A 144,179-nucleotide genomic window follows, 5' to 3' on the forward strand; every position below is an offset into this window, starting at 1 on the left:
GGTCAGACTGATTTGCATATGGCCATGTCTGAACTGGGGTGGCAGAGTGGGCTAAAGAACGGTGATGGATTAAACCCAGATCTGTTGACTGGGTGTGAGTGTTTGATTGGTTCTGATGCTCCGTCCATCACCACCCCCTTTTGTACCCCTTTGTTCGCCATAAGTTGGCAGGGTATGCTCAGACGTGAGTCCCTTGCTCACTTTGCCACTGGATTCAAGCAAGCCTGGCTGAAGACGGCTGAAATGCCAGAAACCGGTCCTAGGAAGCTTGTTTCCGGTCCAGGGAAGGCATGGCTTGGCAGTTCCCATGAGGCACAGGGTCAGACTGATTTGCATATGGCCATGTCTGAACTGGGGTGGCAGAGTGGGCTAAAGAACGGTGATGGATCAAACCCAGATCTGTTGACTGGGTGTGAGTGTTTGATTGGTTCTGATGCTCCGTCCATCACCACCCCCTTTTGTACCCCTTTGTTCACCATAAGTTGGCAGGGTATGCTCAGACATGAGTCCCTTGCTCACTTTGCCACTGGATTCAAGCAAGCCTGGCTGAAGATGGCTGAAATGCCAGAAACCGGTCCTAGGTAGCTTGTTTCCGGTCCAGGGAAGGCATGGCTTGGCAGTTCGGGCTGGACTGTTCCCATGAGGCACAGGGTCAGACTGATTTGCATATGGCCATGTCTGAACTGGGGTGGCAGAGTGGGCTAAAGAACGGTGATGGATCAAACCCAGATCTGTTGACTGGGTGTGAGTGTTTGATTGGTTCTGATGCTCCTTCCATCACCACCCCCTTTTGTACCCCTTGTTCGCCATAAGTTGGCAGGGTATGCTCAGACGTGAGTCCCTTGCTCACTTTGCCACTGGATTCAAGCAAGCCTGGCTGAAGACGGCTGAAATGCCAGAAACCGGTCCTAGGAAGCTTGTTTCCGGTCCAGGGAAGGCATGGCTTGGCAGTTCGATCTGGACTGTTCCCATGAGGCACAGGGTCAGACTGATTTGCATATGGCCATGTCTGAACTGGGGTGGCAGAGTGGGCTAAAGAACGGTGATGGATCAAACGCAGATATGTTGACTGGGTGTGAGTGTTTCATTGGTTCTGATGCTCCGTCCATCACCACCCCCTTTTGTACCCCTTGTTCGCCATAAGTTGGCAGGGTATGCTCAGACGTGAGTCCCTTGCTCACTTTGCCACTGGATTCAAGCAAGCCTGGCTGAAGACGGCTGAAATGCCAGAAACCGGTCCTAGGTAGCTTGTTTCCGGTCCAGGGAAGGCATGGCTTGGCAGTTTGGGCTGGACTGTTCCCATGAGGCACAGGGTCAGACTGATTTGCATATGGCCATGTCTGAACTGGGGTGGCAGAGTGGGCCAAAGAACGGTGATGGATCAAACCCAGATCTGTTGACTGGGTGTGAGTGTTTGATTGGTTCTGATGCTCCGTCCATCACCACCCCCTTTTGTACCCCTTTGTTCGCCATAAGTTGGCAGGGTATGCTCAGACATGAGTCCCTTGCTCACTTTGCCACTGGATTCAAGCAAGCCTGGCTGAAGACGGCTGAAATGCCAGAAACCGGTCCTAGGTAGCTTGTTTCCGGTCCAGGGAAGGCATGGCTTGGCAGTTCGGGCTGGACTGTTCCCATGAGGCACAGGGTCAGACTGATTTGCATATGGCCATGTCTGAACTGGGGTGGCAGAGTGGGCTAAAGAACGGTGATGGATCAAACCCAGATCTATTGACTGGGTGTGAGTGTTTGATTGGTTCTGATGCTCCGTCCATCACCACCCCCTTTTGTACCCCTTTGTTCGCCATAAGTTGGCAGGGTATGCTCAGTTGTGAGTCCCTTGCTCACTTTGCCACTGGATTCAAGCAAGCCTGGCTGAAGACGGCTGAAATGCCAGAAACCGGTCCTAGGTAGCTTGTTTCCGGTCCAGGGAAGGCATGGCTTGGCAGTTCGGGCTGGACTGTTCCCATGAGGCACAGGGTCAGACTGATTTGCATATGGCCATGTCTGAACTGGGGTGGCAGAGTGGGCTAAAGAACGGTGATGGATCAAACCCAGATCTGTTGACTGGGTGTGAGTGTTTGATTGGTTCTGATGCTCCGTCCATCACCACCCCCTTTTGTACCCCTTTGTTCACCATAAGTTGGCAGGGTATGCTCAGACATGAGTCCCTTGCTCACTTTGCCACTGGATTCAAGCAAGCCTGGCTGAAGACGGCTGAAATGCCAGAAACCGGTCCTAGGTACCTTGTTTCCGGTCCAGGGAAGGCATGGCTTGGCAGTTCGGGCTGGACTGTTCCCATGAGGCACAGGGTCAGACTGATTTGCATATGGCCATGTCTGAACTGGGGTGGCAGAGTGGGCTAAAGAACGGTGATGGATCAAACCCAGATCTGTTGACTGGGTGTGAGTGTTTGATTGGTTCTGATGCTCAGTCCATCACCACCCCCTTTTGTACCCCTTTGTTCGCCATAAGTTGGCAGGGTATGCTCAGACGTGAGTCCCTTGCTCACTTTGCCACTGTTTTCAAGCAAGCCTGGCTGAAGACGGCTGAAATGCCAGAAACCGGTCCTAGGAAGCTTGTTTCCGGTCCAGGGAAGGCATGGCTTGGCAGTTCGGGCTGGACTGTTCCCATGAGGCACAGGGTCAGACTGATTTGCATATGGCCATGTCTGAACTGTGGTGGCAGAGTGGGCTAAAGAACGGTGATGGATCAAACCCATATCTGTTGACTGGGTGTGAGTGTTTGATTGGTTCTGATGCTCCGTCCATCACCACCCCCTTTTGTACCCCTTGTTCGCCATAAGTTGGCAGGGTATGCTCAGACGTTAGTCCCTTGCTCACTTTGCCACTGGATTCAAGCAAGCCTGGCTGAAGACGGCTGAAATGCCAGAAACCGGTCCTAGGTAGCTTGTTTCCGGTCCAGGGAAGGCATGGCTTGGCAGTTCGGGCTGGACTGTTCCCATGAGGCACAGGGTCAGACTGATTTGCATATGGCCATGTCTGAACTGGGGTGGCAGAGTGGGCTAAAGAACGGTGATGGATCAAACCCAGATCTGTTGACTGGGTGTGAGTGTTTGATTGGTTCTGATGCTCCGTCCATCACCACCCCCTTTTGTACCCCTTTGTTCGCCATAAGTTGGCAGGGTATGCTCAGACATGAGTCCCTTGCTCACTTTGCCACTGGATTCAAGCAAGCCTGGCTGAAGACGGCAGAAATGCCAAAAACCGGTCCTAGGTAGCTTGTTTCCGGTCCAGGGAAGGCATGGCTTGGCAGTTCGGGCTGGACTGTTCCCATGAGGCACAGGGTCAGACTGATTTGCATATGGCCATGTCTGAACTGGGGTGGCAGAGTGGGCTAAAGAACGGTGATGGATCAAACCCAGATCTGTTGACTGGGTGTGAGTGTTTGATTGATTCTGATGCTCCGTCCATCACCACCCCCTTTTGTACCCCTTTGTTCGCCATAAGTTGGCAGGGTATGCTCAGACGTGAGTCCCTTGCTCACTTTGCCACTGGATTCAAGCAAGCCTGGCTGAAGACGGCTGAAATGCCAGAAACCGGTCCTAGGAAGCTTGTTTACGGTCCAGGGAAGGCATGGCTTGGCAGTTCGGGCTGGACTGTTCCCATGAGGCACAGGGTCAGACTGATTTGCATATGGCCATGTCTGAACTGGGGTGGCAGAGTGGGCTAAAGAACGGTGATGGATCAAACCCAGATCTGTTGACTGGGTGTGAGTGTTTAATTGGTTCTGATGCTCCGTCCATCACCACCCCCTTTTGTACCCCTTGTTCGCCATAAGTTGGCAGGGTATGCTCAGACGTGAGTCCCTTGCTACCTTTGCCACTGGATTCAAGCAAGCCTGGCTGAAGACGGCTGAAATGCCAGAAACCGGTCCTAGGAAGCTTGTTTCCGGTCAAGGGAAGGCATGGCTTGGCAGTTCGGGCTGGACTGTTCCCATGAGGCACAGGGTCAGACTGATTTGCATATGCCCATGTCTGAACTGGGGTGGCAGAGTGGGCTAAAGAACGGTGATGGATCAAACCCAGATATGTTGAAGGGGTGTGAGTGTTTCATTGGTTCTGATGCTCCGTCCATCACCACCCCCTTTTGTACCCCTTGTTCGCCATAAGTTAGCAGGGTGTGCTCAGACGTGAGTCACTTGCTCACTTTGCCACTGGATTCAAGCAAGCCTGGCTGAAGACGGCTGAAATGCCAGAAACCGGTCCTAGGTAGCTTGTTTCCGGTCCAGGGAAGGCATGGCTTGGCAGTTCGGGCTGGACTGTTCCCATGAGGCACAGGGTGAGACTGATTTGCATATGGCCATGTCTGAACTGGGGTGGCAGAGTGGGCTAAAGAACGGTGATGGATCAAACCCAGATCTGTTGACTGGGTGTGAGTGTTTGATTGGTTCTGATGCTCCGTCCATCACCACCCCCTTTTGTACCCCTTTGTTCGCCATAAGTTGGCAGGGTATGCTCAGACGTGAGTCCCTTGCTCACTTTGCCACTGGATTCAAGCAAGCCTGGCTGAAGATGGATGAAATGCCAGAAACCGGTCCTAGGAAGCTTGTTTCCGGTCCAGGGAAGGCATGGCTTGGCAGTTCGGGCTGGACTGTTCCCATGAGGCACAGGGTCAGACTGATTTGCATATGGCCATGTCTGAACTGGGGTGGCAGAGTGGGCTAAAGAACGGTGATGGATCAAACCCAGATCTGTTGACTGGGTGTGAGTGTTTGATTGGTTCTGATGCTCCGTCCATCACCACCCCCTTTTGTACCCCTTGCTCGCCGTAAGTTGGCAGGGTATGCTCAGACGTGAGTCCCTTGCTCACTGCCACTGGATTCAAGCAAGCCTGGCTGAAGACGGCTGAAATGCCAGAAACCGGTACTAGGAAGCTTGTTTCCGGTCCAGGGAAGGCATGGCTTGGCAGTTCGGGCTGGACTGTTCCCATGAGCCACAGGGTCAGACTGATTTGCATATGGCCATGTCTGAACTGGGGTGGCAGAGTGGGCTAAAGAACGGTGATGGATTAAACCCAGATCTGTTGACTGGGTGTGAGTGTTTGATTGGTTCTGATGCTCCGTCCATCACCACCCCCTTTTGTACCCCTTTGTTCGCCATAAGTTGGCAGGGTATGCTCAGACGTGAGTCCCTTGCTCACTTTGCCACTTTATTCAAGCAAGCCTGGCTGAAGACGGCTGAAATGCCAGAAACCGGTCCTAGGAAGCTTGTTTCCGGTCCAGGGAAGGCATGGCTTGGCAGTTCCCATGAGGCACAGGGTCAGACTGATTTGCATATGGCCATGTCTGAACTGGGGTGGCAGAGTGGGCTAAAGAACGGTGATGGATCAAACCCAGATCTGTTGACTGGGTGTGAGTGTTTGATTGGTTCTGATGCTCCGTCCATCACCACCCCCTTTTGTACCCCTTTGTTCGCCATAAGTTGGCAGGGTATGCTCAGACATGAGTCCCTTGCTCACTTTGCCACTGGATTCAAGCAAGCCTGGCTGAAGACGGCTGAAATGCCAGAAACCGGTCCTAGGTAGCTTGTTTCCGGTCCAGGGAAGGCATGGCTTGGCAGTTCGGGCTGGACTGTTCCCATGAGGCACAGGGTCAGACTGATTTGCATATGGCCATGTCTGAACTGGGGTGGCAGAGTGGGCTAAAGAACGGTGATGGATCAAACCCAGATCTGTTGACTGGGTGTGAGTGTTTGATTGGTTCTGATGCTCCATCCATCACCACCCCCTTTTGTACCCCTTTTTTCGCCATAAGTTGGCAGGGTATGCTCAGACGTGAGTCCCTTGCTCACTTTGCCACTGGATTCAAGCAAGCCTGGCTGAAGACGGCTGAAATGCCAGAAACCGGTCCTAGGTAGCTTGTTTCCGGTCCAGGGAAGGCATGGCTTGGCAGTTCGGGCTGGACTGTTCCCATGAGGCACAGGGTCAGACTGATTTGCATATGGCCATGTCTCAACTGGGGTGGCAGAGTGGGCTAAAGAACGGTGATGGATCAAACCCAGATCTGTTGACTGGGTGTGAGTGTTTGATTGGTTCTGATGCTCCGTCCATCACCACCCCCTTTTGTACCCCTTTGTTCGCCATAAGTTGGCAGGGTATGCTCAGACGTTAGTCCCTTGCTCACTTTGCCACTGGATTCAAGCAAGCCTGGCTGAAGACGGCTGAAATGCCAGAAACCGGTCCTAGGTAGCTTGTTTCCGGTCCAGGGAAGGCATGGCTTGGCAGTTCGGGCTGGACTGTTCCCATGAGGCACAGGGTCAGACTGATTTGCATATGGCCATGTCTGAACTGGGGTGGCAGAGTGGGCTAAAGAACGGTGATGGATCAAACCCAGATCTGTTGACTGGGTGTGAGTGTTTGATTGGTTCTGATGCTCCGTCCATCACCACCCCCTTTTGTACCCCTTTGTTTGCCATAAGTTGGCAGGGTATGCTCAGACATGAGTCCCTTGCTCACTTTGCCACTGGATTCAAGCAAGCCTGGCTGAAGACGGCAGAAATGCCAGAAACCGGTCCTAGGTAGCTTGTTTCCGGCCCAGGGAAGGCATGGCTTGGCAGTTCGGGCTGGACTGTTCCCATGAGGCACAGGGTCAGACTGATTTGCATATGGCCATGTCTGAACTGGGGTGGCAGAGTGGGCTAAAGAACGGTGATGGATCAAACCCAGATCTGTTGACTGGGTGTGAGTGTTTGATTGGTTCTGATGCTCCGTCCATCACCACCCCCTTTTGTACCCCTTTGTTCGCCATAAGTTGGCAGGGTATGCTCAGACGTGAGTCCCTTGCTCACTTTGCCACGGGATTCAAGCAAGCCTGGCTGAAGACGGCTGAAATGCCAGAAACCGGTCCTAGGAAGCTTGTTTACGGTCCAGGGAAGGCATGGCTTGGCAGTTCGGGCTGGACTGTTCCCATGAGGCACAGGGTCAGACTGATTTGCATATGGCCATGTCTGAACTGGGGTGGCAGAGTGGGCTAAAGAACGGTGATGGATCAAACCCAGATCTGTTGACTGGGTGTGAGTGTTTAATTGGTTCTGATGCTCCGTCCATCACCACCCCCTTTTGTACCCCTTGTTCGCCATAAGTTGGCAGGGTATGCTCAGACGTGAGTCCCTTGCTACCTTTGCCACTGGATTCAAGCAAGCCTGGCTGAAGACGGCTGAAATGCCAGAAACCGGTCCTAGGAAGCTTGTTTCCGGTCAAGGGAAGGCATGGCTTGGCAGTTCGGGCTGGACTGTTCCCATGAGGCACAGGGTCAGACTGATTTGCATATGGCCATGTCTGAACTGGGGTGGCAGAGTGGGCTAAAGAACGGTGATGGATCAAACCCAGATATGTTGACTGGGTGTGAGTGTTTCATTGGTTCTGATGCTCCGTCCATCACCACCCCCTTTTGTACCCCTTGTTCGCCATAAGTTAGCAGGGTGTGCTCAGACGTGAGTCACTTGCTCACTTTGCCACTGGATTCAAGCAAGCCTGGCTGAAGACGGCTGAAATGCCAGAAACCGGTCCTAGGTAGCTTGTTTCCGGTCCAGGGAAGGCATGGCTTGGCAGTTCGGGCTGGACTGTTCCCATGAGGCACAGGGTGAGACTGATTTGCATATGGCCATGTCTGAACTGGGGTGGCAGAGTGGGCTAAAGAACGGTGATGGATCAAACCCAGATCTGTTGACTGGGTGTGAGTGTTTGATTGGTTCTGATGCTCCGTCCATCACCACCCCCTTTTGTACCCCTTTGTTCGCCATAAGTTGGCAGGGTATGCTCAGATGTGAGTCCCTTGCTCACTTTGCCACTGGATTCAAGCAAGCCTGGCTGAAGACGGCTGAAATGCCAGAAACCGATCCTAGGAAGCTTGTTTCCGGTCCAGGGAAGGCATGGCTTGGCAGTTCGGGCTGGACTGTTCCCATGAGGCACAGGGTCAGACTGATTTGCATATGGCCATGTCTGAACTGGGGTGGCAGAGTGGGCTAAAGAACGGTGATGGATCAAACCCAGATCTGTTGACTGGGTGTGAGTGTTTGATTGGTTCTGATGCTCCGTCCATCACCACCCCCTTTTGTACCCCTTGCTCGCCGTAAGTTGGCAGGGTATGCTCAGACGTGAGTCCCTTGCTCACTGCCACTGGATTCAAGCAAGCCTGGCTGAAGACGGCTGAAATGCCAGAAACCGGTACTAGGAAGCTTGTTTCCGGTCCAGGGAAGGCATGGCTTGGCAGTTCGGGCTGGACTGTTCCCATGAGCCACAGGGTCAGACTGATTTGCATATGGCCATGTCTGAACTGGGGTGGCAGAGTGGGCTAAAGAACGGTGATGGATTAAACCCAGATCTGTTGACTGGGTGTGAGTGTTTGATTGGTTCTGATGCTCCGTCCATCACCACCCCCTTTTGTACCCCTTTGTTCGCCATAAGTTGGCAGGGTATGCTCAGACGTGAGTCCCTTGCTCACTTTGCCACTGGATTCAAGCAAGCCTGGCTGAAGACGGCTGAAATGCCAGAAACCGGTCCTAGGAAGCTTGTTTCCGGTCCAGGGAAGGCATGGCTTGGCAGTTCCCATGAGGCACAGGGTCAGACTGATTTGCATATGGCCATGTCTGAACTGGGGTGGCAGAGTGGGCTAAAGAACGGTGATGGATCAAACCCAGATCTGTTGACTGGGTGTGAGTGTTTGATTGGTTCTGATGCTCCGTCCATCACCACCCCCTTTTGTACCCCTTTGTTCACCATAAGTTGGCAGGGTATGCTCAGACATGAGTCCCTTGCTCACTTTGCCACTGGATTCAAGCAAGCCTGGCTGAAGATGGCTGAAATGCCAGAAACCGGTCCTAGGTAGCTTGTTTCCGGTCCAGGGAAGGCATGGCTTGGCAGTTCGGGCTGGACTGTTCCCATGAGGCACAGGGTCAGACTGATTTGCATATGGCCATGTCTGAACTGGGGTGGCAGAGTGGGCTAAAGAACGGTGATGGATCAAACCCAGATCTGTTGACTGGGTGTGAGTGTTTGATTGGTTCTGATGCTCCTTCCATCACCACCCCCTTTTGTACCCCTTGTTCGCCATAAGTTGGCAGGGTATGCTCAGACGTGAGTCCCTTGCTCACTTTGCCACTGGATTCAAGCAAGCCTGGCTGAAGACGGCTGAAATGCCAGAAACCGGTCCTAGGAAGCTTGTTTCCGGTCCAGGGAAGGCATGGCTTGGCAGTTCGATCTGGACTGTTCCCATGAGGCACAGGGTCAGACTGATTTGCATATGGCCATGTCTGAACTGGGGTGGCAGAGTGGGCTAAAGAACGGTGATGGATCAAACGCAGATATGTTGACTGGGTGTGAGTGTTTCATTGGTTCTGATGCTCCGTCCATCACCACCCCCTTTTGTACCCCTTGTTCGCCATAAGTTGGCAGGGTATGCTCAGACGTGAGTCCCTTGCTCACTTTGCCACTGGATTCAAGCAAGCCTGGCTGAAGACGGCTGAAATGCCAGAAACCGGTCCTAGGTAGCTTGTTTCCGGTCCAGGGAAGGCATGGCTTGGCAGTTTGGGCTGGACTGTTCCCATGAGGCACAGGGTCAGACTGATTTGCATATGGCCATGTCTGAACTGGGGTGGCAGAGTGGGCTAAAGAACGGTGATGGATCAAACCCAGATCTGTTGACTGGGTGTGAGTGTTTGATTGGTTCTGATGCTCCGTCCATCACCACCCCCTTTTGTACCCCTTTGTTCGCCATAAGTTGGCAGGGTATGCTCAGACATGAGTCCCTTGCTCACTTTGCCACTGGATTCAAGCAAGCCTGGCTGTAGGCGGCTGAAATGCCAGAAACCGGTCCTAGGTAGCTTGTTTCCGGTCCAGGGAAGGCATGGCTTGGCAGTTCGGGCTGGACTGTTCCCATGAGGCACAGGGTCAGACTGATTTGCATATGGCCATGTCTGAACTGGGGTGGCAGAGTGGGCTAAAGAACGGTGATGGATCAAACCCAGATCTATTGACTGGGTGTGAGTGTTTGATTGGTTCTGATGCTCCGTCCATCACCACCCCCTTTTGTACCCCTTTGTTCGCCATAAGTTGGCAGGGTATGCTCAGTTGTGAGTCCCTTGCTCACTTTGCCACTGGATTCAAGCAAGCCTGGCTGAAGACGGCTGAAATGCCAGAAACCGGTCCTAGGTAGCTTGTTTCCGGTCCAGGGAAGGCATGGCTTGGCAGTTCGGGCTGGACTGTTCCCATGAGGCACAGGGTCAGACTGATTTGCATATGGCCATGTCTGAACTGGGGTGGCAGAGTGGGCTAAAGAACGGTGATGGATCAAACCCAGATCTGTTGACTGGGTGTGAGTGTTTGATTGGTTCTGATGCTCCGTCCATCACCACCCCCTTTTGTACCCCTTTGTTCACCATAAGTTGGCAGGGTATGCTCAGACATGAGTCCCTTGCTCACTTTGCCACTGGATTCAAGCAAGCCTGGCTGAAGACGGCTGAAATGCCAGAAACCGGTCCTAGGTACCTTGTTTCCGGTCCAGGGAAGGCATGGCTTGGCAGTTCGGGCTGGACTGTTCCCATGAGGCACAGGGTCAGACTGATTTGCATATGGCCATGTCTGAACTGGGGTGGCAGAGTGGGCTAAAGAACGGTGATGGATCAAACCCAGATCTGTTGACTAGGTGTGAGTGTTTGATTGGTTCTGATGCTCAGTCCATCACCACCCCCTTTTGTACCCCTTTGTTCGCCATAAGTTGGCAGGGTATGCTCAGACGTGAGTCCCTTGCTCACTTTGCCACTGTTTTCAAGCAAGCCTGGCTGAAGACGGCTGAAATGCCAGAAACCGGTCCTAGGAAGCTTGTTTCCGGTCCAGGGAAGGCATGGCTTGGCAGTTCGGGCTGGACTGTTCCCATGAGGCACAGGGTCAGACTGATTTGCATATGGCCATGTCTGAACTGTGGTGGCAGAGTGGGCTAAAGAACGGTGATGGATCAAACCCATATCTGTTGACTGGGTGTGAGTGTTTGATTGGTTCTGATGCTCCGTCCATCACCACCCCCTTTTGTACCCCTTGTTCGCCATAAGTTGGCAGGGTATGCTCAGACATGAGTCCCTTGCTCACTTTGCCACTGGATTCAAGCAAGCCTGGCTGAAGACGGCTGAAATGCCAGAAACCGGTCCTAGGAAGCTTGTTTCCGGTCCAGGGAAGGCATGGATTGGCAGTTCGGGCTGGACTGTTCCCATGAGGCACAGGGTCAGACTGATTTGCATATGGCCATGTCTGAACTGGGGTGGCAGAGTGGGCTAAAGAACGGTGATGGATCAAACCCAGATATGTTGACTGGGTGTGAGTGTTTCATTGGTTCTGATGCTCCGTCCATCACCACCCCCTTTTGTACCCCTTGTTCGCCATAAGTTAGCAGGGTGTGCTCAGACGTGAGTCCCTTGCTCACTTTGCCACTGGATTCAAGCAAGCCTGGCTGAAGACGGCTGAAATGCCAGAAACCGGTCCTAGGTAGCTTGTTTCCGGACCAGGGAAGGCATGGCTTGGCAGTTCGGGCTGGACTGTTCTCATGAGGCACAGGGTCAGACTGATTTGCATATGGCCATGTCTGAACTGGGGTGGCAGAGTGGGCTAAAGAACGGTGATGGATCAAACCCAGATCTGTTGACTGGGTGTGAGTGTTTGATTGGTTCTGATGCTCCGTCCATCACCACCCCCTTTTGTTCCCCTTTGTTCGCCATAAGTTGGCAGGGTATGCTCAGACATGAGTCCCTTGCTCACTTTGCCACTGGATTCAAGCAAGCCTGGCTGAAGACGGCTGAAATGCCAGAAACCGGTCCTAGGTAGCTTGTTTCTGGTCCAGGGAAGGCATGGCTTGGCAGTTCGGGCTGGACTGTTCCCATGAGGCACAGGGTCAGACTGATTTGCATATGGCCATGTCTGAACTGGGGTGGCAGAGTGGGCTAAAGAACGATGATGGATCAAACCCAGATCTGTTGACTGGGTGTGAGTGTTTGATTGGTTCTGATGCTCCGTCCATCACCACCCCCTTTTGTACCCCTTTGTTCGCCATAAGTTGGCAGGGTATGCTCAGACGTGAGTCCCTTGCTCACTTTGCCACTGGATTCAAGCAAGCCTTGCTGAAGACGGCTGAAATGCCAGAAACCGGTCCTAGGAAGCTTGTTTCCGGTCCAGGGAAGGCATGGCTTGGCAGTTCGGGCTGGACTGTTCCCATGAGGCACAGGGTCAGACTGATTTGCATATGGCCATGTCTGAACTGGGGTGGCAGAGTGGGCTAAAGAACGGTGATGGATCAAACCCAGATCTGTTGACTGGGTCTGAGTGTTTGATTGGTTCTGATGCTCCGTCCATCACCACCCCCTTTTGTACCCCTTGTTCGCCATAAGTTGGCAGGGTATGCTCAGACGTGAGTCCCTTGCTCACTTTGCCACTGGATTCAAGCAACCCTTGCTGAAGACGGCTGAAATGCCAGAAACCGGTCCTAGGTAGCTTGTTTCCGGTCCAGGGAAGGCATGGCTTGGCAGTTCGGGCTGGACTGTTCCCATGAGTCACAGGGTCAGACTGATTTGCATATGGCCATGTCTGAACTGGGGTGGCAGAGTGGGCTAAAGAACGGTGATGGATCAAACCCAGATCTGTTGACTGGGTGTGAGTGTTTGATTGGTTCTGATGCTCCGTCCATCACCACCCCCTTTTGTACCCCTTTGTTCGCCATAAGTTGGCAGGGTATGCTCAGTTGTGAGTCCCTTGCTCACTTTGCCACTGGATTCAAGCAAGCCTGGCTGAAGACAGCTGAAATGCCAGAAACCGGTCCTAGGTAGCTTGTTTCCGGTCCAGGGAAGGCATGGCTTGGCAGTTCGGGCTGGACTGTTCCCATGAGGCACAGGGTGAGACTGATTTGCATATGGCCATGTCTGAACTGGGGTGGCAGAGTGGGCTAAAGAACGGTGATGGATCAAACCCAGATCTGTTGACTGGGTGTGAGTGTTTGATTGGTTCTGATGCTCCGTCCATCACCACCCCCTTTTGTACCCCTTTGTTCGCCATAAGTTGGCAGGGTATGCTCAGACGTGAGTCCCTTGCTCACTTTGCCACTGGATTCAAGCAAGCCTGGCTGAAGACGGCTGAAATGCCAGAAACCGGTCCTAGGAAGCTTGTTTCCGGTCCAGGGAAGGCATGGCTTGGCAGTTCGGGCTGGACTGTTCCCATGAGGCACAGGGTCAGACTGATTTGCATATGGCCATGTCTGAACTGGGGTGGCAGAGTGGGCTAAAGAACGGTGATGGATCAAACCCAGATCTGTTGACTGGGTGTGAGTGTTTGATTGGTTCTGATGCTCCGTCCATCACCACCCCCTTTTGTACCCCTTGCTCGCCGTAAGTTGGCAGGGTATGCTCAGACGTGAGTCCCTTGCTCACTGCCACTGGATTCAAGCAAGCCTGGCTGAAGACGGCTGAAATGCCAGAAACCGGTACTAGGAAGCTTGTTTCCGGTCCAGGGAAGGCATGGCTTGGCAGTTCGGGCTGGACTGTTCCCATGAGCCACAGGGTCAGACTGATTTGCATATGGCCATGTCTGAACTGGGGTGGCAGAGTGGGCTAAAGAACGGTGATGGATTAAACCCAGATCTGTTGACTGGGTGTGAGTGTTTGATTGGTTCTGATGCTCCGTCCATCACCACCCCCTTTTGTACCCCTTTGTTCGCCATAAGTTGGCAGGGTATGCTCAGACGTGAGTCCCTTGCTCACTTTGCCACTTTATTCAAGCAAGCCTGGCTGAAGACGGCTGAAATGCCAGAAACCGGTCCTAGGAAGCTTGTTTCCGGTCCAGGGAAGGCATGGCTTGGCAGTTCCCATGAGGCACAGGGTCAGACTGATTTGCATATGGCCATGTCTGAACTGGGGTGGCAGAGTGGGCTAAAGAACGGTGATGGATCAAACCCAGATCTGTTGACTGGGTGTGAGTGTTTGATTGGTTCTGATGCTCCGTCCATCACCACCCCCTTTTGTATCCCTTTGTTCGCCATAAGTTGGCAGGGTATGCTCAGACATGAGTCCCTTGCTCACTTTGCCACTGGATTCAAGCAAGCCTGGCTGAAGACGGCTGAAATGCCAGAAACCGGTCCTAGGTAGCTTGTTTCCGGTCCAGGGAAGGCATGGCTTGGCAGTTCGGGCTGGACTGTTCCCATGAGGCACAGGGTCAGACTGATTTGCATATGGCCATGTCTGAACTGGGGTGGCAGAGTGGGCTAAAGAACGGTGATGGATCAAACCCAGATCTGTTGACTGGGTGTGAGTGTTTGATTGGTTCTGATGCTCCATCCATCACCACCCCCTTTTGTACCCCTTTTTTCGCCATAAGTTGGCAGGGTATGCTCAGACGTGAGTCCCTTGCTCACTTTGCCACTGGATTCAAGCAAGCCTGGCTGAAGACGGCTGAAATGCCAGAAACCGGTCCTAGGTAGCTTGTTTCCGGTCCAGGGAAGGCATGGCTTGGCAGTTCGGGCTGGACTGTTCCCATGAGGCACAGGGTCAGACTGATTTGCATATGGCCATGTCTCAACTGGGGTGGCAGAGTGGGCTAAAGAACGGTGATGGATCAAACCCAGATCTGTTGACTGGGTGTGAGTGTTTGATTGGTTCTGATGCTCCGTCCATCACCACCCCCTTTTGTACCCCTTTGTTCGCCATAAGTTGGCAGGGTATGCTCAGACGTTAGTCCCTTGCTCACTTTGCCACTGGATTCAAGCAAGCCTGGCTGAAGACGGCTGAAATGCCAGAAACCGGTCCTAGGTAGCTTGTTTCCGGTCCAGGGAAGGCATGGCTTGGCAGTTCGGGCTGGACTGTTCCCATGAGGCACAGGGTCAGACTGATTTGCATATGGCCATGTCTGAACTGGGGTGGCAGAGTGGGCTAAAGAACGGTGATGGATCAAACCCAGATCTGTTGACTGGGTGTGAGTGTTTGATTGGTTCTGATGCTCCGTCCATCACCACCCCCTTTTGTACCCCTTTGTTCGCCATAAGTTGGCAGGGTATGCTCAGACATGAGTCCCTTGCTCACTTTGCCACTGGATTCAAGCAAGCCTGGCTGAAGACGGCAGAAATGCCAGAAACCGGTCCTAGGTAGCTTGTTTCCGGCCCAGGGAAGGCATGGCTTGGCAGTTCGGGCTGGACTGTTCCCATGAGGCACAGGGTCAGACTGATTTGCATATGGCCATGTCTGAACTGGGGTGGCAGAGTGGGCTAAAGAACGGTGATGGATCAAACCCAGATCTGTTGACTGGGTGTGAGTGTTTGATTGGTTCTGATGCTCCGTCCATCACCACCCCCTTTTGTACCCCTTTGTTCGCCATAAGTTGGCAGGGTATGCTCAGACGTGAGTCCCTTGCTCACTTTGCCACGGGATTCAAGCAAGCCTGGCTGAAGACGGCTGAAATGCCAGAAACCGGTCCTAGGAAGCTTGTTTACGGTCCAGGGAAGGCATGGCTTGGCAGTTCGGGCTGGACTGTTCCCATGAGGCACGAGTCAGACTGATTTGCATATGGCCATGTCTGAACTGGGGTGGCAGAGTGGGCTAAAGAACGGTGATGGATCAAACCCAGATCTGTTGACTGGGTGTGAGTGTTTAATTGGTTCTGATGCTCCGTCCATCACCACCCCCTTTTGTACCCCTTGTTCGCCATAAGTTGGCAGGGTATGCTCAGACGTGAGTCCCTTGCTACCTTTGCCACTGGATTCAAGCAAGCCTGGCTGAAGACGGCTGAAATGCCAGAAACCGGTCCTAGGAAGCTTGTTTCCGGTCAAGGGAAGTCATGGCTTGGCAGTTCGGGCTGGACTGTTCCCATGAGGCACAGGGTCAGACTGATTTGCATATGGCCATGTCTGAACTGGGGTGGCAGAGTGGGCTAAAGAACGGTGATGGATCAAACCCAGATATGTTGACTGGGTGTGAGTGTTTCATTGGTTCTGATGCTCCGTCCATCACCACCCCCTTTTGTACCCCTTGTTCGCCATAAGTTAGCAGGGTGTGCTCAGACGTGAGTCACTTGCTCACTTTGCCACTGGATTCAAGCAAGCCTGGCTGAAGACGGCTGAAATGCCAGAAACCGGTCCTAGGTAGCTTGTTTCCGGTCCAGGGAAGGCATGGCTTGGCAGTTCGGGCTGGACTGTTCCCATGAGGCACAGGGTGAGACTGATTTGCATATGGCCATGTCTGAACTGGGGTGGCAGAGTGGGCTAAAGAACGGTGATGGATCAAACCCAGATCTGTTGACTGGGTGTGAGTGTTTGATTGGTTCTGATGCTCCGTCCATCACCACCCCCTTTTGTACCCCTTTGTTCGCCATAAGTTGGCAGGGTATGCTCAGATGTGAGTCCCTTGCTCACTTTGCCACTGGATTCAAGCAAGCCTGGCTGAAGACGGCTGAAATGCCAGAAACCGATCCTAGGAAGCTTGTTTCCGGTCCAGGGAAGGCATGGCTTGGCAGTTCGGGCTGGACTGTTCCCATGAGGCACAGGGTCAGACTGATTTGCATATGGCCATGTCTGAACTGGGGTGGCAGAGTGGGCTAAAGAACGGTGATGGATCAAACCCAGATCTGTTGACTGGGTGTGAGTGTTTGATTGGTTCTGATGCTCCGTCCATCACCACCCCCTTTTGTACCCCTTGCTCGCCGTAAGTTGGCAGGGTATGCTCAGACGTGAGTCCCTTGCTCACTGCCACTGGATTCAAGCAAGCCTGGCTGAAGACGGCTGAAATGCCAGAAACCGGTACTAGGAAGCTTGTTTCCGGTCCAGGGAAGGCATGGCTTGGCAGTTCGGGCTGGACTGTTCCCATGAGCCACAGGGTCAGACTGATTTGCATATGGCCATGTCTGAACTGGGGTGGCAGAGTGGGCTAAAGAACGGTGATGGATTAAACCCAGATCTGTTGACTGGGTGTGAGTGTTTGATTGGTTCTGATGCTCCGTCCATCACCACCCCCTTTTGTACCCCTTTGTTCGCCATAAGTTGGCAGGGTATGCTCAGACGTGAGTCCCTTGCTCACTTTGCCACTGGATTCAAGCAAGCCTGGCTGAAGACGGCTGAAATGCCAGAAACCGGTCCTAGGAAGCTTGTTTCCGGTCCAGGGAAGGCATGGCTTGGCAGTTCCCATGAGGCACAGGGTCAGACTGATTTGCATATGGCCATGTCTGAACTGGGGTGGCAGAGTGGGCTAAAGAACGGTGATGGATCAAACCCAGATCTGTTGACTGGGTGTGAGTGTTTGATTGGTTCTGATGCTCCGTCCATCACCACCCCCTTTTGTACCCCTTTGTTCACCATAAGTTGGCAGGGTATGCTCAGACATGAGTCCCTTGCTCACTTTGCCACTGGATTCAAGCAAGCCTGGCTGAAGATGGCTGAAATGCCAGAAACCGGTCCTAGGTAGCTTGTTTCCGGTCCAGGGAAGGCATGGCTTGGCAGTTCGGGCTGGACTGTTCCCATGAGGCACAGGGTCAGACTGATTTGCATATGGCCATGTCTGAACTGGGGTGGCAGAGTGGGCTAAAGAACGGTGATGGATCAAACCCAGATCTGTTGACTGGGTGTGAGTGTTTGATTGGTTCTGATGCTCCTTCCATCACCACCCCCTTTTGTACCCCTTGTTCGCCATAAGTTGGCAGGGTATGCTCAGACGTGAGTCCCTTGCTCACTTTGCCACTGGATTCAAGCAAGCCTGGCTGAAGACGGCTGAAATGCCAGAAACCGGTCCTAGGAAGCTTGTTTCCGGTCCAGGGAAGGCATGGCTTGGCAGTTCGATCTGGACTGTTCCCATGAGGCACAGGGTCAGACTGATTTGCATATGGCCATGTCTGAACTGGGGTGGCAGAGTGGGCTAAAGAACGGTGATGGATCAAACGCAGATATGTTGACTGGGTGTGAGTGTTTCATTGGTTCTGATGCTCCGTCCATCACCACCCCCTTTTGTACCCCTTGTTCGCCATAAGTTGGCAGGGTATGCTCAGACGTGAGTCCCTTGCTCACTTTGCCACTGGATTCAAGCAAGCCTGGCTGAAGACGGCTGAAATGCCAGAAACCGGTCCTAGGTAGCTTGTTTCCGGTCCAGGGAAGGCATGGCTTGGCAGTTTGGGCTGGACTGTTCCCATGAGGCACAGGGTCAGACTGATTTGCATATGGCCATGTCTGAACTGGGGTGGCAGAGTGGGCTAAAGAACGGTGATGGATCAAACCCAGATCTGTTGACTGGGTGTGAGTGTTTGATTGGTTCTGATGCTCCGTCCATCACCACCCCCTTTTGTACCCCTTTGTTCGCCATAAGTTGGCAGGGTATGCTCAGACATGAGTCCCTTGCTCACTTTGCCACTGGATTCAAGCAAGCCTGGCTGAAGACGGCTGAAATGCCAGAAACCGGTCCTAGGTAGCTTGTTTCCGGTCCAGGGAAGGCATGGCTTGGCAGTTCGGGCTGGACTGTTCCCATGAGGCACAGGGTCAGACTGATTTGCATATGGCCATGTCTGAACTGGGGTGGCAGAGTGGGCTAAAGAACGGTGATGGATCAAACCCAGATCTATTGACTGGGTGTGAGTGTTTGATTGGTTCTGATGCTCCGTCCATCACCACCCCCTTTTGTACCCCTTTGTTCGCCATAAGTTGGCAGGGTATGCTCAGTTGTGAGTCCCTTGCTCACTTTGCCACTGGATTCAAGCAAGCCTGGCTGAAGACGGCTGAAATGCCAGAAACCGGTCCTAGGTAGCTTGTTTCCGGTCCAGGGAAGGCATGGCTTGGCAGTTCGGGCTGGACTGTTCCCATGAGGCACAGGGTCAGACTGATTTGCATATGGCCATGTCTGAACTGGGGTGGCAGAGTGGGCTAAAGAACGGTGATGGATCAAACCCAGATCTGTTGACTGGGTGTGAGTGTTTGATTGGTTCTGATGCTCCGTCCATCACCACCCCCTTTTGTACCCCTTTGTTCACCATAAGTTGGCAGGGTATGCTCAGACATGAGTCCCTTGCTCACTTTGCCACTGGATTCAAGCAAGCCTGGCTGAAGACGGCTGAAATGCCAGAAACCGGTCCTAGGTACCTTGTTTCCGGTCCAGGGAAGGCATGGCTTGGCAGTTCGGGCTGGACTGTTCCCATGAGGCACAGGGTCAGACTGATTTGCATATGGCCATGTCTGAACTGGGGTGGCAGAGTGGGCTAAAGAACGGTGATGGATCAAACCCAGATCTGTTGACTGGGTGTGAGTGTTTGATTGGTTCTGATGCTCAGTCCATCACCACCCCCTTTTGTACCCCTTTGTTCGCCATAAGTTGGCAGGGTATGCTCAGACGTGAGTCCCTTGCTCACTTTGCCACTGTTTTCAAGCAAGCCTGGCTGAAGACGGCTGAAATGCCAGAAACCGGTCCTAGGAAGCTTGTTTCCGGTCCAGGGAAGGCATGGCTTGGCAGTTCGGGCTGGACTGTTCCCATGAGGCACAGGGTCAGACTGATTTGCATATGGCCATGTCTGAACTGTGGTGGCAGAGTGGGCTAAAGAACGGTGATGGATCAAACCCATATCTGTTGACTGGGTGTGAGTGTTTGATTGGTTCTGATGCTCCGTCCATCACCACCCCCTTTTGTACCCCTTGTTCGCCATAAGTTGGCAGGGTATGCTCAGACATGAGTCCCTTGCTCACTTTGCCACTGGATTCAAGCAAGCCTGGCTGAAGACGGCTGAAATGCCAGAAACCGGTCCTAGGAAGCTTGTTTCCGGTCCAGGGAAGGCATGGATTGGCAGTTCGGGCTGGACTGTTCCCATGAGGCACAGGGTCAGACTGATTTGCATATGGCCATGTCTGAACTGGGGTGGCAGAGTGGGCTAAAGAACGGTGATGGATCAAACCCAGATATGTTGACTGGGTGTGAGTGTTTCATTGGTTCTGATGCTCCGTCCATCACCACCCCCTTTTGTACCCCTTGTTCGCCATAAGTTAGCAGGGTGTGCTCAGACGTGAGTCCCTTGCTCACTTTGCCACTGGATTCAAGCAAGCCTGGCTGAAGACGGCTGAAATGCCAGAAACCGGTCCTAGGTAGCTTGTTTCCGGACCAGGGAAGGCATGGCTTGGCAGTTCGGGCTGGACTGTTCTCATGAGGCACAGGGTCAGACTGATTTGCATATGGCCATGTCTGAACTGGGGTGGCAGAGTGGGCTAAAGAACGGTGATGGATCAAACCCAGATCTGTTGACTGGGTGTGAGTGTTTGATTGGTTCTGATGCTCCGTCCATCACCACCCCCTTTTGTTCCCCTTTGTTCGCCATAAGTTGGCAGGGTATGCTCAGACATGAGTCCCTTGCTCACTTTGCCACTGGATTCAAGCAAGCCTGGCTGAAGACGGCTGAAATGCCAGAAACCGGTCCTAGGTAGCTTGTTTCTGGTCCAGGGAAGGCATGGCTTGGCAGTTCGGGCTGGACTGTTCCCATGAGGCACAGGGTCAGACTGATTTGCATATGGCCATGTCTGAACTGGGGTGGCAGAGTGGGCTAAAGAACGATGATGGATCAAACCCAGATCTGTTGACTGGGTGTGAGTGTTTGATTGGTTCTGATGCTCCGTCCATCACCACCCCCTTTTGTACCCCTTTGTTCGCCATAAGTTGGCAGGGTATGCTCAGACGTGAGTCCCTTGCTCACTTTGCCACTGGATTCAAGCAAGCCTTGCTGAAGACGGCTGAAATGCCAGAAACCGGTCCTAGGAAGCTTGTTTCCGGTCCAGGGAAGGCATGGCTTGGCAGTTCGGGCTGGACTGTTCCCATGAGGCACAGGGTCAGACTGATTTGCATATGGCCATGTCTGAACTGGGGTGGCAGAGTGGGCTAAAGAACGGTGATGGATCAAACCCAGATCTGTTGACTGGGTCTGAGTGTTTGATTGGTTCTGATGCTCCGTCCATCACCACCCCCTTTTGTACCCCTTGTTCGCCATAAGTTGGCAGGGTATGCTCAGACGTGAGTCCCTTGCTCACTTTGCCACTGGATTCAAGCAACCCTTGCTGAAGACGGCTGAAATGCCAGAAACCGGTCCTAGGTAGCTTGTTTCCGGTCCAGGGAAGGCATGGCTTGGCAGTTCGGGCTGGACTGTTCCCATGAGTCACAGGGTCAGACTGATTTGCATATGGCCATGTCTGAACTGGGGTGGCAGAGTGGGCTAAAGAACGGTGATGGATCAAACCCAGATCTGTTGACTGGGTGTGAGTGTTTGATTGGTTCTGATGCTCCGTCCATCACCACCCCCTTTTGTACCCCTTTGTTCGCCATAAGTTGGCAGGGTATGCTCAGTTGTGAGTCCCTTGCTCACTTTGCCACTGGATTCAAGCAAGCCTGGCTGAAGACGGCTGAAATGCCAGAAACCGGTCCTAGGTAGCTTGTTTCCGGTCCAGGGAAGGCATGGCTTGGCAGTTCGGGCTGGACTGTTCCCATGAGGCATAGGGTCAGACTGATTTGCATATGGCCATGTCTGAACTGGGGTGGCAGAGTGGGCTAAAGAACGGTGATGGATCAAACCCAGATCTGTTGACTGGGTGTGAGTGTTTGATTGGTTCTGATGCTCCGTCCATCACCACCCCCTTTTGTACCCCTTTGTTCGCCATAAGTTGGCAGGGTATGCTCAGACGTGAGTCCCTTGCTCACTTTGCCACTGGATTCAAGCAAGCCTGGCTGAAGACGGCTGAAATGCCAGAAACCGGTCCTAGGAAGCTTGTTTCCGGTCCAGGGAAGGCATGGCTTGGCAGTTCGGGCTGGACTGTTCCCATGAGGCACAGGGTCAGACTGATTTGCATATGGCCATGTCTGAACTGGGGTGGCAGAGTGGGCTAAAGAACGGTGATGGATCAAACCCAGATCTGTTGACTGGGTGTGGGTGTTTGATTGGTTCTGATGCTCCGTCCATCACCACCCCCTTTTGTACCCCTTGTTCGCCATAAGTTGGCAGGGTATGCTCAGACGTGAGTCCCTTGCTCACTTTGCCACTGGATTCAAGCAAGCCTGGCTGAAGACGGCTGAAATGCCAGAAACCGGTCCTAGGAAGCTTGTTTCCGGTCCAGGGAAGGCATGGCTTGGCAGTTCGGGCTAGACTGTTCCCATGAGGCACAGGGTCACACTGATTTGCATATGGCCATGTCTGAACTGGGGTGGCAGAGTGGGCTAAAGAACGGTGATGGATCAAACCCAGATCTGTTGACTGGGTGTGAGTGTTTGATTGGTTCTGATGCTCCGTCCATCACCACCCCCTTTTGTACCCCTTGTTCGCCATAAGTTGGCAGGGTATGCTCAGATGTGAGTCCCTTGCTCACTTTGCCACTGGATTCAAGCAAGCCTGGCTGAAGACGGCTGAAATGCCAGAAACCGGTCCTAGGTAGCTTGTTTCCGGTCCAGGGAAGGCATGGCTTGGCAGTTCGGGCTGGACTGTTCCCATGAGGCACAGGGTCAGACTGATTTGCATATGGCCATGTCTGAACTGGGGTTTCAGAGTGGGCTAAAGAACGGTGATGGATCAAACCCAGATCTGTTGACTGGGTGTGTGTGTTTGATTGGTTCTGATGCTCCGTCCATCACCACCCCCTTTTGTACCCCTTTGTTCGCCATAAGTTGGCAGGGTATGCTCAGACGTGAGTCCCTTGCTCACTTTGCCACTGGATTCAAGCAAGCCTTGCTGAAGACGGCTGAAATGCCAGAAACCGGTCCTAGGAAGCTTGTTTCCGGTCCAGGGAAGGCATGGCTTGGCAGTTCGGGCTGGACTGTTCCCATGAGGCACAGGGTCAGACTGATTTGCATATGGCCATGTCTGAACTGGGGTGGCAGAGTGGGCTAAAGAACGGTGATGGATCAAACCCAGATCTGTTGACTGGGTCTGAGTGTTTGATTGGTTCTGATGCTCCGTCCATCACCAACCCCTTTTGTACCCCTTGTTCGCCATAAGTTGGCAGGGTATGCTCAGACGTGAGTCCCTTGCTCACTTTGCCACTGGATTCAAGCAACCCTTGCTGAAGACGGCTGAAATGCCAGAAACCGGTCCTAGGTAGCTTGTTTCCGGTCCAGGGAAGGCATGGCTTGGCAGTTCGGGCTGGACTGTTCCCATGAGGCACAGGGTCAGACTGATTTGCATATGGCCATGTCTGAACTGGGGTGGCAGAGTGGGCTAAAGAACGGTGATGGATCAAACCCAGATCTGTTGACTGGGTGTGAGTGTTTGATTGGTTCTGATGCTCCGTCCATCACCACCCCCTTTTGTACCCCTTTGTTCGCCATAAGTTGGCAGGGTATGCTCAGTTGTGAGTCCCTTGCTCACTTTGCCACTGGATTCAAGCAAGCCTGGCTGAAGACGGCTGAAATGCCAGAAACCGGTCCCAGGTAGCTTGTTTCCGGTCCAGGGAAGGCATGGCTTGGCAGTTCGGGCTGGACTGTTCCCATGAGGCACAGGGTCAGACTGATTTGCATATGGCCATGTCTGAACTGGGGTGGCAGAGTGGGCTAAAGAACGGTGATGGATCAAACCCAGATCTGTTGACTGGGTGTGAGTGTTTGATTGGTTCTGATGCTCCGTCCATCACCACCCCCTTTTGTACCCCTTTGTTCGCCATAAGTTGGCAGGGTATGCTCAGACATGAGTCCCTTGCTCACTTTGCCACTGGATTCAAGCAAGCCTGGCTGAAGACGGCTGAAATGCCAGAAACCGGTCCTAGGAAGCTTGTTTCCGGTCCAGGGAAGGCATGGCTTGGCAGTTCGGGCTGGACTGTTCCCATGAGGCACAGGGTCAGACTGATTTGCATATGGCCATGTCTGAACTGGGGTGGCAGAGTGGGCTAAAGAACGGTGATGGATCAAACCCAGATCTGTTGACTGTGTGTGAGTGTTTAATTGGTTCTGATGCTCCGTCCATCACCACCCCCTTTTGTACCCCTTGTTCGCCATAAGTTGGCAGGGTATGCTCAGACGTGAGTCCCTTGCTACCTTTGCCACTGGATTCAAGCAAGCCTGGCTGAAGACGGCTGAAATGCCAGAAACCGGTCCTAGGAAGCTTGTTTCCGGTCAAGGGAAGGCATGGCTTGGCAGTTCGGGCTGGACTGTTCCCATGAGGCACAGGGTCAGACTGATTTGCATATGGCCATGTCTGAACTGGGGTGGCAGAGTGGGCTAAAGAACGGTGATGGATCAAACCCAGATATGTTGACTGGGTGTGAGTGTTTCATTGGTTCTGATGCTCCGTCCATCACCACCCCCTTTTGTACCCCTTGTTCGCCATAAGTTAGCAGGGTGTGCTCAGACGTGAGTCACTTGCTCACTTTGCCTCTGGATTCAAGCAAGCCTGGCTGAAGACGGCTGAAATGCCAGAAACCGGTCCTAGGTAGCTTGTTTCCGGTCCAGGGAAGGCATGGCTTGGCAGTTCGGTCTGGACTGTTCCCATGAGGTACAGGGTGAGACTGATTTGCATATGGCCATGTCTGAACTGGGGTGGCAGAGTGGGCTAAAGAACGGTGATGGATCAAACCCAGATCTGTTGACTGGGTGTGAGTGTTTGATTGGTTCTGATTCTCCGTCCATCACCACCCCCTTTTGTACCCCTTTGTTCGCCATAAGTTGGCAGGGTATGCTCAGATGTGAGTCCCTAGCTCACTTTGCCACTGGATTCAAGCAAGCCTGGCTGAAGACGGCTGAAATGCCAGAAACCGGTCCTAGGAAGCTTGTTTCCGGTCCAGGGAAGGCATGGCTTGGCAGTTCGGGCTGGACTGTTCCCATGAGGCACAGGGTCAGACTGATTTGCATATGGCCATGTCTGAACTGGGGTGGCAGAGTGGGCTAAAGAACGGTGATGGATCAAACCCAGATCTGTTGACTGGGTGTGAGTGTTTGATTGGTTCTGATGCTCCGTCCATCACCACCCCCTTTTGTTCCCCTTTGTTCGCCATAAGTTGGCAGGGTATGCTCAGACATGAGTCCCTTGCTCACTTTGCCACTGGATTCAAGCAAGCCTGGCTGAAGACGGCTGAAATGCCAGAAACCGGTCCTAGGTAGCTTGTTTCTGGTCCAGGGAAGGCATGGCTTGGCAGTTCGGGCTGGACTGTTCCCATGAGGCACAGGGTCAGACTGATTTGCATATGGCCATGTCTGAACTGGGGTGGCAGAGTGGGCTAAAGAACGATGATGGATCAAACCCAGATCTGTTGACTGGGTGTGAGTGTTTGATTGGTTCTGATGCTCCGTCCATCACCACCCCCTTTTGTACCCCTTTGTTCGCCATAAGTTGGCAGGGTATGCTCAGACGTGAGTCCCTTGCTCACTTTGCCACTGGATTCAAGCAAGCCTTGCTGAAGACGGCTGAAATGCCAGAAACCGGTCCTAGGAAGCTTGTTTCCGGTCCAGGGAAGGCATGGCTTGGCAGTTCGGGCTGGACTGTTCCCATGAGGCACAGGGTCAGACTGATTTGCATATGGCCATGTCTGAACTGGGGTGGCAGAGTGGGCTAAAGAACGGTGATGGATCAAACCCAGATCTGTTGACTGGGTCTGAGTGTTTGATTGGTTCTGATGCTCCGTCCATCACCACCCCCTTTTGTACCCCTTGTTCGCCATAAGTTGGCAGGGTATGCTCAGACGTGAGTCCCTTGCTCACTTTGCCACTGGATTCAAGCAACCCTTGCTGAAGACGGCTGAAATGCCAGAAACCGGTCCTAGGTAGCTTGTTTCCGGTCCAGGGAAGGCATGGCTTGGCAGTTCGGGCTGGACTGTTCCCATGAGTCACAGGGTCAGACTGATTTGCATATGGCCATGTCTGAACTGGGGTGGCAGAGTGGGCTAAAGAACGGTGATGGATCAAACCCAGATCTGTTGACTGGGTGTGAGTGTTTGATTGGTTCTGATGCTCCGTCCATCACCACCCCCTTTTGTACCCCTTTGTTCGCCATAAGTTGGCAGGGTATGCTCAGTTGTGAGTCCCTTGCTCACTTTGCCACTGGATTCAAGCAAGCCTGGCTGAAGACGGCTGAAATGCCAGAAACCGGTCCTAGGTAGCTTGTTTCCGGTCCAGGGAAGGCATGGCTTGGCAGTTCGGGCTGGACTGTTCCCATGAGGCATAGGGTCAGACTGATTTGCATATGGCCATGTCTGAACTGGGGTGGCAGAGTGGGCTAAAGAACGGTGATGGATCAAACCCAGATCTGTTGACTGGGTGTGAGTGTTTGATTGGTTCTGATGCTCCGTCCATCACCACCCCCTTTTGTACCCCTTTGTTCGCCATAAGTTGGCAGGGTATGCTCAGACGTGAGTCCCTTGCTCACTTTGCCACTGGATTCAAGCAAGCCTGGCTGAAGACGGCTGAAATGCCAGAAACCGGTCCTAGGAAGCTTGTTTCCGGTCCAGGGAAGGCATGGCTTGGCAGTTCGGGCTGGACTGTTCCCATGAGGCACAGGGTCAGACTGATTTGCATATGGCCATGTCTGAACTGGGGTGGCAGAGTGGGCTAAAGAACGGTGATGGATCAAACCCAGATCTGTTGACTGGGTGTGGGTGTTTGATTGGTTCTGATGCTCCGTCCATCACCACCCCCTTTTGTACCCCTTGTTCGCCATAAGTTGGCAGGGTATGCTCAGACGTGAGTCCCTTGCTCACTTTGCCACTGGATTCAAGCAAGCCTGGCTGAAGACGGCTGAAATGCCAGAAACCGGTCCTAGGAAGCTTGTTTCCGGTCCAGGGAAGGCATGGCTTGGCAGTTCGGGCTAGACTGTTCCCATGAGGCACAGGGTCACACTGATTTGCATATGGCCATGTCTGAACTGGGGTGGCAGAGTGGGCTAAAGAACGGTGATGGATCAAACCCAGATCTGTTGACTGGGTGTGAGTGTTTGATTGGTTCTGATGCTCCGTCCATCACCACCCCCTTTTGTACCCCTTGTTCGCCATAAGTTGGCAGGGTATGCTCAGATGTGAGTCCCTTGCTCACTTTGCCACTGGATTCAAGCAAGCCTGGCTGAAGACGGCTGAAATGCCAGAAACCGGTCCTAGGTAGCTTGTTTCCGGTCCAGGGAAGGCATGGCTTGGCAGTTCGGGCTGGACTGTTCCCATGAGGCACAGGGTCAGACTGATTTGCATATGGCCATGTCTGAACTGGGGTTTCAGAGTGGGCTAAAGAACGGTGATGGATCAAACCCAGATCTGTTGACTGGGTGTGTGTGTTTGATTGGTTCTGATGCTCCGTCCATCACCACCCCCTTTTGTACCCCTTTGTTCGCCATAAGTTGGCAGGGTATGCTCAGACGTGAGTCCCTTGCTCACTTTGCCACTGGATTCAAGCAAGCCTTGCTGAAGACGGCTGAAATGCCAGAAACCGGTCCTAGGAAGCTTGTTTCCGGTCCAGGGAAGGCATGGCTTGGCAGTTCGGGCTGGACTGTTCCCATGAGGCACAGGGTCAGACTGATTTGCATATGGCCATGTCTGAACTGGGGTGGCAGAGTGGGCTAAAGAACGGTGATGGATCAAACCCAGATCTGTTGACTGGGTCTGAGTGTTTGATTGGTTCTGATGCTCCGTCCATCACCAACCCCTTTTGTACCCCTTGTTCGCCATAAGTTGGCAGGGTATGCTCAGACGTGAGTCCCTTGCTCACTTTGCCACTGGATTCAAGCAACCCTTGCTGAAGACGGCTGAAATGCCAGAAACCGGTCCTAGGTAGCTTGTTTCCGGTCCAGGGAAGGCATGGCTTGGCAGTTCGGGCTGGACTGTTCCCATGAGGCACAGGGTCAGACTGATTTGCATATGGCAATGTCTGAACTGGGGTGGCAGAGTGGGCTAAAGAACGGTGATGGATCAAACCCAGATCTGTTGACTGGGTGTGAGTGTTTGATTGGTTCTGATGCTCCGTCCATCACCACCCCCTTTTGTACCCCTTTGTTCGCCATAAGTTGGCAGGGTATGCTCAGTTGTGAGTCCCTTGCTCACTTTGCCACTGGATTCAAGCAAGCCTGGCTGAAGACGGCTGAAATGCCAGAAACCGGTCCCAGGTAGCTTGTTTCCGGTCCAGGGAAGGCATGGCTTGGCAGTTCGGGCTGGACTGTTCCCATGAGGCACAGGGTCAGACTGATTTGCATATGGCCATGTCTGAACTGGGGTGGCAGAGTGGGCTAAAGAACGGTGATGGATCAAACCCAGATCTGTTGACTGGGTGTGAGTGTTTGATTGGTTCTGATGCTCCGTCCATCACCACCCCCTTTTGTACCCCTTTGTTCGCCATAAGTTGGCAGGGTATGCTCAGACATGAGTCCCTTGCTCACTTTGCCACTGGATTCAAGCAAGCCTGGCTGAAGACGGCTGAAATGCCAGAAACCGGTCCTAGGAAGCTTGTTTCCGGTCCAGGGAAGGCATGGCTTGGCAGTTCGGGCTGGACTGTTCCCATGAGGCACAGGGTCAGACTGATTTGCATATGGCCATGTCTGAACTGGGGTGGCAGAGTGGGCTAAAGAACGGTGATGGATCAAACCCAGATCTGTTGACTGTGTGTGAGTGTTTAATTGGTTCTGATGCTCCGTCCATCACCACCCCCTTTTGTACCCCTTGTTCGCCATAAGTTGGCAGGGTATGCTCAGACGTGAGTCCCTTGCTACCTTTGCCACTGGATTCAAGCAAGCCTGGCTGAAGACGGCTGAAATGCCAGAAACCGGTCCTAGGAAGCTTGTTTCCGGTCAAGGGAAGGCATGGCTTGGCAGTTCGGGCTGGACTGTTCCCATGAGGCACAGGGTCAGACTGATTTGCATATGGCCATGTCTGAACTGGGGTGGCAGAGTGGGCTAAAGAACGGTGATGGATCAAACCCAGATATGTTGACTGGGTGTGAGTGTTTCATTGGTTCTGATGCTCCGTCCATCACCACCCCCTTTTGTACCCCTTGTTCGCCATAAGTTAGCAGGGTGTGCTCAGACGTGAGTCACTTGCTCACTTTGCCTCTGGATTCAAGCAAGCCTGGCTGAAGACGGCTGAAATGCCAGAAACCGGTCCTAGGTAGCTTGTTTCCGGTCCAGGGAAGGCATGGCTTGGCAGTTCGGTCTGGACTGTTCCCATGAGGTACAGGGTGAGACTGATTTGCATATGGCCATGTCTGAACTGGGGTGGCAGAGTGGGCTAAAGAACGGTGATGGATCAAACCCAGATCTGTTGACTGGGTGTGAGTGTTTGATTGGTTCTGATTCTCCGTCCATCACCACCCCCTTTTGTACCCCTTTGTTCGCCATAAGTTGGCAGGGTATGCTCAGATGTGAGTCCCTAGCTCACTTTGCCACTGGATTCAAGCAAGCCTGGCTGAAGACGGCTGAAATGCCAGAAACCGGTCCTAGGAAGCTTGTTTCCGGTCCAGGGAAGGCATGGCTTGGCAGTTCGGGCTGGACTGTTCCCATGAGGCACAGGGTCAGACTGATTTGCATATGGCCATGTCTGAACTGGGGTGGCAGAGTGGGCTAAAGAACGGTGATGGATCAAACCCAGATCTGTTGACTGGGTGTGAGTGTTTGATTGGTTCTGATGCTCCGTCCATCACCACCCCCTTTTGTACCTCTTGCTCGCCGTAAGTTGGCAGGGTATGCTCAGACGTGAGTCCCTTGCTCACTGCCACTGGATTCAAGCAAGCCTGGCTGAAGACGGCTGAAATGCCAGAAACCGGTACTAGGAAGCTTGTTTCCGGTCCAGGGAAGGCATGGCTTGGCAGTTCGGGCTGGACTGTTCCCATGAGCCACAGGGTCAGACTGATTTGCATATGGCCATGTCTGAACTGGGGTGGCAGAGTGGGCTAAAGAACGGTGATGGATTAAACCCAGATCTGTTGACTGGGTGTGAGTGTTTGATTGGTTCTGATGCTCCGTCCATCACCACCCCCTTTTGTACCCCTTTGTTCGCCATAAGTTGGCAGGGTATGCTCAGACGTGAGTCCCTTGCTCACTTTGCCACTGGATTCAAGCAAGCCTGGCTGAAGACGGCTGAAATGCCAGAAACCGGTCCTAGGAAGCTTGTTTCCGGTCCAGGGAAGGCATGGCTTGGCAGTTCCCATGAGGCACAGGGTAAGACTGATTTGCATATGGCCATGTCTGAACTGGGGTGGCAGAGTGGGCTAAAGAACGGTGATGGATCAAACCCAGATCTGTTGACTGGATGTGAGTGTTTGATTGGTTCTGATGCTCCGTCCATCACCACCCCCTTTTGTACCCCTTTGTTCACCATAAGTTGGCAGGGTATGCTCAGACATGAGTCCCTTGCTCACTTTGCCACTGGATTCAAGCAAGCCTGGCTGAAGACGGCTGAAATGCCAGAAACCGGTCCTAGGTAGCTTGTTTCCGGTCCAGGGAAGGCATGGCTTGGCAGTTCGGGCTGGACTGTTCCCATGAGGCACAGGGTCAGACTGATTTGCATATGGCCATGTCTGAACTGGGGTGGCAGAGTGGGCTAAAGAACGGTGATGGATCAAACCCAGATCTGTTGACTGGGTGTGAGTGTTTGATTGGTTCTGATGCTCCATCCATCACCACCCCCTTTTGTACCCCTTTGTTCGCCATAAGTTGGCAGGGTATGCTCAGACGTGAGTCCCTTGCTCACTTTGCCACTGGATTCAAGCAAGCCTGGCTGAAGACGGCTGAAATGCCAGAAACCGGTCCTAGGAAGCTTGTTTCCGGTCCAGGGAAGGCATGGCTTGGCAGTTCGGGCTGGACTGTTCCCATGAGGCACAGGGTCAGACTGATTTGCATATGGCCATGTCTGAACTGGGGTGGCAGAGTGGGCTAAAGAACGGTGATGGATCAAACCCAGATCTGTTGACTGGGTGTGAGTGTTTGATTGGTTCTGATGCTCCTTCCATCACCACCCCCTTTTGTACCCCTTGTTCGCCATAAGTTGGCAGGGTATGCTCAGACGTGAGTCCCTTGCTCACTTTGCCACTGGATTCAAGCAAGCCTGGCTGAAGACGGCTGAAATGCCAGAAACCGGTCCTAGGAAGCTTGTTTCCGGTCCAGGGAAGGCATGGCTTGGCAGTTGGATCTGGACTGTTCCCATGAGGCACAGGGTCAGACTGATTTGCATATGGCCATGTCTGAACTGGGGTGGCAGAGTGGGCTAAAGAACGGTGATGGATCAAACGCAGATATGTTGACTGGGTGTGAGTGTTTCATTGGTTCTGATGCTCCGTCCATCACCACCCCCTTTTGTACCCCTTGTTCGCCATAAGTTGGCAGGGTATGCTCAGACGTGAGTCCCTTGCTCACTTTGCCACTGGATTCAAGCAAGCCTGGCTGAAGAGGGCTGAAATGCCAGAAACCGGTCCTAGGTAGCTTGTTTCCGGTCCAGGGAAGGCATGGCTTGGCAGTTTGGGCTGGACTGTTCCCATGAGGCACAGGGTCAGACTGATTTGCATATGGCCATGTCTGAACTGGGGTGGCAGAGTGGGCTAAAGAACGGTGATGGATCAAACCCAGATCTGTTGACTGGGTGTGAGTGTTTGATTGGTTCTGATGCTCCGTCCATCACCACCCCCTTTTGTACCCCTTTGTTCGCCATAAGTTGGCAGGGTATGCTCAGACATGAGTCCCTTGCTCACTTTGCCACTGGATTCAAGCAAGCCTGGCTGAAGACGGCTGAAATGCCAGAAACCGGTCCTAGGTAGCTTGTTTCCGGTCCAGGGAAGGCATGGCTTGGCAGTTCGGGCTGGACTGTTCCCATGAGGCACAGGGTCAGACTGATTTGCATATGGCCATGTCTGAACTGGGGTGGCAGAGTGGGCTAAAGAACGGTGATGGATCAAACCCAGATCTATTGACTGGGTGTGAGTGTTTGATTGGTTCTGATGCTCCGTCCATCACCACCCCCTTTTGTACCCCTTTGTTCGCCATAAGTTGGCAGGGTATGCTCAGTTGTGAGTCCCTTGCTCACTTTGCCACTGGATTCAAGCAAGCCTGGCTGAAGACGGCTGAAATGCCAGAAACCGGTCCTAGGTAGCTTGTTTCCGGTCCAGGGAAGGCATGGCTTGGCAGTTCGGGCTGGACTGTTCCCATGAGGCACAGGGTCAGACTGATTTGCATATGGCCATGTCTGAACTGGGGTGGCAGAGTGGGCTAAAGAACGGTGATGGATCAAACCCAGATCTGTTGACTGGGTGTGAGTGTTTGATTGGTTCTGATGCTCCGTCCATCACCACCCCCTTTTGTACCCCTTTGTTCGCCATAAGTTGGCAGGGTATGCTCAGACATGAGTCCCTTGCTCACTTTGCCACTGGATTCAAGCAAGCCTGGCTGAAGACGGCTGAAATGCCAGAAACCGGTCCTAGGTACCTTGTTTCCGGTCCAGGGAAGGCATGGCTTGGCAGTTCGGGCTGGACTGTTCCCATGAGGCACAGGGTCAGACTGATTTGCATATGGCCATGTCTGAACTGGGGTGGCAGAGTGGGCTAAAGAACGGTGATGGATCAAACCCAGATCTGTTGACTGGGTGTGAGTGTTTGATTGGTTCTGATGCTCAGTCCATCACCACCCCCTTTTGTACCCCTTTGTTCGCCATTAGTTGGCAGGGTATGCTCAGACGTGAGTCCCTTGCTCACTTTGCCACTGTTTTCAAGCAAGCCTGGCTGAAGACGGCTGAAATGCCAGAAACCGGTCCTAGGAAGCTTGTTTCCGGTCCAGGGAAGGCATGGCTTGGCAGTTCGGGCTGGACTGTTCCCATGAGGCACAGGGTCAGACTGATTTGCATATGGCCATGTCTGAACTGGGGTGGCAGAGTGGGCTAAAGAACGGTGATGGATCAAACCCATATCTGTTGACTGGGTGTGAGTGTTTGATTGGTTCTGATGCTCCGTCCATCACCACCCCCTTTTGTACCCCTTGTTCGCCATAAGTTGGCAGGGTATGCTCAGACATGAGTCCCTTGCTCACTTTGCCACTGGATTCAAGCAAGCCTGGCTGAAGACGGCTGAAATGCCAGAAACCGGTCCTAGGAAGCTTGTTTCCGGTCCAGGGAAGGCATGGATTGGCAGTTCGGGCTGGACTGTTCCCATGAGGCACAGGGTCAGACTGATTTGCATATGGCCATGTCTGAACTGGGGTGGCAGAGTGGGCTAAAGAACGGTGATGGATCAAACCCAGATATGTTGACTGGGTGTGAGTGTTTCATTGGTTCTGATGCTCCGTCCATCACCACCCCCTTTTGTACCCCTTGTTCGCCATAAGTTAGCAGGGTGTGCTCAGACGTGAGTCCCTTGCTCACTTTGCCACTGGATTCAAGCAAGCCTGGCTGAAGACGGCTGAAATGCCAGAAACCGGTCCTAGGTAGCTTGTTTCCGGTCCAGGGAAGGCATGGCTTGGCAGTTCGGGCTGGACTGTTCTCATGAGGCACAGGGTCAGACTGATTTGCATATGGCCATGTCTGAACTGGGGTGGCAGAGTGGGCTAAAGAACGGTGATGGATCAAACCCAGATCTGTTGACTGGGTGTGAGTGTTTGATTGGTTCTGATGCTCCGTCCATCACCACCCCCTTTTGTTCCCCTTTGTTCGCCATAAGTTGGCAGGGTATGCTCAGACATGAGTCCCTTGCTCACTTTGCCACTGGATTCAAGCAAGCCTGGCTGAAGACGGCTGAAATGCCAGAAACCGGTCCTAGGTAGCTTGTTTCCGGTCCAGGGAAGGCATGGCTTGGCAGTTCGGGCTGGACTGTTCCCATGAGGCACAGGGTCAGACTGATTTGCATATGGCCATGTCTGAACTGGGGTGGCAGAGTGGGCTAAAGAACGATGATGGATCAAACCCAGATCTGTTGACTGGGTGTGAGTGTTTGATTGGTTCTGATGCTCCGTCCATCACCACCCCCTTTTGTACCCCTTTGTTCGCCATAAGTTGGCAGGGTATGCTCAGACGTGAGTCCCTTGCTCACTTTGCCACTGGATTCAAGCAAGCCTTGCTGAAGACGGCTGAAATGCCAGAAACCGGTCCTAGGAAGCTTGTTTCCGGTCCAGGGAAGGCATGGCTTGGCAGTTCGGGCTGGACTGTTCCCATGAGGCACAGGGTCAGACTGATTTGCATATGGCCATGTCTGAACTGGGGTGGCAGAGTGGGCTAAAGAACGGTGATGGATCAAACCCAGATCTGTTGACTGGGTCTGAGTGTTTGATTGGTTCTGATGCTCCGTCCATCACCACCCCCTTTTGTACCCCTTGTTCGCCATAAGTTGGCAGGGTATGCTCAGACGTGAGTCCCTTGTTCACTTTGCCACTGGATTCAAGCAACCCTTGCTGAAGACGGCTGAAATGCCAGAAACCGGTCCTAGGTAGCTTGTTTCCGGTCCAGGGAAGGCATGGCTTGGCAGTTCGGGCTGGACTGTTCCCATGAGGCACAGGGTCAGACTGATTTGCATATGGCCATGTCTGAACTGGGGTGGCAGAGTGGGCTAAAGAACGGTGATGGATCAAACCCAGATCTGTTGACTGGGTGTGAGTGTTTGATTGGTTCTGATGCTCCGTCCATCACCACCCCCTTTTGTACCCCTTTGTTCGCCATAAGTTGGCAGGGTATGCTCAGTTGTGAGTCCCTTGCTCACTTTGCCACTGGATTCAAGCAAGCCTGGCTGAAGACGGCTGAAATGCCAGAAACCGGTCCTAGGTAGCTTGTTTCCGGTCCAGGGAAGGCATGGCTTGGCAGTTCGGGCTGGTCTGTTCCCATGAGGCACAGGGTCAGACTGATTTGCATATGGCCATGTCTGAACTGGGGTGGCAGAGTGGGCTAAAGAACGGTGATGGATCAAACCCAGATCTGTTGACTGGGTGTGAGTGTTTGATTGGTTCTGATGCTCCGTCCATCATCACCCCCTTTTGTACCCCTTTGTTCGCCATAAGTTGGCAGGGTATGCTCAGACGTGAGTCCCTTGCTCACTTTGCCACTGGATTCAAGCAAGCCTGGCTGAAGACGGCTGAAATGCCAGAAACCGGTCCTAGGAAGCTTGTTTCCGGTCCAGGGAAGGCATGGCTTGGCAGTTCGGGCTGGACTGTTCCCATGAGGCACAGGGTCAGACTGATTTGCATATGGCCATGTCTGAACTGGGGTGGCAGAGTGGGCTAAAGAACGGTGATGGATCAAACCCAGATCTGTTGACTGGGTGTGGGTGTTTGATTGGTTCTGATGCTCCGTCCATCACCACCCCCTTTTGTACCCCTTGTTCGCCATAAGTTGGCAGGGTATGCTCAGACGTGAGTCCCTTGCTCACTTTGCCACTGGATTCAAGCAAGCCTGGCTGAAGACGGCTGAAATGCCAGAAACCGGTCCTAGGAAGCTTGTTTCCGGTCCAGGGAAGGCATGGCTTGGCAGTTCGGGGTAGACTGTTCCCATGAGGCACAGGGTCACACTGATTTGCATATGGCCATGTCTGAACTGGGGTGGCAGAGTGGGCTAAAGAACGGTGATGGATCAAACCCAGATCTGTTGACTGGGTGTGAGTGTTTGATTGGTTCTGATGCTCCGTCCATCACCACCCCCTTTTGTACCCCTTGTTCGCCATAAGTTGGCAGGGTATGCTCAGATGTGAGTCCCTTGCTCACTTTGCCACTGGATTCAAGCAAGCCTGGCTGAAGACGGCTGAAATGCCAGAAACCGGTCCTAGGTAGCTTGTTTCCGGTCCAGGGAAGGCATGGCTTGGCAGTTCGGGCTGGACTGTTCCCATGAGGCACAGGGTCAGACTGATTTGCATATGGCCATGTCTGAACTGGGGTTTCAGAGTGGGCTAAAGAACGGTGATGGATCAAACCCAGATCTGTTGACTGGGTGTGTGTGTTTGATTGGTTCTGATGCTCCGTCCATCACCACCCCCTTTTGTACCCCTTTGTTCGCCATAAGTTGGCAGGGTATGCTCAGACGTGAGTCCCTTGCTCACTTTGCCACTGGATTCAAGCAAGCCTTGCTGAAGACGGCTGAAATGCCAGAAACCGGTCCTAGGAAGCTTGTTTCCGGTCCAGGGAAGGCATGGCTTGGCAGTTCGGGCTGGACTGTTCCCATGAGGCACAGGGTCAGACTGATTTGCATATGGCCATGTCTGAACTGGGGTGGCAGAGTGGGCTAAAGAACGGTGATGGATCAAACCCAGATCTGTTGACTGGGTCTGAGTGTTTGATTGGTTCTGATGCTCCGTCCATCACCACCCCCTTTTGTACCCCTTGTTCGCCATAAGTTGGCAGGGTATGCTCAGACGTGAGTCCCTTGCTCACTTTGCCACTGGATTCAAGCAACCCTTGCTGAAGACGGCTGAAATGCCAGAAACCGGTCCTAGGTAGCTTGTTTCCGGTCCAGGGAAGGCATGGCTTGGCAGTTCGGGCTGGACTGTTCCCATGAGGCACAGGGTCAGACTGATTTGCATATGGCCATGTCTGAACTGGGGTGGCAGAGTGGGCTAAAGAACGGTGATGGATCAAACCCAGATCTGTTGACTGGGTGTGAGTGTTTGATTGGTTCTGATGCTCCGTCCATCACCACCCCCTTTTGTACCCCTTTGTTCGCCATAAGTTGGCAGGGTATGCTCAGTTGTGAGTCCCTTGCTCACTTTGCCACTGGATTCAAGCAAGCCTGGCTGAAGACGGCTGAAATGCCAGAAACCGGTCCTAGGTAGCTTGTTTCCGGTCCAGGGAAGGCATGGCTTGGCAGTTCGGGCTGGACTGTTCCCATGAGGCACAGGGTCAGATTGATTTGCATATGGCCATGTCTGAACTGGGGTGGCAGAGTGGGCTAAAGAACGGTGATGGATCAAACCCAGATCTGTTGACTGGGTGTGAGTGTTTGATTGGTTCTGATGCTCCGTCCATCACCACCCCCTTTTGTACCCCTTTGTTCGCCATAAGTTGGCAGGGTATGCTCAGACGTGAGTCCCTTGCTCACTTTGCCACTGGATTCAAGCAAGCCTGGCTGAAGACGGCTGAAATGCCAGAAACCGGTCCTAGGAAGCTTGTTTCCGGTCCAGGGAAGGCATGGCTTGGCAGTTCGGGCTGGACTGTTCCCATGAGGCACAGGGTCAGACTGATTTGCATATGGCCATGTCTGAACTGGGGTGGCCGAGTGGGCTAAAGAACGGTGATGGATCAAACCCAGATCTGTTGACTGGGTGTGGGTGTTTGATTGGTTCTGATGCTCCGTCCATCACCACCCCCTTTTGTACCCCTTGTTCGCCATAAGTTGGCAGGGTATGCTCAGACGTGAGTCCCTTGCTCACTTTGCCACTGGATTCAAGCAAGCCTGGCTGAAGACGGCTGAAATGCCAGAAACCGGTCCTAGGAAGCTTGTTTCCGGTCCAGGGAAGGCATGGCTTGGCAGTTCGGGCTAGACTGTTCCCATGAGGCACAGGGTCACACTGATTTGCATATGGCCATGTCTGAACTGGGGTGGCAGAGTGGGCTAAAGAACGGTGATGGATCAAACCCAGATCTGTTGACTGGGTGTGAGTGTTTGATTGGTTCTGATGCTCCGTCCATCACCACCCCCTTTTGTACCCCTTGTTCGCCATAAGTTGGCAGGGTATGCTCAGATGTGAGTCCCTTGCTCACTTTGCCACTGGATTCAAGCAAGCCTGGCTGAAGACGGCTGAAATGCCAGAAACCGGTCCTAGGTAGCTTGTTTCCGGTCCAGGGAAGGCATGGCTTGCAGTTCGGGCTGGACTGTTCCCATGAGGCACAGGGTCAGACTGATTTGCATATGGCCATGTCTGAACTGGGGTGGCAGAGTGGGCTAAAGAACGGTGATGGATCAAACCCAGATCTGTTGACTGGGTGTGTGTGTTTGATTGGTTCTGATGCTCCGTCCATCACCACCCACTTTTGTACCCCTTTGTTCGCCATAAGTTGGCAGGGTATGCTCAGACGTGAGTCCCTTGCTCACTTTGCCACTGGATTTAAGCAAGCCTGGCTGAAGACGGCTGAAATGCCAGAAACCAGTCCTAGGTAGCTTGTTTCCGGTCCAGGGAAGGCATGGCTTGGCAGTTCGGGCTGGACTGTTCCCATGAGGCACAGGGTCAGACTGATTTGCATATGGCCATGTCTGAACTGGGGTGGCAGAGTGGGCTAAAGAACGGTGATGGATCAAACCCAGATCTGTTGCCTGGGTGTGAGTGTTTGATTGGTTCTGATGCTCCGTCCATCACCACCCCCTTTTGTACCCCTTTGTTCGCCATAAGTTGGCAGGGCATGCTCAGACGTGAGTCCCTTGCTCACTTTGCCACTGGATTCAAGCAAGCCTGGCTGAAGACGGCTGAAATGCCAGAAACCGGTCCTAGGAAGCTTGTTTCCGGTCCAGGGAAGGCATGGCTTGGCAGTTCGGGCTGGACTGTTCCCATGAGGCACAGGGTCAGACTGATTTGCATATGGCCATGTCTGAACTGGGGTGGCAGAGTGGGCTAAAGAACGGTGATGGATCAAACCCAGATCTGTTGCCTGGGTGTGAGTGTTTGATTGGTTCTGATGCTCCGTCCATCACCACCCCCTTTTGTACCCCTTTGTTCGCCATAAGTTGGCAGGGTATGCTCAGACGTGAGTCCCTTGCTCACTTTGCCACTGGATTTAAGCAAGCCTGGCTGAAGACGGCTGAAATGCCAGAAACCGGTCCTAGGAAGCTTGTTTCCGGTCCAGGGAAGGCATGGCTTGGCAGTTCGGGCTGGACTGTTCCCATGAGGCACAGGGTCAGACTGATTTGCATATGGCCATGTCTGAACTGGGGTGGCAGAGTGGGCTAAAGAACGGTGATGGATAAAACCCAGATCTGTTGACTGGGTGTGAGTGTTTGATTGGTTCTGATGCTCCGTCCATCACCACCCCCTTTTGTACCCCTTTGTTCGCCATAAGTTGGCAGGGTATGCTCAGACATGAGTCCCTTGCTCACTTTGCCACTGGATTCAAGCAAGCCTGGCTGAAGACGGCTGAAATGCCAGAAACCAGTCCTAGGTAGCTTGTTTCCGGTCCAGGGAAGGCATGGCTTGGCAGTTCGGGCTGGACTGTTCCCATGAGGCACAGGGTCAGACTGATTTGCATATGGCCATGTCTGAACTGGGGTGGCAGAGTGGGCTAAAGAACGGTGATGGATCAAACCCAGATCTGTTGACTGGGTGTGAGTGTTTGATTGGTTCTGATGCTCCGTCCATCACCACCCCCTTTTGTACCCCTTTGTTCGCCATAAGTTGGCAGGGTATGCTCAGACGTGAGTCCCTTGCTCACTTTGCCACTGGATTCAAGCAAGCCTGGCTGAAGACAGCTGAAATGCCAGAAACCGGTCCTAGGAAGCTTGTTTCCGGTCCAGGGAAGGCATGGCTTGGCAGTTCGGGCTGGACTGTTCCCATGAGGCACAGGGTCAGACTGATTTGCATATGGCCATGTCTGAACTGGGGTGGCAGAGTGGGCTAAAAAACGGTGATGGATCAAACCCAGATCTGTTGACTGGGTGTGAGTGTTTGATTGGTTCTGATGCTCCGTCCATCACCACCACCTTTTGTACCCCTTTGTTCGCCATAAGTTGGCAGGGTATGCTCAGACGTGAGTCCCTTGCTCACTTTGCCACTGGATTCAAGCAAGCCTGGCTGAAGACGGCTGAAATGCCAGAAACCGGTCCTAGGAAGCTTGTTTCCGGTCCAGGGAAGGCATGGCTTGGCAGTTCGGGCTGGACTGTTCCCATGAGGCACAGGGTCACACTGATTTGCATATGGCCATGTCTGAACTGGGGTGGCAGAGTGGGCTAAAGAACGGTGATGGATCAAACCCAGATCTGTTGACTGGGTGTGAGTGTTTGATTGGTTCTGATGCTCCGTCCATCACCACCCCCTTTTGTACCCCTTGTTCGCCATAAGTTGGCAGGGTATGCTCAGACGTGAGTCTCTTGCTCACTTTGCCACTGGATTCAAGCAAGCCTGGCTGAAGACGGCTGAAATGCCAGAAACCGGTCCTAGGTAGCTTGTTTCCGGTCCAGGGAAGGCATGGCTTGGCAGTTCGGGCTGGACTGTTCCCATGAGGCACAGGGTCAGACTGATTTGCATATGGCCATGTCTGAACTGGGGTGGCAGAGTGGGCTAAAGAACGGTGATGGATCAAACCCAGATCTGTTGACTGGGTGTGAGTGTTTGATTGGTTCTGATGCTCCGTCCATCACCACCCCCTTTTGTACCCCTTTGTTCGCCATAAGTTGGCAGGGTATGCTCAGACGTGAGTCCCTTGCTCACTTTGCCACTGGATTTAAGCAAGCCTGGCTGAAGACGGCTGAAATGCCAGAAACCAGTCCTAGGTAGCTTGTTTCCGGTCCAGGGAAGGCATGGCTTGGCAGTTCGGGCTGGACTGTTCCCATGAGGCACAGGGTCAGACTGATTTGCATATGGCCATGTCTGAACTGGGGTGGCAGAGTGGACTAAAGAACGGTGATGGATCAAACCCAGATCTGTTGCCTGGGTGTGAGTGTTTGATTGGTTCTGATGCTCCGTCCATCACCACCCCCTTTTGTACCCCTTTGTTCGCCATAAGTTGGCAGGGTATGCTCAGACGTGAGTCCCTTGCTCACTTTGCCACTGGATTCAAGGAAGCCTGGCTGAAGACGGCTGAAATGCCAGAAACCGGTCCTAGGAAGCTTGTTTCCGGTCCAGGGAAGGCATGGCTTGGCAGTTCGGGCTGGACTGTTCCCATGAGGCACAGGGTCAGACTGATTTGCATATGGCCATGTCTGAACTGGGGTGGCAGAGTGGGCTAAAGAACGGTGATGGATCAAACCCAGATCTGTTGACTGGGTGTGAGTGTTTGATTGGTTCTGATGCTCCGTCCATCACCACCCCCTTTTGTACCCCTTTGTTCGCCATAAGTTGGCAGGGTATGCTCAGACGTGAGTCCCTTGCTCACTTTGCCACTGGATTCAAGCAAGCCTGGCTGAAGACGGCTGAAATGCCAGAAACCGGTCCTAGGAAGCTTGTTTCCGGTCCAGGGAAGGCATGGCTTGGCAGTTCGGGCTGGACTGTTCCCATGAGGCACAGGGTCAGACTGATTTGCATATGGCCATGTCTGAACTGGGGTGGCAGAGTGGGCTAAAGAACGGTGATGGATCAAACCCAGATCTGTTGACTGGGTGTGAGTGTTTGATTGGTTCTGATGCTCCATCCATCACCACCCCCTTTTGTACCCCTAAACCCTGAAACACCAGCTCCTGCACAACCCCCTACACTGCCCGAACTCCACAGCACTGCCCTAACCCCTGAAAAACCAGCCCCAGCATCACCACCTACACTGCCCGAACACCACTGCACAGCCCTAAACCCTGAAACACCACCCCCCGCAAGACGCCCTACACTGCCCGAACACCAATGCCCTAAACCCTGAAACAACACCCTGTGCAAGACCCCCTACACTGTCCGAACACCACTGCACTGCCTTAAACCCTGAAACACCAGCCCCAGCATGACCCCCTACACTGCCCGAACACCACTACTCTAAACCCTGAAACACCAGCTCCTGCACAAGCCCCTACACTGCCTGAACACCACTGCACTGCCCTAAACCCTGAAACACCAGACCCGCACGACCTTCTACACTGCATGTACACCACTGCACTGCCCTAAACCCTGAAACACCAGCCCCCGCACAACCCCTACACTGCCCATAAACCACTGCACTGCCCTAAACCCTGAAACAGTACAAAAGGGGGTGGTGATGGACGGAGCATCAGAACCAATCAAACACTCACACCCAGTCAACAGATCTGCGTTTAATCCATCACCGTTCTTTAGTCCACTCTGCCACCCCAGTTCAGACATGGCCATATGCAAATCAGTCTGACCCTGTGCCTCATGGGAACAGTCCAGCCCGAACTGCCAAGCCATGCCTTCCCTGGACCGGAAACAAGCTTCCTAGGACCGGTTTCTGGCATTTCAGCCGTCTTCAGCCAGGCTTGCTTGAATCCAGTGGCAAAGTGAGCAAGGGACTCACGTCGGAGCATGGCCATGTCTGAACTGGGGTGGCAGAGTGGGCTAAAGAACGGTGATGGATCAAACCCAGATCTGTTGACTGGGTGTGAGTGTTTGATTGGTTCTGATGCTCCGTCCATCACCACCCCCTTTTGTACCCCTTTGTTTGCCATAAGTTGGCAGGGTATGCTCAGACGTGAGTCCCTTGCTCACTTTGCCACTGGATTCAAGCAAGCCTGGCTGAAGACGGCTGAAATGCCAGAAACCGGTCCTAGGAAGCTTGTTTCCGGTCCAGGGAAGGCATGGCTTGGCAGTTCGGGCTGGACTGTTCCCATGAGGCACAGGGTCAGACTGATTTGCATATGGCCATGTCTGAACTGGGGTGGCAGAGTGGGCTAAAGAACGGTGATGGATCAAATCCAGATCTGTTGACTGGGTGTGAGTGTTTGATTGGTTCTGATGCTCCGTCCATCACCACCCCCTTTTGTACCCCTTGTTCGCCATAAGTTGGCAGGGTATGCTCAGACGTGAGTCCCTTGCTCACTTTGCCACTGGATTTAAGCAAGCCTGGCTGAAGACGGCTGAAATGCCAGAAACCAGTCCTAGGTAGCTTGTTTCCGGTCCAGGGAAGGCATGGCTTGGCAGTTCGGGCTGGACTGTTCCCATGAGGCACAGGGTCAGACTGATTTGCATATGGCCATGTCTGAACTGGGGTGGCAGAGTGGGCTAAAGAACGGTGATGGATCAAACCCAGATCTGTTGACTGGGTGTGAGTGTTTGATTGGTTCTGATGCTCCGTCCATCACCACCCCCTTTTGTACCCCTTGTTCGCCATAAGTTGGCAGGGTATGCTCAGACGTGAGTCCCTTGCTCACTTTGCCACTGGATTCAAGCAAGCCTGGCTGAAGATGGCTGAAATGCCAGAAACCGGTCCTAGGTAGCTTGTTTCCGGTCCAGGGAAGGCATGGCTTGGCAGTTCAGGCTGGACTGTTCCCATGAGGCACAGGGTCAGACTGATTTGCATATGGCCATGTCTGAACTGGGGTGGCAGAGTGGGCTAAAGAACGGTGATGGATCAAACCCAGATCTGTTGACTGGGTATGAGTGTTTGATTGGTTCTGATGCTCCGTCCATCACCACCCCCTTTTGTACCCCTTTGTTCGCCATAAGTTGGCAGGGTATGCTCAGACTTGAGTCCCTTGCTCACTTTGCCACTGGATTCAAGCAAGCCTGGCTGAAGACGGCTGAAATGCCAGAAACCGGTCCTAGGTAGCTTGTTTCCGGTCCAGGGAAGGCATGGCTTGGCAGTTTGGGCTGGACTGTTCCCATGAGGCACAGGGTTAGACTGATTTGCATATGGCCATGTCTGAACTGGGGTGGCAGAGTGGGCTAAAGAACGGTGATGGATCAAACCCAGATCTGTTGACTGGGTGTGAGTGTTTGATTGGTTCTGATGCTCCGTCCATCACCACCCCCTTTTGTACCCCTTTGTTCGCCATAAGTTGGCAGGGTATGCTCAGACATGAGTCCCTTGTTCACTGCCACTGGATTCAAGCAAGCCTGGCTGAAGACGGCTGAAATGCCAGAAACGGGTCCTAGGAAGCTTGTTTCCGGTCCAGGGAAGGCATGGCTTGGCAGTTCGGGCTGGACTGTTCCCATGAGGCACAGGGTCAGACTGATTTGCATATGGCCATGTCTGAACTGGGGTGGCAGAGTGGGCTAAAGAACGGTGATGGATCAAACCCAGATCTGTTGACTGGGTGTGTGTGTTTGATTGGTTCTGATGCTCCGTCCATCACCACCCACTTTTGTACCCCTTTGTTCGCCATAAGTTGGCAGGGTATGCTCAGACGTGAGTCCCTTGCTCACTTTGCCACTGGATTTAAGCAAGCCTGGCTGAAGACGGCTGAAATGCCAGAAACCAGTCCTAGGTAGCTTGTTTCCGGTCCAGGGAAGGCATGGCTTGGCAGTTCGGGCTGGACTGTTCCCATGAGGCACAGGGTCAGACTGATTTGCATATGGCCATGTCTGAACTGGGGTGGCAGAGTGGGCTAAAGAACGGTGATGGATCAAACCCAGATCTGTTGCCTGGGTGTGAGTGTTTGATTGGTTCTGATGCTCCGTCCATCACCACCCCCTTTTGTACCCCTTTGTTCGCCATAAGTTTGCAGGGCATGCTCAGATGTGAGTCCCTTGCTCACTTTGCCACTGGATTCAAGCAAGCCTGGCTGAAGACGGCTGAAATGCCAGAAACCGGTTCTAGGAAGCTTGTTTCCGGTCCAGGGAAGGCATGGCTTGGCAGTTCGGGCTGGACTGTTCCCATGAGGCACAGGGTCAGACTGATTTGCATATGGCCATGTCTGAACTGGGGTGGCAGAGTGGGCTAAAGAACGGTGATGGATCAAACCCAGATCTGTTGACTGGGTGTGAGTGTTTGATTGGTTCTGATGCTCCGTCCATCACCACCCCCTTTTGTACCCCTTTGTTCGCCATAAGTTGGCAGGGTATGCTCAGACGTGAGTCCCTTGCTCACTTTGCCACTGGATTCAAGCAAGCCTGGCTGAAGACGGCTGAAATGCCAGAAACCGGTCCTAGGAAGCTTGTTTCCGGTCCAGGGAAGGCATGGCTTGGCAGTTCGTGCTGGACTGTTCCCATGAGGCACAGGGTCAGACTGATTTGCATATGGCCATGTCTGAACTGGGGTGGCAGAGTGGGCTAAAGAACGGTGATGGATCAAACCCAGATCTGTTGACTGGGTGTGAGTGTTTGATTGGTTCTGATGCTCCGTCCATCACCACCCCCTTTTGTACCCCTTTGTTCGCCATAAGTTGGCAGGGTATGCTCAGACGTGAGTCCCTTGCTCACTTTGCCACTGGATTCAAGCAAGCCTGGCTGAAGACGGCTGAAATGCCAGAAACCAGTCCTAGGTAGCTTGTTTCCGGTCCAGGGAAGGCATGGCTTGGCAGTTCAGGCTGGACTGTTCCCATGAGGCACAGGGTCAGACTGATTTGCATATGGCCATGTCTGAACTGGGGTGGCAGAGTGGGCTAAAGAACGGTGATGGATCAAACCCAGATCTGTTGACTGGGTATGAGTGTTTGATTGGTTCTGATGCTCCGTCCATCACCACCCCCTTTTGTACCCCTTTGTTCGCCATAAGTTGGCAGGGTATGCTCAGACGTGAGTCCCTTGCTCACTTTGCCACTGGATTCAAGCAAGCCTGGCTGAAGACGGCTGAAATGCCAGAAACCGGTCCTAGGTAGCTTGTTTCCGGTCCAGGGAAGGCATGGCTTGGCAGTTTGGGCTGGACTGTTCCCATGAGGCACAGGGTTAGACTGATTTGCATATGGCCATGTCTGAACTGGGGTGGCAGAGTGGGCTAAAGAACGGTGATGGATCAAACCCAGATCTGTTGACTGGGTGTGAGTGTTTGATTGGTTCTGATGCTCCGTCCATCGCCACCCCCTTTTGTACCCCTTTGTTCGCCATAAGTTGGCAGGGTATGCTCAGACGTGAGTCCCTTGTTCACTGCCACTGGATTCAAGCAAGCCTGGCTGAAGACGGCTGAAATGCCAGAAACGGGTCCTAGGAAGCTTGTTTCCGGTCCAGGGAAGGCATGGCTTGGCAGTTCGGGCTGGACTGTTCCCATGAGGCACAGGGTCAGACTGATTTGCATATGGCCATGTCTGAACTGGGGTGGCAGAGTGGGCTAAAGAACGGTGATGGATTAAACCCAGATCTGTTGACTGGGTGTGAGTGTTTGATTGGTTCTGATGCTCCGTCCATCACCACCCCCTTTTGTACCCCTTTGTTCGCCATAAGTTGGCAGGGTATGCTCAGACGTGAGTCCCTTGCTCACTTTGCCACTGGATTCAAGCAAGCCTGGCTGAAGACGGCTGAAATGCCAGAAACCGGTCCTAGGAAGCTTGTTTCCGGTCCAGGGAAGGCATGGCTTGGCAGTTCCCATGAGGCACAGGGTCAGACTGATTTGCATATGGCCATGTCTGAACTGGGGTGGCAGAGTGGGCTAAAGAACGGTGATGGATCAAATCCAGATCTGTTGACTGGGTGTGAGGGTTTGATTGGTTCTGATGCTCCGTCCATCACCACCCCCTTTTGTACCCCTTTGTTCGCCATAAGTTGGCAGGGTATGCTCAGACGTGAGTCCCTTGCTCACTGCCACTGGATTCAAGCAAGCCTGGCTGAAGACGGCTGAAATGCCAGAAACCGGTCCTAGGAAGCTTGTTTCAGGTCCAGGGAAGGCATGGCTTGGCAGTTCGGGCTGGACTGTTCCCATGAGGCACAGGGTCAGACTGATTTGCATATGGCCATGTCTGAACTGGGGTGGCAGAGTGGGCTAAAGAACGGTGATGGATTAAACCCAGATCTGTAGACTGGGTGTGAGTGTTTGATTGGTTCTGATGCTCCGTCCATCACCACCCCCTTTTGTACCCCTTTGTTTGCCATAAGTTGGCAGGGTATGCTCAGACGTGAGTCCCTTGCTCACTTTGCCACTGGATTCAAGCAAGCCTGGCTGAAGACGGCTGAAATGCCAGAAACCGGTCCTAGGAAGCTTGTTTCCGGTCCAGGGAAGGCATGGCTTGGCAGTTCGGGCTGGACTGTTCCCATGAGGCACAGGGTCAGACTGATTTGCATATGGCCATGTCTGAACTGGGGTGGCAGAGTGGGCTAAAGAACGGTGATGGATTAAACCCAGATCTGTTGACTGGGTGTGAGTGTTTGATTGGTTCTGATGCTCCGTCCATCACCACCCCTTTTGTACCCCTTTGTTCGCTATAAGTTGGCAGGGTATGCTCAGACGTGAGTCCCTTGCTCACTTTGCCACTGGATTCAAGCAAGCCTGGCTGAAGACGGCTGAAATGCCAGAAACCGGTCCTAGGAAGCTTGTTTCCCGTCCAGGGAAGGCATGGCTTGGCAGTTCGGGCTGGACTGTTCCCATGAGGCACAGGGTCAGACTGATTTGCATATGGCCATGTCTGAACTGGGGTGGCAGAGTGGGCTAAAGAACGGTTGTGAGAAGTTGGCCTGGTATATGCTGTTCACTAGTTCTAGTGACCACCTTGTACCATGCCAAGCAACCCTTATGGTGTGGTTGTAAGTCAACCTTTTTGGACTAGCTGCCCTAGTGGTAGCGTAGGCTAAGCAGTCTTTGAGGCTAAACTCGTGAAGCGTGTTAAGCCAGCTGTTTTACCAAATGCAACCCCCTTTTATACCAATGAAAGGACACCACACAGATATATATTCAAAATATATATGTATTTATTTATCAAAGTAACCCCTAGTCTCTTTATGAGCACAGGAGCACAAATCGTCAAACAAGATTATCACAGAATACACAGAAGTTGCACTTTATATGGATAGGCCCTGGTGGCCACTCAAACCATATACTAAAATAGTGGTATAAGTACCACGAACAGAAAAGGGAAAAGGCCTAGGGCCTCTAGAATCGCTGGGCCTACAAGGAGCTAACGTCAGTTAGTGACCAGGAGGTCCACGGGTGGCGTGTGCAGAGCAAATAGTCACACGCGTGCTCCCATAGGTTTCAATGGGTGCGTAAAAAGTACAAAGTTACTGCAAAGGAGATCTTCCGGGTTGACTAGGAACTTAAGATTTGGAACACAGGCACTAGAGATGTATTACTACACATGGGCACCGGAGTACCAGCTTTACCTCACCCACAGGAAGCGGGTGCATAGGCCTCAAAGTGCGTCGGGTTTCTTCTATCTGTTCCGTGGAGCTTGAAGACAAAGATGCTGCAGGCGGTCGGTCCGGGAGAGATGCAGTGGATCCAAGAGTGGATCGGAGATGTTGAAGACCTGTAAGCAGAGGGGACAGTGTTCACAGTCACTAGCCAGTGACCAGCGTGGCACCAGGTGGGTACCAGGCGATGTCGGGTGCAAACAGGTGATGAGGGGTAGATTGTCTCCGCAGCCACGTGGTCCCTGAAGGTCGACGACGTCCAGGAGTCGGCTCACGAGCTGTCCCACGCAGGCTCTCGCTGTCGGCGGTGTCGGCGACTTGATCGAAGCAAACAAGCCTTGGCAAAAGCAATTGCAGGAGGATTCGGAAATCAGCTGTTGGTTCTGACCAGCAAGGTCAGAGGGATTGCTCCTTTGGAGGGGAGCAAGGGCCAGTCTGGAGCAACCAGACCAGTGGTGTTTGTCGTAGATTTCGTCGCCAAGATGGCCACTAGCCAGCGGGCCAGCAACCGGTTAGGCGCGTCGAGTGGCAAAAGGCAGAAGGGCCCCACGCAGATCGTGGAGATGCTGGAGGGCTCACCTTTGGTGCAGATGCTGCTCGAGGGTTGGGCTTCTCAGGACCCAAAGCACAACTTGGAGGGAGCCTCGGTTGTTGCACTTGTCAGCTTGTCGTAGTCGTTCCAAGATGGCTGGCTCCACGTGTCTCGGTGCCTCCACGGGTCTCCTCTTTTCAGGGACTGTGGATCGGGCGGTGAGAGGTCTGGAGGTCCAGGTCTTGTCAGTCTCTGGGCTCGGGCTCCGGCGGGAGGCGGCGGCAAAGCAGACGGTGATTCGCTGGATGGTGCTTGCGTTAGCAAGGTGGTCACTCCCTGACCACAGGGGAGATTTTCTTCAGTCTTCTGTGCAGCAGAATGTCGAAGTTCCCGTCTTCTTCTTAGTTTCAAGTTGATTCCAGGATGTCTAAAGTCTTAGGACACAGCTCCTACCTTTATTCGGATTCTAGGGGCCGGACTACCTGCTAGGTCCCTCCCTATGGGTGGGACCAGGAAGGGGGGTGGTTACACCCCCAATCCTTTGTCCAGCTCGCCCCAGGCCCGGGACTGGTGTGCCCCAGGACCGGTTTGAACTGGCATATGCCCCGAGGCTCCTTGTGAGCCACAGGCATGTCTGGTTTCTTTCAAGCCCTACCTGACCAATACACAAAATCCTGTCTGGGGTGGTGCATGCACCTCCCCTGGCAGGAAACCCTTTGTCCACACCTCCCAAGCTGGAAGGACTCCCAGCAGCAGGAGGGCAGACTTGTGTCTGTGGTGGCAGCATCCATTTTGTGGAGCTGAGGCTATGTCTGATTTTACCCGGGTTTCAGGTACTGTACATGTCGTGTCCCTCTAGAAGGGTGGAATGCTAACCCCGTCGCCAGAATTGGCGAGGGGTTAGTATTCCAATTCATATGACACCTTACTCGACATGTTTTGATAAAGCCAAACCAAAGATAGCATTTAACCGCGAGGTTCATAATGCACTTAAGAGTATATGGTATGACGATATCTGGAAACAGCAGAAGGAAGTTGTTCCGACCACTGCAGACAGGCTCAGCTCATGCCAGAGCACCATCTCACATGGAACCAAGCACTCTGCCTTCAGGATTGTTAAGGCCTGCCATAGGAGTGACTTAGAGGTTACCAGGTGTCCCATTTAAGGTTAGGTATAGGTATACTACACCTAAGTAAGAGGTGATTACACCAACTTACCCCAGCTGAGTGATCAGCCAGTTGTGTCAGATTGTTAGGCCAAGCCTGGGGTGGCATAATACATGCTGCAGCCCCCGGCAGGCCTTGGGTACACCAATGCCCTGGGTACCTAGTGTACACTGGTACAGGGGCTGACAGGGTGATCCACTTCCAATTGGTTATGCACCTAGGGTGCATAGTTTTAATTTAGTAGAGAGAACAGCAGGCTGGGGGTCTGATTGGCAGGCCCACAGCCTCAATATGTCAAAAACCAGTGAAGCAAAAAGCAAAAATTTGGGGTGACCATAGGATAGCAGACCCTACTCTCCTACACAACCCCCCCCCAAACGCTGGGACATTAAACTAGCCTTGACCAGTCTCGTCTTCATGTCCTAAGTGGAAGTACCTGGAGAGACCATCTGCATTCCCATGGTCAGTACCTGGCCGGTGCTCCACTGTAAAGTCCATCCCCTGTAGGGAAATGGACCACCTAAGCAGTTTGGGGTTTTCACCCTTCATCTGATTTAGCCACAAGAGGGGCTTATGGTCGGTCTGAATCTTGAAGTGAGTGCCAAACAAGTATGGCCTCAGCTTCTTCAGGGCCCACACCACAGCAAAGGCCTCCCTCTCAATAGCTGACCAATTCTTCTCTCTGGGGGTCAACCTTCTGCTAATAAAAGCAATGGGTTGGTCTTGACCATCTACATTAAGTTGTGACAGCACAGCTCCCACACCCAACTCAGAAGCATCTGTTTGGACAATAAACTCTTTGGAGTAGTCAGGACTTTTCAGGATAGGTGCAGAGCACATGGCCTCCTTCAGGTCATCAAATGCCTTTTGACAGCTTACTGTCCACTGAACCTTTTTGGGCATCTTCTTGGATGTCAGGTCATTAAGAGGAGTCACAATGGACCCATAGTTCTGAACAAACTTCCTGTAATACCCAGTCAAGCCCAAGAAAGCTCGAACTTGAGTCTGGGTGGTTGGAGGGGACCAATCCTTGATGGACTGTATCTTACTCTCCAGTGGTTGAACTTGGCCCCCACCTACAAGGTGGCCCAAATACACAACCTTACTCTGCCCTATCTGGCACTTAGTGGCCTTGATAGTGAGGCCTGCCCTTTGCAGAGCCTCAAGAGCCTTCTTCAGGTGGATCAGGTGATCCTCCCAGGTGGAACTAAAGACAGCAATGTCATCAAGATATGCTGCGCAAAAGTCATCCAACCCAGTAAGGACTTGGTTCACCAGCCTTTGGAAGGTGGCAGGTGCATTCTTCAGACCAAAGGGCATCACCACAAACTGATAATGCCCACCTGGGGTTGAGAATGCTGTTTTGGCCTTAGACTCCTCAGCTAACCTGATTTGCCAATAGCCAGCTGTCAAGTCAAATGTGCTCAAAAACTTTGCAGAAGCTAGTTTGTCTATGAGCTCATCTGCCCTTGGAATAGGGTGTGCATCTGTCCTGGTGACAGCATTGAGTCCTCTGTAGTCCACACAGAACCTCATCTCTCTCTTGCCATCTTTGGTGTGAGGTTTGGGGACCAGAACCACTGGGCTAGCCCAGGGGCTCTCTGAGGGTTCAATGACACCTAATTCCAGCATTTTATGTACCTCAGCCTTTATACAGTCCCTGACGTGGTCAGGTTGTCTGTAAAGTTTGTGCTTTACAGGCAGACTGTCACCAGTGTCCACAACATGGGTACACCAGTCAGTTTGACTAGGTATCAAGGAAAACATATGTGAAAATGATTGTAGAACCTGTCTACATTCAGTCTGCTGATGGGCAGTGAGGTTGCCTCCAAGGGTCACTCCTTCAACTGAGCCATCTTCAGGGTTCTGAGACAACAGGTCTGGGAGAGGGTCACTCTCTTCCTCCTGTCCCTCATCTGTAGCCATGAGCAAGCCCATGTCTGCCCTGTCAACATATGCTTTAAGCCTGTTAACATGGAGTACCCTGTGGGGACTCCTGGGAGTTCCTAGGTCCACCAAGTAGGTGACCTCTCCCTTCTTTTCCAGGATTGTATGGGGTCCAGACCATTTGTCTTGGAGTGCTGCTGGGGCCACTGGCTCCAACACCCATACCTTCTGTCCTGGCTGATACTCAACCAAGACAGCCTTTTGGTCATGCCAAGCTTTCTGTAAGGCCTGGCTTGCCTCAAGGTTTTTAGATGCCTTCTCCATATACTCAGCCATCCTGGAGCGGAGACCAAGTACATAGTCCACTATGTCTAGCTTAGGCTTTTTGAGAGGTAACTCCCATCCTTCCTTCACCAAACACAGTGGGCCTCTCACAGGGTGCCCAAACAACAATTCAAAGGGGCTGTAGCCAACTCCTTTTTGTGGGACCTCTCTGTAAGCAAACAGAAGGCAGGGTAGAAGGATATCCCATCTTCGCCTGAGCTTTTCAGGTAATCCTTTGATCATACCCTTTAGGGTCTTGTTGAATCTCTCAACAAGCCCATTGCATTGTGGGTGATAAGGGGTGGTGAACTTGTAGTTGACACCACATTCCTTCCACATAGCTGTCAAGTATCCTGACATAAAGTTGGTACCTCTGTCAGATACTACCTCCTTAGGAAACCCCTCTCTGGAGAATACTCCCAGCAGGGCCCTGGCCACAACAGGAGCTGTAGTGGTCCTAAGGGGAATTGCCTCTGGATACCTGGTGGCATGATCCACTACCACCAGTATAAATCTGTGCCCAGATGCAGTGGGAGGATCCATGGGACCCACTATGTCTATTCCCACTCTTTCAAAGGGGACCCCCACCACAGGTAGTGGTATTAGGGGGGCCTTTGTTGTGCCACCTGATTTGCCACTGGCTTGGCAGGTAACACAGGAGCGACAAAACTCCTTTGTATCTTCATTCATATGAGGCCAGTGAAAGTGAGGGACAAGCCTGTCCCAAGTCTTGTTCTGGCCTAAGTGTCCTGCTAAAGGAATATCATGGGCCAAGGTAAGAAGGAAGCCCCTAAATTGCAGAGGTATAACCAACCTCCTGGTTGCACCAGGCTTGGGGTCTCTAGCCTCTGAATAAAGGAGCCCTTCATCCCAATACACTTTATGGGTACCTTGAGCATTCCCAGCAGCCTCAGCAGCAGCCAGCTGTCTGAGGGGTTCAAGAGAGGGACAGGATAACTGAGCCTGCCTCAAGTCAGCCCTTGAAGGTCCCCCTGTCCCCAGAAACTCAACCTGATCAGGTTCAAGCTCTTCAGGGACAGTTCCTTCAGGGTCCTCTAGATCAGCTTCCTGGGAAGGCTGATCATCACTCTGAGGCAGGGGGGAAGGCACAGCCTTGACCCTCCTGTTCTTCTTCTTGGTAGGTGCTTGGTCCATTGTTCCAGGATCCAAGACCTGTGGTTCAGTGAGGCACTTTTTGGCCTGTGACCTGGTCACAGCAAGGACATGTGATGATATACCTAACATCTCTGCATGAGTCCTGTACTCCACTTCTGACCATAGAGAACTCTCTAGGTCATTGCCCAACAAACATTCTACTGGGAGGTCTGCACTAACCACAACCCTTTTGAGGCCAGTTACCCCTCCCCATGAGAAGTTAACAACTGCCACACTGTGTGAAGTAGTGGCATTGCTGGCATTGGTCACCAGGTAGTTCTCACCTGGTATGTACTGACCAGGGTCCACAAAGCCTGGTGTCACCATAGTGACACTGGCACATGTGTCCCTGTAGGCTTGAGCCACTTTGTCATTAATTAGAGGAGTCTGTCTGTACTTGCCCAGGTTACTGGGGCTCACAGTCAGGGACAAATCAATGTCCCCATCACAGATCAAGACTGCCTGTGTCAGGGTTCTGTCTAAGTCAGAATCTCCTTCAGTTCCCATAGTGATTCCCACTACACCCTTTGTCTGGGGACCAACACTGCTAACAGTAGTACTGGGAGCAGGTGCCTTAGGGGCAACAGTGTTGGGGGCTCCACCCTTTTTGCAATCACTAGTCCAGTGAGTTGTATTTTTACAATGATTGCACCAGGGTTTCTTCTGACCTTCTTTCTTCTTCTTGGACTGTTGGGACCCACCCTCCTTAGCAGTAGTTTGGGGCCCTGTTGAAGACTTCTGGTCTTTAGGTTTCTGATCTCCACCCTTTTGGTCTGTTTTCTTCTGATCACCCCCTTGGCCCTGGTTCTGGTTCTTTTGCTTAACCCTGGTTCTGACCCATTTGTCTGCCTTCTTTCCCAATTCTTGGGGAGAGGTCAGATCAGAGTCAACCAAGTGTTGATGCAGTTGCTGGTTTTGACAGTTATTTAAAATCTGTTCTCTCATCATCAAATTATACAATCCTGTAAAATCAGATACCTTACTTCCCAGCAACCAACCCTCCAAAGCCTTAGTGGCACATTCAATGTATTCAGACCAGTCCTGAGTCTGTGTCTTTTGGGTGTCTCTGAACATTAACCTGTACTGTTCAGTGGTTAAGCCTAACCCATCTACCAGAACACTCTTCAGGACTCTGTAGTTTCTGACATCCTCTTCTCTAACAGTGAGGAGTCTGTCTCTGCCTCTTCCTTCAAAGGAGAGCCAGAGGATTGCTGCCCACTGGTCTTCAGGAACCTGCTGTACTTTGCAGGCTCTCTCAAGAGCAGTTATCCATTTGTGGATGTCATCCCCACTTTTGTAGGGGGGCACAACCTTAGACAGGTTCCTATTGTCAAAGACCCTATCTTTGTCCTTAGGGACAATGCTGCCACCAGTGGGTATAGACCCACTCTCTCTAGGTTGCCTAGCCTTGTTCAGTTTTTCTTCCATCAGGGCTACTTCTAGCTCCTGCTTCTTGATCCTCAGCTGGGCTTCCTGCATTCTGGCCTCATGTTCCCTCCTCTGAGGGGTGGTCATCCTTTTCCTGGAGTGACCTTGAGAGCCTCTAGAGCCATGGGAAGCATTGGAGTCACCTGAGCGATTCCTTTGCCTTCCCAGCCCTGTGTTAAGTCCACTGGGGAGATCCAGTGGGTTGAACCCACTGTCAGTCCCCAATAGCCTTGGTTTAGCTGGGCCAAGTATAACACTTGGCACTGGGCTAGTTCTCCCTTCATCCTCACTACTGTCAGTATCCTTTTCACTCTCATCCTCTGTGGTAGGCATCCCATCTAAGGGGTGACTATTGGGAAGGGGTACTTCAGTGGCATCTTTAGAAGGGGGGCCTCCTGTTCCTGTCCCTAAGGGGGCTAACTGGGAAGCTTTCTTGAGTGCTCTCTGATTCTCATCATTCTGTAAGAGCTCTCTGAGCTCAGCAGAGTTTGGGTTCTTGGGCTGTTTAAGGCCTCTAAGAGTTGCCAAATGCCTGAGCTCATTCTGATTAAGGGTAGCAAAGCTGGATGGTGCCCTCTGGGGGTCACTCTCAACAGAGATGGGTACAGTGGACCCCTCTGCCCCGGCCATTGCTCTTAAGTGTGGGTGGATGTGTTGCAATCTACCTACACTTGGGTTTACCTACTAAACCTATCTAGTAGTTGTAGTCAGGGTGTGCTACTCCCTTTGCTCTACAACAACTAAGTTCAGTAGAACTTATGTATATCTAATCTTGTTTTATATGTACCTACAGGTACCTATGTGATCTTTCAATTGGTAACCAAGAGATTACAATGGTAAAACACAGCAAGCTCAAATCCCACCGCTGCTCACCAATGTGAGAAGTTGGCCTGGTATATGCTGTTCACTAGTTCTAGTGACCACCTTGTACCATGCCAAGCAACCCTTATGGTGTGGTTGTAAGTCAACCTTTTTGGACTAGCTGCCCTAGTGGTAGCGTAGGCTAAGCAGTCTTTGAGGCTAAACTCGTGAAGCGTGTTAAGCCAGCTGTTTTACCAAATGCAACCCCCTTTTATACCAATGAAAGGACACCACACAGATATATATTCAAAATATATATGTATTTATTTATCAAAGTAACCCCTAGTCTCTTTATGAGCACAGGAGCACAAATCGTCAAACAAGATTATCACAGAATACACAGAAGTTGCACTTTATATGGATAGGCCCTGGTGGCCACTCAAACCATATACTAAAATAGTGGTATAAGTACCACGAACAGAAAAGGGAAAAGGCCTAGGGCCTCTAGAATCGCTGGGCCTACAAGGAGCTAACGTCAGTTAGTGACCAGGAGGTCCACGGGTGGCGTGTGCAGAGCAAATAGTCACACGCGTGCTCCCATAGGTTTCAATGGGTGCGTAAAAAGTACAAAGTTACTGCAAAGGAGATCTTCCGGGTTGACTAGGAACTTAAGATTTGGAACACAGGCACTAGAGATGTATTACTACACATGGGCACCGGAGTACCAGCTTTACCTCACCCACAGGAAGCGGGTGCATAGGCCTCAAAGTGCGTCGGGTTTCTTCTATCTGTTCCGTGGAGCTTGAAGACAAAGATGCTGCAGGCGGTCGGTCCGGGAGAGATGCAGTGGATCCAAGAGTGGATCGGAGATGTTGAAGACCTGTAAGCAGAGGGGACAGTGTTCACAGTCACTAGCCAGTGACCAGCGTGGCACCAGGTGGGTACCAGGCGATGTCGGGTGCAAACAGGTGATGAGGGGTAGATTGTCTCCGCAGCCACGTGGTCCCTGAAGGTCGACGACGTCCAGGAGTCGGCTCACGAGCTGTCCCACGCAGGCTCTCGCTGTCGGCGGTGTCGGCGACTTGATCGAAGCAAACAAGCCTTGGCAAAAGCAATTGCAGGAGGATTCGGAAATCAGCTGTTGGTTCTGACCAGCAAGGTCAGAGGGATTGCTCCTTTGGAGGGGAGCAAGGGCCAGTCTGGAGCAACCAGACCAGCGGTGTTTGTCGTAGATTTCGTCGCCAAGATGGCCACTAGCCAGCGGGCCAGCAACCGGTTAGGCGCGTCGAGTGGCAAAAGGCAGAAGGGCCCCACGCAGATCGTGGAGATGCTGGAGGGCTCACCTTTGGTGCAGATGCTGCTCGAGGGTTGGGCTTCTCAGGACCCAAAGCACAACTTGGAGGGAGCCTCGGTTGTTGCACTTGTCAGCTTGTCGTAGTCGTTCCAAGATGGCTGGCTCCACGTGTCTCGGTGCCTCCACGGGTCTCCTCTTTTCAGGGACTGTGGATCGGGCGGTGAGAGGTCTGGAGGTCCAGGTCTTGTCAGTCTCTGGGCTCGGGCTCCGGCGGGAGGCGGCGGCAAAGCAGACGGTGATTCGCTGGATGGTGCTTGCGTTAGCAAGGTGGTCACTCCCTGACCACAGGGGAGATTTTCTTCAGTCTTCTGTGCAGCAGAATGTCGAAGTTCCCGTCTTCTTCTTAGTTTCAAGTTGATTCCAGGATGTCTAAAGTCTTAGGACACAGCTCCTACCTTTATTCGGATTCTAGGGGCCGGACTACCTGCTAGGTCCCTCCCTATGGGTGGGACCAGGAAGGGGGGTGGTTACACCCCCAATCCTTTGTCCAGCTCGCCCCAGGCCCGGGACTGGTGTGCCCCAGGACCGGTTTGAACTGGCATATGCCCCGAGGCTCCTTGTGAGCCACAGGCATGTCTGGTTTCTTTCAAGCCCTACCTGACCAATACACAAAATCCTGTCTGGGGTGGTGCATGCACCTCCCCTGGCAGGAAACCCTTTGTCCACACCTCCCAAGCTGGAAGGACTCCCAGCAGCAGGAGGGCAGACTTGTGTCTGTGGTGGCAGCATCCATTTTGTGGAGCTGAGGCTATGTCTGATTTTACCCGGGTTTCAGGTACTGTACATGTCGTGTCCCTCTAGAAGGGTGGAATGCTAACCCCGTCGCCAGAATTGGCGAGGGGTTAGTATTCCAATTCGTATGACACCTTACTCGACATGTTTTGATAAAGCCAAACCAAAGATAGCATTTAACCGCGAGGTTCATAATGCACTTAAGAGTATATGGTATGACGATATCTGGAAACAGCAGAAGGAAGTTGTTCCGACCACTGCAGACAGGCTCAGCTCATGCCAGAGCACCATCTCACATGGAACCAAGCACTCTGCCTTCAGGATTGTTAAGGCCTGCCATAGGAGTGACTTAGAGGTTACCAGGTGTCCCATTTAAGGTTAGGTATAGGTATACTACACCTAAGTAAGAGGTGATTACACCAACTTACCCCAGCTGAGTGATCAGCCAGTTGTGTCAGATTGTTAGGCCAAGCCTGGGGTGGCATAATACATGCTGGAGCCCCCGGCAGGCCTTGGGTACACCAATGCCCTGGGTACCTAGTGTACACTGGTACAGGGGCTGACAGGGTGATCCACTTCCAATTGGTTATGCACCTAGGGTGCATAGTTTTAATTTAGTAGAGAGAACAGCAGGCTGGGGGTCTGATTGGCAGGCCCACAGCCTCAATATGTCAAAAACCAGTGAAGCAAAAAGCAAAAATTTGGGGTGACCATAGGATAGCAGACCCTACTCTCCTACAACGGTGATGGATCAAACCCAGATCTGTTGACTGGGTGTGAGTGTTTGATTGGTTCTGATGCTCCGTCCATCACCACCCCCTTTTGTACCCCTAAACCCTGAAACGCCAGCTCCTGCACAACCCCCTATACTGCCCGAACACCACAGCACTGCCCTAACCCCTGAAAAACCAGCCCCAGCATGACCACCTACACTGCCCGAACACCACTGCACAGCCCTAAACCCTGAAACACCACCCCCCGCAAGACGCCGTACACTGCCCGAACACCAATGCCCTAAACCCTGAAACAACACCCTGTGCAAGACCCCCTACACTGTCCGAACACCACTGCACTGCCTTAAACCCTGAAACACCACCCTCCGCACGACCCCCTACACTGCCCGAACACCCCTGCACTGCCCTAAACCCTGAGACACCATCCCCGAATGACCCCTACACTGCCCGAACACCACTGCACTGCCCTAAACCCTGAAACACGAGCCCCCGCACGACCCCCTACACTGCCCAAACACCACTGCACTGCCCTAAACCCTGAAACACCAACCCCCGCACGACCCCCTGCATGGCCCGAACACCTCTGCACTGCCCTAAACCCTGAAACACCAGACCCGCAAGACCCGCTACACTGCCCAAACACCACTGCACTGCCCTAAACCCTGAAACACCAGCCCCGGAACGACAACCTACACTGCCCGAACACCACTGCACAGCCCTAAACCCTGAAAAACCACCCCAAGCATGACCACCTACAGTGCCCAAACACCACTTCCCTAAACCCTGAAACACCACCTCCAGCTAGACCCCCTACACTGCCCGAACACCACTGCACTGCCCTAAACCCTGAGACACCATCCCCCGAATGACCCCTACACTGCCCGAACACCACTGCACTGCCCTAAACCCTGAAACACCAGCACCCGCACGACCCCCTACACTGCCCAAACACCACTGCACTGCCCTAAACCCTGAAACACCAACCCCCGCACGACCCCCTGCATGGCCCGAACACCTCTGCACTGCCCTAAACCCTGAAACACCAGACCCGCAAGACCCGCTACACTGCCCAAACACCACTGCACTGCCCTAAACCCTGAAACACCAGCCCTAGAACGACAACCTACACTGCCTGAACACCACTGCACAGCCCTAAACCCTGAAAAACCACCCCAAGCATGACCACCTACACTGCCCAAACACCACTTCCCTAAACCCTGAAACACCACCTCCAGCTAGACCCCCTACACTGCCCGAACACCACTGCCCAAAAACCCTGAAACACCACCCCCTGCCAGACCCCCTACAATGCCCGAACACCACTGCACTGCCCTAAACCCTGAAACATCAGCCCAGCATTACCTCCTACACTGCCCGAACACCACTGCACTCCCCTAAACCCTGTAACACCAGCCCCCACACGACCGCTACACTGCCCGAACACCACTGCACTACCCTACACCCTGAAACACCAGCCCCCGCACAACCGCCTACACTGCCCGAACACCACTGCATTGCCCTAAATCCTGAAACACCAGCCCCTGCACAACCCCCTACACTGCCCGAACACCACAGCACTGCCCTAAACCCGAAACACCACCCCCTGCAAGACCCCCTACACTACCCGAACACCACTGCCCTAAACCCTGAAACACCACCCCCTGCAAGACCCCCTACACTGCCCAAACACCACTGCAATAACCTAAACCCTGAAACACCAGCCCCAGCATGACCCCCCACACTGCCTGAACACCACTGCCCTAAACCCTGAAACACCACCCCCCCGCACGACCCCCTACACTGCCCGAACACCACTGCACTGCCTAAACCCTGAAACACCAGCCAACACGACCCCTACACTGCCCAAACACCACTGCACTGCCCTAAACCTTGAAACACCAGCCCCCGCACGACACCCTACACTGTCCGAACACCACTGCATTGCCTTAAACCCTGAAACACCAGCCCCAGCATGCCCCCTACACTGCCCGAACACCACTACCCTAAACCCTGAATCACCACCCCTGCATGACCCCCTACAATGCCTGAACACCACTGCACTGCCCTAAACCCTGAAACACAAGCCCCTGCATGACCCCCTACACTGCCCAAACACCACTGCACTGCCCTAAACCCTGAAACACCAACCCCCGCACGACCCCCTACATAGCCCGAACACCTCTGCACTGCCCTAAACCCTGACACACCAGCCCCGCAAAACCCACTACACTGCCCAAACACCACTGCACTGCCCTAAACCCTGAAACACCAGCCCCAGCACGACCGCCTACACTGCCCGAACACCACTGCACTGCCCTAAACCCTGAAAAACCACCACAATCATGACCCCCTACACTGCCCAAACACCACTTCCCTAAAAACTGAACCACCACCTCCAGCTAGACCCCCTACACTGCCCGAACACCACTGCCCAAAACCCTGAAACACCACCCCCTGCCAGACCCCCTACAATGCCCAAACACCACTGCACTACCCTAAACCCTGAAACATCAGCCCAGCATTACCTCCTACACTGCCCGAACACCACTGCACTCCCCTAAACCCTGTAACACCAGCCCCCACACGACTGCTACACTGCCTGAACACCACTGCACTACCCTAAACCCTGAAACACCAGCCCCCGCACGACCGCCTACACTGCCCGAACACCCCTGCACTGCCCTAAACCCTGAAACACCAGCCCTTCACAACTCCCTACACTGCCCGAACACCACTGCACTGCCCTAAACCTTGAAACACCACCCCCTGCAAGACCCCCTACACTGCCCAAACACCACTGCAATACCCTAAACCCTGAAACACCAGCCCCAGCATGACCCCCTACACTGCCTGAACACCACTGCCCTAAACCCTGAAACACAACCCCCCCGGACGACCCCCTACACTACCTGAACACCACTGCAATACCCTAAACCCTGAAACACCAGCCCCAGCATGACCCCCTACACTGCCTGAACACCACTGCCCTAAACCCTGAAACACAACCCCCCCGGACGACCCCCTACACTACCTGAACACCACTGCACTGCCTTAACCCTGAAACACCAGCCAACACGACACCCTACACTGCCCGGACACCACTGCACTGCCCTAAACCTGGAAACACCAGCCCCCGAACGATGCCCTACACTGACCGAACACCACCGCGCTGCCCTAAACCCTGAAACACCAGCCCCAGCATGACCCACTACTCTGCCAGAACACCACTGCACTGCCCTAAACCCTGAAAACCAGCCAACACGACCCCCTACACTGCCCAAACACCACTGTACTGCCCTAAACCTTGAAACACCAGCCCCCGCACGGCGCCCTACACTGCCCGAACACCACTGCACTGCCCTAAACCATGAAACACCAGCCCCTGCATGACCCCCTGGACTGCCCGAAAAGGACTGCACTGCCCTAATCCCTGAAACACCAGCCCCAGCATGACCCCCTACACTGCCCGAACACCACTGCCCTAAACCCTGAAACACCAGCCCCTGCACGACCCCCTACACTGCCCGAACACCACTGTACTACCCTAAACCCTGAAACACCACCTCCCGCACTACCCCTTACACTGCCCGAACACCACTGCACTGCCCTAAACCCTGAAACACCACCTCCCGCACTACCCCTTACATTGCCCGAACACCACTGCACTGCCCTAAACCCTGAAACACCAGCTCCAGCACGACCGCCTATACTGCCCGAACACCACTGCACTGCCCTAAACCCTGAAACACCAACCTAAGCACGACCCCCTACACTGCCCGAACACCACTGCCCTAAACCCTGAAACACCACCCCCTGCAAGACCCCCTACAATGCCCGAACACCACTGCACTGCCCTAAGCCCTGAAACACCAGCCCCCGCACGACCCCTACACTGCCCAAAAACCACTGCACTGCCCTAAACCCTAAAACACCAGCTCCCGCACGACCCCCTACACTGCCCGAACCCCACTGCACTGCCTAAACCCTGAAACACCAGCCAACACGACCCCTACACTGCCCAAACACCACTGCACTGCCCTAAACCTTGAAACACCAGCCCCCGCACGAAGCCCTACACTGTCCGAACACCACTGCACTGCCTTAAACCCTGAAACACCAGCCCCAGCATGCCCCCTACACTGCCCGAACACCACTACCCTAAACCCTGAATCACCACCCCCGCATGACCCCCTACAATGCCTGAACACCATTGCACTGCCCTAAACCCTGAGACACCATCCCCCGAATGACACCCTACACTGCCTGAACACCACTGCACTGACCTAAACCCTGAAACACCAGCCCCCGCATGACCCCCTACACTGCCCAAACACCACTGCACTGCCCTAAACCCTGAAACACCAACCCCCGCACGACCCCCTACATGGCCGAACACCTCTGCACTGCCCTAAACCCTGAAACACCAGCCCCGCAAAACCCACTACACTGCCGAAACACCACTGCACTGCCCTAAACCCTGAAACACCAGCCCCAGCACGACCGCCTACACTGCCCGAACACCACTGCACTGCCCTAAACCCTGAAAACCACCACAATCATGACCCCATACACTGCCCAAACACCAATTCCCTAAAAACTGAACCACCACCTCCAGCTAGACCCCCTACACTGCCCGAACACCACTGCCCAAAACCCTGAAACACCACCCCCTGCCAGACCCCCTACAATGCCCAAACACCACTGCACTGCCTTAAACCCTGAAACATCAGCCCAGCATTACCTCCTACATTGCCCGAACACCACTGCACTCCCCTAAACCCTGTAACACCAGCCCCCACACGACTGCTACACTGCCCGAACACCACTGCACTACCCTAAACCCTGAAACACCAGCCCCCGCACGACCGCCTACACTGCCCGAACACCCCTGCACTGCCCTAAACCCTGAAACACCAGCCCTTCACAACTCCCTACACTGCCCGAACACCACTGCACTGCCCTAAACCCTGAAACACCACCCCCTGCAAGACCCCCTACACTGCCCAAACACCACTGCAATACCCTAAACCCTGAAACACCAGCCCCAGCATGACCCCCTACACTGCCTGAACACCACTGCCCTAAACCCTGAAACACAACCCCCCGCACGACCCCCTACACTACCTGAACACCACTGCACTGCCAAAACCCTGAAATACCAGCCAACACGACACCCTACACTGCCCGAACACCACTGCACTGCCCTAAACCTGGAAACACCAGCCCCCGCACGACGCCCTACACTGACCGAACACCACCGCGCTGCCCTAAACCCTGAAACACCAGCCCCAGCATGACCCACTACTCTGCCCGAACACCACTGCACTGTCCTAAACCCTGAAAACCAGCCAACACGACCCCCTACACTGCCCAAACACCACTGTACTGCCCTAAACCTTGAAACACCAGCCCACGCACGGCGCCCTACACTGCCCGAACACCACTGCACTGCCCTAAACCATGAAACACCAGCCCCTGCATGACCCCCTGGACTGCCCGAACAGCACTGCACTGCCCTAATCCCTGAAACACCAGCCCCAGCATGACCCCCTACACTGCCCGAACACCACTGCCCTAAACCCTGAAACACCAGCCCCTGCACGACCCCCTACACTGCCCGAACACCACTGTACTACCCTAAACCCTGAAACACCACCTCCCGCACTACCCCTTACACTGCCCGAACACCACTGCACTGCCCTAAACCCTGAAACACCACCTCCCGCACTACCCCTTACATTGCCCGAACACCACTGCACTGCCCTAAACCCTGAAACACCAGCCCCGCAAAACCCACTACACTGCCCAAACACCACTGCACTGCCCTAAACCCTGAAACACCAGCCCCAGCACGACCGCCTACACTGCCCGAACACCACTGCACTGCCCTAAACCCTGAAAAACCAACACAATCATGACCCCCTACACTGCCCAAACACCACTTCCCTAAAAACTGAACCACCACCTCCAGCTAGACCCCCTACACTGCCCGAACACCACTGCCCAAAACCCTGAAACACCACCCCCTGCCAGACCCCCTACAATGCCCAAACACCACTGCACTGCCTTAAACCCTGAAACAGCAGCCCAGCATTACCTCCTACACTGCCCGAACACCACTGCACTCCCCTAAACCCTGTAACACCAGCCCCCACACGACTGCTACACTGCCCGAACACCACTGCACTACCCTAAACCCTGAAACACCAGCCCCCGCACGACCGCCTACACTGCCCGAACACCCCTGCACTGCCCTAAACCCTGAAACACCAGCCCTTCACAACTCCCTACACTGCCCGAACACCACTGCACTGCCCTAAACCCTGAAACACCACCCCATGCATGACCCCCTACACTGCCTGAACACCACTGCCCTAAACCCTGAAACACAACCCCCCCGCACGACCCCCTACACTACCTGAACACCACTGCACTGTCTAAACCCTGAAACACCAGCCAACACAACACCCTACACTGCCCGAACACCACTGCAATGCCCTAAACCAGGAAACACCAGCCCCCGCACGACGCCCTACACTGACCGAACACCATCGCGCTGCCCTAAACCCTGAAACACCAGCCCCAGCATGACCCACTACTCTGCCCGAACACAACTGCACTGCCCTAAACCCTGAAAACCAGCCAACACGACCCCCTACACTGCCCAAACACCACTGTACTGCCCTAAACCTTGAAACACCAGCCCCCGCATGGCGACCTACACTGCCCGAACACCACTGCACTGCCCTAAACCATGAAACACCAGCCCCTGCATGACCCCCTGGACTGCCCGAACAGCACTGCACTTCCCTAATCCCTGAAACACCAGCCCCAGCATGACCCCCTACACTGCCCGAACACCACTGCCCTAAACCCTGAAACACCAGCCCCTGCACGACCCCCTACACTGCCCGAACACCACTGTACTACCCTAAACCCTGAAACACCAACTCCCGCACTACCCCTTACACTGCCCGAACACCACTGCACTGCCCTAAACCCTGAAACACCACCTCCTGCACTACCCCTTACATTGCCCGAACACCACTGCACTGCCCTAAACCCTGAAACACCAGCTCCAGCACGACCGCCTATACTGCCCGAACACCACTGCACTGCCCTTAACCCTGAAACACCACCCCATGCATGACCCCCTACACTGCCTGAACACCACTGCCCTAAACCCTGAAACACAACCCCCCCGCACGACCCCCTACACTACCTGAACACCACTGCACTGCCTAAACCCTGAAACACCAGCCAACACAACACCCTACACTGCCCGAACACCACTGCAATGCCCTAAACCAGGAAACACCAGCCCCCGCACGACGCCCTACACTGACCGAACACCATCGCGCTGCCCTAAACCCTGAAACACCAGCCCCAGCATGACCCACTACTCTGCCCGAACACAACTGCACTGCCCTAAACCCTGAAAACCAGCCAACACGACCCCCTACACTGCCCAAACACCACTGTACTGCCCTAAACCTTGAAACACCAGCCCCCGCATGGCGACCTACACTGCCCGAACACCACTGCACTGCCCTAAACCATGAAACACCAGCCCCTGCATGACCCCCTGGACTGCCCGAACAGCACTGCACTTCCCTAATCCCTGAAACACCAGCCCCAGCATGACCCCCTACACTGCCCGAACACCACTGCCCTAAACCCTGAAACACCAGCCCCTGCACGACCCCCTACACTGCCCGAACACCACTGTACTACCCTAAACCCTGAAACACCAACTCCCGCACTACCCCTTACACTGCCCGAACACCACTGCACTGCCCTAAACCCTGAAACACCACCTCCTGCACTACCCCTTACATTGCCCGAACACCACTGCACTGCCCTAAACCCTGAAACACCAGCTCCAGCACGACCGCCTATACTGCCCGAACACCACTGCACTGCCCTTAACCCTGAAACACCAACCTAAGCACGACCCCCTACACTGCCCGAACACCACTGCCCTAAACCCTGAAACACCACCCCCTGCAAGACCCCCTACAATGCCCGAACACCACTGCACTGCCCTAAACCCTGAAACACCAGCCCCGCACGACCTCCTACACTGCATGAACACCACTGCACTGCCCTAAGCCCTAAAACACCAGCCCCCGCACGACCCCTACACTGCCCAAAAACCACTGCACTGCCCTAAACCCTAAAACACCAGCTCCCGCACAACCCCCTACACTGCCTGAACACCACTGCACTGCCCTAAACCCTGAAACACCATCACCAGCATGAACCCATACACTGCCTGAACACCAAAGCACTGCCCTAACCCCTGAAAAACCAGCCACAGCATGACCCCCTACACTGCCCGAACACCACTTCACAGCCCTAAGCCCTGAAACACCACCCCCCGCAAGACCTCCTACACTACCCGAACACCACTGCCCTAAACCCTGAAACACCATCTCCAGCAAGACCCCCTACACTGCCCGGACACCACTGCAATGCCCTAAACCCTGACACACCAGCCCCAGCACGACCCACTACACTGCCCGAACACCACTGTACTGCCCTAAACCCTGAAACACCAGCCCCAGCATGACCCCCTACACTGCATGAACACCACTGCCCTAAACCCTGAAACACCACCCCCGCATGACCCCCTACACTGCCCGAACACCACTGCACTGCCTAAACCCTGAAACACCACCCCCGCACGACCCCCTACACTGCCCGAACACCACTGCACTGCCCTAAACCCTGAAAGACCACCCCCCACACGACCCCCTACACTGCCCGAACACAACTGCACTGCCAAAAACCCTGAAACACCAGCCCCCGCACGACCCCCTATACTGCCCGAACACCACTGCACTGCCCTAAACCCTGAAACACCAACCCCGCACGACCCCCTACACTTCCCGAACACCACTGCACTGCCCTAAACCGTGAAACAACAGCCCCGCACGACCCCCTACACAGCCCGAACACCACTGCATTGCCCTAAACCCTGAAACACCACCCTCTGCAAGACCCCCTACAATGCCCAAACACCACTGCACTGCCCTAAATCCTAAAACACCAGCCCTGCACGACCTTCTTCACTGCCCGAACACTACTGCCCTAAACCCTGAAACACCACCGCCAGCAAGACCCCCTACACTGCCCGAACACCACTGCCCTAAACCCTGAAACACCACCCCCCCGCACGACCCCCTATACTGCCCGAACACCACTGCACTGCCCTAAACCCAGAAAGACCACCCCCCACACGACCCCCTACACTGCCCGAACACCACTGCACTGCCCTAAACCCTGAAACAACAGCCCCGCACGACCCCCTACACAGCCCGAACACCACTGCACTGCCCTAAACCCTGAAACACGAGCCCCAGCACGACCGCCGACACTGCCCGAACACCACTGCCCTAAACCCTGAAACACCAGCTCCAGCTAGTTCCCCTACACTGCCCGAACACCACTGCCCGAAACCCTAAAACACCACCCCCTGCAAGACCCCCTACAATGCTCGAACACCACTGCACTGCCCTAAACCCTGAAACACCAGCCCCCGCATGACCCCCTACACTGCCTGAACACCACTGCACTGCGCTAAACCCTGAAACACCAGCCCTCGCACGACCCCCTACACTGCCCGAACACCACTGCACTACCCTAAATGCTGAAACACCAGCCCCGCATGACCCCTACACTGCCCGAACACCACTGCACTGCCCTAAACCCTGAAACACCAGCCCCCACAAGACCCCCTACACTGCCCGAACACCACTGCACTGCCCTAAACCCTGAAACTCCAGCCCCCGCATGACCCCCTACACTGCCTGAACACCACTGCACTGCCCTAAACCCTGAAACACCATCCCCAGCACGACCCCCTACACTGCCCGAACATCACTGCACTGCCCTAACCCCTGAAACATCACCTGCGGCAAGACCCCCTACACTGCCTGAACACCACTGCCATAAACCCTGAAACACCATCTCCAGCAAGACCCCCTACACTGCCCAGACACCACTGCACTGCCCTAAACCCTGACACACCGGCCCCAGCACAAACCACTACACTGCCCGAACACCACTTTACTGCCCTAAACCCTGAAACACCAGCCCCAGCATGACCCCCTACACTGCCAGAACACCACTGCCCTAAACCCTGAAACACCACCCCCGCACGACCCCCTATACTGCCCGAACACCATTGCACTGCCCTAAACTCTGAAAGACCACCCCCCACACGACACCCTACACTGCCCGAACACCACTGCACTGCCCTAAACCCTGAAACAACAGCCCCGCACGACCCCCTACCCAGCCCGAACACCACTGCACTGCCCTAAACCCTGAAACACTAGCCCCAGCATGACCGCCTACACTGCCAGAACACCACTGCCCTAAACCCTGAAACACCAGCTCCAGCTAGATCCCCTACACTGCCCGAACACCACTTGCCTAATCCCTGAAACACCACCCTCTGCAAGACCCCCTACAATGCCCGAACATCACTGCACTGCCCTAACACCTAAAACACCAGCCCCCGCACGACCCCATATACTGCCGAACACCCCAGCACTGCCCTAAACCCTGAAACACCAGCCCTGCACGACCTCCTACACTTTCCGAACACCACTGCACTGCCCTAAACCCTGAAACACCACCCCCAACATGACCCCCTACACTGCCCAAAAACCACTGCACTCCTCTAAACCCTGAAGCACCAACCCCAGCACGACCCCCTACACTGCCCGAACACCACTGCACTGCCCTAAACCCTGAAAAACCACCACAATCATGACCCCCTACACTGCCCAAACACCACTTCCCTAAAAACTGAACCACCACCTCCAGCTAGACCCCCTACACTGCCCGAACACCACTGCCCAAAACCCTGAAACACCACCCCCTGCCAGACCCCCTACAATGCCCAAACACCACTGCACTGCCTTAAACCCTGAAACAGCAGCCCAGCATTACCTCCTACACTGCCCGAACACCACTGCACTCCCCTAAACCCTGTAACACCAGCCCCCACACGACTGCTACACTGCCCGAACACCACTGCACTACCCTAAACCCTGAAACACCAGCCCCCGCACGACCGCCTACACTGCCCGAACACCCCTGCACTGCCCTAAACCCTGAAACACCAGCCCTTCACAACTCCCTACACTGCCCGAACACCACTGCACTGCCCTAAACCCTGAAACACCACCCCATGCATGACCCCCTACACTGCCTGAACACCACTGCCCTAAACCCTGAAACACAACCCCCCCGCACGACCCCCTACACTACCTGAACACCACTGCACTGCCTAAACCCTGAAACACCAGCCAACACAACACCCTACACTGCCCGAACACCACTGCAATGCCCTAAACCAGGAAACACCAGCCCCCGCACGACGCCCTACACTGACCGAACACCATCGCGCTGCCCTAAACCCTGAAACACCAGCCCCAGCATGACCCACTACTCTGCCCGAACACCACTGCACTGCCCTAAACCCTGAAAACCAGCCAACACGACCCCCTACACTGCCCAAACACCACTGTACTGCCCTAAACCTTGAAACACCAGCCCCGCATGGCGACCTACACTGCCCGAACACCACTGCACTGCCCTAAACCATGAAACACCAGCCCCTGCATGACCCCCTGGACTGCCCGAACAGCACTGCACTTCCCTAATCCCTGAAACACCAGCCCCAGCATGACCCCCTACACTGCCCGAACACCACTGCCCTAAACCCTGAAACACCAGCCCCTGCACGACCCCCTACACTGCCCGAACACCACTGTACTACCCTAAACCCTGAAACACCAACTCCCGCACTACCCCTTACACTGCCCGAACACCACTGCACTGCCCTAAACCCTGAAACACCACCTCCTGCACTACCCCTTACATTGCCCGAACACCACTGCACTGCCCTAAACCCTGAAACACCAGCTCCAGCACGACCGCCTATACTGCCCGGACACCACTGCACTGCCCTTAACCCTGAAACACCAACCTAAGCACGACCCCCTACACTGCCCGAACACCACTGCCCTAAACCCTGAAACACCACCCCCTGCAAGACCCCCTACAATGCCCGAACACCACTGCACTGCCCTAAACCCTGAAACACCAGCCCCGCACGACCTCCTACACTGCATGAACACCACTGCACTGCACTAAGCCCTAAAACACCAGCCCCCGCACGACCCCTACACTGCCCAAAAACCACTGCACTGCCCTAAACCCTAAAACACCAGCTCCCGCACAACCCCCTACACTGCCTGAACACCACTGCACTGCCCTAAACCCTGAAACACCATCACCAGCATGAACCCATACACTGCCTGAACACCAAAGCACTGCCCTAACCCCTGAAAAACCAGCCACAGCATGACCCCCTACACTGCCCGAACACCACTTCACAGCCCTAAGCCCTGAAACACCACCCCCCGCAAGACCTCCTACACTACCCGAACACCACTGCCCTAAACCCTGAAACACCATCTCCAGCAAGACCCCCTACACTGCCCGGACACCACTGCAATGCCCTAAACCCTGACACACCAGCCCCAGCACGACCCACTACACTGCCCGAACACCACTGTACTGCCCTAAACCCTGAAACACCAGCCCCAGCATGACCCCCTACACTGCATGAACACCACTGCCCTAAACCCTGAAACACCACCCCCGCATGACCCCCTACACTGCCCGAACACCACTGCACTGCCTAAACCCTGAAACACCACCCCCGCACGACCCCCTACACTGCCCGAACACCACTGCACTGCCCTAAACCCTGAAAGACCACCCCCCACACGACCCCCTACACTGCCCGAACACAACTGCACTGCCAAAAACCCTGAAACACCAGCCCCCGCACGACCCCCTATACTGCCCGAACACCACTGCACTGCCCTAAACCCTGAAACACCAACCCCGCACGACCCCCTACACTTCCCGAACACCACTGCACTGCCCTAAACCGTGAAACAACAGCCCCGCACGACCCCCTACACAGCCCGAACACCACTGCATTGCCCTAAACCCTGAAACACCACCCTCTGCAAGACCCCCTACAATGCCCAAACACCACTGCACTGCCCTAAATCCTAAAACACCAGCCCTGCACGACCTTCTTCACTGCCCGAACACTACTGCCCTAAACCCTGAAACACCACCGCCAGCAAGACCCCCTACACTGCCCGAACACCACTGCCCTAAACCCTGAAACACCACCCCCCCGCACGACCCCCTATACTGCCCGAACACCACTGCACTGCCCTAAACCCAGAAAGACCACCCCCCACACGACCCCCTACACTGCCCGAACACCACTGCACTGCCCTAAACCCTGAAACAACAGCCCCGCACGACCCCCTACACAGCCCGAACACCACTGCACTGCCCTAAACCCTGAAACACGAGCCCCAGCACGACCGCCGACACTGCCCGAACACCACTGCCCTAAACCCTGAAACACCAGCTCCAGCTAGTTCCCCTACACTGCCCGAACACCACTGCCCGAAACCCTAAAACACCACCCCCTGCAAGACCCCCTACAATGCTCGAACACCACTGCACTGCCCTAAACCCTGAAACACCAGCCCCCGCATGACCCCCTACACTGCCTGAACACCACTGCACTGCCCTAAACCCTGAAACACCAGCCCTCGCACGACCCCCTACACTGCCCGAACACCACTGCACTACCCTAAATGCTGAAACACCAGCCCCGCATGACCCCTACACTGCCCGAACACCACTGCACTGCCCTAAACCCTGAAACACCAGCCCCCACAAGACCCCCTACACTGCCCGAACACCACTGCACTGCCCTAAACCCTGAAACTCCAGCCCCCGCATGACCCCCTACACTGCCTGAACACCACTGCACTGCCCTAAACCCTGAAACACCATCCCCAGCACGACCCCCTACACTGCCCGAACATCACTGCACTGCCCTAACCCCTGAAACATCACCTGCGGCAAGACCCCCTACACTGCCTGAACACCACTGCCATAAACCCTGAAACACCATCTCCAGCAAGACCCCCTACACTGCCCAGACACCACTGCACTGCCCTAAACCCTGACACACCGGCCCCAGCACAAACCACTACACTGCCCGAACACCACTTTACTGCCCTAAACCCTGAAACACCAGCCCCAGCATGACCCCCTACACTGCCAGAACACCACTGCCCTAAACCCTGAAACACCACCCCCGCACGACCCCCTATACTGCCCGAACACCATTGCACTGCCCTAAACCCTGAAAGACCACCCCCCACACGACACCCTACACTGCCCGAACACCACTGCACTGCCCTAAACCCTGAAACAACAGCCCCGCACGACCCCCTACCCAGCCCGAACACCACTGCACTGCCCTAAACCCTGAAACACTAGCCCCAGCATGACCGCCTACACTGCCAGAACACCACTGCCCTAAACCCTGAAACACCAGCTCCAGCTAGATCCCCTACACTGCCCGAACACCACTTGCCTAATCCCTGAAACACCACCCTCTGCAAGACCCCCTACAATGCCCGAACATCACTGCACTGCCCTAACACCTAAAACACCAGCCCCCGCACGACCCCATATACTGCCGAACACCCCAGCACTGCCCTAAACCCTGAAACACCAGCCCTGCACGACCTCCTACACTTTTCGAACACCACTGCACTGCCCTAAACCCTGAAACACCACCCCCAACATGACCCCCTACACTGCCCAAAAACCACTGCACTCCTCTAAACCCTGAAGCACCAACCCCAGCACGACCCCCTACACTTCCCGAACACCACTGCATTGCCCTAACCCTTGAAACATCACCGCCAGCAAGACCCCCTACACTGCCCGAACACCACTGCCCTAAACCCTGAAACACCACCTCCAGCAAGACCCCCTACACTGCCCGAACACCACTGCCCTAAACCCTGAAACACCAGCCCCCGCACAACCCCCTACACTGCCCGAACACCACTGCACTGCCCTAAACCCTGAAACACCAGCCCTCACACGACCCCCTACACTGCCCGAACACCACTGCACTGCCCTAAACCCTGAAACACTAGCCCCCGCATTACCCATACACTGCCCGAACACCACTGCACTGCCCTAAACCCTGAAACACCAGCCCTCGCACGACCCCCTACACTGCCCGAACACCACTGCACTGCCCTCAACCCTGAAACTCCAGCCCCCGCATGACCCCCTACATTGCCCGAACACCACTGCACTGCCCTAAACCCTGAGACACCATCCTCAACACGACCCCCTACACTGCCCGAACACCACTGCACTGTTCTAACCCCTGAAACATCACCTGCAGCAAGATCCCCTACACTGCCCGAACACCACTGCCCTAAACCCTGAAACACCATCTCCAGCAAGACCCCCTACACTGCCCGGACACCACTGCACTGCCCTAAACCCTGAAACACCAGCCCCCGCACGACCCACTACACTGCCTGAACACCATTGTACTGCCCTAAACCCTGAAACACCAGCCCCAGCACGACCCACTACTCTGCGCGAACAGCACTGCACAGCCCTAAACCCTGAAACACCACCCCCAGCAAGCTCTCCTACACTGCCCGAACACCACTGCCCTAAACCCTGAAACACCATCCCCAGCAGGACGCCCTACACTGCCCAAACACTACTGCCCTAAACCCTGAAAGACCACCTCCAGCAAGACCCCCTCCACTGCCCAAACACCACTGCCCTAAACCCTGAAACACCACCGCCTGCAAGACCCCCTACAATGCCCGAACACCACTGCACTGCCCTAAACCCTGAAACACCAGCCCCCACACGACCCCCTACACTGCCAAAACACCACTGTACTGCCCTAAACCCTGAAACACCACCCCCGCAAGACCCCCTACACTGCACGAACACCACTGTCCTAAACCCTGAAACACCACCCCCTGCAAGACCCCCTACACTGCCTGATCACCACTGCACTGCCCTAAACCCTGAAACATCACCTCCAGCAAGACCCCCTCCACTGCCCAAACACCACTGCCCTAAACCCTGAAACACCACCGCCTGCAAGACACCCTACAATGCCGGAACACCACTGCACTGCCCTAAACCCCGAAACACCAGCCCCCACACGACCCCCTACACTGCCCAAACACCACTGCACTGCCCTAAACCCTGAAACACCACCACCCGCAAGACCCCCTACACTGCACAAACACCACTGCCCTAAACCCTGAAACACCACCCCCAGCACGACCCAATACACTGCCCTAAACCCTGAAACACCACCTCCAGCAAGACCCCCTCCACTTCCCAAACACAACTGCCCGAAACCCTGAAACACCACTGCCTGCAAGACCCCCTACAATGCCCGAACACCACTGCACTGCCCTAAACCCTGAAACACCAGCCCCCGCACAACTCCCTACGCTGCCCGAACACCACTGCACTGCCCTAAACCCTGAAACACCATCTCCAGCACGACCCCCTACACTGCCCGAACACCACTGCACTACCCTAACCCCTGAAACATCATCTCCAGCAAGACCCCCGACACTGCCCGAACACCACTGCCCTAAACCCTGAAACACCACCTCCGGCAAGACTCCCTACACTGCCCGAACACCACTGCACTGCTCTAAACCCTGAAACACCACCCCCAACACGACCCCCTACACTGCCTGAACACCACTGCCCTAATCCCTAAAAAACCACCCCCTGCAAGAATCCCTACAACGCCCGAACACCACTGCACTGCCCTAAACCCTGAAACACCAGCCGCCGCTTGACCCCCTACAATTCCTGATCACCACTTCACTGCCCTAAACCCTGAAACATCACCTTCAGCAAGACCCCCTCCACTGCCCAAACAACACTTCCCTAAACCCTGAAACACCACCACCTGCAAGACACCCTACAATGCCCGAACACCACTGCACTGCCCTAAACCCTGAAACACCAGCCCCCACACAACCCCCTACACTGCCCAAACACCACTGCACTGCCCTAAACCCTGAAACACCACCCCCCGCAAGACCCCCTACACTGCACGAACACCACTGCCCTAAACCCTGAAACACCACCCCCTGCACGACCAACTACACTCACCGAACACCACTGTACTGCCCTAAACCCTGAAACACCACCCCCAGCACGACCCCCTACACTGCCCAAACACCACCGCCCTAAACCCTGAAACACCACCTCCAGCAAGACACCCTTCACTGCCCAAACACCACTGCCCTAAACCCTGAAGCACCACCGCCTGCAAGACCCCCTACAATGCCCGAACACCACTGCACTGCCCTAAACCCTGAAACACCAGCCCCCGCACACCCCCTACGCTGCCCAAACACCACTGCACTGCCCTAAACCCTGAAACACCATCCCCAGCACGACCCCCTACACTGCCCGAACAACACTGCACTGCCTTAAACCCTGAAACACCAGCCCCAGCATGACCCCCTACACTGCACGAACACCACTACCCTAAACCCTGAAACACCAGCTCCTGCACAACCCCCTACTGCCTGAACACCACTGCACTGCCCTAAACCCTGAAACACCAGCCCCGCACGACCTTCTACATTGCATGTACACCACTGCACTGCCCTAAACCCTGAAACACCAGCCCCAGCACGTCCCCTACACTGCCCAAAAACCACTGCACTGCCCTAAACCCTGAAACACCAGCTCCTGCACAACCCCCTACACTGCCCGAACACCACAGCACTGCCCTAACCCCTGAAAAACCAGCCCCAGCATGACCACCTACACTGCCCGAACACCACTGCACAGCCCTAAACCCTGAAACACCACCCCCCGCAAGACGCCCTACACTGCCCGAACACCAATGCCCTAAACCCTGAAACAACACCCTGTGCAAGACCCCCTACACTGTCCGAACACAACTGCACTGCCTTAAACCCTGAAACACCATCCCCAGCATGACCCCCTACAATGCCCGAACACCAGTGCACTGCCCTAAACCCTGAAACACCACCCTCCGCACGACCCCCTACACTGCCCGAACACCACTGCACTGCCCTAAACCCTGAGACACCATCCCCCGAATGACCCCCTACACTGCCCAAACACCACTGCACTGCCCTAAACCCTGAAACACCAACCCCCGCACGACCCCCTACATGGCCCGAACACCTCTGCACTGCCCTAAACCCTGAAACACCAGCCCAGCAAGACCCACTACACTGCCCAAACACCACTGCACTGCCCTAAACCCTGAAACACCAGCCCCAGAACGACAACCTACACTGCCCGAACACCACTGCACAGCCCTAAACCCTGAAAAACCACCCCAAGCATGACCACCTACACGGCCCAAACACCACTTCCCTAAACCCTGAAACACCACCTCCAGTTAGACCCCCTACACTGCCCGAACACCACTGCCCAAAAACCCTGAAACACCACCCCCTGCCAGACCCCCTACAATGCCCGAACACCACTGCACTGCCCTAAACCCTGAAACATCAGCCCAGCATTACCTCCTACACTGCCCGAACACCACTGCACTCCCCTAAACCCTGTAACACCTGCCCCCACACGACCGCTACACTGCCCGAACACCACTGCACTACCCTAAACTCTGAAACATCAGCCCCCGCACAACCGCCTACACTGCCTGAACACCACTACACTGCCCTAAACCCTGAAACACCAGCCCCTGCACAACCCCCTACACTGCCCGAACACCACTGCACTGCCCTAAACCCGAAACACCACCCCCTGCAAGACCGCCTACACTACCCGAACACCACTGCCCTAAACCCTGAAACACCACCCCCTGCAAGACCCCCTACACTGCCCAAACACCACTGCAATACCCTAAACCCTGAAACACCAGCCCCAGCATGACCCCCTACACTGCCTGAACACCATTGCCCTAAACCCTGAAAACCACCCCCCGCACGACCCCCTACACTGCCCGAACACCACTGCACTGCCTAAACCCTGAAACACCAGCCAACACAACCCCCTACACTGCCCAAACACCACTGCACTGCCCTAAACCTTGACACCAGCCCCCGCACGACGCCCTACACTGTCCGAACACCACTGCACTGCCTTAAACCCTGAAACACCAGCCCCAGCATGCCCCCTACACTGCCCAAACACCACTACCCTAAACCCTGAAACACCAGCCCCGCACGACCTCCTACACTGCATGAACACCACTGCACTGCCCTAAGCCCTGAAACACCAGCCCCCGCACGACCCCGACACTGCCCAAAAACCACTGCACTGCCCTAAACCCTAAAACACCAGCTCCCGCACAACCCCCTACACTGCCTGAACACCACTGCACTGCCCTAAACCCTGAAACACCATCCCCAGCATGAACCCATACACTGCCCGAACACCAAAGCACTGCCCTAACCCCTGAAAAACCAGCCACAGCATGACCCCCTACTCTGCCCGAACACCACTGCACAGCCCTAAGCCCTGAAACACCCCCCCCGCAAGACCTCCTACACTACCCAAACACCAATGCCCTAAATCCTGAAACAACACTCCCTGCAAGACCCCCTACACTGCCCGAACACCACTACCCTAAACCCTGAAACACCACCCCCGCATGACCCCCTACAATGCCTGAACACCAGTGCACTGCCCTAAACCCTGAAACACCACCCCCGCGTGACCCCCTACACTGCCCGAACACCACTGCACTGCCCTAAACCCTGAGACACCATCCCCCGAATGACCCCCTACACTGCCCGAACACCACTGCACTGCCCTAAACCCTGAAACACCAGCCCCTGCACGACCCCCTACACTGCCCAAACACCACTGCACTGCCCTAAACCCTGAAACACCAAACCCCGCACGACCCCCTACATGGCCCGAACACTTTTGCACTGCCCTAAACCCTGAAACACCAGCCCCGCAAAACCCACTACACTGCCCAAACACCACTGCACTGCCCTAATCCCTGAAACACCAGCCCCAGCACGACCGCCTACACTGCCCGAACACCACTGCACTGCCCTAAACCCTGAAAAACCACCCCAAGCATGACCCCCGACACTGCCCAAACACCACTTCCCTAAACCCTGAAACACCACCTCCAGCTAGACCCCCTACACTGCCCTAACACCACTGCCCAAAACCCTGAAACACCACCCCCTGCCACACCCCCTACAATGCCCGAACACCACTGCACTGCCCTAAACCCTGAAACACCAGCCCAGCTTGACCTCCTACACTGCCCGAACACCACTGCACTCCCCTAAATCCTGCAACACCAGCCCCCAAACGACCTCTACACTGCCTGAACACCACTGCACTACCCTAAACCCTGAAAAACCAGCCCCCACGCAAACTCCTACACTGCCCAAACACCACTGCACTGCCCTAAACCCTGAACACCAGCACCTGCACAACCCCCTACACTGCCCGAACACCACTGCACTGCCTTAAACCCTGAAACACCACCCCCTGCAAGAGCCCCTACACTACCCGAACAACACTGCCCTAAACCCTGAAACACCACCCCCTGCAAGACCCCCTTCACTGCCCAAACACCACTGCAATACCCTAAACTCTGAAACACCACCCCACAGCACGACCCCCTACACTGCATGAACACCACTGCACTGCCTAAACCCTGAAACACCACGCCCCGCACGACCCCCTACACTGCCCGAACACCACTGCACTGCCCTAAACCCTGAAAGACCACCCCCCACACGACCCCCTACACTGCCCGAACACCACTGCACTGCCAAAAACCCTGAAACACCAGCCCCCGCTCAACCCCCTATACTGCCCGAACACCACTGCACTGCCCTAAACCCTGAAACACCAACACCCGCACGACCCCCTACACTGCCTGAACACAACTGCACTGCCCTAAACCCTGAAACAACAGCCCCGCATGACCCCCTACACAGCCCGAACACCACTGCACTGCCCTAAACCCTGAAACACTAGCCCCAGCACGACCGCCAACACTGCCTGAACACCACCGCCCTAAACCCTGAAACACCAGCTCCAGCTAGTTCCCCTACACTGCCCGAACTCCACTTCCCTAATCCCTGAAACACCACCCTCTGCAAGACCCCCTACAATGCCCGAACACGACTGCACTGCCCTAAACCCTAAAACACCAGCCACGCACGACCTCCTACACTGCCCGAACACTGCTGCACTGCCCTAAACCCTGAAACACCAGCCCCTGCACAACCCCTACACTGCCCGCACACCACTGCACTTCCCTAAACCCTGAAACACCAGCCCCCGCATGACCCCCTACACTGCCGAACACCACAGCACTGCCCTAAACCCTGAAACACCAGCCCCGCACGAACTCCTACACTGCCCGAACACCACTGCACTGCCCTAAACCCTGAAACACCACCCCCAACATGACCCCCTACACTGCCCGAAATCCACTGCACTCCTCTAAACCCTGAAGCACCATCCCCAGCACGACCCCTACACTTCCCGAACACCACTGCATTGCCCTAACCCCTGAAACATCACCGCCAGCAAGACCCCCTACACTACCCGAAGACCACTGCCCTAAACCCTGAAACAGTACCTCCAGCAAGACCCCCTACACTGCCCGAACACCACTGCCCTAAACCCTGAAACACCACCCCCTGCAAGACCCCCGACAATGCTCGAATACCACTGCACTGCCCTAAACCCTGAAACACCAGCCCCCGCACGACCCCCTACACTGCCCGAACACCACTGCACTGCCCTAAACCCTGAAACACCAGCCCTCGCATGACCCCCTACACTGCCCGAACACCACTGCACTGCCCTAAACCCTGAAACACCAGCCCCCGCATGACCCCTACACTGCCCGAACACCACTGCACTGCCCTAAACCCTGAAACTCCAGCCCCCGCATAAACCTCTACACTGCCCGAACACCACTGCACTGCCTTAAACCCTGAAACACCATCCCCAGCGTGACCCCCTACACTGCCCAAACACCACTGCACTGCCCTAACCCCTGAAACATCACCTGCAGCAAGAACCCCTACACTGCCCGAACACCACTGCCCTAAACCCTGAAACACCATCTCCAGCAAGACCCCCTACACTGCCCGGACACCACTGCAATGCCCTTAACCCTGACACACCAGCCCCAGCACGACCCACTACACTGCCCGAACACCACTGTACTGCCCTAAACCCTGAAACACCAGCCCCAGCATGACCCCCTACACTGCCTGAACACCACTGCCCTAAACTCTGAAACACCACCCCCCGCATGACCCTCTACACTGCCCGAACACCACTGCACTGCCTAAACCCTGAAACACCCCCCCCTGCACGACCCCCTACACTGCCCGAACACCACTGCACTGCCCTAAACCCTATAAGACCACCCCCCACACGACCCCCTACACTGCCCGAACACAACTGCACTGCCAAAAACCCTGAGACACCAGCCCCCGCACGACACCCTATACTGCCCGAACACCACTGCACTGCCCTAAACCCTGAAACACCAAACCCGCACGACCCACTACACTGCCTGAACACCACTGTACTGCCCTAAACCCTGAAACACCAGCCCCAGCACGACCCACTACTATGCGCGAACAGCACTGCACAGCCCTAAACCCTGAAACACCACCCCCAGCAAGATCTCCTACACTGCCCGAACACCACTGCACTGCCCTAACCCCTGAAACATCACCTGCAGCAAGACCCCCTACACTGCCCGAACACCACTGCCCTAAACCCTGAAACACCATCTCCAGCAAGACCCCCTACACTGCCCGGACACCACTGCAATGCCCTAAACCCTGACACACCAGCCCCAGCACGACCCACTACACTGCCCGAACACCACTGTACTGCCCTAAACCCTGAAACACCAGCCCCAGCATGACCCCCCTACACTGCCTGAACACCACTGCCCTAAACCCTGAAACACCACCCCTCGCATGACCCTCTACACTGCCCGAACACCACTGCACTGCCTAAACCCTGAAACACCCCCCCCTGCACAACCCCCTACACTGCCCGAACACCACTGCACTGCCCTAAACCCTATAAGACCACCCCCCACACGACCCCCTATACTGCCCGAACACAACTGCACTGCCAAAAACCCTGAGACACCAGCCCCCGCACGACACCCTATACTGCCCGAACACCACTGCACTGCCCTAAACCCTGAAACACCAAACCTGCACGACCCACTACACTGCCTGAACACCACTGTACTGCCCTAAACCCTGAAACACCAGCCCCAGCACGACCCACTACTCTGCGCGAACAGCACTGCACAGCCCTAAACCCTGAAACACCACCCCAGCAAGATCTCCTACACTGCCCGAACACCACTGCACTGCACTAAACCCTGAAACACCACCCCCTGCAAGAGCGCCTACACTACCCGAACAACACTGCCCTAAACCCTGAAACACCACCCCCTGCAAGACCCCCTTCACTGCCCAAACACCACTGCAATACCCTAAACCCTGATACACCACCCCACAGCACGACCCCCTACACTGCACGAACACCACTGCACTGCCTAAACCCTGAAACACCACGCCCCGCATGACCCCCTACACTGCCCGAACACCACTGCACTGCCCTAAACCCTGAAAGACCACCCCCCACACGACCCCCTACACTGCCCGAACACCACTGCACTGCCAAAAACCCTGAAACACCAGCCCCCGCTAAACCCCCTATACTGCCCGAACACCACTGCACTGCCCTAAACCCTGAAACACCAACACCCGCACGACCCCCTACACTGCCTGAACACAACTGCACTGCCCTAAACCCTGAAACAACAGCCCCGCATGACCCCCTACACAGCCCGAACACCACTGCACTGCACTAAACCCTGAAACACCAGCCCCAGCACGACCGCCAACACTGCCCGAACACCACCGCCCTAAACCCTGAAACACCAGCTCCAGCTAGATCCCCTACACTGCCCGAACTCCACTTCCCTAATCCCTGAAACACCACCCTCTGCAAGACCCCCTACAATGCCCGAACACCACTGCACTGCCCTAAACCCTAAAACACCAGCCACGCACGACCTCCTACACTCCCCGAACACTGCTGCACTGCCCTAAACCCTGAAACACCAGCCCCTGCACAACCCCTACACTGCCCGCACACCACTGCACTTCCCTAAACCCTGAAACACCAGCCCCCGCATGACCCCCTACACTGCCAAACACCACAGCACTGCCCTAAACCCTGAAACACCAGCCCCGCACGAACTCCTACACTGCCCGAACACCACTGCACTGCCCTAAACCCTGAAACACCACCCCCAACATGACCCCCTACACTGCCCGAAATCCACTGCACTCCTCTAAACCCTGAAGCACCATCCCCAGCACGACCCCTACACTTCCCGAACACCACTGCATTGCCCTAACCCCTGAAACATCACCGCCAGCAAGACCCCCTACACTACCCAAAGACCACTGCCCTAAACCCTGAAACACCACCTCCAGCAAGACCCCCTACACTGCCCGAACACCACTGCCCTAAACCCTGAAACACCACCCCCTGCAAGACCCCCGACAATGCTCGAATACCACTGCACTGCCCTAAACCCTGAAACACCAGCCCCCGCACGACCCCCTACACTGCCCGAACACCACTGCACTGCCCTAAACCCTGAAACACCAGCCCTCGCATGACCCCCTACACTGCCCGAACACCACTGCACTGCCCTAAACACTGAAACACCAGCCCCCGCATGACCCCTACACTGCCCGAACACCACTGCACTGCCCTAAACCCTGAAACTCCAGCCCCCGCATAAACCCCTACACTGCCCGAACACCACTGCACTGCCTTAAACCCTGAAACACCATCCCCAGCGTGACCCCCTACACTGCCCAAACACCACTGCACTGCCCTAACCCCTGAAACATCACCTGCAGCAAGACCCCCTACACTGCCCGAACACCACTGCCCTAAACCCTGAAACACCATCTCCAGCAAGACCCCCTACACTGCCCGGACACCACTGCAATGCCCTAAACCCTGACACACCAGCCCCAGCACGACCCACTACACTGCCCGAACACCACTGTACTGCCCTAAACCCTGAAACACCAGCCCCAGCATGACCCCCTACACTGCCTGAACACCACTGCCCTAAACCCTGAAACACCACCCCCCGCATGACCCTCTACACTGCCCGAACACCACTGCACTGCCTAAACCCTGAAACACCACCCCCCGCACGACCCCCTACACTGCCCGAACACCACTGCACTGCCCTAAACCCTGAAAGACCACCCCCCACACGACCCCCTACACTGCCCGAACACAACTGCACTGCCAAAAACCCTGAGACACCAGCCCCCGCATGACCCCTATACTGCCCGAACACCACTGCACTGCCCTAAACCCTGAAACACCAACCCCGCACGACCCACTACACTGCCTGAACACCACTGTACTGCCCTAAACCCTGAAACACCAGCCCCAGCACGACCCACTACTCTGCGCGAACAGCACTGCACAGCCCTAAACCCTGAAACACCACCCCCAGCAAGATCTCCTACACTGCCCGAACACCACTGCCCTAAACCCTGAAACACCATCCCCAGCAGGACGCCCTACACTGCCCAAACACTACTGCCCTAAACCCTGAAAGACCACCTCCAGCAAGACCCCCTCCACTGCCAAAACACCACTGCCCTAAACCCTGAAATACCACTGTAGGAGAGTAGGGTCTGCTATCCTATGGTCACCCCAAATTTTTGCTTTTTGCTTCACTGGTTTCTGACATATTGAGGCTGTGGGCCTGCCAATCAGACCCCCAGCCTGCTGTTCTCTCTACTAAATTAAAACTATGCACCCTAGGTGCATAACCAATTGGAAGTGGATCACCCTGTCAGCCCCTGTACCAGTGTACACTAGGTACCCAGGGCATTGGTGTACCCAAGGCCTGCCAGGGGCTGAAGCATGTATTATGCCACCCTAGGCTTGGCCTAACAATTTGACACAACTGGCTGATCACTCAGCTGGGGTAAGTTGGTGTAATCACCTCTTACTAAGGTGTAGTATACCTATACCTAACCTTAAATGGGACACCTGGTAACCTATAAGTCACTCCTGTGGCAGGCCTTAACAATCCTGAAGGCAGAGTGCTTGGTTCCATGTGAGATGGTGCTCTGGCATGAGCTGAGCCTGTCTGCAGTGGTCGGAACAACTTCCTTCTACTGTTTCCAGATATCGTCATACCATATACTCTTAAGTGCATTATGAACCTCGCGGTTAAATGCTATCTTTGGTTTGGCTTTATCAAAACATGTCAAGTAAGGTGTCATACAAATTGGAATACTAACCCCTCGCCAATTCTGGCGACGGGGTTAGCATTCCACCCTTCTAGAGGGACACGACATGTACAGTACCTGAAACCCGGGTAAAATCAGACATAGCCTCAGCTCCACAAAATGGATGCTGCCACCACAGACACAAGTCTGCCCTCCTGCTGCTGGGAGTCCTTCCAGCTTGGGAGGTGTGGACAAAGGGTTTCCTGCCAGGGGAGGTGCGTGCACCACCCCAGACAGGATTTTGTGTATTGGTCAGGTAGGGCTTGAAAGAAACCAGACATGCCTGTGGCTCACAAGGAGCCTCGGTGCATATGCCAGTTCAAACCGGTCCTGGGGCACACCAGTCCCGAGCCTGGGGCGAGCTGGACAAAGGATTGGGGGTGTAACCACCCCCCTTCCTGGTCCCACCCATAGGGAGGGACCTAGCAGGTAGTCCGGCCCCTAGAATCCGCTTAAAGGTAGGAGCTGTGTCCTAAGACTTCAGACATCCTGGAATCAACTTAATACTAAGAAGAAGACGGGAACTTCGACGCTCTGCTGCACAGAGGACTGAAGCCAATCTCCCCTGTGGTCAGGGAGTGACCACCTTGCTAACGCAAGCACCATCCAGCGAATCAACGTCTGCTTTGCCGCCGCCTCCCGCCGGAGCCCGAGCCCAGAGACTGACAAGACCTAGACCTCCAGACCTCTCACTGCCCGATCCACAGTCCCTGAAAAGAGGAGACCCGTGGAGGCACCGAGACACGTGGAGCCGGCCATCTTGGAACGACTACGACAAGCTGACAAGTGCAACAACCGAGGCTTCCTCCAAGTTGTGCTTTGGGATCTGAGAAGCCCAACACCCGAGCAGCATCTGCACCAAAGGTGAGCCCCCCAGCATCTCCACGATCTGCGTGGGGCCCTTCTGCATTTTGCCACTCGACGCGCCTAACCGGTTGCTGGCCCGCTGGCTAGTAGCCATCTTGGCGACGAACTTCAAGAAATACACCGCTGGTCTGGTTGCTCCAGACTGGCCCTTGCTCCCCTCCAAAGGAGCAGTCCTTCTGACCTTGCTGGTCAGAACCATCAGCTTATTTCCTTTTCCTACAACAATTGCTTTTGCCAAGGCTTGTTTGCTTTGATCAAGTCGCCAACACCGCCGACAGCGAGAGCCTGTGTGGGACAGCTCGTGACTTGACTCCTGGACGTCGTCGACCTCCAGGGACCACGTGGCTGCAGAGGCAAGCTACACCTTTCTCCCTGTTTGCACCCGACATTGCCTGGTACCCCCCTGGTGCCACGCCGGTCACTGGCTAGTGACTGTGAACACTGTCCCCTCTGCTTACAGGTCTTCAACATCTCCGATCCACTCTTGGATCCACTGCATCTCTCCCGGACCGACCGCCTGCAGCATCTTTGTCTTCAGGCTCCACGGAACAGATAGAAGAAACCCGACGCACTTCGAGGCCTATGCACCCGCTTCCTGTGGGTGAGGTAAAGCTGGCACACCTGTGCCCAAGTGTAGTATTACATCTCTAGTGCCTGTGTTCCAAATCTGGAGTTCCTAGTCCATCCGGAAGATCCTCTTTGCAGTAACTTTGTACTTTTTACGCACCCATTGAAACCTATGGGAGCACGCGTGTGACTATTTGCTCTGCACACGCCACCCGTGGACCTCCTGGTCACTAACTGACGTTAGCTCCTTGTAGGCCCAGCGATTCTAGAGGCCCTAGGCCTTTTCCCTTTTCTGTTCGTGGTACTTATACCACTATTTTAGTATATGGTTTGAGTGGCCACCAGGGCCTATCCATATAAAGTGCAACTTCTGTGTATTCTACTGTAATCTTGTTTGACGATTTGTGCTCCTGTGCTCATAAAGAGACTAGGGGTTACTTTGAGAAATAAATACATATATATTTTGAATATATATCTGTGTGGTGTCCTTTCATTGGTATAAAAGGGGGTTACATTTGGTAAAACAGCTGGCTTAACACGCTTCACGAGTTTAGCCTCAAAGACTGCTTAGCCTACGCTACCACTAGGGCAGCTAGTCCGAAAAGGTTGACTTACAACCACACCATAAGGGTTGCTTGGCATGGTACAAGGTGGTCACTTTAACTAGTGAACATCATATACCAGGCCAACTTCTCACATTGGTGAGCAGCGGTTGGATTTGAGCTTGCTGTGTTTTACCATTGTAATCTCTTGGTTACCAATTGAAAGATCACATAGGTACCTGTAGGTACATATAAAACAAGATTAGATATACATAAGTTCTACTGAACTTAGTTGTTGTAGAGCAAAGGGAGTAGCACACCCTGACTACAACTACTAGATAGGTTTAGTAGGCAAACCCAAGTGTAGGTAGATTGCAACACATCCACCCACACTTAAGAGCAATGGCCGGGGCAGAGGGGTCCACTGTACCCATCTCTGTTGAGAGTGACCCCCAGAGGGCACCATCCAGCTTTGCTACCCTTAATCAGAATGAGCTCAGGCATTTGGCAACTCTTAGAGGCCTTAAACAGCCCAAGAACCCTACCTCTGCTGAGCTCAGAGAACTCTTACAGAATGATGAGAATCAGAGAGAACTCAAGAAAGCTTCCCAGTTAGCCCCCTTAGGGTCAGGAACAGGAGGCCCCCCTTCTGAAGTAGCTACAGAGGTACCCAGTTCCAATAGCCATCCCTTAGATGAGAATCATACTACAGGGGAGGAAAGTGGTGAGGATACAGAAAGTAGTGATGATGAAGGGAGAACTAGCCCAGTGCCAAGTGTTATACTTGGCCCAGCTAAACTAAGGCTATTGGGGATTGACAGTGGGTTTACCCCATTGGATCTCCCCAGTGGACTTAACACAGGGCTTGGGAGGCAAAGGAATCGCTCAGGTGACTCCAATGCTTCTCATGGCTCTAGAGGCTCTCAAGGTCACTCCAGGAAAAGGATGACCACCCCTCAGAGGAGGGAACATGAGGCCAGAATGCAGGAAGCCCAGCTGAGGATCAGGAAGCAGGAGCTAGAAGTAGCCCTGATGGAAGAAAAACTGAACAAGGCTAGGCAACCTAGAGAGAGTGGGTCTATACCCACTGGTGGCAGCATTGTCCCTAAGGACAAAGATAGGGTCTTTGATAATAGGAACCTGTCTAAGGTTGTGCCCCCCTACAAAAGTGGGGATGACATCCACAAATGGATAACTGCTCTTGAGAGAGCCTGCAAAGTACAGCAGGTTCCTGAAGACCAGTGGGCAGCAATCCTCTGGCTCTCCTTTGAAGGAAGAGGCAGAGACAGACTCCTCACTGTTAGAGAAGAGGATGTCAGAAACTACAGAGTCCTGAAGAGTGTTCTGGTAGATGGGTTAGGCTTAACCACTGAACAGTACAGGTTAATGTTCAGAGACACCCAAAAGACACAGACTCAGGACTGGTCTGAATATGTTGAATGTGCCACTAAGGCTTTGGAGGGTTGGTTGCTGGGAAGTAAGGTATCTGATTTTACAGGATTGTATAATTTGATGATGAGAGAACAGATTTTAAATAACTGTCAAAACCAGCAACTGCATCAACACTTGGTTGACTCTGATCTGACCTCTCCCCAAGAATTGGGAAAGAAGGCAGACAAATGGGTCAGAACCAGGGTTAAGCAAAAGAACCAGAACCAGGGCCAAGGGGGTGATCAGAAGAAAACAGACCAAAAGGGTGGAGATCAGAAATCTAAAGACCAGAAGTCTTCAACAGGGCCCCAAACTACTGCTAAGGAGGGTGGGTCCCAACAACAGTCCAAAAAGAAGAAAGAAGGTCAAAAGAAACCCTGGTGCAATCATTGCAAAAATACAACTCACTGGACTAGTGATTGCAAAAAGGGTGGAGCCCCCAACACTGTTGCCCCTAAGGCACCTGCTCCCAGTACTACTGTTAGCAGTGTTGGTCCCCAGACAAAGGGTGTAGTGGGAATCACTATGGGAACTGAAGGAGATTATGACTTAGACAGAACCCTGACACAGGCAGTCTTGATCTGTGATGGGGACATTGATTTGTCCCTGACTGTGAGCCCCAGGCACCTTGGCAAGTACAGACAGACTCCTTTAATTAATGACAAAGTGGCTCAAGCCTACAGGGACACATGTGCCAGTGTCACTATGGTGACACCAGGCTTTGTGGACCCTGGACAGTACATACCAGGTGAGAACTACCTGGTGACCAATGCCAGCAATGCCACTACTTCACACAGTGTGGCAGTTGTTAACTTCTCATGGGGAGGGGTAACTGGCCTCAAAAGGGTTGTGGTTAGTGCAGACCTCCCAGTAGAATGTTTGTTGGGCAATGACCTAGAGAGTTCTCTATGGTCAGAAGTGGAGTACAGGACTCATGCAGAGATGTTAGGTATATCATCACATGTCCTTGCTGTGACCAGGTCACAGGCCAAAAAGTGCCTCACTGAACCTCAGGTCTTGGATCCTGGAACAATGGACCAAGCACCTACCAAGAAGAAGAACAGGAGGGTCAAGGCTGTGCCTTCCCCCCTGCCTCAGAGTGATGATCAGCCTTCCCAGGAAGCTGATCTAGAGGACCCTGAAGGAACTGTCCCTGAAGAGCTTGAACCTGATCAGGTTGAGTTTCTGGGGACAGGGGGACCTTCAAGGGCTGACTTGAGGCAGGCTCAGTTATCCTGTCCCTCTCTTGAACCCCTCAGACAGCTGGCTGCTGCTGAGGCTGCTGGGAATGCTCAAGGTACCCATAAAGTGTATTGGGATGAAGGGCTCCTTTATTCAGAGGCTAGAGACCCCAAGCCTGGTGCTACCAGGAGGTTGGTTATACCTCTGCAATTTAGGGGCTTCCTTCTTACCTTGGCCCATGACATTCCTTTAGCAGGACACTTAGGCCAGAACAAGACTTGGGACAGACTTGTCCCTCACTTTCACTGGCCTCATATGAATGAAGATACAAAGGAGTTTTGTCGCTCCTGTGTGACCTGCCAAGCCAGTGGCAAATCAGGTGGCACAACAAAGGCCCCCCTAATACCACTACCTGTGGTGGGGGTCCCCTTTGAAAGAGTGGGAATAGACATAGTGGGTCCCATGGATCCTCCCACTGCATCTGGGCACAGATTTATACTGGTGGTAGTGGATCATGCCACCAGGTATCCAGAGGCAATTCCCCTTAGGACCACTACAGCTCCTGTTGTGGCCAGGGCCCTGCTAGGAGTATTCTCCAGAGTGGGGTTTCCTAAGGAGGTAGTATCTGACAGAGGTACCAACTTTATGTCAGGATACTTGACAGCTATGTGGAAGGAATGTGGTGTCAACTACAAGTTCACCACCCCTTATCACCCACAATGCAATGGGCTTGTTGAGAGATTCAACAAGACCCTAAAGGGTATGATCAAAGGATTACCTGAAAAGCTCAGGCGAAGAAGGGACATCCTTCTACCCTGCCTTCTGTTTGCTTACAGAGAGGTCCCACAAAAAGGAGTTGGCTACAGCCCCTTTGAATTGTTGTTTGGGCACCCTGTGAGAGGCCCACTGTGTTTGGTGAAGGAAGGATGGGAGTTACCTCTCAAAAAGCCTAAGCTAGACATAGTGGACTATGTACTTGGTCTCCGCTCCAGGATGGCTGAGTATATGGAGAAGGCATCCAAAAACCTTGAGGCAAGCCAGGCCTTACAGAAAGCTTGGCATGACCAAAAGGCTGTCTTGGTTGATTTTCAGCCAGGACAGAAGGTATGGGTGTTGGAGCCAGTGGCCCCAGCAGCACTCCAAGACCAATGGTCTGGACCCCATACAATCCTGGAAAAGAAGGGAGAAGTCACCTACTTGGTCGACCTAGGAACTCCCAGGAGTCCCCACAGGGTACTCCATGTTAACAGGCTTAAAGCATATGTTGACAGGGCAGACATGGGCTTGCTCATGGCTACAGATGAGGGACAGGAGGAAGAGAGTGACCCTCTCCCAGACCTGTTGTCTCAGAACCCTGAAGATGGCTCAGTTGAAGGAGTGACCCTTGGAGGCAACCTCACTGCCCATCAGCAGACTGAATGTAGACAGGTTCTACAATCATTTTCACATATGTTTTCCTTGATACCTAGTCAAACTGACTGGTGTACCCATGTGGTGGACACTGGTGACAGTCTGCCTGTAAAGAACAAGCTTTACAGACAACCTGACCACGTCAGGGACTGTATAAAGGCTGAGGTACATAAAATGCTGGAATTAGGTGTCATTGAACCCTCAGAGAGCCCCTGGGCTAGCCCAGTGGTTCTGGTCCCCAAACCTCACACCAAGGATGGCAAGAGAGAGATGAGGTTCTGTGTGGATTACAGAGGACTCAATGCTGTCACCAGGACAGATGCACACCCTATTCCAAGGGCAGATGAGCTCATAGACAAACTAGCTTCTGCAAAGTTTTTGAGCACATTTGACTTAACAGCTGGCTATTGGCAAATCAGATTAGCTGAGGAGTCTAAGGCCAAAACAGCATTCTCAACCCCAGGTGGGCACTACCAGTTTGTGGTGATGCCCTTTGGTCTGAAGAATGCACCTGCCACCTTCCAAAGGCTGGTGAACCAAGTCCTTACTGGGTTGGATGACGTTTGCGCAGCATATCTGGATGACATTGCTGTCTTTAGCTCCACCTGGGAGGATCACCTGATCCACCTGAAGAAGGCTCTTGAGGCTCTGCAAAGGGCAGGCCTCACTATCAAGGCTTCAAAGTGCCAGATAGGGCAGAGTAAGGTTGTATATTTGGGCCACCTTGTAGGTGGAGGCCAAGTTCAACCACTGGAGAGTAAGATACAATCCATCAAGGACTGGTCCCCTCCAACCACCCAGACTCAAGTTCGAGCTTTCTTGGGCTTGACTGGGTACTACAGGAAGTTTGTTAAGAACTATGGGTCCATTGTGACTCCTCTTAATGATCTGACATCCAAGAAGATGCCCAAAAAGGTTCAGTGGACAGTAAGCTGTCAAAAGGCATTTGATGACCTGAAGGAGGCCATGTGCTCTGCACCTATCCTGAAAAGTCCTGACTCCTCCAAAGAGTTTATTGTCCAAACAGATGCTTCTGAGTTGGGTGTGGGAGCTGTGCTGTCACAACTTAATGTAGATGGTCAAGACCAACCCATTGCTTTTATTAGCAGAAGGTTGACCCCCAGAGAGAAGAATTGGTCAGCTATTGAGAGGGAGGCCTTTGCTGTGGTGTGGGCCCTGAAGAAGCTGAGGCCATACTTGTTTGGCACTCACTTCAAGATTCAGACCGACCATAAGCCCCTCTTGTGGCTAAATCAGATGAAGGGTGAAAACCCCAAACTGCTTAGGTGGTCCATTTCCCTACAGGGGATGGACTTTACAGTGGAGCACCGGCCAGGTACTGACCATGGGAATGCAGATGGTCTCTCCAGGTACTTCCACTTAGGACATGAAGACGAGACTGGTCAAGGCTAGTTTAATGTCCCAGCGTTTGGGGGGGGGGTTGTGTAGGAGAGTAGGGTTTGCTATCCTATGGTCACCCCAAATTTTTGCTTTTTGCTTCACTGGTTTTTGACATATTGAGGCTGTGGGCCTGCCAATCAGACCCCCAGCCTGCTGTTCTCTCTACTAAATTAAAACTATGCACCCTAGGTGCATAACCAATTGGAAGTGGATCACCCTGTCAGCCCCTGTACCAGTGTACACTAGGTACCCAGGGCATTGGTGTACCCAAGGCCTGCCAGGGGCTGAAGCATGTATTATGCCACCCTAGGCTTGGCCTAACAATTTGACACAACTGGCTGATCACTCAGCTGGGGTAAGTTGGTGTAATCACCTCTTACTAAGGTGTAGTATACCTATACCTAACCTTAAATGGGACACCTGGTAACCTATAAGTCACTCCTGTGGCAGGCCTTAACAATCCTGAAGGCAGAGTGCTTGGTTCCATGTGAGATGGTGCTCTGGCATGAGCTGAGCCTGTCTGCAGTGGTCGGAGCAACTTCCTTCTACTGTTTCCAGATATCGTCATACCATATACTCTTAAGTGCATTATGAACCTCGCGGTTAAATGCTATCTTTGGTTTGGCTTTATCAAAACATGTCAAGTAAGGTGTCATACAAATTGGAATACTAACCCCTCGCCAATTCTGGCGACGGGGTTAGCATTCCACCCTTCTAGAGGGACACGACATGTACAGTACCTGAAACCCGGGTAAAATCAGACATAGCCTCAGCTCCACAAAATGGATGCTGCCACCACAGACACAAGTCTGCCCTCCTGCTGCTGGGAGTCCTTCCAGCTTGGGAGGTGTGGACAAAGGGTTTCCTGCCAGGGGAGGTGCGTGCACCACCCCAGACAGGATTTTGTGTATTGGTCAGGTAGGGCTTGAAAGAAACCAGACATGCCTGTGGCTCACAAGGAGCCTCGGTGCATATGCCAGTTCAAACCGGTCCTGGGGCACACCAGTCCCGGGCCTGGGGCGAGCTGGACAAAGGATTGGGGGTGTAACCACCCCCCTTCCTGGTCCCACCCATAGGGAGGGACCTAGCAGGTAGTCCGGCCCCTAGAATCCGCTTAAAGGTAGGAGCTGTGTCCTAAGACTTCAGACATCCTGGAATCAACTTAATACTAAGAAGAAGACGGGAACTTCGACGCTCTGCTGCACAGAGGACTGAAGCCAATCTCCCCTGTGGTCAGGGAGTGACCACCTTGCTAACGCAAGCACCATCCAGCGAATCAACGTCTGCTTTGCCGCCGCCTCCCGCCGGAGCCCGAGCCCAGAGACTGACAAGACCTAGACCTCCAGACCTCTCACTGCCCGATCCACAGTCCCTGAAAAGAGGAGACCCGTGGAGGCACCGAGACACGTGGAGCCGGCCATCTTGGAACGACTACGACAAGCTGACAAGTGCAACAACCGAGGCTTCCTCCATGTTGTGCTTTGGGATCTGAGAAGCCCAACACCCGAGCAGCATCTGCACCAAAGGTGAGCCCCCCAGCATCTCCACGATCTGCGTGGGGCCCTTCTGCATTTTGCCACTCGACGCGCCTAACCGGTTGCTGGCCCGCTGGCTAGTAGCCATCTTGGCGACGAACTTCAAGAAATACACCGCTGGTCTGGTTGCTCCAGACTGGCCCTTGCTCCCCTCCAAAGGAGCAGTCCTTCTGACCTTGCTGGTCAGAACCATCAGCTTATTTCCTTTTCCTACAACAATTGCTTTTGCCAAGGCTTGTTTGCTTCGATCAAGTCGCCGACACCGCCGACAGCGAGAGCCTGTGTGGGACAGCTCGTGACTCGACTCCTGGACGTCGTCGATCTCCAGGGACCACGTGGCTGCAGAGGCAAGCTACACCTTTCTCCCTGTTTGCACCCGACATTGCCTGGTACCCCCCTGGTGCCACGCCGGTCACTGGCTAGTGACTGTGAACACTGTCCCCTCTGCTTACAGGTCTTCAACATCTCCGATCCACTCTTGGATCCACTGCATCTCTCCCGGACCGACCGCCTGCAGCATCTTTGTCTTCTTCAGGCTCCACGGAACAGATAGAAGAAACCCGACGCACTTCGAGGCCTATGCACCCGCTTCCTGTGGGTGAGGTAAAGCTGGCACACCTGTGCCCAAGTGTAGTATTACATCTCTAGTGCCTGTGTTCCAAATCTGGAGTTCCTAGTCCATCCGGAAGATCCTCTTTGCAGTAACTTTGTACTTTTTACGCACCCATTGAAACCTATGGGAGCACGCGTGTGACTATTTGCTCTGCACACGCCACCCGTGGACCTTCTGGTCACTAACTGACGTTAGCTCCTTGTAGGCCCAGCGATTCTAGAGGCCCTAGGCCTTTTCCCTTTTCTGTTCGTGGTACTTATACCACTATTTTAGTATATGGTTTGAGTGGCCACCAGGGCCTATCCATATAAAGTGCAACTTCTGTGTATTCTACTGTAATCTTGTTTGACGATTTGTGCTCCTGTGCTCATAAAGAGACTAGGGGTTACTTTGAGAAATAAATACATATATATTTTGAATATATATCTGTGTGGTGTCCTTTCATTGGTATAAAAGGGGGTTACATTTGGTAAAACAGCTGGCTTAACACGCTTCACGAGTTTAGCCTCAAAGACTGCTTAGCCTACGCTACCACTAGGGCAGCTAGTCCGAAAAGGTTGACTTACAACCACACCATAAGGGTTGCTTGGCATGGTACAAGGTGGTCACTTTAACTAGTGAACATCATATACCAGGCCAACTTCTCACAACCACCGCCTGCAAGACCCCCTACAATGCCCGAACACCACTGCACTGCCCTAAACCCTGAAACACCAGCCCCCACACGACCCCCTACACTGCCCAAACACCACTGCACTGCCCTAAACCCTGAAACACCACCCCCGCAAGACCCCCTACACTGCACGAACACCACTGTCCTAAACCCTGAAACACCACCCCCTGCAAGACCCCCTACACTGCCTGATCACCACTGCAGTGCACTAAACCCTGAAACATCACCTCCAGCAAGACCCCCTCCACTGCCCAAACACCACTGCCCTAAACCCTGAAACACCACCTCCTGCAAGACACCCTACAATGCCCGAACACCACTGCACTGCCCTAAACCCCGAAACACCAGTCCCCACATGACCCCCTACACTGCCCAAACACCACTGCACTGCCCTAAACCCTGAAACACCACCACCCGCTAGACCCCCTACACTGCACAAACACCACTGCCCTAAACCCTGAAACACCACCCCCAGCACGACCCACTACACTGACCGAACACCACTGCACTGCCCTAAACCCTGAAACACCACCCCCAGCACGACCCAATACACTGCCCAAACACGACTGCCCTAAACCCTGAAACACCACCGCCAGCAAGACCCCCTCCACTGCCCAAACACAACTGCCCCAAAACCCTGAAAAACCACCGCGTGCAAGACCCCCTACAATGCCCGAACACCACTGCACTGCCCTAAACCCTGAAACACCAGCCCCCGCACAACCACCTACGCTGCCCGAACACCACTGCACTGCCCTAAACCCTGAAACACCATCCCGAGCACTACCCTCTACACGGCCCGAACACCACTGCCCTAAACCCTGAAACACCACCTCCAGCAAGACTCCCTACACTGCCCGAACACCACTGCACTGCCCTAAACCCTGAAACACCACCCCAACACGACCCCCTACACTGCCTGAACACCACTGCCCTAATCCCTGAAACACCACCCCCTGCAAGAATCCCTACAACGCCCGAACACCACTGCACTGCCCTAAACCCTGAAACACCAGCCGCCGCTTGACCCCCTACACTTCCTGATCACCACTGCACTGCCCTAAACCCTCAAACATCACCTCCAGCAAGACCCCCTCCACTGCCCAAACAACACTGCCCTAAACCCTGAAACACCACCGCCTGCAAGACACCCTACAATGCCCGAACACCACTGCACTTCCCTAAACCCTGAAACACCAGCCCCCACACGACCCCCTACGCTGCCCAAACACCACTGCACTGCCCTAAACCCTGAAACACCACCCCCGCAAGACCCCCTACACTGCACGAACACCACTGCCCTAAACCCTGAAACACCACCCCCAGCACGACCCACTACACTCACCGAACACCACTGCACTGCCCTAAACCGTGGAACACCACCCCCAGCATGACCCCCTACACTGCCCAAACACCACTGCCCTAAACCCTGAAACACCACCTCCAGCAAGACCCCCTCCACTGCCCAAACACCACTGCCCTAAACCCTGAAACACCAGCCCCTGCACAACCCCCTACGCTGCCCAAACACCACTGCACTGCCCTAAACCCTGAAACACCATCCCCAGCACGACCCCCTACACTGCCCGAACACCACTGCACTACCCTAACCCCTGAAACATCATCTCCAGCAAGACCCCCTACCCTGTCCGAACACCACTGCCCTAAACCATGAAACACCACCTCCAGCAAGACCCCCTACATTGCCCGAACACCACTGCACTGCCCTACACCCTGAAAGACCACCCCCTTCATGACCCACTACACTGACCGAACACCACTGCACTACCCTAAACCCTGAAACACCACCCCCAACACGACCCCCTACACTGCCCGAACACCACTGCCCTAATCCATGAAACACCACCCCCTGCAAGAATCCCTAAAATGCCCGAACACCACTGCACTGCCCTAAACCCTGAAACACCAGCCCCAGCATGACCCCCTACACTGGCCGAACACAAATGCACTGCCCTAAACCCTGAAACACCAGCTCTCGCATGACCGCCTACACTGCCCGAACACCACTGCACTGCCCTAAACCCTGAAACATCAGCCTCCGCACGACCCCCTACACTGCCCGAACACCTCTGTACTGCACTAAACCCTGAAACACCAGCCCCCGCACAACCCCCTACACTGCCCGAACACCACTGAACTGTCCCAAACCCTGAAACACCATCCCCAGCACGACCCCCTGCACTGCCCGAACAACAGTGCACTACCCTAAACACTGAAACATAATCTCCAGCAAGACCCCATACTCTGTCTGAACACCACTGCCTTAAACCCTGAAACACCACCTCCAGCAAGACCCCCTACACTGCCCGAACACCACTGCACTGCCCTAAACCCTGAAACACCACACCCTTCACGACCTACTACACTGACCGAACACCACTGCACTGCCCTAAAACCGGAAACACCAGCCCCGCATGACCCCCTACACTGCCCGAACACCTCTGCACTACCCTAAACCCTGAAACACGACCCCCAACACGACCCCCTACACTACCTGAACACCACTGCCCTAATGCCTGAAACACCTCCCCCTGCAAGAATCCCTACAATGCCCGAACACCACTGCACTGCCCTAAACCCTGAAACACCAGCCACCACACAACCCCCTACACTATCCGCACACCAATGCACTGCCCTAAACCCTGAAACACCAGCCCTCACCTGACCCCCTACACTGCCCAACACCACTGCACTGCCCTAAACCCTGAAACATCAGCCTCCGTACGACCCCCTACACTGCCCGAACACCACTGTACTGCCCTAAACCCTGAAACACCAGCCCCCGCACAACACCCTACACTGCCCGAACACCACTGCACTGCCCTAAAGCCTGAAACACCATCCCCAGCACGACCCCCTACACTGCCCGAACACCAATGCACTGCCCTAAAACCGGAAACACCATCCCCCGTATGACCCCCTACACTGCCCGAACACCACAGCACTACCCTAAACCCTGAAACACCACCTCCAGTAAAACCCCTACACTGCCCGAACAACACTGCACTGCCCTAAACCCTGAATCAACAGCCAACACGACCCCTAACACTGTCCAAACACCACTGCACTGCCCTAAACCTTGAAACAACCAGCCCCCGCATGACCCCTACACTGCCCAACACCACTGCAATGCCCTAAACCCTGAAACATCAGCCTCCGCACGACCCCCTACACTGCCTGACCACCACTGTACTTCCCTAAACCGTGAAACACCAGCCCCCGCACAACCCCCTACACTGCCCGAATACCACTGAACTGCCCTAAACCCTGAAACACCATCCCCAGCACGACCCCCTGCACTGCCCGAACACCACTGCACTACCCTAAACCCTGAAACACCAGCCCCCGCACAACCCCCTACACTGCCCGAACACCACTGCACTGCCCTAAACCCTGAAACACCATCCCCAGCACGACCCCCTACACTGCCCGAACACCACTGTACTGCCCTAAACCCTGAAACACCATCCCCAGCATGACCCCCTACACTGCCCAAACACCACTGCACTACCCTAACCCCTGAAACATAATCTCCAGCAAGACCCCCTACACTGTCCGAACAGCACTGCCCTAAACCCTGAAACACCACCTCCAGCAAGACCCCCTACACTGCCCGAACACCACTGCACTGCCCTAAACCCTGAAACACCACCCCCAGCACGACCCAATACACTGCCCAAACACCACTGCCCTAAACCCTGAAACATCACCGCCTGCAAGACCCCCTACAATGCCCGAACACCACTGCACTGCCCTAAACCCTGAAACACCAGCCCCCGCACAACCACCTACGCTGCCCGAACACCACTGCACTGCCCTAAACCCTGAAACACCATCCCGATCACGACCCCCTACACTGCCTGAACACCACTGCACTACCCTAACCCCTGAAACATCCTCTCCAGCAATACCCCCGACACTGCCCGAACACCACTGCCCTAAACCCTGAAACACCACCTCCAGCAAGACTCCCTACACTGCCCGAACACCATTGCACTGCCCTAAACCCTGAAACACCACCCCCAACACGACCCCCTACACTGCCTGAACACCACTGCCCTAATCCCTGAAACACCACCCCCTACAAGAATCCCTACAACGCCCGAACACCACTGCACTGCCCTAAACCCTGAAACACCAGCCACCGCTTGACCCCCTACACTTCCTGATCACCACTGCACTGCCCTAAACCCTCAAACATCACCTCCAGCAAGACCCCCTCCACTGCCCAAACAACACTGCCCTAAACCCTGAAACAGCACCGCCTGCAAGACACCCTACAATGCCCGAACACCACTGCACTACCCTAAACCCTGAAACACCAGCCCCCACACGACCCCCTACACTGCCCAAACACCACTGCACTGCCCTAAACCCTGAAACACCACCCCCGCAAGACCCCCTACACTGCACGAACACCACTGCCCTAAACCCTGAAACACCACCCCCAGCACGACCCACTACACTCACCGAACACCCCTGCACTGCCCTAAACCCTGAAACACCACCCCCAGCACGACCCCCTACACTGCCCAAACACCACTGCCCTAAACCCTGAAACACCACCTCCAGCAAGACCCCCTCCACTGCCCAAACACCACTGCCCTAAACCCTGAAACACCACCGCCTGCAAGTCCCCCTGCAATGCCCGAACACCACTGCACTGCTCTAAACCCTGAAACAGGAGCCCCCGCACAATCCTCTACGCTGCCCAAACACCACTGCACTGCCCTAAACCCTGAAACACCATTCCCAGCACGACCACCTACACTGCCCGAACACCACTGCACTACCCTAACCCCTGAAACATCATCTCCAGCAAGACCCCCTACACTACCCGAACACCACTGCCCTAAACCATGAAACACCACTCCCAGCAAGACCCCCTACATTGCCCGAACAACACTGCACTGCCCTAAACCCTGAAACACCACCCCCTTCACGACCCACTACACTGACCGAACACCACTGCACTACCCTAAACCCTGAAACACCACCCCCAACACGACCCCCTACACTGCCCGAACACCACTGCCCTAATCCCTGAAACACCACCCACTGCAAGAATCCCTACAATGCCCAAACACCACTGCACTGCCCTAAACCCTGAAACACCAGCCCCAGCATGACCACCTACACTGCCCGAACACCAATGCACTGCCCTAAACCCTGAAACACCAGCCCTCGCATGATCCCCTACACTGCCCGAACACCACTGCACTGCCCTAAACCCTGAAACACCAGCCCCCGCATGACCTCTACACTGCCCAACACCACTGCACTGCCCTAAACCCTGAAACATCAGCCTCCGCACGACCCCCTACACTGCCCGAACACCTCTGTACTGCCCTAAACCCTGAAACACCAGCCCCCGCACAACCCCCTACACTGCCCGAACACCACTGAACTGCCCTAAACCCTGAAACACCATCCCCAGCACGACCCCCTGCACTGCCCGAACAACACTGCACTACCCTAAACCCTGAAACATAATCTCCAGCAAGACCCCCTACTCTGTCCGAACACCACTGCCTTAAACCCTGAAACACCACCTCCAGCAAGACCCCCTACACTGCCCGAACACCACTGCACTGCCCTAAACCCTGAAACACCACCCCCTTCACGACCCACTACACTGGCCGAACACCACTGCACTGCCCTAAAACCGGAAACACCAGCCCCCGCATGACCCCCTACACTGCCCGAACACCACTGCACTACCCTAAACCCTGAAACACGACTCCCAACACGACCCCCTACACTACCTGAACACCACTGCCCTAATCCCTGAAACACCTCCCCCTGCAAGAATCCCTACAATGCCCGAACACCACTGCACTGCCCTAAACCCTGAAACACCAGCCACCACACAACCCCCTACACTGCCCGAACACCAATGCACTGCCCTAAACCCTGAAACACCAGCCCTCGCCTGACCCCCTACACTGCCCAAACACCAGTGCACTGCCCTAAACCCTGAAACACCAGCCCCAGCATGACCCCTACACTGCCCGAACACCACTGCACTGCCCTAAACCCTGAAACATCAGCCTCCGTACGACCCCCTACACTGCCCGAACACCACTGTACGGCCCTAACCCTGAAACCCCAGCCCCCGCACAACCCCCTACACTGCCCGAACACCACTGCACTGCCCTAAAGCCTGAAACACCATCCCCAGCACGACCCCCTACACTGCCCGAACACCACTGCACTACCCTAACCCCTGAAACATAATCTCCAGCAAGACCCCCTACACTGTCCGAACACCACTGACCTAAACCCTTAAACACCACCTCCAGCAAGACCCCCTACACTGCCCGAACACCACTGCACTGCCCTAAACCCTGAAACACCACCCCCTTCACGACCCACTACACTGACCGAACACCACTGCACTGCGTTAAAACCGGAAACTCCAGCCCCCGCATGACCCCCTACACTGCCCGAACACCACTGCACTGCCCTAAACCTTGAAACACCAGCCTCCGCACGACCCCCTACACTGCCCGAACACCACTGTACTTCCCTAAACCCTGAAACACCAGCCCCCTCACAACCCCCTACACTGCCCGAACACCACTGAACTGCCCTAAACCCTGAAACACCATCCCCAGCACGACCCCCTGCACTGCCCGAACACCACTGCACTGCCCTAAACCCTGAAACACCATCCCCAGCACGACCCCCTACACTGCCCGAACACCACTGTACTGCCCTAAACCCTAAAACACCATCCCCAGCATGACCCCCTACACTGCCCAAACACCACTGCACTACCCTAACCCCTGAAACATAATCTCCAGCAAGACCCCCTACACTGTCCGAACACCACTGCCCTAAACCCTGAAACACCACCTCCAGCAAGACCCCCTACACTGCCCGAACACCACTGCACTGCCCTAAACCCTGAAACACCACCCCCAGCACGACCCAATACACTGCCCAAACACCACTGCCCTAAACCCTGAAACATCACCACCTGCAAGACCCCCTACAATGCCCGAACACCACTGCACTGCCCTTAACCCTGAAACACCAGCCCCCGCACAACAACCTACGCTGCCCGAACACCACTGCACTGCCCTAAACCCTGAAACACCATCCCGATCACGACCCCCTACACTGCCTGAACACCACTGCACTACCCTAACCCCTGAAACATCCTCTCCAGCAAGACCCCCGACACTGCCCGAACACCACTGCCCTAAACCCTGAAACACCACCTCCAGCAAGACTCCCTACACTGCCCGAACACCATTGCACTGCCCTAAACCCTGAAACACCACCCCCAACACGACCCTCTACACTGCCTGAACACCACTGCCCTAATCCCTGAAACACCACCCCCTGCAAGAATCCCTACAACGCCCGAACACCACTGCACTGCCCTAAACCCTGAAACACCAGCCACCGCTTGACCCCCTACACTTCCTGATCACCACTGCACTGCCCTAAACCCTCAAACATCACCTCCAGCAAGACCCCCTCCACTGCCCAAACAACACTGCCCTAAACCCTGAAACAGCACCGCCTGCAAGACACCCTACAATGCCCGAACACCACTGCACTACCCTAAACCCTGAAACACCAGCCCCCACACGACCCCCTACACTGCCCAAACACCACTGCACTGCCCTAAACCCTGAAACACCACCCCCGCAAGACCCCCTACACTGCACGAACACCACTGCCCTAAACCCTGAAACACCACCCCCAGCACGACCCACTACACTCACCGAACACCCCTGCACTGCCCTAAACCCTGTAACACCACCCCCAGCACGACCCCCTACACTGCCCAAACACCACTGCCCTAAACCCTGAAACACCACCTCCAGCAAGACCCCCTCCACTGCCCAAACACCACTGCCCTAAACCCTGAAACACCACCGCCTGCAAGTCCCCCTGCAATGCCCGAACACCACTGCACTGCTCTAAACCCTGAAACACCAGCCCCCGCACAACCCCCTACGCTGCCCAAACACCACTGCACTGCCCTAAACCCTGAAACACCATTCCCAGCACGACCCCCTACACTGCCCGAACACCACTGCACTACCCTAACCCCTGAAACATCATCTCCAGCAAGACCCCCTACACTACCCGAACACCACTGCCCTAAACCATGAAACACCACTCCCAGCAAGACCCCCTACATTGCCCGAACAACACTGCACTGCACTGCCCTAAACCCTGAAACACCACCCCCTTCACGACCCACTACACTGACCGAACACCACTGCACTACCCTAAACCCTGAAACACCACCCCCAACACGACCCCCTACACTGCCCGAACACCACTGCCCTAATCCCTGAAACACCACCCACTGCAAGAATCCCTACAATGCCCGAACACCACTGCACTGCCCTAAACCCTGAAACACCAGCCCCAGCATGACCCCCTACACTGCCCGAACACCAATGCACTGCCCTAAACCCTGAAACACCAGCCCTCGCATGATCCCCTACACTGCCCGAACACCACTGCACTGCCCTAAACCCTGAAACACCAGCCCCCGCATGACCTCTACACTGCCCAACACCACTGCACTGCCCTAAACCCTGAAACATCAGCCTCCGCACGACCCCCTACACTGCCCGAACACCTCTGTACTGCCCTAAACCCTGAAACACCAGCCCCCGCACAACCCCCTACACTGCCCGAACACCACTGAACTGCCCTAAACCCTGAAACACCATCCCCAGCACGACCCCCTGCACTGCCCGAACAACACTGCACTACCCTAAACCCTGAAACATAATCTCCAGCAAGACCCCCTACTCTGTCCGAACACCACTGCCTTAAACCCTGAAACACCACCTCCAGCAAGACCCCCTACATTGCCCGAACACCACTGCACTGCCCTAAACCCTGAAACACCACCCCCTTCATGACCCACTACACTGGCCGAACACCACTGCACTGCCCTAAAACCGGAAACACCAGCCCCCGCATGACCCCCTACACTGCCCGAACACCACTGCACTACCCTAAACCCTGAAACACGACTCCCAACACGACCCCCTACACTACCTGAACACCACTGCCCTAATCCCTGAAACACCTCCCCCTGCAAGAATCCCTACAATGCCCGAACACCACTGCACTGCCCTAAACCCTGAAACACCAGCCACCACACAACCCCCTACACTGCCCGAACACCAATGCACTGCCCTAAACCCTGAAACACCAGCCCTCGCCTGACCCCCTACACTGCCCAAACACCAGTGCACTGCCCTAAACCCTGAAACACCAGCCCCAGCATGACCCCTACACTGCCCGAACACCACTGCACTGCCCTAAACCCTGAAACATCAGCCTCCGTATGACCCCCTACACTGCCCGAACACCACTGTACTGCCCTAACCCTGAAACCCCAGGCCCCGCACAACCCCCTACACTGCCCGAACACCACTGCACTGCCCTAAAGCCTGAAACACCATCCCCAGCACGACCCCCTACACTGCCCGAACACCACTGCACTACCCTAACCCCTGAAACATAATCTCCAGCAAGACCCCCTACACTGTCCGAACACCACTGACCTAAACCCTTAAACACCACCTCCAGCAAGACCCCCTACACTGCCCGTACACCACTGCACTGCCCTAAACCCTGAAACACCACCCCCTTCACGACCCACTACACTGACCGAACACATCTGCACTGTGTTAAAACCGGAAACTCCAGCCCCCGCATGACCCCCTACACTGCCCGAACACCACTGCACTGCCCTAAACCTTGAAACACCAGCCCCCGCATGACCCCTACACTGCCCAACACCACTGCACTGCCCTAAACCCTGAAACATCAGCCTCCGCACGACCCCCTACACTGCCCGAACACCACTGTACTTCCCTAAACCCTGAAACACCAGCCCCCTCACAACCCCCTACACTGCCCGAACACCACTGAACTGCCCTAAACCCTGAAACACCATCCCAGCACGACCCCCTGCACTGCCCGAACACCACTGCACTACCCTAAATCCTGAAACACCAGCACCCGCACAACCCCCTACACTGCCCGAACACCACTGCACTGCCCTAAACCCTGAAACACCATCCCCAGCACGACCCCCTACACTGCCCGAACACCACTGTACTGCCCTAAACCCTGAAACACCATCCCCAGCACGACCCCCTACACTGCCCGAACACCACTGCACTACCCTAACCCCTGAAACATAATCTCCAGCAAGACCCCCTACACTGTCCGAACACCACTGCCCTAAACCCTGAAACACCACCTCCAGCAAGACCCCCTACACTGCCCTAACACCACTGCACTGCCCTAAACCCTGAAACACCACCCCCTACACGACCCACTACACTGACCGAACACCACTGCACTGCCCTAAAACCGGAAACACCAGCCCCCGCATGACCCCCTACACTGCCCGAACACCACTGCACTACCCTAAACCCTGAAACACGACTCCCAACACGACCCCCTACACTACCTGAACACCACTGCCCTAATCCCTGAAACACCTCCCCCTGCAAGAATCCCTACAATGCCCGAACACCACTGCACTGCCCTAAACCCTGAAACACCAGCCACCACACAACCCCCTACACTGCCCGAACACCAATGCACTGCCCTAAACCCTGAAACACCAGCCCTCGCCTGACCCCCTACACTGCCCAAACACCAGTGCACTGCCCTAAACCCTGAAACACCAGCCCCAGCATGACCCCTACACTGCCCGAACACCACTGCACTGCCCTAAACCCTGAAACATCAGCCTCCGTATGACCCCCTACACTGCCCGAACACCACTGTACTGCCCTAACCCTGAAACCCCAGGCCCCGCACAACCCCCTACACTGCCCGAACACCACTGCACTGCCCTAAAGCCTGAAACACCATCCCCAGCACGACCCCCTACACTGCCCGAACACCACTGCACTACCCTAACCCCTGAAACATAATCTCCAGCAAGACCCCCTACACTGTCCGAACACCACTGACCTAAACCCTTAAACACCACCTCCAGCAAGACCCCCTACACTGCCCGTACACCACTGCACTGCCCTAAACCCTGAAACACCACCCCCTTCACGACCCACTACACTGACCGAACACATCTGCACTGTGTTAAAACCGGAAACTCCAGCCCCCGCATGACCCCCTACACTGCCCGAACACCACTGCACTGCCCTAAACCTTGAAACACCAGCCCCCGCATGACCCCTACACTGCCCAACACCACTGCACTGCCCTAAACCCTGAAACATCAGCCTCCGCACGACCCCCTACACTGCCCGAACACCACTGTACTTCCCTAAACCCTGAAACACCAGCCCCCTCACAACCCCCTACACTGCCCGAACACCACTGAACTGCCCTAAACCCTGAAACACCATCCCAGCACGACCCCCTGCACTGCCCGAACACCACTGCACTACCCTAAATCCTGAAACACCAGCACCCGCACAACCCCCTACACTGCCCGAACACCACTGCACTGCCCTAAACCCTGAAACACCATCCCCAGCACGACCCCCTACACTGCCCGAACACCACTGTACTGCCCTAAACCCTGAAACACCATCCCCAGCACGACCCCCTACACTGCCCGAACACCACTGCACTACCCTAACCCCTGAAACATAATCTCCAGCAAGACCCCCTACACTGTCCGAACACCACTGCCCTAAACCCTGAAACACCACCTCCAGCAAGACCCCCTACACTGCCCTAACACCACTGCACTGCCCTAAACCCTGAAACACCACCCCCTACACGACCCACTACACTGACCGAACACCACTGCACTGCCCTAAAACCGGAAACACCAGCCCCCGCATGACCCCCTACACTGCCCGAACACCACTGCACTACCGTAAGCCCTGGAACACGACCCCCAACACGACCCCCTACACTGCCCGAACACCACTGAACTGCCCTAAACCCTGAAACACCAGCTGCCACACAACCCCCTACACTGCCCGAACACCAATGCACTGCCCTAAACCCTGAAACACAAGCCCCCGCATGACCCCTACACTGCCCAACACCACTGCACTGCCCTAAACCCTGAAACATCAGCCTCCGCACGACCCCCTACACTGCCCGAACACCACTGTACTGCCCTAAACCCTGAAACACCAGCCCTCGCACAACCCCCTACACTGCCCGAACACCACTGCACTGCCCTAAAGCCTGAAACACCATCCCCAGCACAACCCCCTACACTGCCCGAACACCACTGCACTACCCTAAACCCTGAAACACCACCTCCAGCAAGAACCCCTACACTGCCCGAACACCACTGCACTGCCCTAAACCCTGAAACACCACCCCCTTCACGACCCACTACACTGACCGAACACCACTGCACTTCCCTAAACCCGGAAACACCAGCCCCCGCATGACCCCCTACACTGCCCGAACACCACTGCACTACCCTAAACCCTGAAACACCACCTCCAGCAAGACCCCCTACACTGCCCGAACACCACTGTACTGCCCTAAACCCTGAAACACCAGCCCTCGCACAACCCCCTACACTGCCCGAACACCACTGCACTGCCCTAAAGCCTGAAACACCATCCCCAGCACAACCCCCTACACTGCCCGAACACCACTGCACTACCCTAAACCCTGAAACACCACCTCCAGCAAGAACCCCTACACTGCCCGAACACCACTGCACTGCCCTAAACCCTGAAACACCACCCCCTTCACGACCCACTACACTGACCGAACACCACTGCACTTCCCTAAACCCGGAAACACCAGCCCCCGCATGACCCCCTACACTGCCCGAACACCACTGCTCTGCCCTAAACCCTGAATCACCAGCCAACACGACCCATTACACTGTCCAAACACGACTGCACTGCCCTAAACCTTGAAACACCAGCCCCCGCATGACCCCCTACACTGCCCAAACTCCACTGCACTGCCCTAAACCCTGAAACATCGGCCCCAGCACGACCCCCTACACTGCCAGTACACCACTGCACTGCCGTAAACCCTGTAACACCAGACCCAGCATGACACCCTACATTGCCCGAACACCACTGCACTGTCCTAAACACTGAAACACCAACCCCAGCAAGATCTGCTACACTGCCCTAACACCACTGCCCTAAACCCTGAAAGACCACCCCCTCAAGACCCCCAACACTGCCCAAATACCAATGCCCTAAAGCCTGAAACACTTCCCCCTGCAAGACCCTCTACACTGCCCGATCACCACTGCACGGCCCTAAACCCTGAAACACCACCCCTTGCACGACCCACTACACTGCCCGAACAGCACTGCCCTAAACCCTGAAACATCAGCCCCTACACGTCCACCTACACTGCCAGAACACCACTGCACTGCCCTAAACCCTAAAACACCAGCCCCCGCATGACCTCCTACACTGCCCGAACATCACTGCACTGCCCTAAACCCTGAAACACGAGCCCCAGCACGACCGACTACACTGCCCGAACATCACTGCACTGCCCTAAACCCTGAAACACCACCCCAGCACAATCCCCTACATTGCCCGAACACCACTGCCCTAAACCGTGAAACACCACCTCCAATTAGACCCTCTACACTACCCGAACACCTCTGCCCTAAACCCTGAAACACCACCACCTGCAAGACCCCCTAAAATGCCCGAACACCAGTGCTCTGCCCTAAACCCTGAGACACCAGCCTCAGCACGACCCCCTATACTGCCCATATACCATTGTACTGCCCTAAACCCTGAAACACCAGCCTCCGCACGACCCCCTACACTGCCCGAACACCACTGCACTGCCCTAAATCCTGAAACACCAGCTCCCGCATGATCCCCTACACTGCCCGAACACCACTGCACTGCCCTAAACCCTGAAACACCAGCCCCCGCATGACCTCTACACTGCCCAACACCACTGCACTGCCCTAAACCCTGAAACATCAGCCTCCGCACGACCCCCTACACTGCCCGAACACCTCTGTACTGCCCTAAACCCTGAAACACCAGCCCCCGCACAACCCCCTACACTGCCCGAACACCACTGAACTGCCCTAAACCCTGAAACACCATCCCCAGCACGACCCCCTGCACTGCCCGAACAACACTGCACTACCCTAAACCCTGAAACATAATCTCCAGCAAGACCCCCTACTCTGTCCGAACACCACTGCCTTAAACCCTGAAACACCACCTCCAGCAAGACCCCCTACATTGCCCGAACACCACTGCACTGCCCTAAACCCTGAAACACCACCCCCTTCATGACCCACTACACTGGCCGAACACCACTGCACTGCCCTAAAACCGGAAACACCAGCCCCCGCATGACCCCCTACACTGCCCGAACACCACTGCACTACCCTAAACCCTGAAACACGACTCCCAACACGACCCCCTACACTACCTGAACACCACTGCCCTAATCCCTGAAACACCTCCCCCTGCAAGAATCCCTACAATGCCCGAACACCACTGCACTGCCCTAAACCCTGAAACACCAGCCACCACACAACCCCCTACACTGCCCGAACACCAATGCACTGCCCTAAACCCTGAAACACCAGCCCTCGCCTGACCCCCTACACTGCCCAAACACCAGTGCACTGCCCTAAACCCTGAAACACCAGCCCCAGCATGACCCCTACACTGCCCGAACACCACTGCACTGCCCTAAACCCTGAAACATCAGCCTCCGTATGACCCCCTACACTGCCCGAACACCACTGTACTGCCCTAACCCTGAAACCCCAGGCCCCGCACAACCCCCTACACTGCCCGAACACCACTGCACTGCCCTAAAGCCTGAAACACCATCCCCAGCACGACCCCCTACACTGCCCGAACACCACTGCACTACCCTAACCCCTGAAACATAATCTCCAGCAAGACCCCCTACACTGTCCGAACACCACTGACCTAAACCCTTAAACACCACCTCCAGCAAGACCCCCTACACTGCCCGTACACCACTGCACTGCCCTAAACCCTGAAACACCACCCCCTTCACGACCCACTACACTGACCGAACACCACTGCACTGTGTTAAAACCGGAAACTCCAGCCCCCGCATGACCCCCTACACTGCCCGAACACCACTGCACTGCCCTAAACCTTGAAACACCAGCCCCCGCATGACCCCTACACTGCCCAACACCACTGCACTGCCCTAAACCCTGAAACATCAGCCTCCGCACGACCCCCTACACTGCCCGAACACCACTGTACTTCCCTAAACCCTGAAACACCAGCCCCCTCACAACCCCCTACACTGCCCGAACACCACTGAACTGCCCTAAACCCTGAAACACCATCCCCAGCACGACCCCCTGCACTGCCCGAACACCACTGCACTACCCTAAATCCTGAAACACCAGCACCCGCACAACCCCCTACACTGCCCGAACACCACTGCACTGCCCTAAACCCTGAAACACCATCCCCAGCACGACCCCCTACACTGCCCGAACACCACTGTACTGCCCTAAACCCTGAAACACCATCCCCAGCACGACCCCCTACACTGCCCGAACACCACTGCACTACCCTAACCCCTGAAACATAATCTCCAGCAAGACCCCCTACACTGTCCGAACACCACTGCCCTAAACCCTGAAACACCACCTCCAGCAAGACCCCCTACACTGCCCTAACACCACTGCACTGCCCTAAACCCTGAAACACCACCCCCTACACGACCCACTACACTGACCGAACACCACTGCACTGCCCTAAAACCGGAAACACCAGCCCCCGCATGACCCCCTACACTGCCCGAACACCACTGCACTACCGTAAGCCCTGGAACACGACCCCCAACACGACCCCCTACACTGCCCGAACACCACTGAACTGCCCTAAACCCTGAAACACCAGCTGCCACACAACCCCCTACACTGCCCGAACACCAATGCACTGCCCTAAACCCTGAAACACAAGCCCCCGCATGACCCCTACACTGCCCAACACCACTGCACTGCCCTAAACCCTGAAACATCAGCCTCCGCACGACCCCCTACACTGCCCGAACACCACTGTACTGCCCTAAACCCTGAAACACCAGCCCTCGCACAACCCCCTACACTGCCCGAACACCACTGCACTGCCCTAAAGCCTGAAACACCATCCCCAGCACAACCCCCTACACTGCCCGAACACCACTGCACTACCCTAAACCCTGAAACACCACCTCCAGCAAGAACCCCTACACTGCCCGAACACCACTGCACTGCCCTAAACCCTGAAACACCACCCCCTTCACGACCCACTACACTGACCGAACACCACTGCACTTCCCTAAACCCGGAAACACCAGCCCCCGCATGACCCCCTACACTGCCCGAACACCACTGCACTACCCTAAACCCTGAAACACCACCTCCAGCAAGACCCCCTACACTGCCCGAACACCACTGTACTGCCCTAAACCCTGAAACACCAGCCCTCGCACAACCCCCTACACTGCCCGAACACCACTGCACTGCCCTAAAGCCTGAAACACCATCCCCAGCACAACCCCCTACACTGCCCGAACACCACTGCACTACCCTAAACCCTGAAACACCACCTCCAGCAAGAACCCCTACACTGCCCGAACACCACTGCACTGCCCTAAACCCTGAAACACCACCCCCTTCACGACCCACTACACTGACCGAACACCACTGCACTTCCCTAAACCCGGAAACACCAGCCCCCGCATGACCCCCTACACTGCCCGAACACCACTGCTCTGCCCTAAACCCTGAATCACCAGCCAACACGACCCATTACACTGTCCAAACACGACTGCACTGCCCTAAACCTTGAAACACCAGCCCCCGCATGACCCCCTACACTGCCCAAACTCCACTGCACTGCCCTAAACCCTGAAACATCGGCCCCAGCACGACCCCCTACACTGCCAGTACACCACTGCACTGCCGTAAACCCTGTAACACCAGACCCAGCATGACACCCTACATTGCCCGAACACCACTGCACTGTCCTAAACACTGAAACACCAACCCCAGCAAGATCTGCTACACTGCCCTAACACCACTGCCCTAAACCCTGAAAGACCACCCCCTCAAGACCCCCAACACTGCCCAAATACCAATGCCCTAAACCCTGAAACACTTCCCCCTGCAAGACCCTCTACACTGCCCGATCACCACTGCACGGCCCTAAACCCTGAAACACCACCCCTTGCACGACCCACTACACTGCCCGAACAGCACTGCCCTAAACCCTGAAACATCAGCCCCTACACGTCCACCTACACTGCCAGAACACCACTGCACTGCCCTAAACCCTAAAACACCAGCCCCGCATGACCTCCTACACTGCCCGAACATCACTGCACTGCCCTAAACCCTGAAACACGAGCCCCAGCACGACCGACTACACTGCCCGAACATCACTGCACTGCCCTAAACCCTGAAACACCACCCCAGCACAATCCCCTACATTGCCCGAACACCACTGCCCTAAACCGTGAAACACCACCTCCAATTAGACCCTCTACACTACCCGAACACCTCTGCCCTAAACCCTGAAACACCACCACCTGCAAGACCCCCTAAAATGCCCGAACACCAGTGCTCTGCCCTAAACCCTGAGACACCAGCCTCAGCACGACCCCCTATACTGCCCATATACCATTGTACTGCCCTAAACCCTGAAACACCAGCCTCCGCACGACCCCCTACACTGCCCGAACACCACTGCACTGCCCTAAATCCTGAAACACCAGCTCCCGCACGACACCCTACACTGCCCGAACACCACTGCACGGCCCTAACCCCTGAAACATCACCTCCAGCAAGACCCCCTACACTGCCTGAACACCAATGCACTGCCCTAAACCCTGAAACACCAGGCAACACTTCCCCTTACACTGCCCAAACACCACTGCACTGCCATAAACCTAGAAACATGAGCCCCCACATGACCCCCTGCACTGCTCGAACACCACTGCACTGCCCTAAACCCTGAAACACCAGCCTCAGCACGACCCCCTACACTGCCCATACACCATTGTACTGCCCTAAACTCTGAAACACCACCCCCAGGAAGACGCCCTACACTGCCCGAACACCACTCCACTGACCTAAGCCCTGAATAACCACCCCCAGCATGACCCCCTACACTGCCCGAACACCACTGCACTGCCCTAAACCCTGAAACACCAGCCAACACGACCCCCTACATTGCCCAAACACCACAGCACTGCCCCAAACCCTGAAACACCAGCCCAAGCATGACCCCCTACACTGCCTGAGCACCCCTGCACTGCCCTAAACCCTGAGAAACGAGCCCCAGCACGACCCACTACTCTGCCTGAACACCACTGCACTGCCCTAAACCCTGAAACACCACTCAACATGACCCCCTACACTGCCCAAACACCACTGCACTGCCGTAGACCCTGAAACACCAGCCCCCGCATGACCCCTACACTGCCCGAACACCACTGCATTGCCCTATACCCTGAAACACCAGCCCTCGCACGACCCCCTACAATACGCAAACACCACTGCACTGCCCAAAACCCTGAAACACCAGCCCCGCACCACCCCCTACACTGCCCGAACACCACTGCACAGCCCGCAGCCCTGAAACACCATCCCCAGCACAACCCCTACACTGTCCGAACACCACTGCCCTAAACCCTGAAACACCACCTCCAGCAAGACCCCCTACACTGCCCTAACACCACTGCACTGCCCTTAACCCTGAAACACCACCCCCTACACGACCCACTACACTGACCGAACACCACTGCACTGCCCTAAAACCGGAAACACAAGCCCCCACATGATCCCCTACACTGCCCGAACACCACTGCACTACCCTAAACCCTGAAACACGACCCCCAACACGACCCCCTACACTGCCCGAACACCACTGCACTGCCCTAAACCCTGAAACACCAGCCGCCACACAACCCCCTACACTGCCCGAACACCAATGCACTGCCCTAAACCCTGAAACACAAGCCCCCGCATGACCCCTACACTGCCCAACACCACTGCACTGCCCTAAACCCTGAAACATCAGCCTCCGCACGACCCCCTACACTGCCCAAACACCACTGTACTGCCCTAAACCCTGAAACACCAGCCCCCGCACAACCCCCTACACTGCCCGAACACCACTGCACTGCCCTAAAGCCTGAAACACCATCCCCAGCACAACCCCCTACACTGCCCGAACACCACTGCACTACCCTAAACCCTGAAACACCACCTCCAGCAAGACCCCCTACACTGCCCGAACACCACTGCACTGCCCTAAACCCTGAAACACCACCCCCTTCACGACCCACTACACTGACCGAACACCACTGCACTTCCCTAAACCCGGAAACACCAGCCCCCGCATGACCCCCTACACTGCCCGAACACCACTGCACTACCCTAAACCCTGAAACACCACCTCCAGCAAGACCCCCTACACTGCCCGAACACCACTGCACTGCCCTAAACCCTGAATCACCAGCCAACACGACCCCTTACACTGTCCAAACACGACTGCACTGCCCTAAACCTTGAAACACCAGCCCCCGCATGACCCCCTACACTGCCCAAACTCCACTGCACTGCCCTAAACTCTAAAACACAAGCCCCTGCATGACCGCCTACACTGCCCGAACACCACTGCACTGCCCTAAACCCTGAAACATCGGCCCCAGCATGACCCCCTACACTGCCCGTACACCACTGCACTGCCGTAAACCCTGTAACACCAGACCCAGCATGACACCCTACATTGCCCGAACACCACTGCACTGTCCTAAACCCTGAAACACCAACCCCAGCAAGATCTGCTACATTGCCCTAACACCACTGCCCTAAACCCTGAAAGACCACCACCTCAAGACCCCCAACACTGCCCAAATACCAATGCCCTAAACCCTGAAACACTACCCCCTGCAAGACCCTCTACACTGCCCGATCACAACTGCACGGCCCTAAACCCTGAAACACCACCCCTTGCACGACCCACTACACTGCCCGAACAGCACTGCCCTAAACCCTGAAACATCAGCCCCTACACGTCCACCTACACTGCCAGAACACCACTGCACTGCCCTAAACCCTGAAACACCAGCCCCCGCATGACCTCCTACACTGCCCGAACATCACTACACTGCCCTAAACCCTGAAACACGAGCCCCAGCACGACCGACTACACTGCCCGAACATCACTGCACTGCCCTAAACCCTGAAACACCACCCCAGCACAATCCCCTACATTGCCCGAACACCACTGCCCTAAACCGTGAAACACCACCTCCAATTAGACCCTCTACACTACCCGAACACCACTGCCCTAAACCCTGAAACACCACCACCTGCAAGACCCCCTAAAATGCCCGAACACCAGTGCTCTGCCCTAAACCCTGAAACACCAGCCCTCGCACAACCCCGTACAATGCCCGAACACCACTGCACTGCCCTAAACCCTGAACCCTCATCCCCGCACGACCTCCTACACTGCCTGAACACCACTGCACTGCCGTAGACCCTGAAACACCAGCCCCCGCATGACCCCTACACTGCCCGAACACCACTGCACTGCCCTATACCCTGAAACACCAGCCCTCGCACGACCCCCTACAATGCGCGAACACCACTGCACTGCCCTAAACCCTGAAACACCAGCCCCGCACAACCCCCTACACTGCCCGAACACCACTGCACAGCCCGCAGCCCTGAAACACCATCCCCAGCACAACCCCTACACTGCCCGAACACCACTGCACTGCCCTAAACCCTGAAACACCAGCCCCAGCACGACCCACTGCTCTGCCCGAACACCACTGCACTGCCCTAAACCCTGAAACACCAGCCAACACGACCCCCTACACTGCCCAAACACCACTGCACTGCCCTAAACCTTGAAACACCAGCCCCCGCACGATGCTCTACGCTGCCCGAACACCACTGCACTGCCCTAAACCCTGAAACACCATCCCCTGCACGACCCCTGGACTGCCCGAACACCACTGCACGGCCCTAAACCCTAAAACACCAACCCCAGCATGACCCCCTACACTGCCCGCACACACTGCCCTAAACCATGAAACACCACCCCCTGCCAGACCCCCTACAATGCCCGAACACCACTGTACTGCCCTAAACCCTGAAGCATCAGCCCAGCATTACCTCCTACACTGACTGAATACCACAGCACTCCCATAAACCCTGTAACACCAGCCCCCACATGACCGCTACACTGCCCGAACACCACTGCACTACCTTAAACCCTGAAACACTAGCCCCCGCACAACCACCTACACTGCCCGAACACCACTACACTGCCCTAAACCCTGAAACACCAGCCCCTGCACAACCCCCTACACTGCCCGAACACCACTGCACTGCCCTAAACCCGAAACACCACCCCCTGCAAGACCCCCTACACTACCCGAACACCACTGCCCTAAACCCTGAAACACCACCCCCTGCACGACCCCCTACACTGCCCGAACACCACTGCACTGCCCTAAACCCTGAAACAACAAGCCCGCATGACCCCCTACACAGCCCGAACACCACTGCATGGCCTTAAACCCTGAAACACCAGCCCCAGCACGACCGCCTACACTGCCCGAACACCACTGCCCTAAACCTTGAAACACCAGCTCCAGCTAGATCCCCTACACTGCCCGAACACCACTTCCCTAATCCCTGAAACACCACCCTCTGCAAGACCCCCTACAATGCCCGAACACCACTGCACCGCCCTAAACCCTAAAACACCAGCCCCGCACGACCTCCTACACTGCCCGAACACTACTACACTGCCCGAAACCCTGAAACACCAGCCCCCGCACGACCCCTACACTGCCCGAGCACCACTGCACTTCCCTAAACCCTGAAACACCAGCCCCCGCACGGCCCCCTACACTGCTGAACACCACAGCACTGCCCTAAACCCTGAAACACCATCCCCAGCACGACCCCCTACACTGCCCGAACACCACTGCACTGCCCTAACCCCCTGTTGGACTTGGCCCTTCTGGCAGGTTCACCCCTGAACTTTTTGCTTTTATTGGTGACCTGATGCTAGTGTGATGACGCTGAGGTCATTATTGCGCCAGTAGTTACTGGTTGTGTTCTACAGTGCTAATTTGTGTTATGTTCTACATGCACACTTGGTGATTTGTGCTAATTCTGACAGTGGCCGATGTGGCCCTGTCCCGTGTAAATAGTCCCTTGTAAAATTCTGCCCATTGCCAGTTGGCACAGTGTAAATTGTGTGAATATTATCTAATGTGTTTGGTATATAAAGGCTATTTTTATATAATACCTTGTGTGGAGTTTCCTTTGTGGTGGGCCTTGGGTGTTGTTGCTGGGTGCGCGCGCAAATGCTTTACACATTGCCTCCGGGATAAGCCTGACTGCTCATGCCAAGCTACCAAGGGGGTGAGCAGGGGTTGTCTTTGGCATGTACCTTCCTTGCCCTGACTAGAGTGGTGGTTTCTGCCTGGTTTTGGCGCAAGCCCTAGCTTGCGTTTGCGCTGTACTGCAGCAGCAACTGGCTGCACCACAAAACTCTGCATTTAGATAATCACATGGTATAGGGATTATTGTGCTAAGTTTGTTTTTGTCATTTCTTTGGAAATGTGTTTCTTGTGCACTGTGAGTTAGGTGTCCCTAGCTCGGGAGGGTAGATCATCCCCCTAAGTGCATTGTGTTTTCTGGATTCACCAGAGGGTGGGATCCAGTGGTGGCAGCATAATAGTGTCCAGTACATTTGTTCCCCGCCCTGCGCCCAGAGTTGGTACCTGTGTCACTTGTGGTCAGGTTGAGGAATCAGGGGTGGTAGAAACTGCCCTACCCGTCCGAGGGGAGGGTTGTGTGTGGATGAATGGTGTGTGGCACTAGGCAAGTGAGTGTGAGTTCTCTGGGTTAGAGAGCTTGCTGAATCTTTTTGTGAATTGTGTACTCTGTTAAGCTCAGACCCCTAGGTTCCCTGTGTAATCTTTTCACCATAACGTCCGCCAGAATGGAGCCTGCTTTTGATTCCTGTGATCTAGCTTGGCACCAGAGGCAGGAGTTGGAAAGGTCCTGTAGAGAGAGAGGTATAAGGGTGAGAGAGTCAGACACTCTGTACGAACTTAGGGACCACCTGTTCCTATGGCAAAAGGGTCATGGGGATCCTGAGCGCAGTACGGAACGGGCCTGGGCCTCACACCTGGAGGGTGGTGGGTCTGTGGGAAGCACTGAGGATTCAGAAGAGGAGGAAGAAGATGACAGTACCTGGACGCCAGTAGAGAGTGAGGACCCCATAGGTAGGGAGTCCCTTGCTGGGTCCAGCGTAGGAGGCAGCGCCTCATCCCTTTCCCTGTCCCCAGAGGAGTGGGAAGATAGGAGGAAAGAAAGGGAGCACCAGCTGACGCTAGAGAAGCTCAGGTTAGAGCATGCCCAGGCTATGGCGCAGCTGGAGGTCAAGAAGCAACAGCTAGAGACTGAGAGGGTCTTGGCACAGGAGAGGATAGAGGAGGCTGAGAGGGCCTCCACCAGAGGCAAAGTAGCTCTGGAGGGTAGGCTATCCCCTGCACGCAGTTTTAATTTTCTGGGCTCCCCAGGGAGGTTTGAGTCCAGTGGGGGCAGTTATATAGAGTCCTGTGCGAGAAGTTCCACTCCCAGTTCCCCGGGTATGGTACCTGTTTCCCAAGAGGAGGAGTATAGGTTGAAATTCAGGGGCAGTAGGAAACTGTCTCACCAGTCTTGGGAGGAGTTTGTGGATGACTGTCAGGATGCACTGGTGGAGTGGCTGATGGTTAACCCGGAAGAGGATTTGAAGGCAGTGATCAAAATGATTATCAAAGAGCAGATGCTCAGTAGTTGTTCTCCAGGGTTGCGCCAACACCTACTGATGTACGACTCTTTTTGTCCTTGGGAGCTTGCAGAGGAAGCAGAGCGCTGAGAAAGTGCTAGAGGTTCTCTAGAGTCATTAGGGAGTGACTCCAAAAGTAGTGAGTCATGTATCTTCCAACCCAGCGTGGTGGAAGAGGCTCAGTGTAGCCCAGCTAGGTCCCAGGCTAGCGAGGAGGGTGTAGGGGCTTACGGCCTGGCTCAGTGGAGCGGGAGTAAGTGGGTGACCGAGGGTCCCCAGACGCACGAAACCCTGCCTCAGTACTTGGATGGTTTCATGAGGGAACACCAAGTTGGGGACCTAGGCTGTCCTGTTAGTCCATTTGAGGAAGATCACCTAGGGAGTAGAGGACCTGGAGCGCCTGTGGTTCTAGAGTCTGGCAGTACCGCTCCGGTAGGGAGGGTACAGGAGTCCAGCGTGAAGAGTGATTGGGGGATGAGTTCCCCAGTGGAAGAGCCAGTGGGTCAGGGACTTCCCAGTTGGGCTAGGATCCTGTGTAGTGACCATGGTGACACCACTTCTGTTCTGGGGGATCTCTGCGCACTGTCAGGTGGACAGGGGACGGGAGATCAGCGCCAGACAGACAGTCACTCAACATATGTGTCGTTTGATAGCCTCAGGGGGATGGAGTGTAAATCCCCAGAAGTCCTGGAGTGCCAGGCGATTATTCCACCAAAGGTTCTAGACCGGAGGTTGGGAGGCCAGGTTCAGGGTCAGCCTGACCTGAAGGATGGGACGTCTGTAACCAGCGTCCTGACCGGTTCTTCTTCCAGAGGTACCACCCCAGTTGGTAGGGAGCAGGGCTCTGGAAGGGGGTGCAGAGGGTGGAAGAGCCCACCTCTGACCCCGGTGCAACCTGAGGGGATAAACCCTGGGTTGGAATGGCGTTCTAGGTGTACCCCTCGCCAGAGGAGGAGGAACCCTCGGAGAAGAGGTAGGGGGAGGAGAGCCTTCCCTGAGACTCCTGGTCCGCCTGAGGGTGTAGACCCTAGGCTGGAGAACCAGTGGCAGTCTAGTCCTGTCTTGCAGAGAGGAAGAGTGGAGAATGGCCGCTATGTGCCAGGGGTTACTACCCCCCACTCTGTGATTAGGCAAGGACCAGTGGCACCTGGGTGGCCTAGGGCCTGGTCTTGGCCGCGGACAGCTTGGGAGTACCAGTGGGGTAGCCCAGTTGGTCCGGACAGTGGTTTTAGAAGGAATTCCATGGGTTCACCGTGGCGTAGAACCGGAGGGTGTCCCTGCAGTTGCGGGCCCGCGTCCGTGTTCTATTGCCCCAAGCAGGGAAGTCCATCACGGTGGTGATTGGTCTGCCCTGCGTTTTGGCTGGAAGGGGGTTGTGTTGGACTTGGCCCTTCTGGCAGGTTCACCCCTGAACTTTTTGCTTTTATTGGTGACCTGATGCTAGTGTGATGACGCTGAGGTCATTATTGCGCCAGTAGTTACTGGTTGTGTTCTACAGTGCTAATTTGTGTTATGTTCTACATGTACACTTGGTGATTTGTGCTAATTCTGACAGTGGCCCATGTGGCCCTGTCCCGTGTAAATAGTCCCTTGTAAAATTCTGCCCAGTGCCAGTTGGCACAGTGTAAATTGTGTGAATATTATCTAATGTGTTTGGTATAATACAAAGGCTATTTTTATATAATACCTTGTGTGGAGTTTCCTTTGTGGTGGGACTTGGGTGTTGTTGCTGGGTGCGCGCGCAAACACTTTACACATTGCCTCCGGGATAAGCCTGACTGCTCGTGCCAAGCTACCAAGGGGGTGAGCAGGGGTTGTCTTTGGCGTGTACCTTCCTTGCCCTGACTAGAGTGGTGGTTGCTGCCTGGCTTTGGCGCAAGCCCTAGCCAACCAGAAATCCCATTTCTAACACCCCCGAAACATCACCTGCAGCAAGACCCCCTACACTGCGCGAACACCACTGCCCTAAACCCTGAAACACCATCTCCAGCAAGACCCCCTACACTGCCCGGACACCACTGCACTGCCCTAAACCCTGAAACACCAGCCCCAGCACGACCCACTACTCTGCGTGAACACCACTGCACTGCCCTAAACCCTGAAACACCAGCCAACACGAACCCCTACACTGCCCGAACACCACTGCACTGCCCTAAACCATGAAACACCAGCCCCCACACGACCCCCTACACTGCCCAAACTCCGCTGCATTGCCCTAAACCCTGAAACACCAGCCCCAGCACGACCCACTACTCTGCGTGAACATCACTGCACTGCCCTAAACCCTGAAACACCAGCCAACACGAACCCCTACACTACCCGAACACCACTGCACTGCCCTAAACCTTGAAACACCAGCCCCCACACGACCCCCTACACTGCCCAAACTCTGCTGCACTGCCATAAACCCTGAAACACCAGCCCCAGCACGACCCACTACTCTGCGTGAACACCACTGCACTGCCCTAAACCCTGAAACACCAGCCAACACGAACCCCTACACTGCCCGAACACCACTGCACTGCCCTAAACCTTGAAACACCGGCCCCAGCATGACCCCCTACACTGCCAGAACACCACTGCACTGCCCTAAACCCTGAAACACCATCCCCAGCACAACCCCTACACTGCCCGAATACTACTGCACGGCCCTAAACCTTGAAACACCACCCCCAGCAAGATCTCCTACACTGCCTGAACACCACTGCCCTAAACCCTGAAACACCATCCCCAGCAGAACCCCCTACACTGCCCGAACACTACTGCCCTAAACACTGAAAGACTACCCCCTGCAAGTCCCCTTCCACTGCCCGAACACCACTGCACTGCCCTAAACCCTGAAACATCAGTCCCCACACTACCCCCTACACTGCCCAAACACCACTGCACTGCCCTAAACCCTGAAACACCATCCCCAGCATGAACCCATACACTGTCCGAACATCACAGCACTGCCCTAACCCCTGAAAAACCAGCCCCAGCATGACCCCCTACACTGCCCGAACACCACTGACCGGCCCTAAACCCTGAAACACCACCCCCCGCAAGACCCCCTACACTGCCCGAACACCACTGCCCTAAACCCTGAAACACCAGCCCCAGCATGACCCCCTACACTGCCCGAACACCACTACCCTAAACCCTGAAACACCACCCCCGCATGAACCCCTACAATGCCCGAACACCACTGCACTGCCCTAAACCCTGAAACACCAACCCCCGCACGACCCCTACACTGCCCGAACACCAGTGCACTGCCCTAAACCCTGAGACACCAGCCCCAGCACGACCGCCTACAAGGCCCAAACACCACTACACTGCCCTAAACCCTGAAAAACAACCCCAAGCATGACCCCCTACACTGCCCGAACACCACTGCCCAAAATGCTGAAACACCACCCCCTGCCAGACCCCCTACAATGCCCGAACACCACTGCACTACCCTAAACCCTGAAACACCAGCCCAGCATGACCTCCTACACAGCCTGAACACCACTGCACTCCCCTAAACCCTATAACACCAGCCCCCACATGACCGCTACACTGCCCGAACACCACTGCACTACCCTAAACCCTGAAACACCAGCCCCTGCATGACTGCCTACACTGCCCGAACACCACTGCACTGCCCTAAACCCTGAAACACCAGCCCCTGCACAACCCCCTACACTGCCCGAACACCACTGCACTGCCCTAAACTCTAAAACACCACCCCCTGCAAGACCCCCTACACTACCCGAACACCACTGCCCTAAACCCTGAAACACTACCCCCTGCAAGACCCCCTACACTGCCCAAACACCACTGCAATACCCTAAACCCTGAAACACCAGCCCCAGCATGACCCCCTACACTGCCTGAATACCACTGCCCTAAACCCTGAAACACCACCCCCCGCACGACCCCCTACACTTCCCGAACACCACTGCCCTGCCCTAAACCCTGAAAGACCACCCCCCACACGACCCCCTACACTGCCCGAACACTACTGCACTGCCTAAACCCTGAAAGACCATCCCCCGCGCGACACCCTACACTGCCCGAACACCACTGCCCTGCCCTAAACCCTGAAAGACCACCCCCTACATGACCCGCTACACTGCCCGAACACCACTGCACTGCCAAAAACCCTGAACCAACAGCCCCCACACGACCCCCTATACTGTCCGAACACCACTGCACTGCCCTAAACCCTGAAACACCAACCCCTGCACGACCCCCTACACTGCCCGAACACCACTGCACTGCTCTAAACCCTGAATCACCAGTCCCAGCACGACCGCCTACACTGCCCAAACACCACTGCCCTAGACCCTGAAACACCAGCTCCAGCTACATCCCCTACACTGCCCGAACACCACTTCCCTAATCCCTGAAACACCACCCTCTGCAAGCCCCCCTACAATGCCCGAACACCACTGCACTGCCCTAAACCCTAAAACACCAGCCCCGCACAACCTCCTACACTGCCCTAACACCACTGCACTGCCCTAAACCCTGACACACCAGCCACGCACGACCTCCTACACTGCCGTAACACCACTGCACTGCCCTAAACCCTGAAGCACCATCCCCAGCATGACCCCCTACACTTCCCGAACACCACTGCATTGCCCTAACCCCTAAAACATCACCGCCAGCAAGACCCCCTACACTGCCCGAACACCACTGCCCTAAACCCTGAAACACCACCTCCAGCAAGACACCCTACACTGCCTGAACACCACTGCCCTAAACCTTAAAACACCACCCCCTGCAAGACCCCCTACAATGCTCGAACACCTTTGCACTGCCCTAAACCCTGAAACACCAGCCCCCGCACGACCCCCTACACTGCCTGAACACCACTGCACTGCCCAAAACCCTGAAACACCAGCCCTCGCACGACCCCCTACACTGCCCGAACACCACTGCACTGCCCTAAACCCTGAACCACCAGCCCCCGCATGACCCCTACACTGCCCGAACACCACAGCACTGCCCTAAAACCTGAAACACCAGCCCCCGCACGACCTCTACACTGCCCGAACACCACTGCACTGCCCTAAACCCTGAAACTCCAGCCCCCTCATGACCCCCTACACTGCCCGAACACCACTGCACTGCCCTAAACCCTGAAACATCATCCCCAGCATGACCCCCTACACTGCCCGAACACCACTGCACTGCCCTAACCCCTAAAACATCACCTGCAGCAAGACCCCCTACACTGCCCGAACACCACTACCCTAAACCATGAAACACCATCTCCAACAAGACCCCCTACACTTCCCGGACACCACTGCACTGCCCTAAACCCTGAAACACCAGCTCCAGCATGACCCTCTACTCTGCATGAACACCACTGCACTGCCCTAAACCCTGAAACACCAGCCAACACGACCCCCTACACTGCCCGAACACCACTGCACTGCCCTAAACCTTGAAACACCAGCCCCCACAAGACCCCATACACTGCCCAAACTCCGCTGCACTGCCCTAAACCCTGAAACACCAGCCCCTGCACGACCCTTTACGCTGCCCGAACTCCACTGCACTGCCCTAAACCCTGAAACACCAGCCCCAGCATGACCCCCTACACTGCCAGAACACCACTGCACTGCCCTAAACCCTGAAACACCATCCCCAGCACGACCCCTTACACTGCCCGAACACTACTGCATGGCCCTAAACCCTGAAACACCACCCCCAGCAAGATCTCCTACACTGCCCGAACACCACTGCCTTAAACCCTGTAACACCATCCCCAGCAGAACCCCCTACACTGCCCGAACACTACTGCCCTAAGCCCTGAAAGACCACCCCCTGCAAGACCCCTTCCACTGCTCGAACACCACTGCACTGCCCAAAACCCTGAAACACCAGCCCCTGCACGACCCCCTACACTGCCCGAAAACCACTGCACTGCCTTAAGCCCTGAAACACCACCCCCAGCAAGACCCCCTACACTGCCCAAATACCACTGCACTGTTCTAAACCCTGAAAAACCACCCCCAGCAAGACCCCTACACTGCCCAACACCACTGCCCTAAACCCTGAAACACCACCCCCAGCAAGACCCCCTACACAGCCCGAACACCACTGCATTGCCCTAAACCCTGAAACACCACCTACAGCAAGACTCCCTACACTGCCCGAACACCACTGCACTGCCCTAAACCCTGAAACATCAGTCCCCACACTAACCCCTACACTGCCCGAACACCACTGCACTGCCCTAAACCCTGAAACACCACCCCCAGCAAGACCCGCTTCACTGCCCGAACACCACTGCACTGCCCTAAACCCTGAAACACCACCCCCTGCAAGACCCCTTCCACTGCCCGAACAACACTGCACTGCCCTAAACCCTGAAACATCAGTCCCCACACTACCCCCTACACTGCCTGAACACCACTGCACTGCCCTAAACCCTGAAACACCATCCCCAGCATGAACCCATACACTGCCCGAACATCACAGCACTGCCCTAACCCCTGAAAAACCAGCCCCAGCATGACCCCCTACACTGCCCGAACACCACTGAACGGCCCTAAACCCTGAAACACCACCCCCCGCAAGACCCCCTTCACTGCCCGAACACCAATGTCCTAAACCCTGAAACAACACCCCCTGCAAGACCCCCTATACTGTCCGAACACCACTGCACTGCCTTAAACCCTGAAACACCAGCCCCAGCATGACCCCCTACACTGCCCGAACACCACTGCCCTAAACCCTGAAACACTACCTCCAGCTAGACCCCCTACACTGCCCAAACACCACTGCCCTAAACCCTGAAACACCACCTCCTGCACGACCTCCTACAATGCCCGAACACCACTGCACTGCCCTAAACACTGAAACACCAGCCCCGCACGAACCCCTACACTTCCCGAACACCACTTCACGCCCTAAACTCTGAAACACCAGCCCCGCAAGACCCACTACACTGCCCGAACACCACTGCACTGCGCTAAACCCTGAAACACCAGCCCCGCATGACCGCCTACAAGGCCCGAACACCACTACACTGCCCTAAACCCTGAAAAACTACCCCAAGCATGACCACCTACACTGCCCAAACACCACTTCCCTAAACCCTGAAACACTACCTCCAGCTAGACCCCCTACACTGCCCGAACACCACTGCCCAAAACGCTGAAACACCACCCCCTGCCAGACCCCCTACAATGCCCGAACACCACTGCACTACCCTAAACCCTGAAACACCAGCCCAGCATGACCTCCTACACAGCCTGAACACCACTGCACTCCCCTAAACCCTATAACACCAGCCCCCACATGACCGCTACACTGCCCGAACACCACTGCACTACCCTAAACCCTGAAACACCAGCCCCTGCATGACTGCCTACACTGCCCGAACACCACTGCACTGCCCTAAACCCTAAAACACCAGCCCCTGCACAACCCCCTACACTACCCGAACACCACTGCACTGCCCTAAACCCTAAAACACCACCCCCTGCAAGACCCCCTACACTACCCGAACACCAGTGCCCTAAACCCTGAAACACCACCCCCTGCAAGACCCCCTACACTGCCCAAACACCACTGCAATACCCTAAACCCTGAAACACCAGCCCCAGCATGACCCCCTACACTGCCTGAATACCACTGCCCTAAACCCTGAAACACCACCCCCCCGAACGACCCCCTACACTGCCCGAACACCACTGCCCTGCCCTAAACCCTGAAAGACCACCCCCCCACACGACCCCCTACACTGCCTGAACACCACTGCACTGCCAAAAACCCTGAAACACCAGCCCCCACACGACCCCCTATACTGTCCGAACACCACTGCACTGCCCTAAACCTTGAAACACCAACCCCCGCACGACCCCCTACACTGCCCGAACACCCCTGCACTGCCCTAAACCCAGAATCACCAGCCCCAGCACGACCGCCTACACTGCCCGAACACCACTGCCCTAGACCCTAAAACGCCAGCTCCAGCTAGATCCCCTACACTGTCCGAACACCACTTCCCTAATCCCTGAAACACCACCCTCTGCAAGACCCCCTACAATGCCCGAACACCACTGCACTGCCCTAAACCCTAAAACACCAGCCCCGCAAGTCCTCCTACACTGCCCGAACACTACTGCACTGCCCTAAACCCTGAAACACCAGCCCCCGCACGATCCCTACACTGCCCGAACACCACAGCACTGCCCTAAACCCTGAAACACCAGCCCCGCACGACCTCCTACACTGCCCTAACACCAGTGCACTGCCCTAAACCCTGAAGCACCATCCCCAGCATGACCCCCTACACTTCCCGAACACCACTGCATTGCCCTAACCCCTGAAACATCACCGCCAGCAAGACCCCCTACACTGCCCGAACACCACTGCCCTAAACCCTGAAACACCACCTCCAGCAAGACACCCTACACTTCCCAAACACCACTGCCCTAAACCTTGAAACACCACCCCCTGCAAGACCCCCTACACTGCCTGAACACCACTGCACTGCCCTAAACCCTGAAACACCAGCCCTCACACGACCCCCTACACTGCCTGAACACCACTGCACTGCCCTAAACCCTGAAACACCAGCCCCCGCATGACCCCTACACTGCCCGAACACCACAGCACTGCCCTAAATCCTGAAACACCAGCCCCCGCATGACCCCCTACACTGCCCAAACACCACTGCACTGCCCTAAACCCTGAAACTCCAGCCCCCTCATGACCCCCTACACTGCTCGAACACCACTGCACTGCCCTAAACCCGGAAACATCATCCCCAGCACGACCCCCTACACTGCCTGAACACCACTGCACTGCCCTAACCCCTGAAATATCACCTGCAGCAAGACCCCCTACACTGCCCGAACACCACTACCCTAAACCATGAAACACCATCTCCAGCAAGACCCCCTACACTGCCCGGACACCACTGCACTGCCCTAAACCCTGAAACACCAGCCCCAGCACGACCCTATACTCTGTGTGAACACCACTGCACTGCCCTAAACCCTGAAACACCTGCCAACACGACCCCCTACACTGCCCGAACACCACTGCACTGCCCTAAACCTTGAAACACCAGCCCCCACAAGACCCCCTACACTGCCCAAACTCCGCTGCACTGCCCTAAACCCTGAAACACCAGCCCCTGCACGACCCTTTACGCTGCCCGAACACCACTGCACTGCCCTAAACCCTGAAACACCAGCCCCAGCATGACCCCCTACACTGCCCAAACACCACTGCCCTAAACCTTGAAACACCACCCCCTGCAAGACCCCCTACACTGCCTGAACACCACTGCACTGCCCTAAACCCTGAAACACCAGCCCCCGCATGACCCCTACACTGCCCGAACACTACAGCACTGCCCTAAACCCTGAAACACCAGCCCCCGCATGACCCCCTACACTGCCCGAACACCACTGCACTGCCCTAAACCCTGAAACTCCAGCCCCCTCATGACCCCCTACACTGCCCGAACACCACTGCACTGCCCTAAACCCTGAAACATCATCCCCAGCACGACCCCCTACACTGCCTGAACACCACTGCACTGCCCTAACCCCTGAAATATCACCTGCAGCAAGACCCCCTACACTGCCCGAACACCACTACCCTAAACCATGAAACACCATCTCCAGCAAGACCCCCTACACTGCCCGGACACCACTGCACTGCCCTAAACCCTGAAACACCAGCCCCAGCACGACCCTATACTCTGCGTGAACACCACTGCACTGCCCTAAACCCTGAAACACCTGCCAACACGACCCCCTACACTGCCCGAACACCACTGCACTGCCCTAAGCCCTGAAACAACAGCCCCGCATGACCCCCTACATAGCCCGAACACCACTGCACTGCCCAAAACCCTGAAACACCAGCCCCTGCACGACCCCGTACACTGCCCGAACACCACTGCACTGCCTTAAGCCCTGAAACACCAGCCCCCACTCGACCCCCTACACTGCCCGAACACCACTGCACTGCCCTAAACCCTGAAACACCACCCCCAGCATGACCCCCTACACTGCCCGAACACCACTGCCCTAAACCCTGAAACACTACCTCCAGCTAGACCCCCTACACTGCCCAAACACCACTGCCCTAAACCCTGAAACACCACCTCCTGCACGACCTCCTACAATGCCCGAACACCACTGCACTGCCCTAAATACTAGAACACCAGCCCAGCACGACCCCCTACACTTCCCGAACACCACTTCACGCCCTAAACTCTGAATCACCAGCCCCCGCATGACCTCCTACACTGCCCGAACACCACTGCACTGTGCTAAACCCTGAAACACCAGCCCTGCATGACCCCTACACTTCTAGAACACCACTGCACGCCCCATACCCTGAAACACCAGCCCCTGCATGACTTCCTACACTTCCCGAACACCACTGCACTGCCCTAAAGCCTTAAACACCAGCCCCCGCATGACCCCTACACTGCCCGAACACCACTGCACTGCCCTAAACCCTGAAACACCAGCCCCCGCACAACCCCCTACACTGCCCCAACACCACTGTGCTGCCCTAAACCCTGAAACATCACCTCCAGCAAGACCCCTTACACTGCCTGAACACCACTGCCCTAAACCCTGAAACACCACCTCCAGCAAGACCCCCTACACTGCCCGAACACCACTGCACTGCCCTAAACGCTGAAACACCAGGCAACACTTCCCCTTACACTGCCCAAACACCACTGAAACATGAGCCCCCGCATGACCCCCTGCACTGCTCGAACACCACTGCACTACCCTAAACCCTGAAACACCAGCTTCAGCACGACCCCCTACACTGCCCGAAAAACACTGCACTCCTCTAAACCCTGAAGCACCATCCCCAGCACAACCCCCTACACTTCCCGAACACCACTGCATTGCCCTAACCCCTGAAACATCACCGCCAGCAAGACCCCCTACACTGCCCGAACGCCACTGCCCTAAACCCTGAAACACAACCTCCAGCAAGACCCCCTACACTGCCCGAACACCACTGTCCTAAACCCTGAAACACCACCCCCTGCAAGACCCCCTACAATGCTCGAACACCACTGCACTGCCCTAAACCCTGAAACACCAGCCCTCACACGACCCCCTACACTGCCCGAACACCACTGCACTGCCCTAAACCCTGAAACATCAGCCCTCGCACGACCCCCTACACTACCAGAACACCACTGCACTGCCCTAAACCCTGAAACACCAGCCCCCGCATGACCCCTACACTGCCCGAACACCACTGCACTGCCCTAAACCCTGAAACACCAGTCCCTACACGACCCCCTACACTGCCCGAACACCACTGCACTGCCCTAAACCCTGAAACACCATCCCCAGCAGGACCCCCTACACTGCCCGAACACCACTGCACTGCCCTAACCCCTGAAACATCACCTGCAGCAAGACCCCCTACACTGCCATAACACCACTGCCCTAAACCCTGAAACACCATCTCCAGCAATACCCCCTACACTGCCCGGACACCACTGCACTGCCCTAAACCCTGACACACCAGCCTCAGCATGACCCACTACACTGCCCGAACACCACTGTACTGCCCTAAACCCTGAAACACCAGCCCCAGCACGACCCACTACTCTGCGTGAACACCACTGCACTGCCCTAAACCCTGAAACACCAGCCAACATGACCCCCTACACTGCCCGAACACCACTGCACTGGCCTAAACCTTGAAACACCAGCCCCCACACGACCCCCTGCACTGCCCAAACTCCGCTGCACTGCCCTAAACCCTGAAACACCAGCCCCTGCACGACCCTTTACGCTGCCCGAACACCACTGCACTGCCCTAAACCCTGAAACACCAGCCCCAGCATGACCCCCTACACTGCCAGAACACCACTGCACTGCCCTAAACCCTGAAACTCCAGCCCCCTCATGACCCCCTACACTGCCCGAACACCACTGCTCTGCCCTACACCCTGAAACATCATCCCCAGCACGACCCCCTACACTGCCCGAACACCACTGCACTGCCCTAACCCCTGAAACATCACCTGCAGCAAGACCCCCTACACTGCCCGAACACCACTACCCTAAACCATGAAACACCATCTCCAGAAAGACCCCCTACACTGCCCGGACACCACTGCACTGCCCTAAACCCTGAAACACCAGCCCCAGCACGACCCTCTACTCTGCGTGAACACTACTGCACTGCCCTAAACCCTGAAACACCAGCCAACACGACCCCCTACACTGCCCGAACACCACTGCACTGCCCTAAACCTTGAAACACCAGCCCCCACAAGACCCCCTACACTGCCCAAACTCCGCTGCACTGCCCTAAACCCTGAAACACCAGCCCCTGCACGACCCTTTACGCTGCCCGAACACCACTGCACTGCCCTAAACCCTGAAACACCAGCCCCAGCATGACCCCCTACACTGCCAGAACACCACTGCACTGCCCTAAACCCTGAAACACCATCCCCAGCACGACCCCCTACACTGCCCGAACTCTACTTCACGGCCCTAAACCCTGAAACACTAGCCCCAGCATAACCCCCTAGACTGCCCGAACACCACTACCCTAAACCCTGAAACACCACCCCCGCATGACCCCCTACAATGCCTGAACACCAATGCACTGCCCTAAACCCTGAAACACCACCCCCACACGACCCCTACACTGCCCGAACACCAGTGCACTGCCCTAAACCCTGAAACACCAACCCCCGCACGACCCCCTACATGGCCCGAACACCTCTGCACTGCCCTAAACCCTGAAACACCAGCCCCGCAAGACCCCCTACACTGCCCAAACACCACTGCAATACCCTAAACCATGAAACACCAGCCCCAGCATGACCCCCTACACTGCCTGAATACCACTGCCCCAAACCCTGAAACACCACCCCCCCACACGACCCCCTACACTGCCCGAACACCACTGCCCTGCCCTAAACCCTGAAAGACCACCCCCCACACGACCCCCTACACTGCCCGAACACCACTGCACTGCCTAAACCCTAAAACACCACCCTCCACACGACCCCCGACACTGCCCGAACACCACTGCCCTGCCCTAAACCCTGAAAGACCACCCCCACACGAACCCCTACACTGCCCAAACACCACTACAGTGCCAAAAACCCTAAAACACCAGCCCCCGCACGACCCCCTATACTGCCCGAACACCACTGCACTGCCCTAAACCCTGAAACACCAACCCCTGCACGACCCCCTACACTGCCCGAACACCACTGCACTGCCCTAAACCCTGAAACAACAAGCCCGCATGACCCCCTACACCGCCAGAACACCACTGCACGGCCCTAAACCCTGAAACACCAGCCCCAGCACGACCGCCTACACTGCCCGAACACCACTGCCCTAAAACCTGAAACACCAGCTCCAGCTAGATCCCCTACACTGCCCGAACACCACTTCCCTAATCCCTGAAACACCACCCTCTGCAAGACACCCTACAATGCCCGAACACCACTGCACTGCCCTAAACCCTAAAACACCAGCCCCGCATGACCTCCTACACTGCCCGAACACTACTGCACTGCCCTAAACCCTGAAACACCAGCCCCCGCACAACCCCTACACTGCCGAACACCACAGCACTGCCCTAAACCCTGAAACACCATCCCCCGCACGACCCCTACACTGCCCGAGCACCACTGCACTTCCCTAAACCCTGAAACACCAGCCCCCGCACGGCCCCCTACACTGCCGAACACCACTGCACTGCCCTAACCCCTGAAACATCACCTGCAGCAAGACCCCCTACACTGCCCGAACACCACTGCCCTAAACCCTGAAACACCATCTCCAGCAAGACCCCCTACACTGCCCGGACACCACTGCACTGTCCTAAACCCTGAAACACCAGCCCCAGCATGACCCACTACTCTGCGTGAACACCACTGCACTGCCCTAAACCCTGAAACACCAGCCAACACGAACCCCTACACTGCCCGAACACCACTGCACTGCCCTAAACCTTGAAACACCAGCCCCCACACGACCCTCTACACTCCCAAACTCCGCTGCACTACACTAAACCCCGAAACACCAGCCCCAGCACGACCCACTACTCTGCGTGAACACCACTGCACTGCCCTAAACCCTGAAACACCAGCCAACACGAACACCTACACTGCCCGAACACCACTGCACTGTCCTAAACCTTGAAACACCAGCCCCCACACGACCCCCTACACTGCCCAAAATCCGCTGCACTGCCCTAAACCCTGAAACACCAGCCCCTGCATGACCCTTTACGCTGCCTGAACACCACTGCACTGCCCTAAACCCTGAAACACCAGCCCCAGCATGACCCCCTACACTGCCAGAACACCACTGCACTGCCCTAAACCCTGAAACACCATTCCCAGCACGACCCCCTACACTGCCCGAACACTACTGCACGGCCCTAAACTTTGAAACACCACCCCCAGCAAGATCTCCTACACTGCCTGAACACCACTGCCCTAAACCCTGAATCACCATCCCCAGCAGAACCCCCTACACTGCCCGAACACTACTGCCCTAAACCCTGAAAGAGCACCCCTTGCAAGACCCCTTCCACTGCCCGAACACCACTGCACTGCCCTAAACCCTGAAACACCATCTCCAGCATGAACCCATACACTGCCCGAACATCACAGCACTGCCCAAATCCCCGAAAAACCAGCCCCAGCATGACCCCCTACACTGTCCGAACTCCACTGAACGGCCCTAAACCCTGAAACACCACCCCCCGCAAGACCCCCTTCACTGCCCGAACACCAATGCCCTAAACCCTGAAACAACACCCCCTGCAAGACCCCCTACACTGTCCGAACACCACTGCACTGCCTTAAACCCTGAACCACCAGCCCCAGCATACCCCCTACACTGCCCGAACACCACTACCCTAAACCCTGAAACACCACCCCTGCATGACCCCCTACAATGCCCGAACACCAGTGCACTGCCCTAAACCCCGAAACACCAACCCCCGCACGACCCCTACACTGCCCGAACACCAGTGCACTGCCCTAAACCCTGAGACACCATCCCCCGAATGACCCCCTACACTGCCCGAACACCACTGCACTGCCCTAAACCCTGAAACACCAGCCCCCGCACGACCCCCTACACTGCCCAAACACCACTGCACTGCCCTAAACCCTAAAACACCAACCCCCGCATGACCCCCTACATGGCCCGAACACATCTGCACTGCCCTAAACCCTGAAACACCAGCCCCGCAAGACCCCCTACACTGCCCAAACACCACTGCACTGCCCTAAACCCTGAAACACCAGCCAACACGAACACCTACACTGCCCGAACACCACTGCACTGCCCTAAACCTTGAAACACCAGCCCCCACACGACCCCCTACACTGCCCAAAATCCGCTGCACTGCCCTAAACCCTGAAACACCAGCCCCTGCATGACCCTTTACGCTGCCTGAACACCACTGCACTGCCCTAAACCCTGAAACACCAGCCCCAGCATGACCCCCTACACTGCCAGAACACCACTGCACTGCCCTAAACCCTGAAACACCATCCCCAGCACGACCCCCTACACTGCCCGAACACTACTGCACGGCCCTAAACCTTGAAACACCACCCCCAGCAAGATCTCCTACACTGCCTGAACACCACTGTCCTAAACCCTGAAACACCATCCCCAGCAGAACCCCCTACACTGCCCGAACACTACTGCCCTAAACCCTGAAAGAGCACCCCTTGCAAGACCCCTTCCACTGCCCGAACACCACTGCACTGCCCTAAACCCTGAAACACCATCCCCAGCATGAACCCATACACTGCCCGAACATCACAGCACTGCCCTAACCCCTGAAAAACCAGCCCCAGCATGACCCCCTACACTGCCCGAACTCCACTGAACGGCCCTAAACCCTGAAACACCACCCCCCGCAAGACCCCCTTCACTGCTCGAACACCAATGCCTTAAACCCTGAAACAACACCCCCTGCAAGACCCCCTACACTGTCCCAACACCACTGCACTGCCTTAAACCCTGAAACACCAGCCTCAGCACGACCCCCTACACTGCCCGAAAAACACTGCACTCCTCTAAACCCTGAAGCACCATCCCCAGCACAACCCACTACACTTCCCGAACACCACTGCATTGCCCTAACCCCTGAAACATCACCGCCAGCAAGACCCCCTACACTGCCCGAACAACACTGCCCTAAACCCTGAAACACAACCTCCAGCAAGACCCCCTACACTCCCCGAACACCACTGTCCAAAACCCTGAATCACCACCCCCTGCAAGACCCCCTACAATGCTCGAACACCACTGCACTGCCCTAAACCCTGAAACACCAGCCCTCACACGACCCCCTACACTGCCCGAACACCACTGCACTGCCCTAAACCCTGAAACATCAGCCCTCGCACGACCCCCTACACTACCAGAACACCACTGCACTGCCCTAAACCCTGAAACACCAGCCCCCGCATGACCCCTACACTGCCCGAACACCACTGCACTGCCCTAAACCCTGAAACACCAGTCCCCACACGACCCCCTACACTGCCCGAACACCACTGCACTGCCCTAAACCCTGGAACTCCAGCCCCCGCATGACCCCCTACACTGCCCGAACACCACTGCACTGCCCTACACCCTGAAACACCATCCCCAGCACGACCCCCTACACTGCCCAAACACCACTGCACTGCCCTAACCCCTGAAACATCACCTCCAGCAAGACCCCCTACACTCCCCGAACACCGCTGCCCTAAACCCTGAAACACCATCTCCAGCAATACCCCCTACACTGCCCGGACACCACTGCACTGCCCTAAACCCTGACACACCAGCCCCAGCATGACCCACTACACTGCCCGAACACCACTGTACTGCCCTAAACCCTGAAACACCAGCCCCAGCACGACCCACTACTCTGCGTGAACACCACTGCACTGCCCTAAACCCTGAAACACCAGCCAACATGACCCCCTACACTGCCCGAACACCACTGCACTGGCCTGAACCTTGAAACACCAGCCCCCACACGACCCCCTGCACTGCCCAAACTCCGCTGCACTGCCCTAAACCCTGAAACACCAGCCCCTGCACGACCCTTTACGCTGCCCGAACACCACTGCAATGCCCTAAACCCTGAAACACCAGCCCCAGCATGACCCCCTACACTGCCAGAACACCACTGCACTGCCCTAAACCCTGAAACTCCAGCCCCCTCATGACCCCCTACACTGCCCGAACACCACTGCACTGCCCTAAACCCTGGAACATCATCCCCAGCACGACCCCCTACACTGCCCGAACACCACTGCACTGCCCTAACCCCTGAAACATCACCTGCAGCAAGACCCCCTACACTGCCCGAACACCACTACCCTAAACCATGAAACACCATCTCCAGAAAGACCCCCTACACTGCCCGGACACCACTGCACTGCCCTAAACCCTGAAACACCAGCCCCAGCACGACCCTCTACTCTGCGTGAACACTACTGCACTGCCCTAAACCCTGAAACACCAGCCAACACGACCCCCTACACTGCCCGAACACCACTGCACTGCCCTAAACCTTGAAACACCAGCCCCCACAAGACCCCCTACACTGCCCTGAACCCTGAAACACCAGCCCCTGCATGACCCTTTACGCTGCCCGAACACCACTGCACTGCCCTAAACCCTGAAACACCAGCCCCAGCATGACCCCCTACACTGCCAGAACACCACTGCACTGCCCTAAACCCTGAAACACCATCCCCAGCACAACCCCCTACACTGCCCGAACACCACTGCACTGCCCTAAACCCTGAAACACCACCCCCAGCATGACCCCCTACACTGCCCGAACACCACTGCCCTAAACCCTGAAACACTACCTCCAGCTAGACCCCCTTCACTGCCCAAACACCACTGCCCTAAACCCTGAAACACCACCTCCTGCACGACCTCCTACAATGCCCGAACACCACTGCACTGCCCTAAACACTGGAACACCAGCCCCGCACGACCCCCTACACTTCCCGAACACCACTTCACGCCCTAAACTCTGAAACACCAGCCCCCGCAGGACCTCCTACACTGCCCGAACACCACTGCACTGTGCTAAACCCTGAAACACCAGCCCTGCATGACCCCCTACACTTCTAGAACACCACTGCACGCCCCAAACCCTGAAACACCAGCCCCTGCATGACCTCCTACACTTCCCGAACACCACTGCACTGCCCTAAAGCCTTAAACACCAGCCCCCGCATGACCCCTACACTGCCCGAACACCACTGCACTGCCCTAAACCCTGAAACACCAGCCCCCGCAACACCCCCTACACTGCCCCAACACCACTGCGCTGCCCTAAACCCTGAAACATCACCTCCAGCAAGACCCCTTACACTGCCTGAACACCACTGCCCTAAACCCTGAAACACCACCTCCAGCAAGACCCCCTACACTGCCCGAACACCACTGCACTGCCCTAAACGCTGAAACACCAGGCAACACTTCCCCTTACACTGCCCAAACACCACTGAAACATGAGCCCCCGCATGACCCCCTGCACTGCTCGAACACCACTGCACTACCCTAAACCCTGAAACACCAACTTCAGCATGACCCCCTACACTGCCCGAAAAACACTGCACTCCTCTAAACCCTGAAGCACCATCCCCAGCACAACCTCCTACACTTCAAGAACACCACTGCATTGCCCTAACCCCTGAAACATCACCGCCAGCAAGACCCCCTACACTGCCCGAACACCACTGCCCTAAACCCTGAAACACAACCTCCAGCAAGACCCCCTACACTGCCCGAACACCACTGTCCTAAACCCTGAAACACCACCCCCTGCAAGACCCCCTACAATGCTCCAACACCACTGCACTGCCCTAAACCCTGAAACACCAGCCCTCACACGACCCCCTACACTGCCCGAAAAACACTGCACAACTCTAAACCCTGAAGCACCATCCCCAGCACAACCCACTACACTTCCCGAACACCACTGCATTGCCCTAACCCCTGAAACATCACTGCCAGCAAGACCCCCTACACTGCCCGAACAACACTGCCCTAAACCCTGAAACACAACCTCCAGCAAGACCCCCTACACTCCCCGAACACCACTGTCCAAAACCCTGAATCACCACCCCCTGCAAGACCCCCTACAATGCTCGAACACCACTGCACTGCCCTAAACCCTGAAACACCAGCCCTCACACGACCCCCTACACTGCCCGAACACCACTGCACTGCCCTAAACCCTGAAACATCAGCCCTCGCACGACCCCCTACACTACCAGAACACCACTGCACTGCCCTAAACCCTTAAACACCAGCCCCCGCATGACCCCTACACTGCCCGAACACCACTGCACTGCCCTAAACCCTGAAACACCAGTCCCCACACGACCCCCTACACTGCCCGAACACCACTGCACTGCCCTAAACCCTGGAACTCCAGCCCCCGCATGACCCCCTACACTGCCCGAACACCACTGCACTGCCCTAAACCCTGAAACACCATCCCCAGCACGACCCCCTACACTGCCCGAACACCACTGCACTGCCCTAACCCCTGAAACATCACCTCCAGCAAGACCCCCTACACTCCCCGAACACCGCTGCCCTAAACCCTGAAACACCATCTCCAGCAATACCCCCTACACTGCCCGGACACCACTGCACTGCCCTAAACCCTGACACACCAGCCCCAGCATGACCCACTACACTTCCCGAACACCACTGCACTGCCCTAAAGCCTTAAACACCAGCCCCCGCATGACCCCTACACTGCCCGAACACCACTGCACTGCCCTAAACCCTGAAACACCAGCCACCGCAACACCCCCTACACTGCCCCAACACCACTGCGCTGCCCTAAACCCTGAAACATCACCTCCAGCAAGACCCCTTACACTGCCTGAACACCACTGCCCTAAACCCTGAAACACCACCTCCAGCAAGACCCCCTACACTGCCCGAACACCACTGCACTGCCCTAAACGCTGAAACACCAGGCAACACTTCCCCTTACACTGCCCAAACACCACTGGAACATGAGCCCCCGCATGACCCCCTGCACTGCTCGAACACCACTGCACTACCCTAAACCCTGAAACACCAGCTTCAGCACGACCCCCTACACTGCCCGAAAAACACTGCACTCCTCTAAACCCTGAAGCACCATCCCCAGCACAACCCCCTACACTTCAAGAACACCACTGCATTGCCCTAACCCCTGAAACATCACCGCCAGCAAGACCCCCTACACTGCCCGAACAGTGCGAACACCACTGCCCTAAACCCTGAAACACAACCTCCAGCAAGACCCCATACACTGCCCGAACACCACTGTCCTAAACCCTGAAACACCACCCCCTGCAAGACCCCCTACAATGCTCCAACACCACTGCACTGCCCTAAACCCTGAAACACCAGCCCTCACACGACCCCCTACACTGCCCGAACACCACTGCACTGCCCTAAACTCTGAAACATCAGCCCTCGCACGACCCCCTACACTACCAGAACACCACTGCACTGCCCTAAACCCTGAAACACCAGCCCCCGCATGACCCCTACACTGCCCGAACACCACTGCACTGCCCTAAACCCTGAAACACCAGTCCCCACACGACCCCCTACACTGCCCGAACACCACTGCACTGCCCTAAACCCTGGAACTCCAGCCCCCGCATGACCCCCTACACTGCCCGAACACCACTGCACTGCCATAAACCCTGAAACACCATCCCCAGCACGACCCCCTACACTGCCCGAACACCACTGCACTGCCCTAACCCCTGAAACATCACCTGCAGCAAGACCCCCTACACTGCCCGAACACCACTGCCCTAAACCCTGAAACACCATCTCCAGCAATACCCCCTACACTGCCCGGACACCACTGCACTGCCCTGAACCCTGACACACCAGCCCCAGCATGACCCACTACACTGCCCGAACACCACTGTACTGCCCTAAACCCTGAAACACCAGCCCCAGCACGACCCACTACTCTGCGTGAACACCACTGCACTGCCCTAAACCCTGAAACACCAGCCAACATGACCCCCTACACTGCCCGAACACCACTGCACTGGCCTAAATCTTGAAACACCAGCCCCCACACGACCCCCTGCACTGCCCAAAGTCTGCTGCACTGCCCTAAACCCTGAAACACCAGCCCCTGCACGACCCTTTCCGCTGCCTGAACACCACTGCACTGCCCTAAACCCTGAAACACCAGCCCCAGCATGACCCCCTACACTGCCAGAACACCACTGCACTGCCCTAAACCCTGAAACTCCAGCCCCCTCATGACCCCCTACACTGCCCGAACACCACTGCACTGCCCTACACCCTGAAACATCATCCCCAGCACGACACCCTACACTGCCCGAACACCACTGCACTGCCCTAACCCCTGAAACATCACCTGCAGCAAGACCCCCTACACTGCCCGAACACCACTACCCTAAACCATGAAACACCATCTCCAGAAAGACCCCCTACACTGCCCGGACACCACTGCACTGCCCTAAACCCTGAAACACCAGCCCCAGCACGACCCTCTACTCTGCGTGAACACTACTGCACTGCCCTAAACCCTGAAACACCAGCCAACACGACCCCCTACACTGCCCGAACACCACTGCACTGAACTAAACCTTGAAACACCAGCCCCCACAAGACCCCCTACACTGCCCAAACTCCGCTGCACTGCCCTAAACCCTGAAACACCAGCCCCTGCATGACCCTTTACGCTGCCCGAACACCACTGCACTGCCCTAAACCCTGAAACACCAGCCCCAGCATGACCCCCTACACTGCCAGAACACCACTGCACTGCCCTAAACCCTGAAACACCATCCCCAGCACAACCCCCTACACTGCCCGAACACCACTGCACTGCCCTAAACCCTGAAACACCACCCCCAGCATGACCCCCTACACTGCCCGAACACCACTGCCCTAAACCCTGAAACACTACCTCCAGCTAGACCCCCTTCACTGCCCAAACACCAATGCCCTGAACCCTGAAACACCACCTCCTGCACGACCTCCTACAATGCCCGAACACCACTGCACTGCCCTAAACACTGGAACACCAGCCCCGCACGACCCCCTACACTTCCCGAACACCACTTCACGCCCTAAACTCTGAAACACCAGCCCCCGCATGACCTCCTACACTGCCCGAACACCACTGCACTGTGCTAAACCCTGAAACACCAGCCCTGCATGACCCCCTACACTTCTAGAACACCACTTCACGCCCCAAACCCTGAAACACCAGCCCCTGCATGACCTCCTACACTTCCCGAACACCACTGCACTGCCCTAAAGCCTTAAACACCAACCCCCGCATGACCCCTACACTGCCCGAACACCACTGCACTGCCCTAAACCCTGAAACACCAGCCCCCACACAACCCCCTACACTGCCCCAACACCACTGCGCTGCCCTAAACCCTGAAACATCACCTCCAGCAAGACCCCTTACACTGCCTGAACACCACTGCCCTAAACCCTGAAACACCACCTCCAGCAAGACCCCCTACACTGCCCGAACACCACTGCACTGCCCTAAACGCTGAAACACCAGGCAACACTTCCCCTTACACTGCCCAAACACCACTGAAACATGAGCCCCCGCATGACCCCCTGCACTGCTCGAACACCACTGCACTACCCTAAACCCTGAAACACCAGCTTCAGCACGACCCCCTACACTGCCCGAAAAACACTGCACTCCTCTAAACCCTGAAGCACCATCCCCAGCACAACCCCCTACACTTCAAGAACACCACTGCATTGCCCTAACCCCTGAAACATCACCGCCAGCAAGACCCCCTACACTGCCCGAACACCACTGCCCTAAACCCTGAAACACAACCTCCAGCAAGACCCCCTACACTGCCCGAACACCACTGTCCTAAACCCTGAAACACCACCCCCTGCAAGACCCCCTACAATGCTCCAACACCACTGCACTGCCCTAAACCCTGAAACACCAGCCCTCACACGACCCCCTACACTGCCCGAAAAACACTGCACAACTCTAAACCCTGAAGCACCATCCCCAGCACAACCCACTACACTTCCCGAACACCACTGCATTGCCCTAACCCCTGAAACATCACTGCCAGCAAGACCCCCTACACTGCCCGAACAACACTGCCCTAAACCCTGAAACACAACCTCCAGCAAGACCCCCTACACTCCCCGAACACCACTGTCCAAAACCCTGAATCACCACCCCCTGCAAGACCCCCTACAATGCTCGAACACCACTGCACTGCCCTAAACCCTGAAACACCAGCCCTCACACAACCCCCTACACTGCCCGAACACCACTGCACTGCCCTAAACCCTGAAACATCAGCCCTCGCACGACCCCTACACTGCCCGAACACCACTGCACTGCCCTAAACCCTGAAACACCAGTCCCCACACGACCCCCTACACTGCCCGAACACCACTGCACTGCCCTAAACCCTGGAACTCCAGCCCCCGCATGACCCCCTACACTGCCCGAACACCACTGCACTGCCCTAAACCCTGAAACACCATCCCCAGCACGACCCCCTACACTGCCCGAACACCACTGCACTGCCCTAACCCCTGAAACATCACCTGCAGCAAGACCCCCTACACTGCCCGAACACCACTGCCCTAAACCCTGAAACACCATCTCCAGCAATACCCCCTACACTGCCCGGACACCACTGCACTGCCCTAAACCCTGACACACCAGCCCCAGCATGACCCACTACACTGCCCGAACACCACTGTACTGCCCTAAACCCTGAAACACCAGCCCCAGCACGACCCACTACTCTGCGTGAACACCACTGCACTGCCCTAAACCCTGAAACACCAGCCAACATGACCCCCTACACTGCCCGAACACCACTGCACTGGCCTAAATCTTGAAACACCAGCCCCCACACGACCCCCTGCACTGCCCAAACTCTGCTGCACTGCCCTAAACCCTGAAACACCAGCCCCTGCATGACCCTTTACGCTGCCTGAACACCACTGCACTGCCCTAAACCCTGAAACACCAGCCCCAGCATGACCCCCTACACTGCCAGAACACCACTGCACTGCCCTAAACCCTGAAACTCCAGCCCCCTCATGACCCCCTACACTGCCCGAACACCACTGCACTGCCCTACACCCTGAAACATCATCCCCAGCACGACCCCCTACACTGCCCGAACACCACTCCACTGCCCTAACCCCTGAAACATCACCTGCAGCAAGACCCCCTACACTGCCTGAACACCACTACCCTAAACCATGAAACACCATCTCCAGAAAGACCCCCTACACTGCCCAGACACCACTGCACTGCCCTAAACCTTGAAACACCAGCCCCAGCACGACCCTCTACTCTGCGTGAACACTACTGCACTGCCCTAAACCCTGAAACACCAGCCAACACAACCCCCTACACTGCCCAAACACCACTGCACTGCCCTAAACCTTGAAACACCAGCCCCCACAAGACCCCCTACACTGCCCAAACTCCGCTGCACTGCCCTAAACCCTGAAACACCAGCCCCTGCATGACCCTTTACGCTGCCCGAACACCACTGCACTGCCCTAAACCCTGGAACTCCAGCCCCCGCATGACCCCCTACACTGCCCGAACACCACTGCACTGCCCTAAACCCTGAAACACCATCCCCAGCACGACCCCCTACACTGCCCGAACACCACTGCACTGCCCTAACCCCTGAAACATCACCTCCAGCAAGACCCCCTACACTCCCTGAACACCGCTGCCCTAAACCCTGAAACACCATCTCCAGCAATACCCCCTACACTGCCCGGACACCACTGCACTGCCCTAAACCCTGACACACCAGCCCCAGCATGACCCACTACACTGCCCGAACACCACTGTACTGCCCTAAACCCTGAAACACCAGCCCCAGCACGACCCACTACTCTGCGTGAACACCACTGCACTGCCCTAAACCCTGAAACACCAGCCAACATGACCCCCTACACTGCCCGAACACCACTGCACTGGCCTAAACCTTGAAACACCAGCCCCCACACGACCCCCTGCACTGCCCAAACTCCGCTGCACTGCCCTAAACCCTGAAACACCAGCCCCTGCACGACCCTTTACGCTGCCCGAACACCACTGCAATGCCCTAAACCCTGAAACACCAGCCCCAGCATGACCCCCTACACTGCCAGAACACCACTGCACTGCCCTAAACCCTGAAACTCCAGCCCCCTCATGACCCCCTACACTGCCCGAACACCACTGCACTGCCCTAAACCCTGGAACATCATCCCCAGCACGACCCCCTACACTGCCCGAACACCACTGCACTGCCCTAACCCCTGAAACATCACCTGCAGCAAGACCCCCTACACTGCCCGAACACCACTACCCTAAACCATGAAACACCATCTCCAGAAAGACCCCCTACACTGCCCGGACACCACTGCACTGCCCTAAACCCTGAAACACCAGCCCCAGCACGACCCTCTACTCTGCGTGAACACTACTGCACTGCCCTAAACCCTGAAACACCAGCCAACACGACCCCCTACACTGCCCGAACACCACTGCACTGCCCTAAACCTTGAAACACCAGCCCCCACAAGACCCCCTACACTGCCCAAACTCCGCTGCACTGCCCTAAACCTTGAAACACCAGCCCCCACAAGACCCCCTACACTGCCCAAACTCCGCTGCACTGCCCTAAACCCTGAAACACCAGCCCCTGCACGACCCTTTACGCTGCCCGAACACCACTGCACTGCCCTAAACCCTGAAACACCAGCCCCAGCATGACCCCCTACACTGCCAGAACACCACTGCACTGCCCTAAACCCTGAAACACCATCCCCAGCACAACCCCCTACACTGCCCGAACACCACTGCACTGCCCTAAACCCTGAAACACCACCCCCAGCATGACCCCCTACACTGCCCGAACACCACTGCCCTAAACCCTGAAACACTACCTCCAGCTAGACCCCCTTCACTGCCCAAACACCACTGCCCTAAACCCTGAAACA

This window comes from Triturus cristatus, chromosome 1_1 (assembly GCF_964204655.1).
Source record: "Triturus cristatus chromosome 1_1, aTriCri1.1, whole genome shotgun sequence".
NCBI classification, from domain to species: Eukaryota; Metazoa; Chordata; class Amphibia; order Caudata; family Salamandridae; genus Triturus; species Triturus cristatus.